Source organism: Ambystoma mexicanum, chromosome 2p (assembly GCF_040938575.1).
Source record: "Ambystoma mexicanum isolate Mex_15411 chromosome 2p, UKY_AmexF1_1, whole genome shotgun sequence".
NCBI lineage: Eukaryota > Metazoa > Chordata > Amphibia > Caudata > Ambystomatidae > Ambystoma > Ambystoma mexicanum.
In genome coordinates this window covers 32109423-32253601 of record NC_090923.1, presented here as the reverse complement: position 1 = coordinate 32253601, position 144179 = coordinate 32109423, and positions in this window count along the sequence as shown.

The following is a 144179-nucleotide window of genomic DNA, read 5'->3' as shown; positions in this document are numbered from 1 at the left end:
CGAAACACTGCCAAAAATAGTGGCCGATTTAACCAAAAATACCCAAAAGGCAAAGGAAAATGCATTCAGGTGATGCAAATGAAGCCACAGATGCACCCAATTGGCCATACAAAGGAATGTGAATATGAATGTAATGATGCTGAAGTCCCCATAGAGCTGATATGATGGTACTGAGTCCACCAAAAGGATGGTGTGTGGTCATGTTCAGGTCCCCACTGGGATGTTGTTTGATGACATAGAGGGCCTCACAGGGATGGTGTGTCATGGCATATTAGGCCCCATAAGAATAGTTTGTAATTATGCTCAAGGTCTCAGTAGAGATGGAAGGCAATGATATTGAATCCTCCAACTGGATGGTGTGTGCTGATGTTGAGGTCCCCACTGGGTTGATATGTGATTATATTTAAGTCCTCACATGGAGGGTGTGTGCTGATGGTGAGGTCCCCACAGGCTTGATATGTGATGATATTTAAGTCCTCACATGGATGGTGTGTGCTGATGGTGAGGTTTCCACAGGGTTGATATGTGATGATATTTAAGTCCTCACATGGATGGTGTGTGCTGATGGTGAGGTCCCCACAGGGTTGATGTGTGATGATATTTAAGTCCTCACATGGATGTTGTGTGCTGATGTTGAGGTCCCCACATGGATGATATGTGATGATATTGAAGTCCTCACATGGATGCTAGGGAGAATTCTCTGTAGAGGCTAATTTCCCGAACCTAGTGAGTCCCCCAGCAGCTTTGCTGGATTTTTGGGGTTTATTTTGTTCTCCTGCCAAGAGTGAGACTCATTTCCTCACACTCTTGGACATGATTTGAGGTGTTCCTTTGACTATCTTTGTGTTTGATGGGCTATGGGGGTCTTTCACCCCATAGGGTTTCATGTGTTTTTTTCTATGTGTGTTACAAAGCACCCTCCGTGCAGTAACATAGGGATATCATAGTGGCTCCCAAACATAGACTCCATACCCTGGGAATGACTACTGTCTCCCAGGGCATGTAAAGTCACCATTGGCCTTACTAGTCCCAAATTATTAACAGAACCAGTACAAACCATCCTATTGTGGACGTAATGGTAGGGACAATTTGATTGCCCCTGGGTCTGTTGTTCGAGGGGGCACTGTCCCGTCCCCCCTGAGCGAGTTTTGGCTGGTGGCAGTGGATACTACTTTTTATATTCGACCGCAAATATATTCCTATGGGATTTTCCCATTGTTCGAGGCTAATACTTTTTCAACATAGCCTCAGACATACTGCCAGTTTATTAAATTAATATTAATTCACCGGTTGGTATTTTCTGCCAGAACTCGGTTCTAAAATGGCGATGGTGTTCGCCTCTGTAATTCTAACCCAAGGTTGAGCCCTTTGTTCCACTTTTGGTGGGTTTCTGCACAGAAGCCCTCCAAAGTGGTGCCACTCTGTCTGGGGGTGTGTGAGGGGGTTTAGGCAGCCTGGACTGAGTTGCCTCGACAACTCAAGTCGCACTCTTGTGTGCTCACCACTTAGCATGTTTGATTGACAGCTAGGCTGTGTGAATGGGGGTTTTGGTGCATAAAAGCAGGGCCTTTGGGGACTGGAACTTCAGAAGTCGCCACAGGACCTAAGAATCCGAAGAGGGAGAAGCTGAGCCGACCTGCAACGACAACACCACCGGTGGAGCCCTGCTGAACCGACTCGCCACTTCCCAACGACAGAGGAGATCTCCCTGCTGGAGAGTCTTCTTCCCTTGACTGGTGGGAACAACCAGTTTTGCCTTTCTTTTCATCACCCCCGATGTCGTGTGGTAGAATTGCCCGTGCCAAGCACCCCGGCAACCGGATAGCCACACTTACCACGGGACCGCGAACAAAAGGTGGTGCCTTGTGACCAAGAACTCCGAGGCTGGTTTCTTCCCTGGCAGTGCAACGATCTTCAGCTTTCCTCCATGTCGAGATCTTTTCTTCCTCCAGGCAAAGCCCTGACTTGCATCCGCTGCCAGGAACAACTGCCCCCGCTGGAGCTGTCTCCCCACTTTAAAGGTACTGTGTCCGCCTGACATCCCTTGTAACGGTTAGAGTGGGGTGTCCCGTAAATCCTCACCTTTCCACTGGGTCGTCCTCCAGACCTTCTTAAACTTTCTCTTCGAAACTGGTCCAACCGTTCTGTGACATTTTTCTACAAAGACTGGAAGTGCTTTTCCACTGTGGTGTTTGAGACATTCAGCCTTGCTCTCTCCAAGAGTGGGCCTGGCCCTTGACTTTGTGGGCTATACAGTAGATTTTGCCTGCCTGACTTGCATTTGTCTCTTAAAAGTGTTGGTACTGAGTTGGTTTCATACCCTGCTTTTTTCCCTCCCTTTTTAACAAATATTAGAGTGCCATCTAGGTTATGCGCTCACCTCTGTCTGAAAATAAGTGGTGTCTTGAACCTAGACTTGTCGAATATTTATAAGGGGGTTGTATATACTTATAGTGACTGTGTTTGAAATTGCTTGCCTCATTAGTGTTAGTGTATTTTTACAAAGTGTGTTTTAAATAAATAAATCTATACTTTTTAATACCAAAGCTCTGGTCAGTGTTTGCTTATTCTACTGTGTTACCCGCCCTTCTGTGTATGCTCTATATACTGCCTAATTCTTTCTTGAGAGAAGTCTGACTGCTCAGCCACAGCTACCAGGTAACTCTGGGTGGTACAGACTGCTACCAATTGGGTTTACTGCCAACACCTGTAGTCTTAAACATTTTGCAGTGGTCCCAGAGGGAACTGCACAGGTTTCTGCCTAACAATGGATAGTATGTGATGATGTTGAAGTCTCCTTAATGAAGATGTATTATGATATTAAACATTTTGTATGTGGGCTCTTTGATATTAAATGCCTTACAGATATATAATGCTTCAAGGAAGTAGAAGAGAGGGTTGGTGAAGATGTTGAAATAATTTAAGAAAGTATTTATAGGCCTGAGTGTGTTTTATGTTAACTTGAACTCATGTAATGGCAATGTTACATCAACCTCCGCTTAGTACATGGCCAAATCAGAAATTGAATGAAATCTCACCTGACAATGGAGGTTATTACGAGTTGGGCGGTATTCTGTCTGTGAATCCACGTGTCTTACCGTTATAAACACTTGGTCTGGCAGATTTACCGCTGGATCACATGTGGTGGCGGCGGAGTATGTTCCCATTTTTTCAGACTCCATTGGACTCTATGGGGCTTTTCTGGCAGAATTACTGCAGCAGTAATTCCACCCCAGTAATTTCGCTGAAAATGGGTAGAAAGTCAGCAGATTTACCTCCAGCTCATTGCTGGAGGTGAATCTTTTACATTTCTGCCACACTCATAGTTGGGTGGTGTGGTAATGTGGCGTGAATGCTATTACTGCTGCATTTTTACTGCACCGTCCAACTCGCAATGAGTCCAAATATCGTTAGTTTCTCTTCTGTGCAACTGTGAGGTCTTCTGCCACATTTCACCTACTTCTTGTGCCCATTTATTTAGCGTGAAATTCATGACTGTCCTTCTTTACCGGCAAGTTGAAGCTGTCCCTCAACTGTCCATTTAGGAGATTCGTTGTTGCTTCAGAGACCACAGCCAAAAATTCAAAAGATAACTTGGCCAAGCTACAGGATGCATTTCGTGCTTTCAGGGCAAGGATGCCCGTAGTTGATATATTGTGCATCCAGCCCCTTGCTCCCCTGTCAGGAGACAAAAGGGGGAAAATGTGGTTTGGAAGCTAGCCATCATGACCTTCACCACCAAACCTTATGGGTATGCATTGGTTGAGAGCGGCAAGACCACCCCCTTACATTTCTTGGAGGCACTGCTGAGCTCACCTCTGGAGTGCCTATACCTATCCCATCCTACCCTACCTTGACCTAGGCATACCTACCCTTTCTCTTCTCAGGGTTAGTGTACATATTTCTAGTGTAAGTTTCCATTTTTCTATCGTGTAAATAGGTTTTTTGTGCACATTTGTGGATAGGGATTTGTTTATATTCTTGAATAAATTGTGATTTGACACCACAGCAGATAGCCAGGCACCAGCTTCATGAATTGGGTTCTGGTAGCCAGCTGGACTGAGCGTGAGGGGATTAAGACTGACCATTAATTCATTATAGGCAATGTCCCATGGAGCACACCCCTACAACAGGTGCTCAAAATGACCATGTCTGTCGAGTCCCTCACAGGCTAGGTCAAGTGCTTGGGTAAAGACCTTGGCCTAGCAGAGACCAGCATCCTGGTCTGCCATGGCCCTAAGAAAGTCGACCCTGAGACATTGCCCCTTACCATCCACATGTGTGACTCAATAGTGTCCTATCCTCTTTGGGCATTCAACATCTGGCCAGTGTTATAGGCTAGCCTACCATCCACACCACCTATGCCTAGCTCAAGCCCTGCCCTGCCTTGACCAACACTGCACACATTCACCCTGCAGTGACCACTGTAGGTGCCATCATAGCTGCACCCACAAGCAACCCTAGTTCACCTGGGTGTAGCACGCACCAGTTCTACACCAGAGGATAGAGGCACCATACTGAACGCTTCCTCATGGCGAATGCTGTCAAGCATATGTTGAATGGAGGGGGTCATGACACCAGCAGAACATGGACCCTATATCTGCCTGAGACCCTTCTTAGGTGAGAAACCGACCCCGAGATGTGAAGAGGAATATTGGTTAAGGGTGGACCAGACCAACCAGATAATCCACGACTGGAGAGCTCCTGACAGGGAGACAAGGCACTGTGCTCTTGAGAGTGTCTGATGTCTTGCCACACACCCAAACCCCACATCAAAGGACATTATTCATGCTGGATGGAGTCTTTGGAGCCACTGATTCAGATCTAGAGCTGACATTTAAGTATTATGCCAACCACCTCCAACACAGTGAAAGTCTCTCAGAATATATGGCCAGAACTGAACCGATTCTGCAGCTGCCTTACAAGCAGAAGGAGGTTGAGCCAAACAACCTGAAACTGGTCAGGCAGCAACACGTAATGTGTGTAGCAAGATCAGTGCTGCTGATGTTTCTGCAGCTACGACTCTGAGAACGGATCCCGAAACCACCTTCCTTTGATGAACTGGCCCGGAAGGAGAGATGAAGGACACAGTGTATAGTCTACCTAGTCAACTGGTGTCTCCTTACACAGCCCCAGGATATGACCGGAGACATCAAGTGGTGAAATTGAATCAGACCAGCTTGGTGATGCAGTTGCAGAGGGCGCCAGCCAGGACACTGCCTTTATGGTCACCCATGCTACCAGAGCTTGGAAGAGACTCTACACTCTCCGCCCAGGAGAGGAAATGCCAGCTCTTCGAGCTCAAGAACCACGGCTGCCCAAAGTGTACCAATGGTGAACAGCACCGCTGGAGTCCGGGCAGTTCTGCCAAAGGTGTGGACAGCAGAGCAGCACTTTCTGTATATGCACAAACCCACCAGATTACATCCGAGTTGCAGAGAAGTTCCAGGCCTTGAACATTCCAACATGCGCAATGGTGGGAAACGCCAGTGAGGACCAGACGGAGGAGCAACTGAATCCTCACAATTATTATGCACCGACAGTGTAAAGACAGAGAACTGCAAGTCTGTGCCACCAGACAGGTCCAAAGCTGCAGTGGCACCACTTGTGGGAAAGTCATCTGAGAACCAGCATCCACCCAAACTGGCTAGCCCACCTACCTGTGAGGTAGATCACCTGTAATCTAACTACCATCAAGAGAAGCACTGGAACACTTTGTACCTAAAGGGCTCCCATGACCACCAGCCACTGTGACAGTTACCATTGATGGATAGCAGGCACAAACGCTACTGCAAAGCAGCTCACAGATGAACATAGTGTATGAATGGTTCTATAGAAAACCCCTAACTGATATCCCATTGGATCCCTTGACTGGACTGATCCTCCTCTGCAAGAGAGATCACCCCTACAAATATCTGGCGTACATCTGATGCAGGCTGCAATTTCCATGCAATGTAGCTGGAGTCAGCACCTCCATCGTCTCCATGGCTTTGTTGTGCAGCAACCGGAGTGAGGAACCCACTCACTGGTGGTGATTAGAACCAATTCCTCGATGTTCAATGCATTGGCTGCACTATGTTGGGAGATGGCTGAACCACGATATGTCAGCACAGTATCCATGCACCCTATGTGCCAGTAGGCATGCTTGCAGATAGATATTCGGTCCAGAGATTTACCTGATGGACCCGTTGTAGATGTCCACAACAACTGGTTGGACCAGATCACAGTCCTGGCACATGCCACAGTGAGGGTTCCTGCCAGAGTGCGACTCAGTGGGGAGCAACACCCAAGATGTCTGGTGATGGAGTCATCAGAATTAGGGGAGATCCCAAGGGGTTTATTAGTACAAGAGACCATGTTGACAATGGATAGCATGTGCCTCAAGACCATCAAGGTATTGGTCATTAATGTGGCCAATAGGACCATATGTTTACCAGAATCCATCATCATCATCATGCAGTCACACCTGACCCCTCCTGTAGCCCTAGCAGGTGTTGCTACCAGCCAATCAGAGAATGTACTGTTCACCTGGTTTCCACAGGGGCGTTGCATGAAGCTGTTACTCCCCGCCGTGCACATCACTCTAGAAGACGGGCTTGTTCTTTAAAAGGTACGCGCAAACATGTTTTCCTTCCTTATGTTATGCGGCGCTTCATTCCCCCATTCCTTTCACAATGGAGATTGCGGCAGGGATTGAACAAACTACGAGTACCATGATGCTCCACTGCACTATCATGTGCCCTGCGCCTCCAATCACCATGCTCTGACGTTTTGCTTTCTCTTTCGGATAAATGCAGTCTTTTCATTCAGCTCGCTGCTTCTGATTGAAGTTGCTGACGCCTTTGAAGTTTCGTCTTCGTCCTTTCTTGATAATCTGGAATTCTTGACCTTTGCCTGCCTAACGGACCGTCTTGTCTGCTGCTTTGTACTTTACTGCCAGGTTAGTGTACCAGGACCTATTTCTTGTCTTCATGGACTGCCTTGGCAAATCGATTTTGTACTTCTGCTGCCCGCACGTTAACTGCCGTTTGTTTCACCTTGGATTGATCCCAACACTACTAGTGGTAAGGAGTGTTTCTTTCCTATTCCAACCTATTGTCATAGTTCCTTGAATAGTCTTGACAGGGATATTGTCTTGAGGTAGAATTAATCCATCCCCGGTCTGCAATTATAGAACTCATCTCTTCTTCTTTATTTTTACAGCTGGTAAACCGTGGCGGTGTGTTCTCCCCGCTCTTTTGGGTGATCGGGCTCTTGTACTGTTTTAATCAGTAGGGGGTCATATCATTTTAAAGATCTATTCCCTCACAGAGAGGAGGCTCCGTTGGAGGCCCCATCCGAGCTCTTCAATCAAACCCTGTGAATAACGGTCCTGGTCACCTCCTTATCCTCATCCTGGTTGGTGAGTAACAGAATCAGAAGCCTTATTAATATGGAAGGAGAGGACCCCTTAGCCGCCATGGTACGTCTGGTGGCAGAACTCCGGGCTGAGATTTCAGTAGCTCATGATGCTCTGAGTCACAGGATTGATAATCTACAAAGATTTCCGCAGCCGCAGTCTTTGGGGATAGACGTCTCAAACGCTTCTGCATCGACTTCAGGGGTCTCTAATCCCTCAACATCGGGGTTTGCTGCGGCCCCAGTACTGGTGGCTTCCCAATTCCCGTTAGCTCCTCCTGAGAGATTTCTTGGAGACCCGAAAAATTATAGGACCTTTATTAATCAGTGCAAGCTGCACTTTCTTTGTCGCCCTACGGCCTTCCCTAATCCAACGACAAAAGCTGCCTTTATCCTTTCCAATTTTGGTGGAACCGCTGCAGCCTGGGCTAACCCTCTACTCGAGTCAAACAGCTACCTGCTTTATGACTGCGATGCCCTCATCGCAGCTATGAACCGGGTTTTTGACACTCGTTACAAATCCCAGGCTACTGACCTTGAGTTCCTGAATTTACGCCAAGGGACATCCTCTCTGTTTACCTACCTTACTAGGTTTAATCAACTGGCAGCCGAAACGGACTGGCCAGAAGAGAAAAAATCGGCAGTCTTTTACAAAGGGCTATCAGAGGAATTAAAAGATGTATTAGCAACCGTACCTACAGTTCCCACGGCTTTTGGTGAACTCCTGGATTTGGTTTTGCAGATCGACGCCCGAAGAGCAGAAAGAAAAGGGGAACGCAAACCAGCAGGTTTGACCCCTACACTGCTGGAAACCGCCAGTTCTTCCTTGTCCGCCCCTGAACCCATGCAAGTGGGGGCTATACGGGGTCCTCTTACTCCAGCCCAAAGGGAACACCGCAGATCTAACAATCTTTGTATGTATTGCGGTTCGGCGGACCATCTACTTAAGGACTGTCCAAAGAAACCTGTTGGGAAGGCGGGAAACGCCAAAACCCGGCACTAGTAAGAGTCCCTACGCCGGGGGTACATTCTTTGGACTCACACGGGGTCACCTCTGCCCCTGTTAGCTTACCTGTGGTCTTTACAGCGACTCCTGACATCTCTTTTTCTTCTTTAGCCATTATTGACTCCGGCGCCACAGGGAACTTCATGGACTATGACTATGCTAGTTCTCATAATGTGCCTATGGTGTCTAAGGTACGTCCAGAAACCGTTCATGCAGTGGACGGTACCTCCTTGGTATCTGGGTTGGTCACCCAAAACACTTCTCTGGTTCGAATGCAAACCAAAGAAGGGCATACCGAGAACATAACATTCGACTTGATCATGGCCCCCCAGTTCCGGGTCATTTTAGGGGTTCCCTGGCTTCAACAACATAACCCTGCCATTGACTGGGCTAAGGGGGTCGTTCAGTTTCCATCCCCGCTCTGCAATGAACAATGCTTTCTAAGCACTAATGTGTCACCCGATTCTTCCTGTCAGGCATTAGTCGCCTCCACAGCCCTTATCGGGGCTGTTACCACTGCTCCCGATATAACTATTCCATTGGAATATCAGGCCTACCGTGATGTCTTTGACAAGGGTGGAGCCGACCACTTACCACCACATCGTCCATACGATTGTCCTATTGATTTAACACCTGGGGCCAAAATTCCAACTGGCAGAGTGTACTCCCTTACGTTACCAGAGGATAAGATATTAAAAGACTATATTGAGACAGCCTTGAGCAACGGGTTCATCAGGCCGTCCAGGTCCCCTGCAGCCTCTCCGCTCTTCTTCGTTCCTAAGAAGGAGGGTGATCTTCGCCCTTGCATTGACCATAGGGCCTTAAATTCGGTCACAGTAAAAAACCAGTACCCTCTTCCGTTAATCTCTGTTCTTCTGGATCAATTAGGTACTTCTGTTATATTTACCAAACTGGATCTGAGGGGAGCGTACAATCTTGTACGTATACGCAAGGGGGACGAATGGAAGACGGCGTTCAAAACCCGGTACGGATTATTTGAGTATCTTGTCATGCCCTTTGGGCTATGCAATGCTCCGGCCACGTTTCAGGCCTTTATGAACGATATCTTCCGTGACTGTTTGGACCAGTTCGTAGTAGTCTACCTGGATGATATCCTTATATACTCTTCATCTAGGCAGGCACATAAGGAACATGTGCTTTTTGTTCTGCAGAGACTGCGAGAGAACCATTTATTCATTAAAGCCGAGAAATGTGTCTTCAATACCACTGAGGTCGAATTCCTTGGTTATGATCTCACTAATCAGGGTATCAGAATGAGTCGTTCGAAAGTTAAGGCAGTCTTAGAATGGCCTATTCCCACCTCAGTCAAAACACTTCAGTCGTTCTTGGGCTTCTCAAATTTCTATAGATGTTTCATACACTCCTTCTCCTCCTTCTCAGCTCCTTTGAAAGCATTGACTAGTTCCAAGCAACCCTTCCGTTGGACTCCTGACGCATAAGAGGCCTTTGATGCTCTAACAGAAGCCTTCTCCTCTGCCCCGGTACTACAGCACCCTAATCCACTGTTACCATACTTGGTGGAAGCGGATGCTTCGGGATCCGCTGTTGGGGCCGTCTTATCTCAGCGTTGTCCTGATTCTGGTGAAATACACCCTATAGCTTATTTCTCTAGGAAACTCACTCCCTATGAGAAGAATTACCCCCTTACGGAAAGGGAATTGCTGGCCATCAAGGAGGCTTTTTCAGAATGGAGACATCATTTGCTGGGTGCACAGCATCCTGTTACGGTTTTTTCAGATCATCGCAGTCTGTTGGCTTTCAAATCTATGAAGTGTCTCACTGCTCGTCAGGCCCGCTGGCACCTCTTCTTTTCACAGTTCAACTTCACTATCACCTATCGTCCGGCACGTCTCAATACATGGGCTGACGCCTTGTCTCGCCTGCCTCAAGATCCTCAGAGTACCATTCTTGACCGACCTTTGGTTTTACCCTGCAGGGTGGTCTGCGGATGCACCCCACATTCGTCTTTGCGTTCCATAGTTACGGAATGGGTTGCCACTCATGCAAAGGAATGCTTCGACCTCAATCTTGACATTGTTCAGGGGTTGCTTTACATCCAGGGTCGGCGACACTTACCTCCCGGAGAAGCACGTCTTTGTGCTTTTACCTGGTCACACGACTCGATTTCGGCAGCTCATCCCGGTCAACAGAAGACTTTGGAGGCTATTCGCCGTTGGGCTTGGTGGCCCTCGATGTCTAAAGATGTCATTGACTACCTTGCCTCCTGTTCAGTCTGCTCCCAATGCAAAACTACTCGGTCCAAGCCCATGGGCCTCCTACAACCGCTCCCTGTGCCACATAAGCTGTGGTATATGGTATCCATGGACTTTGTAGTGGACTTACCTCCTGTGAACGGCTTTAACACCATCTGGGTTGTGGTCGATTATTTCACGAAACTGGCCTTATTTGTTCCCTGTATCGGTCTCCCGTCTGCCCCAGCATTGGCGTCCCTCTTTCTTAAGAAGGTTTTTAGGTTCTTTGGCCTTCCCTCTATCATCGTTTCAGACTGTGGGTCCCAATTTACGTCACGCTTCTGGAGAGCCTTAACGGCGTCGCTTCAGATCGAGGACCGTTTCAGTTCGGCCTTTCATCCACAAACAGATGGCCAGACAGAGAGGGTTAACGCCACCATGGAACAGTATCTCAGGTGTCTCTGTCTTCAGATCCAGTCGGATTGGTTGGTGATGCTCCCACCGGCTGAATTCGCATACAACAATTCCTTACACTCCTCTTCTGGTGTTTCTCCCTTCTTTGCTTTATACGGGCAACACCCTCGTTCCTTGCCTCTGGATCCGGCTCTTCCAATTGATAACCCGGCAGCTCTGGATTGCGTCCGGAACATGCAGACGGTGCATGACTCAGTTCTTGGACACCTATTGAAGGCTCAGAGACGGGCCAAATTCTATGCCGATAAGCATCGGATCCCTGCACCCGATTATACGGTAGGCATGAAGGTATGGCTCTCCACGCGCAATCTGAACATACCTGGCAAACGTGCGCTCCTTCCGAAATTTGTGGGTCCCTATTCGGTGACGGCCGTGATCAACCCGGCAGTGGTGCGTCTTTCTTTGCCTTCTTCGTGGAAAGTGCATCCTGTGTTTCATGTGAGTCTGCTGAAACCATGTATTGCCTCCACCAGGCTGCCGGCTCGTCCTTCTCCAGTGCACGTGGATGGTGACCTGGAATATGAAGTGGCTGGCATACTGGATTATCGTCTGCGCAGGGGTCGTCCCTTCTACCTGGTTGATTGGAAGGGCTATGGTCCCGAGGACCGGTCTTGGGAGCCTTTGTGCAATATACATGCGCCTGCCCTTTTGCGCCGTTTCCATGCCCGTAGGGGGTTGGCGCCGTTTTTGGGGGTGGATACTGTTACACCCCGCCGTGCACATCACTCCAGAAGACGGGCTTGTTCTTTAAAAGGTACGCACAAACATGTTTTCCTTCCTTATGTTATGCGGCGCTTCATTCCCCCATTCCTTTCACAATGGAGATTGCGGCAGGGATTGAACAAACTACGAGTACCATGATGCTCCACTGCACTATCATGTGCCCTGCGCCTCCAATCACCATGCTCTGACGTTTTGCTTTCTCTTTCGGATAAATGCAGTCTTTTCATTCAGCTCGCTGCTTCTGATTGAAGTTGCTGACGCCTTTGAAATTTCGTCTTCGTCCTTTCTTGATAATCTGGAATTCTTGACCTTTGCCTGCCTAACGGACCGTCTTGTCTGCTGCTTTGTACTTTACTGCCAGGTTAGTGTACCAGGACCTATTTCTTGTTTTCACGGACTGCCTTGCCAAATCGATTTTGTACCTCTGCTGCCCGCACGTTAACAGGACCCTTTCAAGTCTTGCTCCTAGCCCCGAACAGCACATCTAACAGGATTACCGTCTGGGATTCATTGACATTTCTATCAAGTCTGATATTGGACATTGGGAATTGTGTTTACCTTTCTTCAACAAGTGCACAGGGGGACGCTGCGCAGAGTGTGCACCAACCCGGAACTAGTGCGCTCCTCGTGCCGTTCGGGTTAGAACCCTCACTAACTTTCCCATTTATTATTTTATACTGCCGTTTGTTTCACCTTGGATTGATCCCAACACTACTAGTGGTAAGGAGTGTTTCTTTCCTATTCCAACCTATTGTCATAGTTCCTTGAATAGTCTTGACAGGGATATTGTCTTGAGGTAGAAATAATCCATCCCCGGTCTGCAATTATAGAACTCATCTCTTCTTCTTTATTTTTACAGCTGGTAAACCGTGGCGGTGTGTTCTCCCCGCTCTTTTGGGTGATCGGGCTCTTGTACTGTTTTAATCAGTAGGGGGTCATATAATTTTAAAGATCTATTCCCTCACAGAGAGGAGGCTCGGTTGGAGGCCCCATCCGAGCTCTTCAATCAAACCCTGCGAATACCGGTCCTGGTCACCTCCTTATCCTCATCCTGGTTGGTGAGTAACAGAAGCTGAACAGTGAACGTCTGCGCGCGTCTCTTCCTGTCCCACTGCTTCACTCACGCTTGGGCTCTACCCTAAAGTGATGAACGGGGAAGTTAACTTGCTGCTTAGGGTGGGCAAGACTCCCACCTCCCTCAAACCTCCAACTGCTTCCCTCTGTGCTTATGTCTCACCTTAGGTATCTTAACGTTGGGCTCTCCGTCCTGCATCTGTGATTCCGTAAGCAAGTCTTGGTACCAACTGGTTCTTGGTAACTGTTTTTGCTCAAGTGTTTCTTCTTGTTGCCAAAGTTTACCTATTGTCCTTATTATTTTGCAGAAGCGGTCTTGGAGATGCCAGATTAAGCAACGGACTCCTGAATATGGCGTCGAGCAGTATTTATGCAGGTGAGTGCTAGCGCTTGAGCGTGGCGTCAAAATGTACTTTAAAATAAGTATTTTTCTATTGCGCGGCTAACCTGGTGTCTCTTTTTCCTTCCTCTGCAGGTGTGGTGATGCTCCGGAGTAGCGGCCGCGTGGACCGCTTCGATGGAATCCTGAGATGACTGATGCCTCCGGGTAAGTTTCGTTCTCTCTTCTTGTCTCCTTTCTGCAGGTGCGGTGGTCCTCAGGAGCGGCGGGTGAAAGAGCCGCTCGGATGGAATTGGAAAGACTGCTTCTCCTAGGTAAGAACTTAACTAATGTTCTTCTTCTTGTTTTTCCCTTGTTCGGCAGGTGCTGATGGTCCGTGGTTCCCGATGAAGTTAATAGGGTGTGGCTGAAGTCCAGGTAAGCAGGAGCAGAGCTGGCACAGTGAGCGTTACGCTGCAGGAGTGCAGAATAACGCGAAGCGTGTTCTGCTCTTTGGGTGTGGTTTATATAGCCCAGGTAAAGTAGTCCCAGCTAAAGTAGTTCCAGGACCAGCTACACCCTAGAAACTAGACTGCATAGCTCAGTTCTTCAGGACTGGGCTATGTGTGCCTCTATGTTCACTGGAACTTTATTCCATGTGGTCAAATAGCATGAACCTGGTGCCAAAGATGCTAGGACTGGCTCCAGGAGAGCCTCTGATAACAATTTGTGGCCTTTAAAGCCCCATTGGAAGCCTGCAACTTGGAAAGGGTGGCTTGGCCCTGAAGACTGGGGACATGCATCATGACAGGTACTGGATTTGAAGACCTTGGACTTTAGCTACTGATGTCAGAAAAGGACCCAGACCACCTGAGAGAACAGGTCGCCATGTGCGCCAAGGCTTTTTCCACCAGCCCCTGGGACATCGGCAAGGCCCAAACAGTGCAATACTGGATTTGTCTGAGTGACGAGATGCCCTTCAGGGAGTGATTATGATGCCTAGACCCAGGAGATGTAGAGGATTTACTCCACTACCCGGAGGATCTTCTGGAGGCAGGGATCATCCAAGAGTCCAAGAACCCCTACACTTCTCCTATCATTGATTACCATCAACTCTGTGGACCATTTATACCATCCACATGAGCCCTTTGATGATAGGTGGACCAACCAATACCAGGAGGCATTCGAGGAGCTCAAGCAGACCCTCACCACTTGAGCTCCTTGAATTCTCCCTCCAGTCCTGGCCTACACGGATCCTCAGTTGCCTTCCATCCTGCACACACATTGATGCAAGTCTGCAGGGATTGGGAGCTGTCCTTTGCCAGGAGAACAATGATGAGAAGAGATTGGTGAGGTCTGCATGCATAGCAGAGGAACTACCCAGTCAAGTTGGCATTTCTGGTATTGAGGTGGGCTTTCACAGACAGGTTCCAGGATTACCTCTATGGTGCGACTTTCAGAGACCAGAGAGAGAGACAACAACCCCCTGATGTATGTGTTGAAGTCAGTTAAGCTGGATGCTTCCAGACATCGATGGCTATCATGACCCAGAACAGGCTGCAATGCTGAAGGAGTGGAAGACACTTGTGCAGATGGGAGGAATCCTAAATGAGGTAAGTAAAGTTGGAATTTGGCTATTGCATTGCCTGATTTTACCACAGAGGATCTATTGAGCAGTAGTGTATGCATTTCTCGACCAGCATGGACATCTTGGCAGTGACTGATCTTTTGTTTGGTCCACTCGAGGGTTTTCTGGCCTACACTAGCAGCAGATATGCAGTATTATTGTCAGCACAGTTCCAGGTATGTCACCAAGAAGACTGCAACTCATCATGCTGCTTATTTTCATCACCTGCAGGGTTCGCATAGACCTCAACTACATCGACTTTATCATGTTGCAGATGGACAAGCAAGGTGTGCAGAACTTCCTGCTGGTGACAGACCACTTTACTCTGAACATGCAGGTGTTCCTTCCTAATGATCAGTGTGCCACCACCGTTACCAGGGTGCTGTGGGAGAAATCATTTGTGCACTATGGTTGGACAGTAAGGATTCAGTCCAACCAGGGACCGGATTTTGAGTCGACACTTGTAAAGCAGATACTGGAGCTGGTTGCCATCAAGAAGACCAGTATGCCTCCATACCAATCTTAGGGGAATGCCAAAATAGAGAGGTTCAATCAAACCCTCTCGCCGATGCTGGTCACCCTAATGCCAGTTGATAAGAACAGGCGGTGTCAGCATGTGGCTAATTTGACCCATCGTTATAATTGTTCCAAGAATGAAGCCACCAGGTTTACACCATACTACTTGACGTTGGGAAGAGATGCCCAACTGCCTGTAAACTTGTATTTTGGAGTATCCGCAGATGGAACATGTGACAAGAACTATGCCAGCTATGTGAAGCAGCTGAAACATCAACTAGAGCAAGGTCATCAGCTTGTCCAAGTTGCTGTGGAGAAGGCAACAGAGGGAAACAAACGCTGCTAAAACACCAAGGTTAAGTTTCACGCTCTTCCGCCTGGCGATTGTGTGTTGATCCATAGCCTGGGAAAGAGTGGACAGAACAAGCTGGGAGACAAGTGGGAGGTTCCACCATTCATCACTGAGCAACAATTAGAAGAGTTACCTGTCTACAAGGAGTACAGCCAAGGAACATCAAGACATTACAACGGAAACAACCGCTCCCAGTCCAGGTTGAGTCCAGGTTGAGTTTGAGCTGACACTAGCAGTGAGAGAAGAGGACATGAACCTATGAATTATAGGGTACTGTGGCAGGTGGCCCCTAGCTAGAAATCATGGCTCAATTATTTTAATATTATTATTATTATTATTATTATTATTATTATTATTATTATTATTATTATTATTATTATTATTAGTGTATTTGGAAGGGGAAGGCGGGAAAGGGATCTCCAAGCAATCAGGGGAGGGAGGAAACAGTGAGGAGCAGATCACCCAGTCTCAGGTTGGATGCAGAGTGGAAAGTGTGTGGAGCTAGGTGTTAGCTGGATAGATTTATAAATCAGGCCAAGGCTATCCTCAAGGTTTGTGATATTTAAATGGGGGGAAGCATGCAACAAGTAGAGTGAAAGGCACCCGTGTATGATGCAGCACAGAGATTCATTAAAAAAAGGAAAACGTTTGTGGCGCGAGCAGAGCTCCTTGGGGCCAGTTGGTCTCAACCTTCACTGAGGAGGGTGGAACAGTGTTCCACCCGTACCTTTGCTGGTTCTTTTTCACCTCTGCGGACCCAAGCTGAACCTGACAGGTAGGGGAGTGCTAGAACCCACCACCGCCTCCTGGCAGTCCTGTCACTGCCGTGGCCTGGCCCCACAGTGCTCCCTGAGCGGTAAGCGCCCCCAGTCATTGCCCCCTCTCTCGCTCTGTCAGGCTCAGCGCTCTCTGGTATAGAGAGGGGTGCGCTGTGTAATGATTTAAGGCCTGGCCCCTGCCAAGACAGGCCTCTGAGACTTCCAGGGCTGCATCTGCCAGGTGCAGCGTGGGTGGAGCATTGGTTTGGACCCTGCTCCCAGGCTGCCATCAATGCTGGACTGCCCCTAGCATAAACTGCCCATCCCCAAAAACATTGGGACTCGCCCCACATGCTGCTGCCATACCTGCCATAGAACCATCACAACACAGACTTTTATATTTTGGAAGAACTGATTATATTTTAAAATAACTCTTTTCTCTGCTGTTTTTAGTCATTCAGCTGCTTAGGAAGGTTAATAATGTAAATGGTATTGTGTGATTACCCCTTTTTATATAAAAATATAAAAATCTACTGGTGTACTGGGAGAAGGGAAAAATCTTAAGATCAACTAAACAAACCATACACCAGCATTTTGCTGTCTGCCTTTACGTTTTGTGTGCTAAAAGGCTTACCCAGTGTAACCTGTGCATTTTGATCCCACGTCCACTTCCCAACGAGGTGCACCAAGGCAGGGTCAGACTGGGGCATGAAATGAGTACAGGCACCAATGAAAAAGTGGCCCACAATCACACATTACTATTGATTACTATCCAGAACAGACTGTTTGAGTACTATCCAAGGCGTAGTAAAATTGGTTAAAACTAGTGTGGAAACAAATGAAACAGGCCTACTCTGTCCAAAAGTGGTCCATGCTGTAAACAAATACCTGGCCCATTATAGAATCATTGGCTGGCGCTTTCGGGCAAAGCCCTATAGGCCAGTCCGAGCCAGCATGCTCTAACGTCTGAGTCACTGGATCTTGCTCCAGAGAGCATATTGATGTGTATTATGACATGGCAGTCAAAGGTGTAATGGATGAAGATGCTCCTGGGAACTAGCAATGTCGGTTGGGATAAACAAAGGTACTGGTCTGAACCATTTGAAATGGAAATAAAGATAAAAAACAATATTTGTATAACAGTAAAAAAGCATTACACACAGAAATATGACCTATGTCCACCCAATGCACAGCTGAACCTACCAATTTGACTATTTTCAGGCCAATGAGGGGACTTGAACCTGCAGTTTGTAAACACATGGTCTAACCTCTGAGTCACTGGGGATCCCTTCAGAAACCATAGCTTTCTGCAATATGACATGGCAGTCCAAATTGGAATGGATGAAGTTTCATCTGGGAACTAGCAATGCTGTTTGGGAGAAACAAATGTGCTATCAGATAGGCAAAGGAGGAGTATTATAGAACACTTAGTAGTGGCAGGGAGAAGTAAAGTTGGGTAGATATTTGGATGAAGGTGAGGGATAGATATGATGCACAGGAAGTCATGAGTAGGAAAAGGTAGAGGAGCTATGTGTACAATTGTATTGAATACATTGTGGGACTCAACTGTATTCTATGGGGCTCAGCACCAAGAGAAGAGACAGCTGGAGAGCAGGTGTCCAATGCACAAGGTGGTGTATCTCTGGAATGCACTCACTGCATGGGGAGCATGATGCACAAGGTGGTGTATCTCTGGAATGCACTCACTGCATGGGGAGCATGAAGAGACAGCTGGAGAGCAGGTGTCCAATGCACAAGGTGGTGTATCTCTGGAATGCACTCACTGCATGGGGAGCATGAAGGGACAGCTGAAGAGCAGGTGTCCAATGCACAAAGTGGTGTATCTCTGGAATGCACTCACTGCATGGGGAGCATGAAGAGACAGCTGGAGAGCAGGTGTCCAATGCACAAGGTGGTGTATCTCTGGAATGCACTCACTGCATGGGGAGCATGAAGAGACAGCTGAAGAGCAGGTGTCCAATGCACAAAGTGGTGTATCTCTGGAATGCACTCACTGCATGGGGAGCATGAAGAGACAGCTGGAGAGCAGGTGTCCAATGCACAAGGTGGTGTATCTCTGGAATGGACTCACTGCATGGGGAGCATGAAGAGACAGCTGGAGAGCAGGTGTCCAATGCACAAGGTGGTGTATCTCTGGAATGGACTCACTGCACGGGGAGCATGAAGAGACAGCTGGAGAGCAGGTGTCCAATGCACAAGGTGGTGTATCTCTGGAATGCACTCACTGCACGGGGAGCATGAAGAGATAGCTGGAGAGCAGGTGTCCAATGCACAAGGTGGTGTATCTCTGGAATGCACTCACTGCACGGGGAGCATGAAGAGACAGCTGGAGAGCAGGTGTCCAATGCACAAAGTGGTGTATCTCTAGCATGCACTCACTGCACGGGGAGCATGAAGAGACAGCTGGAGAGCAGGTGTCCAATGCACAAGGTGGTGTATCTCTGGAATCTACTCACCGCACGGGGAGCATGAAGAGACAGCTGGAGAGCAGGTGTCCAATGCACAAGGTGGTGTATCTCTGGCATGTACTCACCGCACGGGGAGCATGAAGAGACAGCTGGAGAGCAGGTGTCCAATGCACAAGGTGGTGTATCTCTGGCATGTACTCACCGCACGGGGAGCATGAAGAGACAGCTGGAGAGCAGGTGTCCAATGCACAAGGTGGTGTATCTCTGGCATGTACTCACCGCACGGGGGGAGCATGAAGAGACAGCTGGAGAGCAGGTGTCCAATGCACAAGGTGGTGTATCTCTGGCATGTACTCACCGCACGGGGGGAGCATGAAGAGACAGCTGGAGAGCAGGTGTCCAATGCACAAGGTGGTGTATCTCTGGAATGGACTCACTGCACGGGGGGAGCATGAAGAGACAGCTGGAGAGCGGGTGTCCAATGCACAAGGTGGTGTATCTCGGGAATGCACTCACTGCATGGGAAGCATGAAGAGACAGCTGGAGAGCGGGTGTCCAATGCACAAGGTGGTGTATCTCTGGCATGCACTCACTGCATGGGGAGCATGAAGAGACAGCTGAAGAGCAGGTGTCCAATGCACAAAGTGGTGTATCTCTGGCATGCACTCACTGCACGGGGAGCATGAAGAGACAGCTGGAGAGCAGGTGTCCAATGCACAAGGTGGTGTATCTCTGGAATGGACTCACTGCACGGGGAGCATGAAGAGACAGCTGGAGAGCAGGTGTCCAATGCACAAGGTGGTGTATCTCTGGAATGGACTCACTGCACGGGGAGCATGAAGAGACAGCTGGAGAGCAGGTGTCCAATGCACAAGGTGGTGTATCTCTGGAATGGACTCACTGCACGGGGAGCATGAAGAGACAGCTGGAGAGCAGGTGTCCAATGCACAAGGTGGTGTATCTCTGGCATGGACTCACTGCACGGGGAGCATGAAGAGACAGCTGGGGAGCAGGTGTCCAATGCACAAGGTGGTGTATCTCTGGCATGTACTCACTGCACGGGGAGCATGACGAGACAGCTGGAGAGCAGGTGTCCAATGCACAAGGTGGTGTATCTCTGGCATGGACTCACTGCACGGGGAGCATGAAGAGACAGCTGGAGAGCAGGTGTCCAATGCACAAGGTGGTGTATCTCTGGCATGTACTCACTGCACGGGGAGCATGAAGAGACAGCTGGGGAGCAGGTGTCCAATGCACAAGGTGGTGTATCTCTGGAATGAACTCACTGCACGGGGAGCATGGACTAACTGCATGGGGAGCATGAGCATTATTATGCCATGTCCCTGAACACACAGATAGCAAAGCCCATGTGCTTACTTCCTTAGGTCCCCAACAACATTTGGGAGGGGTTGTATGCTAGAAATTCGAATTTACAAGTAAAACGGAAATGAATTGGCGAATATACTGAAAAAGGTTTTTGCCATAATCAAAACATTACCAGCTGAGAGTAATAAAAGTACCATTTCGAGACAGCCTTCAACACAGTATTTATTTAAAAATGAAATTGTATATTACTTACCCCATGACAAAGGAAGGACCCTAGATTGGGTAGCCAACCTTAACTGTGATACTATAATTACATCTATTAGACCCCAATCTTGGGCATATCATTATCTATTGTCATTTACTCTCTCAGCTAATACTCTGAAAATTCAGGTCCTCAACAACTCCCCTTGCTTATGGTCTGACCATCACATCATAACTTTGAACATTGAAGCTACCCCGCGGGCTCCGACACAGATAGCCCCAGCATTCCCCACTCGTAGTAAAAAAAACATAACTAAGGAACAACTCCTCCCACTGCTACTTCCTTCCCTCAACGCGGCTACCAACTCATGTTCTGATCCCACCTCCCTAGCAAACAACTACAACCAAACTATGCTCACGGCGATAGACTCTATAGCAACCATCAAACCTAGGAAGGCCAAACCACAAGCACATCTTAACTCATGGTTCACTCTACAGCTAAGAATCCTCCGCAAAGCGAAAACGCTGTGCGGAAAATCGCTGGAAAAGCCACCCGTCTGATGAGCATAAAGATGGCTTCCTCCTCACCTCCCTGACCTACAACGATGCCATCATCACTGCTAAAAAAGAGTCGCTTAACAATCATATCCTGTAAGCTGATTCTAACTCCAAGAAACTCTTTAGAATCCTAAAAGAGCTCGAAACCCCAGTCTACCCTCCTGACACCTGCACGAAAGATAGTAATTGGTGTGCTAGCATTGAAGCAGTCTTACTAAATAAAATGCCAATGCTTCAATCCAAAATTAAAGACAAGCAGGACAGCCTGAAGCTTGACAACCGCGCACTCTCCCCAGCTAGGTCCCTCCCGTCAGACACTGCTAACACCATACCTTTCACTTTCTCACCGCTCACTGTTACTGAGGTAGAAAATATCATCCTGAGAATTAAACCATCCAACTGCCAAGGTGACCCATGCCCAGCTCCCATCATTAAGGACTCTGCCCATGATCTAGCTCCATTCATTACGGCCTTCATCAACTCCTCCTTTAAAACAGGTGTTGTCCCGGACAACCTTAAGGACGCATGGGTGATCCCGTTACTCAAAAAACCTTTCCGAGCCCAAGTATACCTACGAACTTCCGACCGATCACTACAGTACCGTTTTTGCTTAAGATACTGGACCGCACAGCTTACATTCAGATCCAAAACTACTTTGAATCCAACAATCTGCTAGGTCTACGACAATCCGGATTTCGGCCCAGACACGGGACTGAAACTGCTCTAATAGACCTAAAAACCCAGATCGAAGTATTGAAGGACAAAGGCAAATTAGCAATGTTATTACTCCTCGACCTCTCCGCCGCATTTGATTTGGTCAACCACCAGATCCTTTGCAGGCACCTCCACTCTGCTGCCAACTTCTCCTCCTCCGCTGCGGCCTGGATCAAATCCTTTCTGAGCAACAGATCCATGAGGGTCTTTGCACCATCCGCAGCCGCGGACCCCTCCCCTATACACTGCGGCGTACCTCAGGGTTCTTGCATGTCACCTACACTTTACAACATCTTTACAAAACCACTCTTTGATGTGCTTGACTATCTGGGTGTCTCCTACACTAACTATGCGGATGACACCCAGATACTCATTCCCATCTCAGGTGATTATCTAGCTGACACCAAGGCCATCAATGACGTCTACCTGGTCATCCAAGCCTGGATGGCCCAACACCAGCTATGTCTAAATGACGATAAGACGGAGCTCCTTATCCTGGGTACCGCACAACGCCTGAGCAAACTGGAGCCGTCCTATCAGTCATTCATCATAGACGGTAATACCATTCGTGTCTCAAAAGACAACAAAACGTTAGGCTTTTACCTTGACTCCACCCTATCCTTATCCAGACAAACAAACGCAGTCAGGTCTGCCTCTGCTTACACGTGCAAACTTATTGCAGCCTGCAGACCGTTTCTTACCACCCCCAACAGTGTCACACTAGCTAGAACCCTCATTATGGCATAAATTGATTATTGCAGTGCTCTCTACTTAGGTACCAGCCAAGAGAACTTGAGCAAACTCCAAACCACCCAGAATAACGCCATTCGGGCGGCCTTGAACATCCCCCGCAACCACCACATTTCAGAAGCCAGAACCAACTTAAAGTGGTTACCTGTCAAACAGAGAATCTCCTTAAAAACACTTGCCCTAACGCACAAATGCCTGGCCAACAAAGCCCCGATCTATCTCTGTAGTCGGCTATCTCGCCACTCTACCGCCCGACCACTAAGAACTGCCCAGACTCATTGTCTATCGATCCCTAGGTTTAAGCTTCAAAAAGCGGGGGGCACCAGCTTCCCTGTCCTAGCCTCTAAACTATGGAACACCCTCCCTGCCACTATCAGAGCTGAAGATTCTTTCAACACCTTTAAGACCAAAACCAAATCGTGGCTCTTTGATCAGCAATAAGGCATGCTCTGCGTCTGTCTCACATACTCCGGTCTGCTTCCTCTGATACTATTTCTGGCCTGCTACCGCCGTACTGTTACTGTACACCCTAGGGTATATCCTCTGTTATTCCTAGCGGCACTGTAATCTTTGTAATATATGTTATTAGAAAGATGGTTAATATGCTGTTACTGTAAATTTTGTAATGTAATTTATTGTCTGTTTTTCTTTTTCTGCAACTTTGTACAAATTGCGCCCTGATGCCCCCTGGGCCTGCTGGTTTGCGCGTTATAAATAAACAAAATACAAATACAAATAACCTGATAGCGCCTCCATGTCCTACAAGGAACAAACGGAACATTACAACAGATGCTATCCTGCCACAAGTGATCCCTACTCTGAATTCCCTAGAGGGCACCACTGATCCCAACAAGTTAGTAGAGATCTATTGTGCCACTATGACCAAGGCATTGGACATTATTGCCCCTCTCAAAATGTGCAAAGGCAAACCAAGAGTTTACCTGAACCCCTGGTTCACTCCGCAGTTAAAATCTTTACAGGCTGAAAAAAGAAAATTGGAAACTCTGTGGAAACACCTCCCTTCCGCAGAGAATAAAACCAATCTGATTAATGTATCTGCCAAAAAACAAGGAAGAGATACTTCATACTAAACGCGAGTCGTACAACAATAGAATTAATCAAGCTAGCTCCAGCACTAAAGAGCTCTTAGTTATCCGTAGAGAGATGGAGACACCCATTACCCCTACGGATCCGTGCCTAAAGGACAAACTCTGGTGCACAAACATTCAGAATGCTCTCACCAATGAAATAGGCACACTGCAAAGTAAAATTGCTGACAAATGCCTAAACTTACAAAACTCAGATACTCCACACCACACCCAAAAGCCATCTATTAAACCATCCCAATGCTTTCAATTCTCCAAAGTCTCCGTCCCGGAGGTACAAACAATTATTGCATCCCTTTAACCCTCAAGGTGCCAAGGAGATAGTTGCCACTAGAGACATGGCGCCATTCATATCCAAACTAATTAATGCTTCATTTACTTCTCGTATTGTACCCATCAACTTAAAGGAGTCGTGGGTTCTACCCCTCCTTAAAAAACAATCACTGGACCATACAATTCCAACAAATTACAGGCCAATCTCTATGGTCCTGTCCTTACTGAAGATACTGGATAGGGTAGGATAACTGTAGATCCATGAAGACTTAGAGACTAACCATCTCCTACGGACTTGGCAATCTGGGTTAAGACCTCAATATGGTAATGAAACAGCGTTGATTGATTTAAAAACCCAGATTGCCGAACTCAAAGACAATGGGAAAATCACATTGTTACTTCTGTTGGATTTATTGGCTGTGTTTGATCTGGTCGACGATAGAGTACTATGCAATCACCTCACTTCAGCAGCTCACGTCTCTCAGAACGCTATTACATGGATCCAATCCTTTCTAAATAACAGGACAATGAGAGTCTTTACACGATCAGCAGCAGCTGGCCCCATTCCCATTACATGTGCAGTCCCCCAAGGCTTCTGCATATCACCGACTATGTACAACATTTTCACGAGGCCCCTATTCGATGACCTGGACCATCTGCGTGTCACCTACACTAACTATACAGAGGACACCCAGATCCTCCTCCCATTAACGGGTACTTATGACACTGGTGTACACTAGTGAACACAATGTATCTAATCTTTCAGGCATGGATGGCCACCCATGGCCTCTGCATGAATGACAATAAAACCGAGCTTCTGATCATAGGGTCCCCAGCTAACCTGAATAAACTCAACACAGATTACGCCTCCATCAATATCAATGGGAACAATATCCTAGTGGCTAAAGAGCTAAAAACATTAGGTTTTTCTCTAGATTCCACACTCAATTTACAAAAACAAGTTAACGCCACAGCTTCGGCTACTGCCTATACTGGTAAATTGATAAGGGCTTGCAAACCTCTGCTCTCTAAGGAGTGTTACCTTAGACTTGCCAGAGCCCTCTTCCTGTCCAAGTTGGATTATTGTAAGGGACTCTACTTAGGTGCAAGTAAGTACGTTATCAATAAATTACAAATCCTGCAAAATAATGCACTTAGGACTGCTTTGAGTATATCAAGGAGAGAACATATCTCCCAAACAAGAAGACAGCATAAATGGCTGTCGATCAAGGATAAGATCCAACTCAAAAACATGTCTCATGTACAAATCCCTGAACCATGTAGCCCTCCATAATTAACTGCAAAATTCAACATCAGATCTTCAGTATGGGTCACCAGGTCATCAAATACCTCCTGTCTGGTAGTCCCAGGTACAAACTAAAAAAGCAGGAGGAAACAGTTTCCCAGTTATGGCAGCCCAGCTATGGAACTCACTCCCACTCTCCCTGAAGATGACCCAGTCTTTCTCTGACTTCAGAAGAAAATCTATCTTATGGCTAACTAAGATGTACCTACGCCAAGAATAGGTTTTCAGCACCGCCAAGGGCACATACTGTACATAATTTATCTCTGCACTGCTATTGTTCCCATGACTGGACATCACCTGTAACCAATTGTCCTACTCATTGTTTTATTGTATTTTTCTGTATTCTGTGATCATGCCTATCTGTAACACTTGTAACGGTTCCAATGCGCCCTGATACCTCCAGGTTCGGTGCACTATAGAAATAAAACAAACAAACAAACAAACTTCTTCAGAGTTCCTGCAAAGCCTAACAATTAAAGCATTCAGGTGAATTCTTCATTTATCAATGATATGTCTGTAGGGTGACCAGATGTCCCAGTTTTGCCAGGACTGTCCCAAAGTTCAGCAATCTGTCCCCCTGACCTGAGAGTTTTTGATTTGAAAACCCCATCCTGGAAGAAATGAGTTTCAACCTCCTTTTTACAAACAGACCTCTTCATTTATTTGCTATACATTAAATAAACATAATTGGTGATTTAATTGTAATGCCTGAAGCCAACCGCCCTTGTGTGGACTTGAACCACCATCCTATCAGTTAGCACCCCATAGTACTAACCAATTGTACCACAGACACTGCTTGGTAAACTGCTTTCCAGACAGGACTACAATATCAATCTGAGCAAAAGCACCTTTGTATTTAGTGTCCTTAAAGTCACAGGTATATCACAGTATAAGCCCAGAGTAAATGCCTAGAATCACAACACCACTCCCACCCGACCACTCCGTTTTCCCCACTACTAAAGTGTAATCACAGCTGTCAGTCACTGTCATGGGTTAGTCCTGCTTTTATATCGTTGGCCTATCCAGTTTCTGCTTAAGAAACACTGCTACACGCATACGACTGATCACCACTGCCAAGGCCAATTATGACCAAAAGACCATTGCCAAGGCCAACAATGATAGCAGAGCCCTCTTCAAAGCTATCAAGAACTCCATCAACATTCTGCCTGACCTACCTGTACAATAATCCATAGAAAAATCCAGTGCAATCAAGTCTTTCTCCTTCATCAAGGTCAGTATGACCTGCCAACACATAGACGCTAACGCCACAACTGACAGCACACTACACATCCCATCCCCGAAAACCAAAACTACCTGGACACCTTTCAAGACACTCACTATTGAAGATCTCACTGGCACCTTAGCATCCCTCAAGTCAACATTGCACATGGACGTAATCCTCTTTTTCTGTACGCAAGATCCTTCTGGCTGAAGCACTCCCCCGAGACCTAACGATCATAAACAGCTCCCTTACCCAAGGCATCCTCCCCTAGTCCCTTGAGACTAGACAAATCCTCCCACTTCTCAAGAAACCAACATTTGATCCTGACGACATCAGAAGCTACCGCTCCATCACCCATCTTCCCTTCATAGGTAAGATCCTTGAGAAAGCAGTAGCCACTCAAATCCTCCAACACGTCGAGGTTAACAATCTCCTTCAGTCCTACAAATCTGGCTTCAGAACAAGATGCAGCACAGAAACAGCTAAGCTATCACCAAGGTGATCAATGATTCCTGTAAAACATTTAATGATGGCCATCCTTGCTTCCTTGCTCTCCTTGATATCTCAGCAGCATTCAAAACAGTAATCAACAAACACTCACCAAAAATCTACATCTCCACATGGGGATATCTGAGTTCATCCTCAGCTGCTTCAAATACTACCTTGCTAAAGGCCACCAGTTCATACAAATGGATTCCTCTAGATCACCAACCCTACCAACCACCTGGGGAGTCCCGCAAGGATTTGTCCTTTCCCCCGTGATCTTCGATCTTTAGATGGAACCACTTGGAACTCTCCTCGCTTCACACAACATCCACACCCACCAATACGCAGATGGCATGCAGATCTTCCTCAAGAGTTCCTCCCTCAAAGGAATCCACAGGCTTAAGGCCAGCCTCACATTGATCCTTTCACGGATGTCTAGTGCTTACCAGAAGCTGAACCCCTTCAAGACTGAATTCCTACTGCTGACTAACAACTCCTAACACCCTGACATCCATAACTTGCTCTATGCTATGCTTCTCAAGAATTCAAACCCCAGCTGCCCACCTGCGCCAAATCTCTTAGGTATGACACTGGCAGACACCTCTCCTTCAAACCCAACATACCAAGGAGGACACAAACAGCTTAGTAACAACTCGCTCTCCTGTGAAAAATCAAGCCGTTTATCCCAGAAAACAACTTCAGATCTACTGTCCAGGCCTTGGACCTCTCACACCTGGATGATGGCAATGCCCTTTTGGAAGGCCTCCCAGTGACTACCATAGCACCCCTGAGAGGTGTCCTGCATGCTCCAGCTCGTCTTATCTCAAATGACTCTGCACATTCGACCACATCACCCCGACACTCATCCTGCTGCATCATCTACTAGGCTTCTACCCTGAAATCCCCAAACTTCCTCACTGAGAAACTCTGTATCTCCTGAGGCCTACAATACACAAGAAGTAATGATACATGCAGACTTGAACTCCGGAGGTGCAGGAATGCGGGAACCAGAAGACAGGTCTTCTGTGTCTACAGCCCACGACTCTGGAATCTCCTCCCATCACCATTAGAGTTGGCCTATCACTTCTAAAGTTCAGGGAGAAGATCCTTCTCTTCAGGGAATTTCTCCCCTTAACACCTAGGTCCACACATTAACCACTTCACACCCTATCAGGGACTAGGTGAACTGTCCCCCAATGTTTCCTCCCCGGTTGTTGTAGATCCCTTGCTGCTAAATAGCGTATACTGTCCCTCCCCTATTAGCTGCCCTTTCCCTCATTGTTCTGCTTCCCTCACCATTTTCTTCCCCCTACAGCCACGCCCGCATCTTGGCAGCCTCTTAGAACTCGGCCGTACCTTTCAAAATCTGCAAGGAGCTGGCCAAACCTGCTTCAGTCTCTACCTCTCCTGTTCCCTCCAAGGCCCTTTGCACATCCTTAGCATCTCATTTCACCACTAAAACTCAGGACATTCTGTCCACTCTCTCTTCCTCTACCTCCTCTTTCTCTCCCTTTACCTTTCCAGGCCCCTCTCTGGCTGGTTCTCCTCCTTCCACTGGTTCACTCCCCACAGTGTTTCTAGACAAGTCTGATCTATGAAAGTCTTGTCAAATCAGGTGCTCCCCTGCTCCTTCAGAACCATCAAGGACCACATTGACACCCTTGCCCCAGCCCTGGCCGATGTCTGCAATCACTCTTTTGCCACTGGAACCTTCCCCTCGCCCCTTAAGCACTCCCTTGCAAACCCCCTTCTTAAGAAGCCTTCTGCCTATCTTTCCTCTCCAGCAAACTATCGGCCAATCTCTCACCCTGGGCAAACTCCTGGAAAAGCTGGCCTTCTCCCAGCTTAATCTACATACTGAATCTGTTGGCTGTCTCCATGACCACCAGTCTGGCTTCAGAGCAGCCAGGAGCATGGAAACTGCTCTCCTGAACACCAATGAAGACTTGCTCTCCAACCTTTACTCTAACCTACATTCTGTCCTCATTCTCCTTGATCTATTCTCTGCTTTTGAAACGGTTAACCACGCCATCCTGTTCAATTGTCTCTGAGACAACCTGGGTATCTTTGGTCAGGCCCTTGCCTGGTTGACCTTCTTTCTCACTGATCGACCCTCCAAGATCCAACTTGGGTCTTTCCTCTCATCTATCGCTCTCTACTTGTGGTGTTCCCCAGGGCTTTAACCTCTCTCCCTGGCTATTTAACCACTACCTGTCACCTCGGGCCTCGGGCCAACTGCATCTCTACTTTCTGCCCTAACTTTCAGTGTTACGCAGATGACAGCCAGTTCTCCTTCAGGCTCCCCTCAGCCTCCACTGCTCCTTCTCTGATACCAGACTATCTGTCCACTATTCAGGAATGGTGTGCCTCCAACGATCTCTGCCTTAATGCCAGTAAGACTGAGATCCTCCTCATTGGGACTCTTGCTCCAGCCTTCCTGCACTCTGGCTGCCCACGCTGGGCCCTCAACCTGCTCCTTCCAGGGAGGCTAAGAACCTTGGGGTCATCTTCGACTCCACCCTCTCCTTCCCTCCTCACATCTCTGACGTCTCTAAGAAGTCACGCTATCAGCTGTACCTCCTCATGCGTATTCTTCCTTTTCTCTCTTTCCCCCAGAAGCTTGCTGACTCCAGAGCCCTGGTCCTCTCTAGGCTGTACTACTGCAGCAGACTTCATCTAAATCTGCTTGCCTCTACTCTTCACCCTCTACAAATTATCCAGAACAGGACAGCGAGACTTGTCCATGGACTCAAGCCCAGAGATTGTATCTCTCCAGCCCTGAAATCTCTTCACTGGCTCCCTGTGGCTGCAAGGATCAAGTTCAAGATCCTCTGCATCGTCCACAAGGCTTTCTGGGGCCGAGGACCACACTATGGGCCTCATTACACGGTAGGTGGTAAGGGTTTACCGGTACCGGTAAGGGCACCGGTACCAGTAAACCCTTACCACCCTATTCTGAGGTCCCTTTGCGGGTTCCCACCTTAACGGCTGGTTTTACCAGCCGTTAAAGAATGGACCCGCATAGGGACCTTGGTGCTAATTACAGTACCGCAATTTGCAGTACCATAATTACCGCCTTCCCCATTCCCATTGAGCCCTATGGGGCAAAAATGGGAATGGAGAAGGGCCATGGAGAAAGGGGGAATTACTGCCCCGCCAAACTTGGAATGGGGTGGTAATTCCCCTTTTCTCCATGGTGGTACCGGTATGGTACCGGCGGCAACCATGGTGCCAATAGCACCATGGTTTACCGCATAACGTGTAATGAGGCCCTATATCCAATGTTGTCTTCCTAAGCATCTTCCTTTTCAAGCCCTCCGTTCATCCACCTCCAACTCTCTTAGGGTCAGACGCTTCTCCAGGCAGAGAGTGGGGGGTAGATCTTTGTCCTCAGCTGGGAGCTCCCTCTGGAGCAGCCTCCCCGCCTCTCTCAATCTTGAGCAGGACCACCTAAGGTCCCGGAAGCAACTCAAGACCTTCCTTTTTGATTCCGCTTTCTCTCTCCCTCTCCTTTGCTGATGTTCATGTCTGCTGCACATACTGGTTACCTGGCCACCCACTGAACTTAAACGACCAGGCTCCTGCATGACTGGTTGCCCTTGCACTGCCTTTGGGCCCCGCAACCACTTAAGCAACCGTACAGTCCCCTGACTCTCTACACTTATGAGCCACCTGCCGCCTAGCCTACACTTACTAGCTACTTGCACTCTCCCCTCCCCTACGGCACTTCTCTCCTCCACCCCGCGCACTTGAGTGATCTGAATGACACAAGGCCTAGTAAGATTGTTGTTTTGTCGTCCTTCTGTCCTCCCTTACTTGTCTTGTTGTGCCTAGAAACACTTGTGTACAGGTGCGTTATAAATGACTTATATCAAACTATATCGTATAACATATCATATGATAGTAAAGTGCTCCATCACATCCTGAAGAAAGGTCAGTGCAGTTGATAGAGCATAATGCATTTTCAGATAATTTTGAAGGACTTTATTTTTATGGAAAAAGCCTACATTATTATTCCTTTGGAAATATTGGCCATGTCAATCACCAATGCTACATGGTAAGCATGCAGTAACGGGAGGGATATGCATGATTCAATAGGTATTCCCACATTTTGGAGTGCCATTACATTCCACTGTGGAAATGTGGTATTAACACATGGTAACAGTATATGCCATAATGCACAGTGCAAAAAAACTAGGAATTTGGTGGATGTTATATGTGTAAATGTTTGTCTTCACATAAGTGTTTTCATGTCCAGATGCAGCCCTCCTTATTACTCTACCCTCCACTCACAATTCTCCACAATCACACACTGGGACTTATTACGAATTTGGTGGTAGTTTTATTCAGCCAAATTACCACCAAACTCGTTTACCATTACCACCATTTGGTCTCATGGGTTTACTCCTTCAATACAATTGGTGGCAATTTCCCATTTTTGGAGTGCTTAGGGCTCCATGTGGAATCTTGGTGTATATATATATATCAATGGCAGAAGTATTGCAGGTTAAATATGCCATTTTGCAAAGGTTAAGTGACTGTTTTACCTCCAGCTTGTTGCTGTAGGGAAATTGTCCACTTTGCCTCCAAAGTTATAATTTGGCTGTGCGAGAAAAACTGTGGTAATTTCGTTACTGCCAAACATAGTGGGGGTCATTACGACCTGGGCGCAAAGGGATACCGGGCACCGGTGAGGACACCGGTGCCGGTAAACCCTTTGCGCCCTATTCCGAGGTCCCTTTGCGGGTCCCTCCCTTAACGCCTGGTTTTAGCAGGCGTTAAGGACGGGACCCGCAAAGGGATACCAGGATCAATAACGGTACCGTAATTTACGGTACCGTTATTGCTGCCTTCGCCCTTCCCATTGAGACCTATGGGGGCTCAAATGGGAATGGGGATTGACATTTTCAATGGGGATTTACCGGTCCCGCAAAGGTCGGACTAGACCGGTAAGTCCCCATTGAACCAGGGCGGACACGGTACCGGTAATGGTGCTAGTCATGGCGCTAATAGCACCATGACTAGCACCAACCTCGCTGAACTTGTAATGAGACCCAATACATAGGGTTCATCCCAATGCCCCCCATCCAAAACTTTGCACTAAAATGGTGTGCCATTAAATAAGTGCAGTGAAATCCAAATTTCCGTATATACCATTTGCAATGCATTGGTGCGCAAAATGTATAAAATTGTCTAACCATAGTAAAAGCGTTATTACACTGCAATCAAAATGCGAATATCTGCCTTTTCCATTTGCAAAACAACCCGTTTCTGTAGGAAAAATGACCACAATACAATGACAAAGATTAAAAGTGACACCATTACTTAAGTGTTGCTTAACTTTAAAAATAAAAAAAAGCATTATCCAATTTAAGACTATCAAAATACTGTGCAGCTTTTTAACAACGTTTATTTTCTAAATTAAACACCAACACATTTGGTTTTGCTCATTTTAGAACAAGCTGAATGCGAGGTTTCACTTGCAACTGCATGTTTTGTTTTCCCCTTGGCTGTAGTGATGCCAGTGTTATCTAGGGAGAGGCCACTTCCAGCCTGGGAAGGGCTATTGTAATGCAGATGCTCCTGGGCTCAGGGGAATTTAGCACCTAATTACAACACCAGTGGCTTTGCATTCCTTAGTGCTGTGGAGGAGGGGGGATGGTTGCTGCAGCCTTTGCCGTAGAACAAACATTTGCAAACTTGCCTGTTCTGAAAGGTTTCAGTAAAGAAGGCACTTTTGGCGGGCACCCGTGTTTTTGATTTTATCTAATATGGGGCAGCCGAGGATAGCAGGACTCTCATAGTATGGGTATTTTTAAACAGTATTAGCAGCCCCCGCCCTTTTCTATATGTTTTCACAGAGGCATGCCATTTCTATCTGCATGGCCAACATTCTGTAATGATGTACTGCGCATGATTGAAAGGCATATAATACATGAATTGCAGACATAACTCCCATTTTAAAAATAACTGTAACGATGGTTACCAAAATGCAATATAATCATAAATGCTACAATGCTAAAAATGACAAACATTTTTTTGATTGTGACAAAATGACATTTTATTTTTCACACAATTGAATATTTGCATGAAACAATAAGATTTAATACTGGCTGATAGAAGGATCAAATGAACAGAGTTGCTGACATTCTACAGTGTTCAATGGCTCTCTGCTCGTTTATTATACATAGTTATCATGAAACTCTTGTGTATAGGCGCGTTATAAATGCCATATCATATCATATCCTATCATCTTTCAAACCGTTATTTCAAACATGTTCCATTTGTGATGCATCAAGGTTGTGAACTTTCTGCAATACGTTGTTCACAATTAATCTTTGCAAACCTTACTAAAAGCTAAAATATATTTTGACCAGAGCTTTCAGGTTTCTCAGCTCCATGTGTGTGTAAACCATCCAGTTCTGTCTTTTTTTAAACTTATAGCAGTTGTATGACACTGAACTGAGAAACTTGAAAGCTCTCATTGGTGTGCATTTTAACCCACCATCGCCCAATACAGCACTGTCAACCATTCAACCTTTCAATAAGTAAAATGCTAGACAATAAATGATATAAATGTCTAATTGTCAGCTGCGCAGAGAATATTGATTCTGCTATTCACCTGCTATTCTAAAGTTATTGATAAGGAAACTGGGGTACAGTGAAATAAACAAAAATAAATGGCAGAGTTTGCACAGTATTTCCAAGTCGGAAATTGTGTATTTAACTTATGAGTTATGGTTCCATGGCCATGTCGTAGAAACTGGAGAGGAAGGAGGTGAGGAGGTGCAACCTCCGAGACACCTTTGACTCTCCCTCCCCATTGCTCTGTTGGCGCTTTGAAACAGAATTAATTTGCTGTATTTTCCTTCCAAAATAGAAGCAGGTGAGTGCAGTCTTCCTTGTTGCTCCATTTTGCCCATTGTATTTTGTAAAAGTAATTCTAGGCCCTGTGTGCCTGCACCCCCTCGATCCCCGGCATCTCTTCCTGGTTTCCCTCTCCCTCCCACCTCCCGACCCGCCCACCGCCTATGAGTGGCAGAAAACACCAGTTGCTTCGGGTCTAGCGATCCATATCCCCCCTACTGCCTCCCAGTGTTCCCCACCTGCTGCCCCACTGAGGTGTGCCCTGGTCAATTCACGCTCCCTACCAGCACACACCTTAGATGTGCAAGACCTTATCATTAGGGACAACATTGACTTACTGATACTAAGTGAGACCTGGCTGAATGAAACCTCTGGCCCCGTCCTGGCCCTCGCCATCGCAAGTGGCTACACCTTTTTTCAGGCAGGACCGCTCCTCTCATAGGGGCGGTGGGGTAGCTGTCATTGCTAAGGAGACTATCAGAAGGATTGAAGGGGAACTTGTGCAGAATTCAGACTACCGTCAGCTCAAAATGAGGCTCTCCCCCAACTGTACCATCTCGCTCCATGTCGTTTACCACCCACCTGGCCCTATCACCGATTTTTGTGAAGCACTAATCCATGCGCTCTCAGACAACCTAATAAACTCATTTAAAGTCATACTCCTGGGTGATCCCAATCTAGGGCTTAATGACCCTAACAATGCCCACGCCACTGCCCTGAATAAAGTCTTATCTACCCTAAGGTTTACCCAAGCCACCTCTAAGCCTAACCACATTAAAGGTTGCACGCTCGATTGGGTGTCTCACCATAACTGCTCCCTCTTGGTCACCGATATTAATCCCATTCCATGGTCTGACCACCATTGCATTAAATTTGACCTCATTGCCTCCAAAGGGCCCCCTAAGCCAATGATCCCTCTCCCTGCAGCACACTCGAGGAGCTCCCATCAGCTCACCATGGAGAATATCACCCCCTACCTCACGGTTCCTGCCGTCTTGCCCCCTTTCTCCAAGGACCATGAGATTCTTGCTAGTAAATTCAAAATGGTCATCACCCAAGCTGTTGATAACGTTGCCCCACTCACCCTAAAGAAAGCTAAGAGAACAAAGCATTCTAATGCCTGGTTTGCCCAGGAGCTTCTGGAGCTACGCTCCAAAAAAAAAGGGCAGCGCTCGCCACCTGGAAAAATAACCCCAATGACGCTTCGAAAGTAGACTTCAAAGTTATCTCCAAAGACTATAAAACTTCCATCATCAAGGCTAAAGCTGCAACCTTCAACACTAGGATAGCTAATGCAAAATCTGGGACAAAAAAAATCTTTGCCATCATTAGAGAGTTGGAAACTCCCTCCACCACGCCACCTACTCTCATGAAGGATGAACTCTGGTGTAACAAAATTCAATTTGCCATGCTTGATAAGTTGCACACCCTGCACACCAAAATCTTAGCCCACCAACAGGCACTTACCAACGTTATAGCCAACAGTCACAGTAACCCGTCCCCAGTAACCAACTCTAGACATTCCCCAATGTTTGAATTCAAGGATATGAGTGAACCGGAAGTCATTGCCCTCCTCAAATCCATTAAACCTTCCAACTTTAAAGGGGATGCCTGCCCGGCCAAGGACATCAAAGACTGTGCCCCTTACCTTAGCCCATTCATCACTGCATTCATGAATGCCTCCTCCCAGCCTGGCCATGTCCCAACTGGAATTAAGGAAGCCTGGGTTTGACCGCCCCTTAAAAAACCCTCCCTCAACCCATTGGTTCCAGGGAACTATAGACCCTTTACCACTGTCCCTTTTCTGCTAGAAATCCTGGACAAAGCAGCCTACCTGCAAGTCTAAAAATCCCTTGAAGATAACCACCTTCTTGGTCTTTGGCAGTCGGGTTCCTTCCATGACATGGCACCGAAACGGCCCTGCTAAACCTTAAAAATCAAATGGATGACCTCAGATACGCATGCAAACCTGCACTCCTTCTGCTCCATGATTTGTCCGCTGCCTTTAATCTGGTGGATCACAAGACCCTCTGCCATCACCTTTCTACTGCGGCCAACTTCTCCCTGAGGGCTTGTGCCTGGATAACATTGTTTCGAGTGGATTGTGTCCTCCAATGTATGCCTCATCTTAGATGTATTCCATCCAGCTTTAGCTGCTTTGGAAACATTTTTTGGCAGAGGGTGCCGATGTCGTTGAGTCGATGGTCCCTCAAAGGCCTCCGTCGAGGGTGACATCATTGGGTGTACAAGCAGGACGCGCTGCGCCCGTTGGCCTCAGTTCCATTTTTCCGTGGTACATGTTGCTTCGGAGATTCGGCATGCCTTGAGTTCTGTGACGCAGTGAATATTATTAGAGAAATATCGATATGTCCTCATCATTGACACAGACTACGACCACGCGATCGGGTTTCAAAAAATGTAAATCTTGCGGTTTGAAAATGTCTATCATGGACCCGCATCGAGAATGTATGTGGTGTCTCGGGGAAGGCCATGACACGGAGGCCTGTACGAAGTGTCAGGCGATGACGGGGAAGGCCTTGCGATTGAGGAAGGGAAAACTACAGGTAGGTTGTAAATCTGACTGAAAAGCCTCTAGCGTCGAGTCGAGGTCCCGTGAGGAGAAATCTCCTCGACGCGAAAGGCATCGGTCCAGGTCCCGAAGCGATTCCCATCGCTCGTCGTCTTCGACAAAGAAATCAAAGAAAAGACACCACAGGTCCCCCTCCACCTCGTCCTCGGACGAATCTCCGAAAAGAATGAAATTCTCCACAAAACATTCTTCCTCCGAGAGTGGGAAGCATTCAGAATTAAAATGATGGAGGTGTTCGAAAAAGCAAAGCCTCGATCCACGCCTTCTCCGGAAGCCGGCCGGGAGCGTCATCGCTCCGACACTCGCGTGCCCTCGAGCCCAGGTGATCGAAGAAGGAAGGATCGAGTACTTTCCAGGACGCCAAGTGAAAAAGACAGCGCGAGTCAAGTCGACCGCTCGAGGTCACCAACGCCATCCAAAACCCAACACACCTCGAAGAGCGCCTCGACGCCCTCGAAGGCGACACCGTCGACGACCACTATTCCGTCGGTGCCATCAACGCCCTTGTCGATGTCGACCCCGAAGCCCTCGGCGCCAAAGGTTCCAAAGTCTCCAGTTCAACCAACTCGACAAGAAGTGAAGGATGCAGAGCCTGTAAGACCTTCAGGGTCCACTAACACACCTCCTCCGCCTCTCCCAGAAAAGGTTTTTAAACCTCTTCCTAGGAAGGAATTTTTCAAGTCCTTGACCTCAATGTTTGAGGAACAGGAGCGATCTGATGAGGAGAATGTGCCTTTTGGACTGGAATATGGCACCCCAAATGTCCCAGAATGCCTGATTTCGGAAGAAAGCAGGATGAGGGACCTGCTGGAATCCTTACATAATGCAAGTGGCATTGATACATCTCCTGAAACAGACTTTGGCAGACCAAATCCAGGAGAGCATGCCAGTCCCTCATACCGTCAACTAATGACCAAAGTGGCCGATTATTTAGGATGGGCTAGACCACCAACCCAATGCATCCAGGATGATTTGACTGATATATTGGACCATAGTCCCACCGAAGATCCAATACTACCCTTTCATGTAGCCTTGCAAAATAGGGTGGCCAAGAATTGGGAGACTCCGGATTCTATTCCTCCAGTGAATAATTCCCTTACTTCAAAATACTGCCCTGCCAGTAGCGATCCTGGCTATCTGTCTAAACATCCCACTCCAGAGAGTCCGGTGGTACAGGCAGCCACAGCTTCAAACAAAATGGCGTACCCTTCTATCCGTCTGTACAGGGACGATAAGCGTGTGTATGGCTTGGCACGCAAGGTATTTTCAGCTGGGAGTATGGCGTTAAAATCAGCCAACTCCACATGTGCCTTGGCAAAGTTTTCGTACACTCTGTGGGAGTGCATTGCAATGGCGGCGGAGCACATACCAGAAGGGGAAGAAAGGGAAGGATTCCTAGCCATTGTTGGAGATGAAAGGAAGCCATTCAGGAATCCCTTGAATCTGGATTGAACACTGTAAATAGTGTGAGCAGGTCCATGGGAACTAGCACTGTAATACACAGATTTGCGTGGTTACGGAAGTCGGGTTTCGCACCAGATGTACAGAACCGCCTTCTGAACATGCCCTTTGACGGGTGTCACCTTTTTGGCAGCAAGGCTGACGAGAGCCCTGAGAGGTTGCAGACCTCCAAAGCAGCTGCCAAATCTTTAGGAGCTGCTATTAGGCAACCTCAGCCTTTTCGTGCACCAGGTCAATCTTGGAGGGGACGATCCTATCGTTACTAATCTTCATATGGAAAGGCGAGAGGAATGGCCAGTCAAAGAGGCCAGAAAAAGGCCACTCGTGGTGGACGAGGAAAACGTGCAAAGCCAGCTCCAGCTGCAGCCTCTTTGTCATCAGCGGCTACAGCAACCGCCACAAAACCACTTTGAGGACTTGCATCACAAGACACCTGTGGGAGGCAGGCTGTCACAGCATCTGCAAGAATGGCGAGCCATTACTTCAGATGTTTGGCCTCTAGAATTAATATCCCAAGGTTACTGCCTTCCTTTTCTAATGCAACCTCAAAGCAATCCACCAGGGAGACACCCTTTGAGGTTTTCAGACCCTCTCTTACAGCAGGAAGTTCTAACCTTGCTGGAGAAAGGTGCTATAGAACCAGTACCTGTAGCAGAGAGGAACAAGGGATGGTACTCCCCGTATTTTTTGATTCCCAAAAAGGACAGAGGACTGAGACCCATTGGACTTAAGAAACTTGAACAAGTTCCTCAGGAAGGACAAGTTCAAGATGGCAGATCCTTTAGGCCCTCCAACCTCAAGATTTTTTGGTGTCATTGGACCTCCAGGATGCTTATTTTCATGTGCCAATTCACCTCAAGCACCGAAAATACCTGAGGTTCGTAGTTGGCGTCTCACACTATCAGTTTCGCGTCCTGCCATTTGGATTGACCTCCACCCGAGGGTCTTCACCAAGTTAATGGTAGTGGTGGCAGCGCACCTCAGGAAAGGGGGGATTCATGTCTACCCCTACCTGGACGATTGGTTGATCAGAGCACGTCCTGCTGAACAAGCCTTGGATCATCTGAAAGTCACCTGCCACTTCCTCCACAAACTGGGCTTCTCCCTCAATTTCAAGAAGTCACAGATGACACCTTCCCAACAGCTTCAGTACATAGGAGCTGTCCTAGACACATCCTTAGGAAAGAGCTCGCCTCCCAAGTCGAGGCTCAAGACATTCTTCAGATGGTTTCCAAATTCCAAAATGCCCAAAATCTCCAGGCCTACGACTTCTTAAGGTTGCTCGGCCTCATGGCATCCAGCATCTTCCTAGTGCCAGAAGCCACGTTTCAGGATGAGATCCCTTCAATGGGCTCTAAAGACTCGGATTCCCGTCATTCCTCAGGTCATCAGGAGACTGAGACGGTTCGGAAACCACATGATCCTAATTGCCCCGGATTGGGCCAGGAGAACGTGGTACCCGGACTTTCTAGACATGTCCATCTGTCCCCCGGTACGTCTTCCTCAGAGAGAAGACCTTCTCTCTCAAATGGAGGGTCAGGTACTCCATCCAGAGGTCAAGATTCTCAACCTTCACGCTTGGTATCTGAAAGGCTGAGATACAAGGATTGGGACCTTCCAGATGGCGTCATGGAGGTGTTGCTTTCGGCAAGAAGACCAGCAACAAACTCTCTATACTGTTGCCATTGGAAATAGTTTTGCAACTGGTGCCGAGAAAAGAATGTTGATCTGTTTCTATGTTCTATTCTGGAAGTACTTTCCTTCCTCTTGTCCCTAGCACATAGAGGTCTAAATGTGGGGAGCATAAAAGGTTATCTTGCAGCGCTTTCCATCTTCAAGCGCTGTCGGAAGAATGCTCCTATTTCAAAATTCCTTTAGTAGTACAATTCTTAAAAAGGACTTACCAATGTGTTTCTTCCTTATCCTTTCCAAGAACCAATGTGGGATCTCAATCTGGTTCTAAAATTCTTAATGTGTGCCCCTTTTGAACCCTTGCACACTTGTCCATTAAGATATCTGACATGGAAAACTGCTTTCCTAGTTACTCTAACATCTGCAAGAAGAGTGAGCGAATTGTAGGCACTGTCTTCTGGGCCACCCTATATATATGTGTTCCATAGGGACAGAGTGGTATTGAGGGTTACACCCTCATTTTTGCTTAAAGTTGTGTCTGATTTACATCTAAATCAGAAAATTGTTCTACCCGCATTCTACCCTCCACCTCATCCTAGTAAGGAGGAGGAAAGATTGCATAGGTTGGATCCGAAAAGAGCTCTAAGCTTTTACATCTCTAGGCTCTCCAAGCCTAGAGTGGATAATCAACTTTTCATCAGCTACACCGGAAGGAAATTGGGTCAATCGGTGTCAAAGCAAACCATATCACGTTGGATTGTGCTTTGCATTTCGGAATGCTACAGATTAGCAGGGAACGACCCACCAGAGGGCTTAAGGGCCCATTCTACCAGAGGCATCGCCTCTTTGACAGCCCTTCAAAGAGGTGTTCCCATAAAATCCATTTGTGAAGCAGCAAACCGGTTGTCGCTGCATACTTTTTCAAAATTCTATAATCTGAATGCTTCCCAGTCTAAGGAGCTGAATTTTGGTAAAGCAGTACTATATTAAGCCATTTGAGGGTATCAAAAAATCTACTCCCTCCTCCAGAGAATTGTCAATAATGCTTTGGGAGTCTATCTAAGATGAGTAATACTTTGGAGGACACAATCCACTCGAAGAACAAGTTACTTACCAACTGGTAACTTTTTTTCAATTGGATGTTCCTCCAACGTATTCCTCATCACCCCCCCAGCCTACCCCTCTGTAGATTTTTCCGGTTTATTGCCACTTCAACTCTCGCAAGGCTGATACCTGGTTACCGGCACAATCTACACAGTAGAACAAAATTGAGGTGGAAAAACAGAACTGAGGCTAACGGGCGCCGCGCGTGCTACTTGTACAGCCGATGACGTCACCTTCGACGGAGGCCTTCGAGGGACCATCGACTCAACGACATCGACGCAAGGTGCTCTCTGCCGAAATTCTTTTCTGAAGCAGCTAAAGCTTGATGGAATACATCTAAGATGAGGAATACGTCGGAGGAACATCCAATCGAAAGAACGTTACCAGTTGGTAAGTAACTTGTTCTTCTTCGGGAAAGAGCTATGAAGGTGTTCTCCGAATCGTCATGTGCCAATCCAAGTCTCATCAAATGCGGGGTCCCACAGGGCTTGTGCATTGCCCCCACCCTGTACAACCTTTTAACGAGGCCTCTGTTCAACATTCTGGACACACTGGGCATCTCATACACAAACTATTCTAATGACACCCAGGTGCTCATTCCCCTCTCCGGTGATTATCTGTCTGACCTGAACACCCTCAACTCCATTTACTCAACGATCCAATCCTGGATGGCAGAAAACTAGTTATGCTTCAACAGCGGCATAACCGAACATCTGTTAATTGGATCGCCGGCCACCTTGGGTAAACTGGACAAGCAATACAGCTCCTTCACCGCTGATAATATCCCCATCTCTGTCTCCCAATCTGTTAACACCCTGGGCGTCTACTTTGACTCTAACCTGACGATGAATAGGCAGGTCAATGCCATTGCCTCCTCCTCAGCTTACCACTCCAAATTGCTTAATGCAGCTAGACAGTTCTTATCCCAACAGAATTGCCTCAACATTGCTAGGGCAATAATTGGGTCAAGACTGGACTACTGTAATGTCCTCTTCATAGGGACCTCCTGCAAGAACATTACTAAATTACAGCTAGTACAACATAATGTCCTTAGGGCTGCCACAGGCATCTCACAAAGGAACCGCATCTCGGAGGTTAGGAGGCAGGTCCACTGGCTTCTTGTTAAGGAAAAGATTGTTTTTAAAACCCTCGCCCTGACGCATGAGTGTGTCCATGACTTGGAACCCCTCTACCTGGTCCAAAGGATTACCAAACCTACCCCAGCTAGGCCTACAAGCACGACATACACCAACAGGATCTCTGTACCCAAGACCCGCAGAGTTTGTGCGGGCGGTACCAGTTTCCCAACCATGGCAGCCACTTACTGGAACTCCCTCCCCTCTCATATCAGGCTAATTGACTCACACAGCTTTCCGGAAAGCCATCAAAACCAGGCTATTTGTATGACACTGCACCTGTACCCTCCCCTTTGCTTCTTCTGCTCTGTATCAAACATGCTGTTGTTGTTACCCTCATAACTACCTCTATGTATCTGTGTAAATGTAACCAAGTAACATGTAGCAGGTAAACTTGCTGTTGGGCTGCATTCCTGTAACCCTGAAGTAAGCCTACCTACTCTCACCTGTAATAGCGGCTTGATGCCTGTGGGCTGTAGTGCGCTCTACAAATCCCAAAATAAAAATAAAATAAATAAATGCAGAGAGAGGGGACTGTAGGGTTACAGATACAGACCACAAGTGCTGGGGGAGCCAAGAGGCATTGCGAGGTGCAACAGGACAGGCAGGGACCTTGGTCCAAGTTCAGAGGGTACCCATGTGACCAGTGCCTGGAACATATGGGTGATCAGCAGGGGAGAGGAAGAGAGAAAGCGGAGTTGAAGAGGAAGATCTGGAGTTGCTTCCGGAACCAGAGATGGTTCTGCTCAAGTTTGAGAGAGGCAGGGAGGCTGTTCCAGAGGGTAGCTCCAGCCAAAGAAAGAGATCTACCCCCAACTCTCCGCTTCGAAAAGCGACTGACCACCAGAGAGTTGGAGGTGGCTAAGCGGAGAGCTCGAGATGGGAGATACGTAGGAAAAGAGAGTAGGTGGTAGTGCGGTCCCAGGCCCCAGAAAGCTTTGTGGACAATGCAGAGGGTCTTGAACTTGATACTTGCCACCACTGAGAGCCAATGAAGAGATTTCAGATCTGGAGAGATACGATCCCTGAGCTTGAGGGCAAACACAAGTCTTGCAGCCCTGTTCTAGATAAATTGTTGATGACAGAGAGTAGAGGCATGAATGTTTAGAAAGATGCTGTTGCAGTAGTCCAGCCTGGAGAGGCCCAGAGCTCTGGAGACAGTGAGCTTCTGGGGGAAAGTAAGGAAAGGAAGAATACCTCTGAGGAGGTGCAGCTGATAGTTTGACTTCTTAGAGATGTCGGAGATGTGAGGAGAGAAGAAGAGGCTAGAGTAGAACATGACCCCGAGGTTCTTAGCCTCACAGGTAGGAGCAGGAAGAGGACCCAGAGTGGGCCGCCAGACAGAGAGAGGAAAAGAGGGAGCTGGTGTTCTGATGAGGAGGATCTCCATCTTACTGGCATTAAGGCAGAGATCATTGGTGGCACGCCATTCCTGATTTGCAGACAGACAGGTAGGAATGAGAGAAGGAGTAGAGGTGGCCGAGGGTAGCGTGAAAGAGAGTTGGGTGTCATTGGCATAACACTGAAAATTTGGAACAGAGAGCAGCGATGCGGTGGGCAAGAGGTGCCAGGTATTGGTTGAACGGCCTGGGAGAGTTGTTATACCCATGGGGAACACCACAGGTAGAGAGAGATAGAAGAGAGAAAGGACCCCAGTTGGACCTGCGAGGGTCGGTCAGTGAGAAAAGAGGTCAGCTAGACCAGGGCCTGATCAGTGATACCCAGGTTATCACAGAGGCGCTTAAGCAGGATGGCATGGTTGACTGTGTCGAAAGCAGAAGAAAGATTGAGGGGAGTGAGAACAGAAGGAAGGTTAGAATCAAGGTTCGAGAGCAGGTCTTCACAGATGTTCAGGAAAGCAGTTTCCGTGCTTCTAGTCGCTCTGAAGCCAGACTGATGGTCATGGAAACAACCAACAGATTCAGTATGAAGGTTAATCTGGGAGATGGCCAGCTTTTCCAAGAGTTTGCCCAGGAAAGGAGTGATAGAGATCGGGTGATAGTTAGCCGGAGAGGAAGGATCGGCAGAGGGCTTCTTTAATTGGGCACTCCGAGCTACCCATTCCATCCCCTTTACTCATATTTTCCTGCACCGGCAAGCAACCTAGGGGTAGCCTAATGTATAAGGAGCGGGCACTAGCTGGCTCCACTGTATTCAGGTATAGCTCCATGCCTTGCGTAGCTTTAAGCTCTAAGTTGTTTGAACCAGTTGCCAAGGCTAATGAGATTTCCTGTGCCCTTATTAGTTTATATCTATGAAAAGTCACCTTGACTCTCCCTTCTCCCAAAGTCTGTGGGTTTTGCCAATATGGAGATAAACACAAGGGGGCAAGCCATTATTTTTTATGTGGGCCAACCATTGAATCATGTGCCATCCCCCGAATGTCAATACATGCTCTAATGCTTCCGGTATTTTACTAGCTCCTGGCTTCCCCAAACTCAGAGCCAGTAATAAACCAGTCTAATGCTCATTTCTTCATCAGTGGGAGAGAGTCCACACTTCATACAAACTGTACTAGTGGGGGTGCTTTGGGGAAGCAACAATATCACTTTCATAAATGTGTTCTCTGTAATTGTTAGGGGGGTGGCATCAGCGTAGCCCCAGACTTCAGCGCCATATAATGCTGCTAGCGCCATATAATGCTGCTGCCTTAGCCTGCGGTACGTATAGCTTTAGGGCCGGGCATATTGCACCCCTTCCGTGCCTAGCATGTTAGGCTTTCAGGGCCCCACTGTTTTGTTTGTAATAGAGTGTTGGCTTTGGCAACCTCACCAACCCAACGACCCCCACGTGAGAACCGAATTCCCAGAAAATCATACCAACCCACTTCTTCTAGAATTGTACCCCCCACCTCGAATTTCAATGGTTTGATTCCAAATGATTTTGATGTAAAGACCATAGCCTTAGTCTTTGAGGCATTTACCTCGAGCCCAAATTTACCACATTCATCTGCTAGAGTGGACAGGGCAAGGCACAGTCCCATAGGGGTGGTGAACAATAGGACTGCGTTGTCAGCGAAAAACAAAACTGGGATGTGGTTCCATCACAATCTTGGCAGATCCGTGCTCACCGCCAATAGTCACTCAATAATAGAGTTAATATACAAACAGAATAATACCAGAGCAAGGACACAACCCTGTTGGACCCCTCGGTCCACTCTGAAAAATTCTGTGCGTTTGCCTCCTCTCCCACAGCAGACAGTTGCTGTATTGTCATTATACAAGAGTTGGATCGCTCGCAAAGGTTCACTGGGGATATTTTTGGCATGCAAAACTGCCTGCAGGGTTTCTCTAGGGACGCTGTCAAATGCTGCCTTGAGATCCACGTATACACCATATAAATTGGTGTTTGCGATTCTCAGTTGTTTTTGGACCACTAAGTAGAACCGGAAGCACTTATGTATCATGTGTTTTCCTGCCTAGAACCAGGCCTGAAGATGGCTCAATTGCTTGGTATCATCCACCCATGCCACTAGGTGCCGCAGCAGGACCTTAGCAAATGTCTTTCCTGTGGCATCCAGTAAGGTAATGAGTCTATAATTTCCCTGGTCTGCCCGGTCACCCTTTCTGTACATGCAGACTATTACTGCTGATGTCTAGGTATTAGTCACCCAGTCACTCTGCATTACAGTGTTAAATGCCATGGTTAATACTAGGGCCCAAATTGCAAGCATGCTTTTATAGAGACCCACCAGCACCCCATCGGGTCCCGGCGCTTTACCTGCCTTCTGTACTCTTATAGCCCTCTCCACTTCTGCGAGTATGAATGTTAAGTTGCCAAGTCCATCATGCACAGGTCCAGTCCCCCTCCAATATGGGACTCATACATGCTCCCTTCCCCTTAGATTGAAATGAGTACAAACCTTCAAAGTGGGCATACCATCTGGTCGGGCTTATACTTTCAGGGTCGATTGCATCACCCTTTATATCCATATCTGTAATAAGATGCCAGACCCAACTTGGTCTCCACTCTGCACACATTTGATCAGGGTAGGCCACCTACTTTGTAGGTACTGAGATTTCTTACTGGCTGTGATCCTCTTATATACACTCCGTAACCATTGTACATGAGCTCCAGCTACCTGGCCAGTGCCCCTCAGGCATGTGACCAGGGCCTGCTTTGCTTCCCCGCACACCTTGTCGAACCAGAAGTTTGATTTTTTACCCTCCTGTCTTGGTCACCTTTCCGGCATGGTCAGGGATTCTCCTAGCTACTCAATTAAAGTGAGATAACTTGCACGTTTACTTTCAAGAGAGGTACTTGCCTCACAAATGCACTTGTGCAGCACTATAAATTTACTGTACCAAACTGGAGCAACATCAACCAGGTTCAGGCCCACCCATTTCACAGAGCGCCTGGCTTTACCATGAACCATCACAGACACTGCCCTATCCACTGTCAGGTCTGGCTCAGGTGAAAGGTCTTTAATTGGAGAAGTATCAGCATATGATCTCTCTCTAAGCACCCTGAAACCCTTCTATTATCTGCCAGTCTGATTCTGACACTAGGGCACAATCTATTCTAGAGTGACCTTCCGGGCCGATAAAAGTATACCCAGCTGGTTGGTCAGTAGCAAACCGGCCATTGGAAAGTCTCAGTCCAGCATTATACAATCTTCTATCGATCTCTGAGGCGGCTGGGTGTAATCTTGCGGGTCTATTAGCAATTATGCGGGGCATACTTTCTCTGGGCCGAATGGCTGCCAGAGAATTGACCTTATTTGGATTAACACTGAAGATTGGCCTTTGATGGTAAATGTCCCTATACTAAATCGCAATGAGAGTGACGGCAAGCCGCTCACGAGTTCCATCTGTTTAGTCACCTGCGTTATAGCACACCAATTCAATGCGTCCAGATCTGTAGGGATAGACAGTGTGGAATGCAACAAGAAGGGTAAAATGGGGAGACGTGTTGGTGAAAAAATCTCAAAACCAAAGTGTGTCAGACCATCATACACGAAATAGAAGCAATTAGCACCATTCCATTTGGTTCTATAACCATTTTGGATTATTATAAAGTTATGACACAAAGTCTTCAGGATGCATTCACCAGGCCTGTCAGACAAACCAAGCATAAGGAGTAAGCAAAGGACGGGTGGTTCGACGAGGAATGCAGAGCTGCCAAGTGTGATTTAATATGCTGTCTCAGTGAGGGCACACTGGTAAATCTGCACAATCCCAGGTCTGCATACAAATCTTTGATTCTGAAGAAAAAGGCAGACTTTAACCAGAATAGATGGGACGAGTTGCACTCTGCATGTGTAAATGGCAACTCCCATCAGTTCTGGAAAATGGTTGCACTTTAAGATCGTAATGCTCCCAATGCCCTCCAGTGCATCATACCCCCTTCATGGCGCAAGCACTCTGGGAAGCTGTGCCAAGTTAGGGCAGACCAGCTGGAGGAACGCTTAAAATCAGACAATATGCTCCCCCCATTTGCAAATGCCCTGGTCCTTACAGAGAGGCAGGTAGAAAGAGCTATACAAGCACAAGCTAAGGGTAATCTATACAAAGATGAACCCTCAATATTGGCTCCCTTATGGTGCTGCGCCTTTAATGTAGTAATGGAAAACAGGGCAACACCAAGGCCATGGAGGAATGCAGAAAAAGTTCTGATCTTCAAGAAGGGGACAGGGAACAACCTGGGAATTACCGCCCCATTTCACTTCTAGATGAGGCTGGGAAAATGTTTGCCAAAGCTATCCTGGAGCGATTACAGAACTGGAAAGAATCAAGAGGGTTCATTAGCCACCTACAAGTTGGTTTTCGGAAAAGGTACAGCACAATAGATCAGAGCTTCCAATTCCATCTAATCCTGGATAAATAGTCAGCCCTTAGTCGTGTCAGGATATATGCAGTCTTAGTAGATCTAAAGGACACTTTTGACTGTGTTCCCAGAAATTCCCTTTGGCAAGTGCTAAGAAACAAAGGTATCCCCCAGAACTTCTTGATCAAAATCCAACAGCTGTATACTGATAACACATTGTTTGTATGCTGAGGTTTGAGGGGCGAGTTGACAGACCCAATTGCTATTCAGAGAGGTGTCCGGCCAGGCTGCATGCTAGCCCCACTCCTCTTAACATTTATATCAATGAGGTTATTGACCCACCTAGATTGGGCAGCAGCAGGCTCCCTGCACTGTTATTTGCGGATGATGCAGTGTGGCTGGCCACATCCCCAATGTGTCTTAAGACCACTCTGGCAAAGTTCATTGACAAATGCAATGAATTGGGTCTGGAGCTCAATAAAGAGAAAACAAAGACACTTGTCATCAGACCTCGCCTGGCACAATCCTTGAGCTTGACATTAAGGTGGATGGAACAAATCTAGAACATGTCCTATCCTATGACTACCTTGGAGTCAGGTTCATGGACAACGGTTTGTGGTTGCAGTAGGTAACTAACGCAATGGCCACTCGTAAAATGTATTGTGGCGGCATAGGGCATTTTTACCGAATGCATCACAGCAATGCCATTAGCCCATTCCTGCTATTACACCGGATGTAGGCCACTTCCTTGTCACTATATGGGGCTGAGATATGGGGACACATGGGTTTCGAAATCTCTGGCCATTGTTGAAAGGACATTTTTAAAAATGCTATTCATATTACCAAGTTCTTCGCCTAGCACTAGTATATTTATGGAATGCAACCTTCAACCGGTCGAAGATCAAGCATTGGATGAGGATTTGGACCTCGCCGGATTTGGCCGTATATAAAGATGCCTGGGTGCATATTTTGTCTCTAGTGGGGTCCAAGTCCCTCCCATGGTTCAGATAAGTGAAAACAGAATTATCTAAACTGAATCTGGACCAGTACTGGAGAACTGAAGCGACAGATCAAATGCGCAGGTGGTACCCTCCCCCATTGCAGGTTAGAAGAGGAATGCACCGCTCTTAAAACCGCTTTGTATTATTTATTGTATAAACCTGATTTGGGCTTGAGCATTACATGGACCTGATTAGCCCGAGAAATGTCTGGCCGCTATATATATACAGTTCTCTCTCAATACTCTAAAAGTGGGATCTTTTACACAGAATTGGCCAGTGTCAGGGGGTTCTTTGATTCTGTCATAAAATGACTGGAAAAAAGACAGACACCGATTGTTTGATGCAGGTAATGTTATGTTATGAGTGAATATTTTTCTACCAAACAGTGTAGTAACTATGTGTTCCACTTTTCTTATCAGCCAATCAATCCGTTATTATTTTGTTTTACCTCAACAGTTATCAAGGGATTGGAAAGTGTAAATTATAGTTCCCAAGCAGTTATAAGCACTTTTCTTGTACAAGTGGTTAATTTCTTCTCTAAGCACCGAGTAATTCACTTAGAAAATGTTCACTGACTGTTTTTTAGCTAATTTAAATGTTCTGCCCTAAACATGCTTGGGTAGGGTTTAGTGTAATGCTTCAATAAGGCATAGAGAAGCAGTTTGTTGGCTTATTCAATTCTTGACAAATGCCTTGTTTTTACTAGAGTTGTGACTTACTGAGGTGATCTGTATTTATGGGCTTGGCCATCTGAGGAAGAAACACATCCTTTCTCTTTTTGGGGGTGAGGGAGTTAATTATATTTATGTGCAGTCTTTAACATCATTAATATCACACACTATATCTGCTGTGACGTGTTCATCATCATCATACACCATCTCCATGGGGACTTAAACACAATATGTATCACACATTATCTTTGGGAGGGACTTTAACATCAATGAAAGCCCTCACCATCTCTGTAAGGACGTTAATATCATTATAATCGCATGCTCTCTCTGTAGGAACTTGAGCACGAGTGTTATGATACAAAATCTCTCATAAGTATCATGCACCATCTCTCTGGGGACATTAACATCATTATAAATCACACACCATAACTGTAGGACATTAACACTATGTTAACTACTTACTACCTCTGAGGGGGACTTTAACATCATTGTTAGCCCAAACCATCTTTGCGAGGATTATAACACCATTCTAATCAGATATTAAAATGAGTGTTAAGATAAAATGTCACTGTGGTTCTTTGACAACATTGTTATCACACACCATCTCTCTGAGGACTTTATCATGATTATAATTACACATCATCTCTGTGGGAACTTGGATATCATTATTATCACACACCATCTCTGTGTGGACCTGAACATCAGTATCACAAAACACAATCTCTACAGGGTCCTCAACATCGCCAACATTGCACACCATTTATACGGGGACATTAACATCATGATAATCACACACCCTCAATGTAGGGACTTAAACATTAGCATTATGATACAACATCTCTGTGGGATCTTTAACACCATTTTCACACATCATCTGTGTGAGGACTTTATCCTCATCACATCCCATCTCTATGGGGACCTTAATACAATTTATATCACCTATTATCTCTCAGTGGAACCTCAATGTCACTAATAGTCCACACCCCCTCTGTGAGGACTTTAGCATCATTGTAATCACACACCATCTCTCTGGAGCCTGCAGATATTACTATTAAAACAATCTTTGTGTGGACGTTTACTTTACCATAATCACGTACCATCCCTTTTTGGAAATGCCACTTTTGTCCCAAAGAGGACAGTAACATCTCTATCATCACACCAATCCGAGAGAGGCGATGTGGTTCAGTGGGCAAGTATGTGACCTTGTAGCAATCCAAATCCCTGCTGCCCACTGGACCACAGTATGTGATGCTTTATTATTCACCTCATTGTTATTTGGGGTGTTGTAATAGGGTTTAATGCCCAAATGAAGTTCTGTTAAGTGAATATCTTACAGGAAGTGCAACGACATTACCATCCATCGGTTGTATGTCTCTAGGATGTGGAACAGGATCAGGAACAAGTTATGTACCTCTGTCAAGACCTGAAAGAATCTTTGCACACCATCCCTGTGGGAATGTATCATTACTACAATCGCACACCATTCTTGCAGTTACTTAAACCTCATCATCATCATCATCATCACAGAAATAGGGGGAAGTTATCATCATTGTATTGTCCCTTGTTAAGACATTAAATTGCCCTCACCACACACCTCTGTAAGGACTTAAATTTCACGGACATCATACCATCCATGATGCAACTCCAATATCCGACATCACACGCCATCGATGTAGGTACTTCAATGCCACGATCATCACATACCTCTTATCTAATGAATATAACACCCACCCATTACGCACGTCTCTGTGGTGACTTAAATATCCCCAACAAAACACACCATATCTGTGGCAACTCCAATTTCACAGTCATCCCACACCATCTCTGTGAGGACTTCAATAGCTTAATCATCACACAACATCTCTGTGAGGACTGTACCATGTCCTTCTTCATTCACCCCCTCTTTTGGGACTTAAACATTTGTGACATCACACATATTGTCTGCGGTCACTAAAAAGCATCTTTTAAACCTTAATGTCATCCTCATTCACATAACACAACATCCAGGTGTGAACTTTAACACCACAATGTCCACACAACATCTTTGTGGGGACTTCAATGGCATGATCATCACACAAAACCCCTACAAGGACAATAAAACTCAGCTCATCACACATAAAATCTGTTAAACATCCCAAACAACATATACTTTATGTGTGTACACTCAAAATCTCAGTCATAACACACCATCTCTCTGGGGACTTCCGTAGCACAATCGTCACACACCATCTCTGTGAGGACTTTACCATACCCCTCCTCTCTCAATCCCACTGAGACCTAAACATTTCTAATATCCTACACAATGTCTTTGGTTACTTACACATCTCTGTTGGTCCTTAATGCCATGCTTCACTCTCATCACACAACATCCATGTGGGGACTTTAAAACCACTATATTCACACGCCATCTCTGTAGGGACTTTAATGCCATGATTATCACACACATCACTGTGGGTACTTTTAGTGCCACCATCATCACACACCAGCATTATGAGGACTTTAAAACCACACTCATCAACAACATCCCTGAGGAGGCATTCATCTCACGGTCAAAATAGATCAACAAAATACACCATCCTAAATCAGAGAGCAGATAGTAACACCATTATATCATGCCATTCTTGTGGTAGGGCTTATTGTAAAGGTTACATTTATGACTGTGAACCCAGGAAGCCTACATCTCAATCACAGATTCCTCTCTGTATTACATAGTGAGAGTCACAATCAAACATTTAAAACCCTGAAGCAAATGGAATGTGGCTACTGGTCAAATTAAGTGTATTTAAGTGAACATGCAAATGGGACTTGGACCGAAATTAAACATATTAAAACGATACCTTATTGTCATTGTAATCACACACCATCTCTATGGGGACCTTATCATCATTGTAATCACACACCATCTCTGTGGGGACCTTATCATCATTGTAATCACATACCATCTCTGTGGGGACTTTAGTGTTATCATAATCCCTTGCCATATCTGTGAGGACCATATTTCATATTTGTATTTTTTGTATTTTATTTAGATTTATATAGCGGCTAATGCCCAAGCGCTTAACGGCACCATAATTACATACTGGGCCTCATTACATGGTAGGCAGTGAGCCATGGCGCTATTAGCGCCATGGCTCATGCCGGTAAAATACTGGCATCGCCTTGGCGGAAAGGGGATTTACCGCCCCATTCCAAGGTTGGAGGGGCGGTAAATCCCCCTTCCACCATTGCCCTTCCCCATTCCCATTTCTGCCCCATAGGGCTCTATGGGAATAGGGAAGGCGCTAATTACGGCACCGCAATTTTGCAGTGCCGTAATTAGCTCTGAGGTCCCTTAGCGGGTTGGATTTTAACGCCTGCAAAAAGCAGGCGTTAAATCCCCCAACCCGCAAAGGGACCTCGTAGTAAGGCGGTAAGGATTTACCGGTACCGGTATTTTACCGGTACCAGTAAATCCCTACCGCCATCCGTGTAATGAGGCCCATCGTCTCTGTGGGGACTAAAGTATAGTCCTAATCACACACCATCTCTATGGGGACCTTATCATCATTGTAATCACACACCATCTCTGTGGGGACTTTAGTGTTATCATCATGACTTGCCATACATGTGGGGACCATATTTTGTATTTGTATTTTTTGTATTATATTTAGATTTATATAGTGGATAATGCCCAAGCGCTTAACAGCACCGCCTTGAAACACTTGCGTAAAGGCGTGTTATAAATGCATTATCGTATAATATCACCATAATTACACACTGGTCAAATTAAGTGTATTTAAGTGAACATGCAAATGGGACTTGGACCAAAATGAAAAATATAAAAATGAAAAATATTAAAATATATTCACTGTAAATCGTCTTAGATTCCTTAAATTACTTATATTTGAAGATACAATTCTGTAATTAGTTTGTGTTGTTTTAAAACAGCCATATCTACATTTGAAAATGAATGCCCAAGCGCTAACAGCCACATAATTACACACTGACTGAACAGGGCAAGGCACAGTCCTAATCACACACACCATCTCTATGGGGATCTTACCATCACTGTAATCACACACCATCGCTGTGGGGACCTCAACATGATTGCAAGTACACAATGTCTCTGTGTGGAGTGTTTCATGATTATCGCACACAATCTCTGTGGAAAATGTAACTTTTCCATAATCAAACATGACCCCTATAGGAAAGTTAACTCCACTATTACTATATACATTCCAAAAGAAGAAAGCAACATCATTTCCATTACACCATTTCTAAAGAGGAGATATGAGTTAGCAGGGAGGTGATGCCTGTGAAAGAATGAAAGCTGAATTTGAATTAATGATTCCTTTTTGGCCACAGTGTGCCAGCCTGGGTCAATCGAGTCATCTCCTATGTCGCAGTTATCTTTTCTGGAACATTTTAAGTGTTTATAATAGTGTTTAATGCCAGAAACTAGGTGCCTTTTTAAGGTTTAATGCAAATTAAACATCTTGTGGGAAATGCCAAACCATCAAAATGCACCTGTTGTGATAGCTATAATGCAGGCAGGTACTCACATGTATGAATACAATTTTATAATGTATATTGAGTATTATAAAGTAAGCATTTTTCCATTTGCTTATGGGGCAATCCATCCCCAATAAGAATAATAAAGTAAGTCCCTACAAGGATGGTAACACGCGTCCAAGTCCCCACAAAGATGGTACCGGACACGCGAGTAAAAATAAGCATTTTTGCAAATATGAAGTTGGATCCTTTATTGTGAATTTTTTCTGAACCTAGTTCTGCTATTAGCCAATTTCTAAAACATTGGGAAAGGATAGTCCCCACGAGGCAGGTCCCCACATATAGTCCCCACAAGGTAGGTAAAACGTGTGTGTGTGTGTGTGTGTGTGTGTATGTGTGTGTGTGTTTGTGTGTGCGTGTGTGTGAGAGAGAGAGAGAGAGAGAGAGAGAGAGAGAGAGAGAGAGAGAGAGAGAGAGAGAGAGATAATGGTGTGTGGTTTGGGTTGGGGGACACTGTAAGAATGGTACCACTGGATCGGCTATTTGAGAAATATGTAAGGAGAGACATGGGAAGATCTATGCGTACCCCACTCGAGTATATGTGTTCCGCAGTACCAGGTAAAGATACTCAGATAACATTGTGAGTGGGTTGTGGATACAAAAGGGGTAATGTACACGCCGTGGCCTGAAGAGGGCTCAAATGTTGGGTCATATGTATGTGTATTTGGCTGTGAAGTATAAAGGGAAAAAGTTGAAAAGTAGACTGGGTGTCCTCGAACTCTGGAGGATCTCCGCCCTTTGACCAATATCGTGGAGGCACCATTCCTAGTTGTACTGAATACCACAACAATTATTTTTAACATACCAACTATGGCCACATATTCTACTGTGATTGATTTGAAAAAAATATTTTCTCATTCCCATTGCACCATGTTTATGTATCGTGGGGAGCAATTTCAACATACAAGGCTCCTTCAGGGGTACTGTCAGTTTACCAGTATATTTAACAGAGTATTGCATATGGATTTGGGTAACATACACGTTCACAGCATCATTATTCAGTATGTAGATGACCTCCTAGTGTGTAGTAACACCAAAGAGCAGTGCAGAGAGAACTCAGTGGCACTACTGACTTTGTTTGTAGAAAATGGGCACAATGTGGACAAAGACAAGATGCAGTGTTGTCAGAAGGAAGTGGTATATCTAGGGCAAATTATATCTTCATCAGGAAAAAGGGTAACCCCAGGGAGAGCAACACCCCACAGCCTACCACTGTGATAGAGATGGAACAATTTCTCGAATTGTGTAATTATTGTAGAGTGTGGATTTTTGACTACTCTAGTTACTCAAAGCCCTAGTTGCAAGGACTCAAAGAATCAGGAAGTTAAAGGGTCGCTCACATGAACATGAGAAACGATCACATGCTTCCAAGAACTTAAGAATGGTATAATTAACACTCCAGTGTTAGAATTCCCTTGTGTAATTGAAGGTTGCTATTTGTTCTCACATTCCAATGGGGAAGTAATGACAGCAGTGTTGACCCAGGCAACAACTATGGGACATAAACCTTTGGTCTATTACAGTGGGACCTTGCACTCAATAATGCAGGGCCAATTCCCTTGCAAACGGGTGTTAGCAGCTGCTGCTTTTGCGATTGAAAAATCATCAGCAATAACAATGGGGTGCTCAGATTATATGGAGCATGCAGTTTTTGCCATTCTGGAATGGTCCAATCCAACCCTCACTACCCTCACTACCCAGAGAGCATCAGGTATTATCAAATCCTTCCATTCACATTGTAAGGTATTGCACAGTGAACCCTGCGACGTTCATTGCAATACCTTTACAGCCACGGGAGGAGGTGCATGACTGTGTCACATATGATGGTTCTGATGATGACCCAATTCATGCGAGGGAGGATTCCATCGAAGAGGGGGGGGTGCTTTTCGTTGATGGTTCATCAACGATTTATCAGGAGACTGGCCAAAGGCATACCGGTGTCGTGTGAAGCAATTCGTAATGGGGAGTACCAAGTCGCAGTTTAAAAGAGGTTACCAACACATTATTCAGCACAAGCAGCAGATGTGATTGCACTGATTGAAGCACTAAAAGATCCTCAAGGGTGTTTAGTAACGATATATTCTGATTCGGCATACGTCACATCCACAGTACATTCAAGGTTGTCTACATTGCGAAAGAGAGGGTTTAAGAGGGCCAATGGGACGCCTGTACATCATCAAACATTGCTAAAAAGATTAATGTGTGCCTTATATCGCCCCTCAGTAGCGGCGGTGGTGAAATGCCCTGCTCACACCCGGGACACAGACTTTGTTTCACTTGGTAATGGTGCTGCAGACAGGGCCGGCAAAGAAGCAGCATATTTAGAAGTTCTAGATGATACAGCAAATCCCGAGGTAGCCATACACCAATTGCAGCTATCATTTCCTTATATAGCAGTCCCACTCACTCAGATAATTGAATTTCCAGGTCAGGCAAACCAAGAGGAGAAGGATTTGTGGGTGAAATGGGGGTGCTCACTGTCACCGACAGATCTGATCTGGAGACAAAACATTACAGGTAAAGATATAATACTGCAGGAAATTCTCATGGTTGCTCTTGAGCAACCACACAGCACATCTGTCTAAACAGTATATTGCAGCTGAAATCCAGGAGGACTGGTTTCTCCCCAACCATCAAGAATATGTTGATGCATTCATGGCAAATTGCACTTCCTGCCACCTCTACAGCACTGGGGACACACTCAGGATGTTGCATGGCACATTACCCCATCCAACAGCACCTTTCTGGAGCTCCACATGGACTATGTGGATATGATAAACAAGTGCAGTAACTATCGTTATCTTATTGCTGTTGTGTGTCCGTTTTCCTGATGGATTGAGGTGGGCCATTTTGCACAACCAGATGCTAAATCAGAAGCCAAATGTTTTGTACGCAAGGCCTTTCCTCATTGGGAATATGTGATGTCCTAAAGTCAGAAAAAGGTACTCTTTCAACAAATTATTTAAAGAAGACAGTAAATTAGTTAGGTATGGTACTGTGCCAGTGTAAATTATAGTCAGGTCAACCGTGGATAAACTAAAGGATTTTATTTGATGAATTGTCTGTCCTTTGGTTCGATCTTAGGTCCTCCTAGGCTTCACAAAACCTTTTTAAGCCAACAGTAACTAAATGGTGGCATGTGCTAATGTTTCACTCTAAATCTGGCTTTCTCAAGGCATGGTAATACATTTTCAACAATAGAAAAAAATTCCCTGTTTCAAATCACAGGTATTTGTGTGTTAGTAGCATTGTGAATCACATTCAATCAGTTGTCTATATTTCCTGGAAATGGTAATTCACAACTCTTGGATGTTAGCAACCTTGGTTAGTAACATTGTTTTATCAAATTGTGAAGTTTCCCATTGGTTAGTACCACATTGTCACATCAGTGACACATTAGTTAGAATTGACATTCCTTGTATTCATGTAAAGGTTATATTTACAATGGGCCACTATCCATGTTATAAATAATCATGTGGAAGCAATGATTGCAGAGGAAAGGAGAAAAGATTGAAGAGGGGTGTTAGGGAGACCATTCTATATGTGAAAGTCATTCATCAAGGAGAGTTGCGGTGTCCAAGTAATCATCTTGCAGTACAAGTTTCTATTCTTGGTTTAGATTAATTATTCATTTATTTCTACACAGGATTACTCATTTTCTAGACTTCTTAACCAGTGTCTACTTATGAGCATATATACTCTCTATCAATACAAATGGGTGAGCCTGATTATAGTGGTTGGTTACCAGTTAGCCATTCTGTAATGGGCAAGTTACAGTGCTTGGGTGTAAATAAGTGCTTGCATACTTTTAACTTGAGTTTATAGTGCGCTATACTTCAATGTGCATGCAGGCCCCAGACCAATTCTCTGTCTCCTGGAACAACACCACCTCTCAACTCATTCCTTTGTTGGCGTTTCACAATGCCCGGTCTTGGGTCTGATCCTCTACACTCTACACCTCTGCTCTTGGGGCACTAATCTCCTCCTTTGGGTTCACGTACCAACTCTTTGTGGACAACACCCAAATCATCTTTGCTTTTCCTGAACTCTCCTCTGATTTCTATATCAACATTTCCAACTCTCTACCATTAAATATTGGGTTGATTTGCACTCTCTTATGTTAAACTCTACTAAAACAGAGGTACTCTTCTTCCCTGCCAAAAGCTCTCATCTCTTCCTATCTAGTTCTCACCAGACACTCTCCCCTACTCTTCTTCATCTAGAAACCTCGTCATCTATGACCCTTCTCATACCTTCATTACTATGCTCTCCAAAAGTGGAACAGCAACTCCCCTCAACCTCCTAAATATTAGGAAAATCAAGCACCTTCTTCATTTCAAAAAAGCCAAGCATCTCTTACCACTCTTGTCTTCTCTAAACTGGACTACTGTTCCAGCATCCTCTTTGGTCTCCCCAACTATGCTTTCTGTCCTCTTGACAAGATCATTAACTTTGCTACCAGGACTCTCTTTAGACTCCATCACTTCACACCGACTTCCTCAAACCGTCTCCAGGCTGGATGGCTGATGATGCAAAACGGGGCCAGATTTAAATGTCTTGTCCTGGTTCACAAATCTATTCACGGTAAGGCACCACTGTATCTATCCTCTTATATTCAATGCAATAAGCCTTCTCGTGATCTGTTCTGCCTCCTCGACTACCCTAGCGGCTCCTGGCTCTCCCTGTGCTTCCTCTCGCTTCCACTCTTTCTCTCTTCTTGACCCACCTGCATGGAATGAGGGACATTAGAATGTCCCTCAAGCTCACCCCATCATAAGAAGCTCACAGGTTCCTGTTGAATCGATTTCGTATCTATTGTACATTTGTTTGTGTTCAAAATAGCATTGTTCCTCCTGTATATAAATAGATTTACAAAATACTCTGTTTCATAGAGATAACTTAGAAAGAACACAGAATACATTATGAATCAACCTGAAAAATGACTATGATTAGCTTTATTTTCACCAGTCTAAATGAAACACTACAAGTACCAGAATGCAGAGTAATGTCAGCCTACAGCTAATAGCAATTTAAAATCTTTGTTCCCAGAACCCGGGAAGAGTCAGGATTACCATGGAAATGAAGGGCAGGGCTCCACTTGGAGCCGCTCTTCCATTTCCATGGAAATGTCCAAGAAGGTTTTCTGAGCGTTATCCATTTCTCAAATAATTAATTAATCAACTGGATTCTTAAGTCAATGTCTACTTATGACCAGGAATCCTGAGTCTAAACATACATGGATGGGCCTAATCAGAAGGGTGGTTCCCAGTGAACCTATCTGTTGTTGGTGTTCTATAGAGCACACATTTAAATCCAAGGCGAGCTATATCTTTCAACATAAGCTGTGCTGCACATCGATGAGAATGGGTATCCCAGGTTTAAGGCTAATTACCTTGGCAGTATCCTGTGCAACGTTATAAAAGAAGTCCTTCAAGTACTTATTGCAGGTTTGTCTTAATACAAAGTAACCATAGTTTTTGAGTGAGAATTATTTTAGTAAAATAGGTCAATTACTACCATAGGGCTGCATTTATTTACTTTCCTTATGTCAGCAAGGGGTGCTTGTATATAAAGGAGGGTGCATTTCACTTTTGAAACCATGAGGTCCTTAAATCAGTAACATGTCATACTCTGGATGGGATCTAGAATGACTCTTACACCAAATAATAAGACCGATTCAAGAAGATGGCAAAAACTCTCTCCCGGCTGTTTTATTTTCAATTGTCTAAGAGAGTTACAACGGACATCAACGGATGTCGTACAGAATTTTCAATGCATTTGATAAAAAATTATACTTTTATAGCAATACTCGTCATACTATGTGGCAAAGTAAGAAAATCCTACCTGGGGTTTTGGTTGGCTTAAGGGGAATGTCTAAGTATACTTTCTATATAGGGACGGGTTGCGATTGGGTCTCTGCAGTCAGGTGGACAACTTATGCCCACCACTAGTGCAAGTCATCTTCATCAGTTATTAAGTACATAGTACATAATTGGCTCTCAAACTATAAGGCCCTTCGTTATATGGCCCTCTACAGCTGGTTGTCACTCTTGTGCCCTACTGGAACATTCGGCTCACGAGCAGCACGTAAGCTGGTACCCCATGTGTCAGTGGGTGGACTTGACCGTGTCTCCCCACCCAATTGGCCCAATATCTCTCATGGCTCATGCCGTCTGCCATTCAGATTGTCTATGAACTTTTCCTTGTAAAGTGTGCGCGCTCCTGAGAACAAAAGGGTGTAAAGGCACACTCTTATCATAGTTCAGGTCTGTACGCCCAACTCCTATTTCCATCCTTGACTCACGTGACAGGAGACGGTATTTCGGCCTGTTTTGCAGCATTTGATTGTCTTGAATTAATAAATTTGACACTTGTGTTATTCTTTCTTTGTACCTTAACACGGACTGATTCAGCTTCTGATATTCACTGTTCTTTAAGGATAGATAACAAGTTATTGGCCGCTCGATCCTTTCACACCAGGCCAAACAACTATTTCAGGCCTTTCCTCGATCTTTTCTCTGTGGGTCTGAGCTTACTAAATATGTGACGCTGATGACCAGAACTCTATATAATGACGGCACCGCCTGCAGTCTATTCACTGCGTATAGCTAGCCTTTAAGATCACTTAGTCTACTTGGGTTGCTGCATCTGTACAGTTATAAACGGCTTGCATTTTCTGCAGTGCTCTTCACAGGTGCAATCTTCATTCCGCATATGAAAGTTCACTTGAATCCTTATTTCTTCATCAGATTCTAAAAGGTCTATACATTCTCTTCTTCAGCCACTCTTCTCAGTGTGTCACGCTCGTTTCTTGTGACATCACCAACTCCTATTTCTTTCATCTTCATATTCCTTCGGGGACCTCCTCCAAGAGATTGTCATCTCTACGGGGATTCGTCATACAGGGTCTTCTTAATAGATACCTTTTCTCGAAGACTCTCTGCGGAATAGGCACAGTCACTGGTGCTGTGCATGTCGCGATTTCCGGCTTACAAACTATTGGTAGGCTAGGGGCGGAGTGGTGGGACTTCCTGTAGTGACATTGAGCTGCTCCTCTCCACTCCCCCCTCTGGTTGATTCATCGACCACTCCTTCATCAATCTTCGCATCTTGGTATCCACTCTTGAAGAAGTGCTTCTTCGGTGTCCAAATCTTCACTATTTCCTTCCCGGATCCTGCTGATTTTACATGTTCATCAGTCCTTTTGGTCATGTGGCTGCACTGTCCATTCGGGCTACAATAGATCCATTGTGCTACGTACTTCTTGTGATTTGTTGGATGCAGGAACTTTGTTCCCTCAGGTGCTAAAATGCTGGCCTCTACATATTTTCTGATCTCTTCATCTGTCAACTCTTTGAGTCCAAACCCTGATTCGAGATTGATCATGATCTTCATTCCTACTGCATTTTTGCTGTCTTCTTGCACTGTGTAATTAGTATCCTGATCACACAGAATCCAAACATCACCATCACTAATACTGCTCCAAGGAACTTGAAGATATTCGCCATCCATTGTGGAACCCATGAGAAGATCGATGCAAACCAACTGTCACCTGCAATATCTTCTGTCTCATCTTCCATCTGATTGTGCAGATCGTCAGCAACGTTATGGCCTCTGTCAAGGTCCCATTCTCGTCATCATGAGAAAGTATGCATGTGCCTAACTCGTTACCCAATGCATTCCTAATAATATGAACAGTAAGATTGTTAGAGCATATGAATAATGGTGTGTAATCTATGTATATGCACGAGGGAGAAAAGTCAACTCTGGCACAGCGGTTGAAAAACTAAAGTAGAATAAGATAAAGTTCACAACTAGGGAACTCCTGTCACTCGCACACTTTCCTGGGCCCAAAAGTAAGAGCCAAACGTTTTATACAATAGTGTTTGGTGTTGTACAACACTTCACAACAAATGTGGTAAAATAATGTGGTAAAATAAAAGACAATCTTTCAAAATAACATCTTCTGTGCATTCAGTTATTCTTCAAAATAAGTAAAGTAGTACTTGGAATCCAAATATCCACAAAGAGATATTTCACTGATTTTTCATACAGGTTTATTCCTCATGCCCAACACGTTTCGAGTTCAAATATCTCTTCATCAGGGGCTGTGTTCTACAAAAATTCTAAAAAAAGTGTAAATAAGGTACATTCAGTGGAGTATTTCAAATTGACAAATAATTACAATGCACTCATTTATTCAATAGGCATTCTCATTAATAAACTCAACAACAGTATGACCATTATGTCTTATGATCTCCATGGAATCAGTGACTAGAAATGCTGCAATCAATCTCTAGACCATTGTAACTTTCTTGTCTAGTGAATCCACTTATACCCTATTTTAAAACCGAACCATAGTCCATAAAATCTTCATATTTGCGATCTTCTAGTTCAGTGGTCGTAAAGATAATGTACGGTTCACTAAAATTTTACTTTTAAGAGCCGAGATGGCATGATGTTATAACTTACTAATGTTCCTATAACTTGATACAATGTGCTATGCCACTTGAAAGGTTGTCCAAAAAACTAAAATGAGCTCACCTCTCTGCAGGTGTAGTGATCCTAGAGTAAGAACATCAAAAACATTTGTGAAGATCATCACAATGCTCACAAGGGGTTGTGCAATCCAAGAAATAAACAATGTATGTATATATCACAGGCTGAAATACCTATGTCTTGTCATACAAGTGTAAAAGAATGGTATGGCTTTATTGAACAGTGGTAAGTGATTAGGTCAATAACCCATTACCCACCATGGGAATCCATTCATGGATCAAGGATAGTCCCAGGATGGTTCCAAAAAGCTAGATCATCTCCTGGTGTGGCCAAATTCTGTCAGAAATATATATGATAAGGACCTGTCTCTATGTGTTACCCTATGTCTAGCCAGCTACCCCCTTAAAACACTTGAATCTCTTCTGCCTGCTCCGGGTTTCACTCTGCAGTGCTGCTATTAAAGATATACCGAACTAACCTCACCCAAGATTTGAGTCTGCCAAATGATTTCTGTGACACAGTTGGCACTGCTTGACTAACATGTATTGTTGATGATAATAAGGGTCAGTGCTGGGCCGGTATTGATTGGTCAGTGTGTAGTTCTCAAACCCCATTGTCAAGGGCCTTTTAAAGCCAACAGAAATATCATGTATTCTTCATTATGAAGGCTCTTTAGTTGGCTTGGTTTGCTTGAAAATGCACAAATCTGGCATAACGTTTCTGAACATTTCTGTTGGATGCAAAGAGCTTAAATATTCCCCTCTAAAATGGCCTTTGGTTGTACCATGAATACCCCTGTTGTGATTCACAGAAATGTGGTAGAGCGGTGGTGCGGTGGTGTAGGGGAATCATCCCTTTATTGGTCAATGTATTTCTGGGTTTATCGTCAAGCGAAAGAGTGGCCGGTTAAGAGAATTACATCTCTACAGTGTTAACAGGGAGTGGAAAGAAGAGTTGTTGCCAAAACGTTATGGCAAGCTTTAGCTCAGTGGTCCTCAAACTGTGGGGCTGGCCCCACAGGGGGCCTGAAGGATATACAGGGGGACACGAGGCTCTGCAAAAAGCAAGTATGTGTTTGCTTTTAATGAGGCGATATGCCCCGAGGTGGTGGGCCGACCCTGTACGTAACGGGCCACCATCCAAGTTAAGAGGCAGAGCACAGCGAGGTTCCCTTAACGAGGGTGGCAGTGCTGTTACCGAAAGGGTTAGCCTGCCACCAAAGGGCATATCGCCATTAGCGCCTAATGTTTTTTTTTAATAAAAACCAAAAATAGAAATGTACCTTTCCTGCTTGGCCCCGACGGGGCCGCACAGTGCTGCTGAAATCCTCCGTCTATTTGACATTTGATGACTTTGACATCATCCGCATGGAAAGTGGACTGAGGGGGAAGCTGCACTGCAGGCGCCGAGCTGTGCTGGAAAGGTACTTTTCTTTTAAAAAATGTTAAGGTGCCTTAGGCACCCATGTAGGAAACTACAAAGGTGCGATGGCGAGGGGGAGAGGGGAAGTGAAGGGGGTGCTGGATGCCCAGGCATTGGGAACATGGGTTTGTACCATACAGTACAGTCCACCTCCCGAGCCTCCGGGTTTGGCTGGCATCCCCTTCAGACTACTAATAAAAAATATAAGCAAATATGGCACATGGTGGGCCCGGCAACAATATTTTTACTTAAGGGGGGGTGCTCGGCAACAACATTTTTTACTCAAGGGGGGCTCAGCAACAAAACATTTGAATGCCACTGCCTTAGGTCAATGTGGAGAGAATTGGGGGGAATAGAGTGTACGTAGTCTGGTAGTGAGCATGTATCTTTCACCCAAAATTCTCTGTTCATGCGAGGAAGACACTTGGGTGGACGCATGTGTTCACCGGCTCCACAACTTTAGGCTGAGTCCCAGCAACACTCCGAAGCACAAGTATTTAAGGAGAAGAGCCTTAAAACTCAAGGCTTTGAAAGACTTCTTGTCGAATGAAGAAATAGCATTGTTGTTTCCCTTGTTCCTGACGAGAGTTTCTTCTCTTGGATGCTGCTTCTCCGAGCCAAGTCCATACTTCACCTAAAAGCAGAGGACCAGAATAGGATCCTATTCAACCTAGAAGCAGCGACCCGTGGAAGCGCCACAACACATCCACCCACCCAGAGGTATTTTCCCCAGTCATCCTCTGCTGCCTCTACAGAGGTGGCGGGAGGCTTCAGTGAAGGAACGTGCAAATATTGTCATTGTCAAAGACAAGGGGGAATTATGCACCCCGATAATGACTGATATTAGCATGACCTTGCCACGACATTGCCACCAAACAGCCATCAGGCTAAAAAAAAGTCTGCACCTACCCTGACCAAGCTGATTTAACAACTAGCTCTGCCCCCTGGACTATGAGTGGTCCTAGCTTTCCCTTATTTGGGGGTTCCTTAAGCTTTCCCTTATTTTAGGGATGCTTAAGCTTTCCCTTATACGGGGATCCTTAAGCTTTCCTTTATTTGGGGGATCCTTAAGCTTTCCCTTATTTGGGGATTCCTTAAGCTTTCCCTTATTTGAGGGATCCTTAAGCTTTCCTTTATTTGAGGGATCCTTAAGCTTTCCCTCATTTGAGCGATCCTTAAGCTCTCCCTTATTTGAGGTTCCTTCATTTGAGGGTTCCTTAAGCTTTCCCTTATTTGGGAGTTCCCTAAGCTTTCCTTTATTTGATGGATCCTTACGTTTTCCCTTATTTGGGGTATCCTTAAGCTTTCCCTTATTTGAGGGATCCTTAAGCTGTCCCTTATTTGAGGGATGCTTAAGCTGTCCCTTATTTGAGGGATCCTTAAGCTTTCCTTTATTTGAGGGATCCTTAAGCTTTCCCTTATTTGGGGGATCCTTAAACTTTCCCTTATTTGGGGGTTCCTTAAGCTTTCCCTTATTTTAGGGAGCCTTAAGCTTTCTCTTATTTGGGGTATTCTTAAGCTTTCCCTCATTTGAGGGATCCTTACGCTCTCCCTTTTTTGGGGTTCCTTTATATGAGGGATCCTTAAGCTTTCTCTTATTTGGGCATCCTTAAGATTTCCCTTATTTGGGGGTTCCTTAAGCTTTCCCTTATTTGAGGGATCCTTATGCTTTCCCTTATTTGGGGTATTCTTAAGCTTTCCCTCATTTGAGGGATCTTTACGCTCTCCCTTATTTGGGGTTCCTTCCTTTGAGGGATCCTTAAGCTTTCTCTTATTTGGCGATCCTTAAGCTTTCCCTTATTTGGGGGTTCCTTAAGACTTCCCTTATTTGAGGGATCCTTAAGCTTTCCCTTATTTGGGGTATTCTTAAGCTTTCCCTCATTTGAGGGATCCTTACGCTCTCCCTTATTTGGGGTTCCTTCATTTGAGGGATCCTTAAGCTTTCCCTTATTTGGGGGTTCCTTAAGCTTTCCTTTATTTGAGGGATCCTTAAGTTTTCCCTTATTTGGGGTATCCTTAAGCTTTCCCTTATTTGGGGATCCTTAAGCTTTCCTTTATTTGAGGGATCCTTAAGCTTTCCCTTATTTGGGGGATCCTTAAAATGTCCCTTATTTGAGGGATCCTTAAGCTTTCACTTATTTGGGGAATCCTTAAACTGTCCCTTATTTGGGGGATCCTTAAGATGTCCCTTATTTGAGGGATCCTTAAGCTTTCCCTTATTTGGGGAATCCTTAAGCTTTCCCTTATATGAGGGATCCTTAAGCTTTCCCTTATTTGGGGGTTCCTGTTAATGATAGCGTCACGAGGGCGCTGCGTACCTGTTCGTCCAGTTTGGGGCCTCGAAGATGATGCCAGACTGTCTGATGATCTGTGGAGATGTGACAGATGGCGCGGGAAACCAGCCCAGCTCCCGCCCAAATGGAACCGGATTGGAGGTGAACCGGCTGCCAACGCCACGGGTTCGCTCACGCCTGATTAGCGTGGCGTCGGGACGGTGCAAGCACTGACAGGGGAGCCTCCTTGTCGATAGTTCAGGGTCCACAGAAGGCAATAGGATCCGGATGGAAGCTGAAGAAGACCAGAAGGCTTGTGGTAGAATAGTTCTTCCAAGTATCAGCAACAAGGCAGCTAGAGACAGAGGCAGGCAGGCAAGGAGAACCAGAAGGAGCAGTAGGACCCAGGACCAATGGGAAAAGGCCTGCAGGGGGAACCACCCCAAAACCAGAATGGGAGCCAGGAAGAACAAGGATCCCCAACCCCAGGAACGGAAGGAGAAGGGAACAGGGGAAAAGACTAGAAGGGAACCAGGAGGGATAACAGGCAGAAACAAGGGCAAGGCAGAAGGACTCAGGAAAAACAGGTAAGTAGAACTAGGAACCAGCGTAGACACGGTCCGAAACAAATCGCGTTGAGACGTGGTTTGAATAAGGACCGGGGCTCCTTATATGTGGCCACCAATACCTGGGAGGCTTGCCACGCAAGCCATGCTGTTTCCCAGGCATTGGTCTGCCCACAAGGCTTGGGCCGTAGAATCCCCCGAACCGAGCACTCTGCGCACTGCGCATGCGCGGAGAGCGGCCACCCGCGCATGCGCCGAGCAACGCACACAGAAGACCCGGAAGCGCCCGAGACCCAGGACAGCCCTTGGCCCCGAAGACGGAAGCGCGGGTACACCCTGCAGGACGGGGAGCGCCGCAGCAGGTAAGGGAGCCCCAAGACAGGTGGCGTGACACTATGCCCCCTCCCAGAAAGACCCGGGGCCCCAGGCTTCCAAGGAAAACTAAGGAAAAAGTCACGGACAAGCCGGGGTGCATGCACATTATAGCGCGGCTCCCACGTGCGATCACACGCAGGGTAACCCTTCCAATCAATCAGGAATTGGAGCACACCCCGACGAATCCGTGTATCACAAATTTCCTGAACTTCAAACTCAGGAACCCCCCGTACCTGAACAGAAGAGGGATGTGGACCGGAGCGCCTAAAGACATCCTATACATAGGGCTTAAAAAAGGAGACATGAAATACAGTATGTACTCGCCAAGAGTGGGGTAATACTAGCCGAAATGCCACCGAGGACAAGCGCTGGCAACCTTGAAAGGTCCATAGAACCGGGGTGCCAACTTAGTGGGTAAATTGCGTACTAGCAGGTTCTTAGAGGATAACCAAACCAAATCGCCCACCTGGAAATCAGGCTCTGCGGTCTGGGCCCTTATCTGCCTGCTCCTTCATGCGCTCTCGTGCCTCTGCAAGGGTACTCCAGGCCAGGTCGTGTTGTTTCTGGATTTTGAAGACCAATTGATCTACAGACGGAGCAGCGCTGGATAACACAGGAGAGAAGGGAACAAGCTTGGGATGTAGTCCGGCCGAACAAAAAAAAAGGACTGATACCGGTGGCGGCATGGGTTGCATTATTATAGGACACTTCAGCCAGATCCAGGTACCTCATCCAGTTGGACTGAGTGGCATTGGCATAGCATCGTAAGTACTGCTCCAGGGTTTGATTAGTCCTCTCAGTCTGACCATTGGTGTGTGGGTGATAGCCTGAGCTCAAGGCTCTGCGGATACCAAGATGATTGCACAACTGATTCCAGAAAGAAGAAAGAAATTGTGAACCGCGATCTGAGATGATCTTCTCTGGTAGACCATGTAACCGGTAGATGTTGTGTAGAAATGCCAGAGCCATCTGGGAGGAAGTCGGGATTTTAGAAAAAGGAATAAAGTGTGCATACTTTGTGAAACAATCCACAACCACCATAACACATGTGTAACCCTCAGAAGGTGGAAGCTCGACAATAAAGTCAGTGGCGATTATATGCCAGGGGTAGGGTGGTGTTTCAGTAGGCTTAAGTAAACCCAAAGGCTTTCTCCTGGGCGTCTTGGTCTGAGCGCAGATTGGACAACTCTCCACATACTGTTTAACTTCTTTGGCCCATCCGGGCCACCAGAATTGTCTGGAAATCAACTCTTGGGTAGCCTTGATACCGCGATGACCAGCTATCTGCGAATCGTGAAACCCATGTAAAATGTCCAACCGAAGAGTACTCGTTGGTATGTATAATCGGTTCAAAAAGAACAGAAAACCATCGCGTTCAGTGACTTGTAGTCTTTTCAGTAGGTTAACTCGTTCTGGGTCCACCAAGGTCTCTTGCATGATTCTCTGCAGATGCAGAGTTATGGTCAGTAGGAAATGTTTGGAAGATATCATCGGAGTGTTCAAACCAATACCTTCTTTTTCCTTCTCCAGAGAGCGGGATAAGGCATCAGCCTTCTGGTTCTGAGAGCTAGGAATGTTGGTGATGCTGAAGTCATAGTGGGAAAAGAAGAAGGCCCATCTGGCTTGGCGAGCGGTGCGACACTGCAAAGATCGCAAGAACTGCAAGTTGCGATGATCTGCACGGACTTCTACGGGGAAACGGCCACCAAGCAAATGGTGCCTCCACTCCTCAAACGCCGTCTTGATGGCCAATAGTTATTTTTCTATGACTGCGTAATTCTGCTCACTAGAAGTGAGTTTCTATGAGAAATAGGCCACAGGGTGTTCATCGCCGGATGTAGGGTGTTTCTGTAAGAGGACAGCGCCAACAGCGAAGTTGGAAGCATCAGCCTCGATGACATAGGGCATCTTGTCGTTAGGATGGCGCAAAACGGGAGCTGTACTGAACGCCGTCTTTAAACGATCAAAAGCTGCTGACGCCTCTTGATTCCAAAGGAAAGGTATCTTGACACTGGTCAAACGTGTCAATGGAGCCGTGACACGCGAAAAGTGTGGGATAAAACGCTGATAAAAATTGGCGAACCCCAAGAACCGCTGGAGAGACTTCAAGTTGTGCGGTTGTTTCCAGTTCCGGATAGCCTTTACCTTGTCAGAATCCATGTGTATTCCTGCATTGCTAATCACGTATCCCGGGAACTCCATACTACTCCGATGAAAAGAACATTTTTCGGCCTTGGCGTACAATTGATTTTGTGATAGTCGTTGAAGTACTTCTCGGACATGCGAGACATGTTCCTTCAGATTGTCTGAGAAGATCAGGATGTTGTCCAGGTAAACCCAGACCGAGATGCCAATCAAGTCACCGAAGACGTTGTCCATAAACCGTTGGAAGACGGCTGGGGCATTACACAACCCGAAGGGCATTACCCTGTATTCGTAATGCCCAAAGGGTGTCTTGAAAGCAGTCTTCCACTCATCGCCCTCTTTAATTCTGACCAGGTGGTAGGCTCCACGGAGATCCAATTTGGTGAAGACATTGGCCGAACGCAAGACTCCATGATGTTCCGAATCAAAGGTAATGGGTACCTGTCCTTTAGAGTTATGTCATTCAATTGGCGATAATCGATACAGGGCCGCAAGGTCCCTTCCTTTTTCTTGACAAAAAACCGCAGGAATCCGGCGGAGGATCTGGAAGGTACAATGTACCCCTTCCTTACACAATCATCAAGGTAGTCCCGGAGTACCTGTCTTTCGGACTGAGTCAGAGCGTATATCTTCCCATGAGGAATCACTGCACCAGGAATCAGGTCAGGTTGGCATACACGTTAGGAATCTGGGACAAAGAACATAGACCAGATGAGTCCCTTCCGGGAACAAGAGGGATCGAAGTTGGAGATTCCAAAGACTTCCTGCGACAGCAACATTCTCGAAGGCAAAGAGCAGAAGCAAACACCAAAGTGCAGGACTCCCAATTAATCGTGGGATTGTGTCGCAAAAGCCAAGGCAGTCCCAACACCACTGTATATGAAGGTGACTTGATAACGTCGAGAGCTCTTCTTTCTTCATGTCCCTCAATCCGTAATAGCATGCCGACTGTATGCAACCGTATGGGACCGGAAGCCAAAGGAGTACCATCAATGACCTCCACCGGTATGGCAGTTCTTCTGGTAAGTAATGGCATGCCAATGTTGATGGCGAAATCCTCATCTATGTAATTTCCGGAAGCCCCACAATCTAATAGACCATGGATTTCAATCGTCTTGTCAAGCCATTTTAAAGTGATCTTCAAAATCATCAAGACGGCCGGCTGCATAGGAGGCAGTTCAAAACTGGGACAGGAAAGGTCTGGAAGTAAAACAGGACCTGTCGTAGCCTTTCCCTTTAATGACAGGTCCCCTAGTTTCCCCCTTTCTTGATAGGATGCAGAGGGCAGGTACCCAGATAGTGACCAGCACCTCCACAGTACAAACACAGTCGCTGACTTCTCCTGCGCTTCTTCTCTTCTTCGGATAAGGGACCCCTTACAGATCCCAGTTGCATTGGCTCCGGGGATGAATCCGAAGGAGCTGACATTCCAGTTGGTAGAGTCAGCGGTCTGGGGTAGGACGTCTCAAACCTCCGTCTCTCTCCTCTTCTCTCGGCCAATCTCTGGTCTATCCTCAAAACTTGTTCGATAAGTTTCTGAAGATCTTCAGGTTCAGGAATGTTTAACAATTCATCCTTGTATTCTTCTCTTAATCCCCGGCGAAACAAGGTCTTTTGCGTTATCTCTGGCCATAGGGAGTCAGTCGCCAATTGACGGAAACGGCTAATGTATGTGATGATATCGGTATTGGCTTGTTCTAGATCCATCAATTGGTTCTGCGCTGCTGATGCCAGATTAGGAGATTGAAACACTTCCAGGAATGCCTTCTCAAAGGCTACGAAATCACTCAGAATAGGGCTATTGGTAACAACCAAAGGGTTGCCCAAGCTAAAGCGTTTCCAGACAAGTTGCCCAGTATGTAGCCGATCTTGGCCTTATCATTGTTAAAGTGAGATGAACGGTAGAGAAAATGTATGCGACAATGGTTGCAGAATTCACCCACACGTCTGGGATCTCCATCGAACTTGATTGGTGCGGTGTGAGCCATGGAACTTTCAGGCATGCGCGGAGAGCGGAGAGCGGCCGCCCGCGCATGCGCCGAGCAACGCACACAGAAGACCCGGAAGCGCCCGAGACCCAGGACAGCCCCGGGCCCCGAAGACGGAAGCGCGGGTACACCCTCCAGGACGGGGAGTGCCGCAACAGGTAAGGGAGCCCCAAGACAGGCGGCGTGACAGTTCCTTAAGCTTTCCTTTATTTGAAGGACCCTTAAGCATTCCCTTATTTAGTGGACCCTTAAGCTGTCCCTTATTGGAGGGATCCTTAAGCTTTCCCTTATTTGGGGGACCCTTAAGCTTTCCTTTATTTGAGGGATCCTTAAGCATTCCCTTATTTAGTGGACCCTTAAGCTGTCCCTTATTGGAGGGATCCTTAAGCTTTCCCTTATTTGGGGGACCCTTAAGCTTTCCTTTATTTGAGGGATCCTTAAGCATTCCCTTATTTAGTGGACCCTTAAGCTGTCCCTTATTTGAGGGATCCTTAAGCTTTCCCTTATTTGGGGGACCCTTAAGCTTTCCTTTATTTGAGGGATCCTTAAGCTTTCACTTATTTGGGGGATCCATAAGCGTTCCCTTATTTGAGGGATCCTTAAGCAGTCTCTTATTTCAGGGATCCTTAAGCTTTCCCTTATATCAGGGATCCTTAAGCTTTCCCTTATTTGAGGGATCCTTAAGCTGTCCCTTATTTGAGGGATCCTTAAGCTTTCCCTTATATCAGGGATCCTTAAGCTGTCCCTTATTTGAGGGATCCTTAAGCTTTCCCTTATATCAGGGATCCTTAAGCTTTCCCTTATTTGAGGGATCCTTAAGCTTTCCCTTATATCAGGGATCCTTAAGCTGTCCCTTATTTGAGGGATCCTTAAGCTTTCACTTATTTGGGGGATCCATAAGCTTTCCCTTATATCAGGGATCCTTAAGCTGTCCCTTATTTGAGGGATCCTTAAGCTTTCCCTTATATCAGGGATCCTTAAGCTGTCCCTTATTTGAGGGATCCTTAAGCTTTCCCTTATATCAGGGATCCTTAAGCTTTCCCTTATTTGAGGGATCCTTAAGCTTTCCCTTATATCAGGGATCCTTAAGCTGTCCCTTATTTGAGGGATCCTTAAGCTTTCACTTATTTGGGGGATCCATAAGCTTTCCCTTATATCAGGGATCCTTAAGCTGTCCCTTATTTGAGGGATCCTTAAGCTGTCCCTTATTTGAGGGATCCTTAAGCTTTCCCTTATATCAGGGATCCTTAAGCTTTCCCTTATATCAGGGATCCTTAAGCTTTCCCTTATATCAGGGATCCTTAAGCTTTCCCTTATATCAGGGATCCTTAAGCTTTCCCTTATATCAGGGATCCTTAAGCTTTCCCTTATATCAGGGATCCTTAAGCTTTCCCTTATTTGAGGGATCCTTAAGCTTTCCCTTATATCAGGGATCCTTAAGCTTTCCCTTATATCAGGGATCCTTAAGCTTTCCCTTATATCAGGGATCCTTAAGCTTTCCCTTATATCAGGGATCCTTAAGCTTTCCCTTATTTGGGCTGCTAATGTTAGACTCGCAAGCAGCTGAAACTTGCGGCTCTCCAGATGTGATGAACTACAACTACTCTGATCCCTCACCATGCTGGATAGGCTGATGGATATTGTAGTTTCAAACATCTGGAGAGAAAAATGTTGAAGACCCTCTGTGTTAGAGAGTGCTGTCCCAATTTGATATTTTAAGTATTTCTTCCTGAAGCGTGGAACTTCTGCAGAGGCTCCAATCTCTTTCTTCTGGCCCACCTGACGATGGTATTTCAAATCGCTATGCGCATCGCGCATCCTTGGGCCATGGGACTAGTGAACATCCAACGCTTTATGGGATGAAACAGGTATAGAATCGACCCAAACTGATTTTTCTCTTGATCAAAAAACCAGCCCCGTAGTAAAACAGGAGATTGCAGAGACAGCAGTTGTGTTCAGGGCATGAGTGCAAACTTTTGAATATAGCTACGTGGCAGAAATTGCCACACCGAGTGAAGAGAGGGAGCCGTACCCATCCCAAGGATGAAACATCACATTTTACAGTACATTTTGCAGCAGGAAATGGATAACAGTGAAAGGGCCAGATTCTCAAAAACGAATGCAAATGAGAAAAGAGGAATACACTTCGGGGGATGCGGGGCGCATGTACCCAGACCATGCACTTTGTTCATTTGCGTTAGTTTTAGCAATACGCTGGTCGCATTATTCTCAAAGGTGACCTGCCATTTCTTGGGGGCTGGGCGACTTCACAGAAGATTTGCTGCCCACCCCCTTGCATACATAATGTATGACCAGCTTTTAGCACCCACGTGGGTAATAGGAGCGCATTTCACAGTGACAGGAATGTCACTGTGAAAGGTAAACAAATAGCATTCCGTGCTTATTTAGATGATGGAAATGTCAGGGTGACAGCCACGGTCAGACTTAAAGACAAATGCAAGACAGGGTCAGATGGAACCCTGTCATGATTTGCACATCCCCTGCATCTGTTCCGAACAGGCGCAGGAGAAGTGCCTCATTTCTGTGCATTCAAAAGCGCATCCCCTTTGTGAATTCGGGATGCTCATTTAGATGCGCAAAAACGCCCCCTGATATGCGCAAATGCGCAAAGGTGAAAACGGGCTTCAGAATGAATGCATCTAACATGCACACATACAGATGACCCTTGTGAATTGGGGGGCTGCTTTTTTGGTGCAAGTGATGAGGTGTATTTCATCTCTTGCACCCACAAAAGGTTTTGAGAATCTGGCTCAGAGCGTTTACAAGAAGGTGTAAACATATAATATCTAAGCAACAGTTGCCTAACCGGTTGAGCTGTCTTCATAGCATTCTGCTTTAGGATCCCCCTACTTCCCCCTACTGCTCACCCACCCACCGAACACTGTGGCCAGAGCCCTCCCAATCAAGTCTCTGGTGTTCCATTGGTGAGGTGTCCTCCCACCTTGAAGTGAGCAGCACGTGCTAGAGCTGCAAGATGCAGGGCAGCACTTCAGCAAGCCTGAGCTCAGCAGGCCAGGAGCCCTGCTGCAAAGAGGGATTTAAAAAAGACACAGCACTCTATCCCATTCTTTTGTGTTCGCCCCGTGTAAAAAGACACTCCTGCCCGGTTGCTTCAACGAGAGCAGGGGCAATTTGCCCCTCCCCCCATGTTCTCGGCAACTATGCCTGTGTGTACCCCGGCTTTCAGTCCTTTCCCAGGTTCCACCTTCTTGCAGCTGCTCCTTGCCTGACCTTTCACCTCCTGCTTCACCCACTCGTTTGGGAACTCTTTGGGAGCACTCAGGGAGGTTTGACGCTGAGGAAGTGCCCAACGTAGGCTGGAGGGAAACTCATTTGCGCAAGCAGGGCACATGAGTGCACTATTGATTGTGAGCCCTCTCCCTTCGAACCTCTGATCATATCAGAAACCTCCCCCAACATGCTATCCCAGTACAGCACTAGAGGTTATGGCAGCCATTGTAAAAACATACCCTGTGAATTAAACTGCTTTTGGAAGTTCCTTTTAATTCAATGGTTTTCAAATTTTTTCATACCAAGCCCCCCATTTAGTAAAAATATTGCTTCTGGCCACACCCTCTTTGTATATGCCTCTCAGCATGCACTGTGTCTGTCTGACCACACCCTCTTTGTATATGCCTCTCAGCATGCAGTGTGCATGTCTGACCACACCCTCTGCATGCAGTGTGCATGTCTGACCACACCCTCTTTGTATATGTCTCTCAGCATGCACTGTGCATGTCTGTCCACACCCTCTTTGTATATGCCTCTTAGCATGCAGTGTGCATGTCTGGCCACACCCTCTTTGTATATGCCTCACAGCATGCAGTGTGCATGTCTGACCACACCCTCTTTGTATATGCCTCTCAGCATGCAGTGTGTCTGTCTGGCCGCACCCTCTTTGTATATGCCTCACAGCATGCAGTGTGCATGTCTGACCGCATCCGTACGTATATGCCTCTCAGCATGCAGCGTGCATGTCTGGCCGCACCCTCTTTGTATATGCCTCTCAGCATGCAGTGTGCATGTCTGGCCGCACCCTCTTTGTACATGCCTCACAGCATGCAGTGTGCATGTCTGACCACACCTTCTTTGTATATGATTCACAGCATGCAGTGTGCATGTCTGACCACACCCTCTTTGTATATGCCTCTCAGCATGCACTGTGTCTGTCTGACCACACCCTCTTTGTATATGCCTCTCAGCATGCAGTGTGCATGTCTGACCACACCCTCTGCATGCAGTGTGCATGTCTGACCACACCCTCTTTGTATATGTCTCTCAGCATGCACTGTGCATGTCTGTCCACACCCTCTTTGTATATGCCTCTTAGCATGCAGTGTGCATGTCTGGCCACACCCTCTTTGTATATGCCTCACAGCATGCAGTGTGCATGTCTGACCACACCCTCTTTGTATATGCCTCTCAGCATGCAGTGTGCATGTCTGACCACACCCTCTGCATGCAGTGTGCATGTCTGACCACACCCTCTTTGTATATGTCTCTCAGCATGCACTGTGCATGTCTGTCCACACCCTCTTTGTATATGCCTCTTAGCATGCAGTGTGCATGTCTGGCCACACCCTCTTTGTATATGCCTCACAGCATGCAGTGTGCATGTCTGACCACACCCTCTTTGTATATGCCTCTCAGCATGCAGTGTGTCTGTCTGGCCGCACCCTCTTTGTATATGCCTCACAGCATGCAGTGTGCATGTCTGACCGCATCCGTACGTATATGCCTCTCAGCATGCAGCGTGCATGTCTGACCACACCCTCTTTGTATATGCCTCTCAGCATGCAGTGTGCATGTCTGACCACACCCTCTTTGTATATGCCTCTCAGCATGCAGTGTGCATGTCTGACCACACCCTCTGCATGCAGTGTGCATGTCTGACCACACCCTCTTTGTATATGTCTCTCAGCATGCACTGTGCATGTCTGTCCACACCCTCTTTGTATATGCCTCTTAGCATGCAGTGTGCATGTCTGGCCACACCCTCTTTGTATATGCCTCACAGCATGCAGTGTGCATGTCTGACCACACCCTCTTTGTATATGCCTCTCAGCATGCAGTGTGTCTGTCTGGCCGCACCCTCTTTGTATATGCCTCACAGCATGTAGTGTGCATGTCTGACCGCATCCGTACGTATATGCCTCTCAGCATGCAGCGTGCATGTCTGGCCGCACCCTCTTTGTATATGCCTCTCAGCATGCAGTGTGCATGTCTGGCCACACCCTCTTTGTATATGCCTCACAGCATGCAGTGTGCATGTCTGACCACACCCTCTTTGTATATGCCTCTCAGCATGCAGTGTGTCTGTCTGGCCGCACCCTCTTTGTATATGCCTCACAGCATGCAGTGTGCATGTCTGACCGCATCCGTACGTATATGCCTCTCAGCATGCAGCGTGCATGTCTGACCGCACCCTCTTTGTATATGCCTCTCAGCATGCAGCGTGCATGTCTGACCGCACCCTCTTTGTATATGCCTCTCAGCATGCAGCGTGCATGTCTGGCCGCACCCTCTTTGTATATGCCTCTCAGCATGCAGTGTGCATGTCTGACCACACCTTCTTTGTATATGATTCACAGCATGCAGTGTGCATGTCTGACCGCACCCTCTTTGTATATGTCTCTCAGCAAGCATTGTGTCTTACCACACCCGTCTTGCAGCTTCCGCTTGTGTGTGTCTCATCGTGTCGCTGTGGCCTTGCTCTGCTGTCGTGCGCTTGCTGAAGGACTGCTGCACACATACACTTTCTCCGGAATTGTCCCCTTTGAGAAGCAGGTCGAGAAACTCTAAGATCTGCCTCGGATGGGTACCCCCTCCGCCCTCAGCCCCTCCACCCCCATAGCAGGAATGAGCACTAATTGCTGCCATTAATGCCCAGGGCCCTTTGCGCCGATCCTCTTTTCTGCTTAGCCGCCTTCCCAGGAGGATCAGGGGCGGCCCGGCGCTGCGAGGGCCGGTGTGGAGACCCTTCCCAGGGGGATCATGGCCGGCCGAGTCCAGGATTAGCCATAGGGAGGAAATCCGCCGCGAGACCGACCGGGCAGCGTCGGGGCGCTTACCCCGAGCAGGGTCGCCCTCCAGAGAGAAGGCTCTTCGTTGTATGGGGGCGTTTTAGGATTTCCTTCTGGGGGGAACCAAATCCAGCCCGTGTGATCCGAGTGACGTGGGCTTGTGTCTTGTGGCTTGTGTCCTCGCCGGATCTCAAGCACGTGAAGTTGTGGGGTTAACATGATCCTATTAGGGTTCATGAATAACCGTGGCCCCATGCACAGTTCACTAACTACATCTATTTCCTCGCTGCATGCAAAGGGGGCAGGTGCATCTACTGAGAAGGGGCGGGGAGGGGGGGGGGTCACACTTCTCAGCATTCTTTTACATCTCGCCCCTAAAAGCATCTTTATCCATTCCAAACGCTTGATCTCAAGGTATGAATATGGTCCAATCAGGGGACGTGAACCTGCCATTAGAAGAAAGGACCTGTGTATTTCACGCAGTGTTGACCCCAGTCTGAGCCTTTCCCAGTGTCCATACGCTCTGCGTCCACTCCTCTCTTAGCACCAGCGGTGCCACGTCTCTCACCGACATCAGCCCTTCACTTACCATCAATTGGTTCACCACAAAATTCAACCTACTCCCCAAAGCACTGCCTTAAGCCTTCTTCCCCCTGCAGCTGCAGCTGCAGTGCAGTGGTGCTGCACAGAAGTAGCTTCGCTGCACAGTTTACTGGTCAGTAGAGGGTCAGTGAAAGTCATCAGCGTTCAAGCAGATTAGGCAATGACTCTCAATAGCTTCACTACCCACCTTGCTACCCATCCATCCACACTTGATGGTCGCAGTACCAATGACAACCTTGCTACCCATCCCTCTAGAGTGTCTGATGTCCACATTAGTGAAAACCTTTCTACCTATCATTCCACAGAGCCCGATTGCTGCATCACTGCCAAGCTTGCTGCCCATCCCTCGAAAAATGTTTAAAGGCCACATAACTACCAGCCTTGCTACTCAGCCCTTCATAGTGTCTGATGGCCGCATCACTGACAGCCTTGTTACCCAGGCCATTCCAGTGTCTGATGGCTGCACCACTGACAGCCTTGCTACCCAGCCCATCACAGTGTCTGATGGATGCCCCACTGACAGCCTTGCTACCCAGCCATTACACAATGAAGGGCTGGGTATCAAGGATGTCAGTGATATCACTGAAAGCCTGGCTATCCAGCCTGTCAGTGGCTGCGTCACTGACAGCCTTGCTACCCAACCCTTCACAGTGTCTAATGGATTCACCACTGACAGCCTTGCTACCCAGCCCTTCAGTGTCTGATGGCTGCATCACTGACAGTCTGGCTACTCAGCCCTTCACAGTGTCTGATTGCTGCACCAGTGACAGCATTGCTATCCAGCCCTTCACAGTTTCTGATAGCTGAATCACTGACAGCCTTGCTACTCAGCCCTTCACAGTGGTTGATGGCTGCATCACTGACAGCCTTGCTACTCAGCCCTTCACAGTGCCTGATGGCTGTATCCCTGACAGCCTTGCTACCCATCCAGTCACTGTGTCTGATGGCCGCATCACTGACAGCCGTGCTACCCAGCCCTTTGCAGTGTCTGATGGCCATATCACTGGCAGCCTTGCTACCCAGCCCTTTGCAGTGTCTGATGGCCGTTTAACAGACCACCTCGCTACCCAGCCCTTCAGTGTCTGATGGCCGCATCACTGAGAGCCTTGCTACTCAGCCCTTCACAGTGTCTGATGGCTGCATCACTGACAGCCTTGCTACCCAGCCATTCACTGTGTCTGATGGCTGCATCACTGACAGCCTTGCTACCCAGCCCTTTGCAGTGTCTGATGGCCGTATCACTGACAGCCTTACTATCCAGCCCTTCAGTGTCTGATGGTTCCATCACTGACAGCCTTGCTACTCAGCCCTTCAGTGTCTAATGGCTGCACCACTGAGAGCTTTCCTATCCAACCCTTCACAGTGTCTGATGGCTGTATCACTGATATCTTGCTACCTAGACCTTCAGTGTCTACTGGCTGTACCACTGACAGCCTTGCTACCCAGCCCTTCACAGTGTCTGATGGCTGCACCAATGACAGCCTTCCTATCCAGCCCATCAGTGTCTGATGGCTGCACCACTGACAGCCTTGCTATTCAGCCCTTCACAGTGTCTGGTGGTTGCATAACTGACAGTCTTGATACCCATCTCTTCAGTGTCTAATGGCTGCACCACTGACAGCCTTGCTATCCAGCCCTTCACAGTTTCCGATAGCTGAATCACTGACAGCCTTGCTACTCAGCCCTTCACAGTGTCTGATGGCCGCATCACTGACAGCCTTGCTACTCAGCCCTTCACAGTGTCTGATGGCAGTATCACTGACAGCCTTGCTACCCAGCCATTCACTGTGTCTGATGGCCGCATCACAGACAGCCTTGCTACCCAGCCCTTTGCAGTGTGTGATGGCCATATCACTGGCAGCCTTGCTACCCAGCCCTTTGCAGTATCTGATGGGTGTATAACTGACCACCTCGCAACCCAGCCCTTCAGTGCCTGATGGCCGCATCACTGACAGCCTTGCTACTCAGCCCTTCACAGTGTCTGATGGCTGCATCACTGACAGCCTTGCAACCCAGCCATTCACTGTCTCTGATGGCTGCATCACAGATAGCCTTGCTACCTAGCTCTTTGCAGTGTCTGATGTCCATATCACTGACAGCCTTGCTACCCAGCCCTCAGTGTCTGATGGCTGCATCACTGACAGCCATGCAACCCATCCCTTTGCAGTGTCTGATGGCCGTATCACTGACAGCCTAGCTACCCAGACCTTTGCAGTGTCTGATGGCCATATCACTGACAGCCTTGCTGCCCAGCCCTTCAGTGTCTGATGGTTGCATCACTGACAGCCTTGCTACTCAGCCTTTCAGTATCTAATGGCTGCACCACTGACAGTCTTGCTATCCAGCCCTTTACAGTATTGGATGGCTGCATCACCGACAGCCTTGCTACCCAGACCATCAGTGTCTACTGGCTGTACCACTGACAGCCTTGCTACCCAGCCCTTCACGGTGTCCGATGGCTGCGTCACTGACAGCCTTGCTACCCAACCCTTCACAGTGTCTAATGGATTCACCACTGACAGCCTTGCTACCCAGCCCTTCAGTGTCTGATGGCTGCATCACTGACAGTCTGGCTACTCAGCCCTTCACAGTGTCTGATTGTTGCACCAGTGACAGCATTGCTATCCAGCCCTTCACAGTTTCTGATAGCTGAATCACTGACAGCCTTGCTACTCAGCCCTTCACAGTGGCTGATGGCTGCATCACTGACAGCCTTGCTACTCAGCCCTTCACAGTGCCTGATGGCTGTATCCCTGACAGCCTTGCTACCCATCCAGTCACTGTGTCTGATGGCCGCATCACTGACAGCCGTGCTACCCAGCCCTTTGCAGTGTCTGATGGCCAAATCACTGGCAGCCTTGCTACCCAGCCCTTTGCAGTGTTTGATGGCCGTTTAACAGACCACCTCGCTACCCAGCCCTTCAGTGTCTGATGGCCGCATCACTGAGAGCCTTGCTACTCAGCCCTTCACAGTGTCTGATGGCTGCATCACTGACAGCCTTGCTACCCAGCCATTCACTGTGTCTGATGGCTGCATCACTGACAGCCTTGCTACCCAGCCCTTTGCAGTGTCTGATGGCCGTATCACTGACAGCCTTACTATCCAGCCCTTCAGTGTCTGATGGTTGCATCACTGACAGCCTTGCTACTCAGCCCTTAAGTGTCTAATGACTGCACCACTGAGAGCTTTCCTATCCAGCCCTTCACAGTGTCTGAAGGCTGTATCACTGACATCTTGCTACCTAGACCTTCGGTGTCTACTGGCTGTACCACTGACAGCCTTGCTACCCAGCCCTTCCCAGTGTCTGATGGCTGCACCAATGACAGCCTTGCTATCCAGCCCATCAGTGTCTGATGGCTGCACGACTGACAGCCTTGCTATCCAGCCCTTCACAGTGTCTGGTGGTTGCATAACTGACAGGCTTGCTACCCAGCCCTTTGCAGTGTCTGATGGCCATATCACTGGCAGCCTTGCTACCCAGACCTTTGCAGTGTCTGATGGCCGTATAACTGACCACCTCGCAACCCAGCCCTTCAGTGCCTGATGTCCGCATCACTGACAGCCTTGCTACTCAGCCCTTCACAGTGTCTGATGGCAGTATCACTGACAGCCTTGCTACCCAGCCATTCACTGTGTCTGATGGCCGCATCACAGACAGCCTTGCTACCCAGCCCTTTGCAGTGTGTGATGGCCATATCACTGGCAGCCTTGCTACCCAGCCCTTTGCAGTGTCTGATGGGTGTATAACTGACCACCTCGCAACCCAGCCCTTCAGTGCCTGGTGGCCGCATCACTGACAGCCTTGCTACTCAGCCCTTCACAGTGTCTGATGGCTGCATCACTGACAGCCTTGCTACCCAGCCATTCACAGTCTCTGATGGCTGCATCACAGATAGCCTTGCTACCTAGCTCTTTGCAGTGTCTGATGTCCATATCACTGACAGCCTTGCTACCCAGCCCTCAGTGTCTGATGGCTGCATCACTGACAGCCATGCAACCCATCCCTTTGCAGTGTCTGATGGCCGTATCACTGACAGCCTAGCTACCCACCCTTTGCAGTGTCTGATGGCCATATCACTGACAGCCTTGCTGCCCAGCCCTTCAGTGTCTGATGGTTGCATCACTGACAGCCTTGCTATTCAGCCTTTCAGTATCTAATGGCTGCACCACTGACAGTCTTGCTATCCAGCCCTTTACAGTATTGGATGGCTGCATCACCGACAGCCTTGCTACCCAGACCATCAGTGTCTACTGGCTGTACCACTGACAGCCTTGCTACCCACCCCTTCACGGTGTCCGATGGCTGCGTCACTGACAGCCTTGCTACCCAACCCTTCACAGTGTCTAATGGATTCACCACTGACAGCCTTGCTACCCAGCCCTTCAATGTCTGATGGCTGCATCACTGACAGTCTGGCTACTCAGCCCTTCACAGTGTCTGATTGTTGCACCAGTGACAGCATTGCTATCCAGCCCTTCACAGTTTCTGATAGCTGAATCACTGACAGCCTTGCTACTCAGCCCTTCACAGTGGCTGATGGCTGCATCACTGACAGCCGTGCTACCCAGCCCTTTGCAGTGTCTGATGGCCAAATCACTGGCAGCCTTGCTACCCAGCCCTTTGCAGTGTCTGATGGCCGTTTAACAGACCACCTCGCTACCCAGCCCTTCAGTGTCTGATGGCCGCATCACTGAGAGCCTTGCTACTCAGCCCTTCAAAGTGTCTGATGGCTGCATCACTGACAGCCTTGCTACCCAGCCATTCACTGTGTCTGATGGCTGCATCACTGACAGCCTTGGTACCCAGCCCTTTGCAGTGTCTGATGGCCGTATCACTGACAGCCTTACTATCCAGCCCTTCAGTGTCTGATGGTTGCATCACTGCCAGCCTTGCTACTCAGCCCTTAAGTGTCTAATGACTGCACCACTGAGAGCTTTCCTATCCAGCCCTTCACAGTGTCTGAAGGCTGTATCACTGACATCTTGCTACCTAGACCTTCGGTGTCTACTGGCTGTACCACTGACAGCCTTGCTACCCAGCCCTTCACAGTGTCTGATGGCTGCACCAATGACAGCCTTGCTATCCAGCCCATCAGTGTCTGATGGCTGCACGACTGACAGCCTTGCTATCCAGCCCTTCACAGTGTCTGGTGGTTGCATAACTGACAGGCTTGCTACCCAGCCCTTTGCAGTGTCTGATGGCCATATCACTGGCAGCCTTGCTACCCAGACCTTTGCAGTGCTGATGGCCGTATAACTGACCACCTCGCAACCCAGCCCTTCAGTGCCTGATGTCCGCATCACTGACAGCCTTGCTACTCAGCCCTTCACAGTGTCTGATGGCAGTATCACTGACAGCCTTGCTACCCAGCCATTCACTGTGTCTGATGGCCGCATCACAGACAGCCTTCCTACCCAGCCCTTTGCAGTGTGTGATGGCCATATCACTGGCAGCCTTGCTACCCAGCCCTTTGCAGTGTCTGATGGGTGTATAACTGACCACCTCGCAACCCAGCCCTTCAGTGCCTGGTGGCCGCATCACTGACAGCCTTGCTACTCAGCCCTTCACAGTGTCTGATGGCTGCATCACTGACAGCCTTGCTACCCAGCCATTCACTGTCTCTGATGGCTGCATCACAGATAGCCTTGCTACCTAGCTCTTTGCAGTGGCTGATGTCCATATCACTGACAGCCTTGCTACCCAGCCCTCAGTGTCTGATGGCTGCATCACTGACAGCCATGCAACCCATCCCTTTGCAGTGTCTGATGGCCGTATCACTGACAGCCTAGCTACCCAGCCCTTTGCAGTGTCTGATGGCCATATCACTGACAGCCTTGCTGCCCAGCCCTTCAGTGTCTGATGGTTGCATCACTGACAGCCTTGCTATTCAGCCTTTCAGTATCTAATGGCTGCACCACTGACAGTCTTGCTATCCAGCCCTTTACAGTATTGGATGGCTGCATCACCGACAGCCTTGCTACCCAGACCATCAGTGTCTACTGGCTGTACCACTGACAGCCTTGCTACCCAGCCCTTCACGGTGTCCGATGGCTGCGTCACTGACAGCCTTGCTACCCAACCCTTCACAGTGTCTAATGGATTCACCACTGACAGCCTTGCTACCCAGCCCTTCAGTGTCTGATGGCTGCATCACTGACAGCCTTGCTACTCAGCCCTTCACAGTGCCTGATGGCTGTATCCCTGACAGCATTGCTACCCATCCAGTCACTGTGTCTGATGGCCGCATCACTGACAGCCGTGCTACCCAGCCCTTTGCAGTGTCTGATGGCCATATCACTGGCAGCCTTGCTACCCAGCCCTTTGCAGTGTCTGATGGCCGTTTAACAGACCACCTCGCTACCCAGCCCTTCAGTGTCTGATGGCCGCATCACTGAGAGCCTTGCTACTCAGCCCTTCACAGTGTCTGATGGCTGCATCACTGACAGCCTTGCTACCCAGCCATTCACTGTGTCTGATGGCTGCATCACTGACAGCCGTGCTACCCAGCCCTTTGCAGTGTCTGATGGCCGTATCACTGACAGCCTTACTATCCAGCCCTTCAGTGTCTGATGGTTCCATCACTGACAGCCTTGCTACTCAGCCCTTCAGTGTCTAATGGCTGCACCACTGAGAGCTTTCCTATCCAACCCTTCACAGTGTCTGATGGCTGTATCACTGATATCTTGCTACCTAGACCTTCAGTGTCTACTGGCTGTACCACTGACAGCCTTGCTACCCAGCCCTTCACAGTGTCTGATGGCTGCACCAATGGCAGCCTTCCTATCCAGCCCATCAGTGTCTGATGGCTGCACCACTGACAGCCTTGCTATCCAGCCCTTCACAGTGTCTGGTGGTTGCATAACTGACAGGCTTGATACCCATCTCTTCAGTGTCTAATGGCTGCACCACTGACAGCCTTGCTATCCAGCCCTTCACAGTTTCCGATAGCTGAATCACTGACAGCCTTGCTACTCAGCCCTTCACAGTGTCTGATGGCCGCATCACTGACAGCCTTGCTACTCAGCCCTTCACAGTGTCTGATGGCAGTATCACTGACAGCCTTGCTACCCAGCCATTCACTGTGTCTGATGGCCGCATCACAGACAGCCTTGCTACCCAGCCCTTTGCAGTGTGTGATGGCCATATCACTGGCAGCCTTGCTACCCAGCCCTTTGCAGTGTCTGATGGGTGTATAACTGACCACCTCGCAACCCAGCCCTTCGGTGCCTGATGGCCGCATCACTGACAGCCTTGCTACTCAGCCCTTCACAGTGTCTGATGGCTGCATCACTGACAGCCTTGCAACCCAGCCATTCACTGTCTCTGATGGCTGCATCACAGATAGCCTTGCTACCTAGCTCTTTGCAGTGTCTGATGTCCATATCACTGACAGCCTTGCTACCCAGCCCTCAGTGTCTGATGGCTGCATCACTGACAGCCATGCAACCCATCCCTTTGCAGTGTCTGATGGCCGTATCACTGACAGCCTAGTTACCCAGCCCTTTGCAGTGTCTGATGGCCATATCACTGACAGCCTTGCTGCCCAGCCCTTCAGTGTCTGATGGTTGCATCACTGACAGCCTTGCTACTCAGCCTTTCAGTATCTAATGGCTGCACCACTGACAGTCTTGCTATCCAGCCCTTTACAGTATTGGATGGCTGCATCACCGACAGCCTTGCTACCCAGACCATCAGTGTCTACTGGCTGTACCACTGACAGCCTTGCTACCCAGCCCTTCATGGTGTCCGATGGCTGCGTCACTGACAGCCTTGCTACCCAACCCTTCACAGTGTCTAATGGATTCACCACTGACAGCCTTGCTACCCAGCCCTTCAGTGTCTGATGGCTGCATCACTGACAGTCTGGCTACTCAGCCCTTCACAGTGTCTGATTGCTGCACCAGTGACAGCATTGCTATCCAGCCCTTCACAGTTTCTGATAGCTGAATCACTGACAGCCTTGCTACTCAGCCCTTCACAGTGGCTGATGGCTGCATCACTGACAGCCTTGCTACTCAGCCCTTCACAGTGCCTGATGGCTGTATCCCTGACAGCCTTGCTACCCATCCAGTCACTGTGTCTGATGGCCGCATCACTGACAGCCGTGCTACCCAGCCCTTTGCAGTGTCTGATGGCCATATCACTGGCAGCCTTGCTACCCAGCCCTTTGCAGTGTCTGATGGCTGTTTAACAGACCACCTCGCTACCCAGCCCTTCAGTGTCTGATGGCCGCATCACTGAGAGCCTTGCTACTCAGCCCTTCACAGTGTCTGATGGCTGCATCACTGACAGCCTTGCTACCCAGCCATTCACTGTGTCTGATGGCTGCATCACTGACAGCCTTGCTACCCAGCCCTTTGCAGTGTCTGATGGCCGTATCACTGACAGCCTTACTATCCAGCCCTTCAGTGTCTGATGTTTGCATCACTGACAGCCTTGCTACTCAGCCCTTCAGTGTCTAATGGCTGCACCACTGAGAGCTTTCCTATCCAACCCTTCACAGTGTCTGATGGCTGTATCACTGATATCTTGCTACCTAGACCTTCAGTGTCTACTGGCTGTACCACTGACAGCCTTGCTACCCAGCCCTTCACAGTGTCTGATAGCTGCATCAATGACAGCCTTCCTATCCAGCCCATCAGTGTCTGATGGCTGCACCACTGACAGCCTTGCTATCCAGCCCTTCACAGTGTCTGGTGGTTGCATAACTGACAAGCTTGATACCCATCTCTTCAGTGTCTAATGGCTGCACAACTGACAGCCTTGCTATCCAGCCCTTCATAGTTTCCGATAGCTGAATCACTGACAGCCTTGCTACTCAGCCCTTCACAGTGTCTGATGGCCGCATCACTGACAGCCTTGCTACTCAGCCCTTCACAGTGTCTGATGGCAGTATCACTGACAGCATTGCTACCCAGCCATTCACTGTGTCTGATGGCCGCATCACAGACAGCCTTGCTACCCAGCTCTTTGCAGTGTGTGATGGCCATATCACTGGCAGCCTTGCTACCCAGGCCTTTGCAGTTTCTGATGGGTGTATAACTGACCACCTCGCAACCCAGCCCTTCAGTGTCTGATGGCCGCATCACTGACAGCCTTGCTACTCAGCCCTTCCCAGTGTCTGATGGCTGCATCACTGACAGCCTTGCTACACAGCCATTCACTGTCTCTGATGGCTGCATCACTGACTGCCTTGCTACCTATCCCTTTGCAGTGTCTGATGTCCATATCACTGACAGCCTTGCTACCCAGCCCTTCAGTGTCAGATGGCTGCATCACTGACAGCCATGCAACCCAGCCCTTCAGTGTCTGATGGTTGCATCGCTGACATCCTTGCTATCCAGACCTTCACAGTGTTGGATGGCTGCATCACTGACAGCCTTGCTACACAGACCATCAGTGTCTACTGACTGTACCACTGACAGCCTTGCTGCCCAGCCCTTTGCAGTGTCTGATGGCCAAATCACTGGCAGCCTTGCTACCCAGGCCTTTTCAGTGTTTGATGGCCGTTTAACAGACCACCTCGCTACCCAGCCCTTCAGTGTCTGATGGCCGCATCACTGAGAGCCTTGCTACTCAGCCCTTCACAGTGTCTGATGGCTGCATCACTGACAGCCTTGCTACCCAGCCATTCACTGTGTCTGATGGCTGCATCACTGACAGCCTTGCTACCCAGCCCTTTGCAGTGTCTGATGGCCGTATCACTGACAGCCTTACTATCCAGCCCTTCAGTGTCTGATGGTTGCATCACTGACAGCCTTGCTACTCAGCCCTTAAGTGTCTAATGACTGCACCACTGAGAGCTTTCCTATCCAGCCCTTCACAGTGTCTGAAGGCTGTATCACTGACATCTTGCTACCTAGACCTTCGGTGTCTACTGGCTGTACCACTGACAGCCTTGCTACCCAGCCCTTCCCAGTGTCTGATGGCTGCACCAATGACAGCCTTGCTATCCAGCCCATCAGTGTCTGATGGCTGCACGACTGACAGCCTTGCTATCCAGCCCTTCACAGTGTCTGGTGGTTGCATAACTGACAGGCTTGCTACCCAGCCCTTTGCAGGGTCTGATGGCCATATCACTGGCAGCCTTGCTACCCAGACCTTTGCAGTGTCTGATGGCCGTATAACTGACCACCTCGCAACCCAGCCCTTCAGTGCCTGATGTCCGCATCACTGACAGCCTTGCTACTCAGCCCTTCACAGTGTCTGATGGCAGTATCACTGACAGCCTTGCTACCCAGCCATTCACTGTGTCTGATGGCCGCATCACAGACAGCCTTGCTACCCAGCCCTTTGCAGTGTGTGATGGCCATATCACTGGCAGCCTTGCTACCCAGCCCTTTGCAGTGTCTGATGGGTGTATAACTGACCACCTCGCAACCCAGCCCTTCAGTGCCTGGTGGCCGCATCACTGACAGCCTTGCTACTCAGCCCTTCACAGTGTCTGATGGCTGCATCACTGACAGCCTTGCTACCCAGCCATTCACAGTCTCTGATGGCTGCATCACAGATAGCCTTGCTACCTAGCTCTTTGCAGTGTCTGATGTCCATATCACTGACAGCCTTGCTACCCAGCCCTCAGTGTCTGATGGCTGCATCACTGACAGCCATGCAACCCATCCCTTTGCAGTGTCTGATGGCCGTATCACTGACAGCCTAGCTACCCACCCTTTGCAGTGTCTGATGGCCATATCACTGACAGCCTTGCTGCCCAGCCCTTCAGTGTCTGATGGTTGCATCACTGACAGCCTTGCTATTCAGCCTTTCAGTATCTAATGGCTGCACCACTGACAGTCTTGCTATCCAGCCCTTTACAGTATTGGATGGCTGCATCACCGACAGCCTTGCTACCCAGACCATCAGTGTCTACTAGCTGTACCACTGACAGCCTTGCTACCCACCCCTTCACGGTGTCCGATGGCTGCGTCACTGACAGCCTTGCTACCCAACCCTTCACAGTGTCTAATGGATTCACCACTGACAGCCTTGCTACCCAGCCCTTCAGTGTCTGATGGCTGCATCACTGACAGTCTGGCTACTCAGCCCTTCACAGTGTCTGATTGTTGCACCAGTGACAGCATTGCTATCCAGCCCTTCACAGTTTCTGATAGCTGAATCACTGACAGCCTTGCTACTCAGCCCTTCACAGTGGCTGATGGCTGCATCACTGACAGCCTTGCTACTCAGCCCTTCACAGTGCCTGATGGCTGTATCCCTGACAGCCTTGCTACCCATCCAGTCACTGTGTCTGATGGCCGCATCACTGACAGCCGTGCTACCCAGCCCTTTGCAGTGTCTGATGGCCAAATCACTGGCAGCCTTGCTACCCAGCCCTTTGCAGTGTCTGATGGCCGTTTAACAGACCACCTCGCTACCCAGCCCTTCAGTGTCTGATGGCCGCATCACTGAGAGCCTTGCTACTCAGCCCTTCACAGTGTCTGATGGCTGCATCACTGACAGCCTTGCTACCCAGCCATTCACTGTGTCTGATGGCTGCATCACTGACAGCCTTGCTACCCAGCCCTTTGCAGTGTCTGATGGCCGTATCACTGACAGCCTTACTATCCAGCCCTTCAGTGTCTGATGGTTGCATCACTGCCAGCCTTGCTACTCAGCCCTTAAGTGTCTAATGACTGCACCACTGAGAGCTTTCCTATCCAGCCCTTCACAGTGTCTGAAGGCTGTATCACTGACATCTTGCTACCTAGACCTTCGGTGTCTACTGGCTGTACCACTGACAGCCTTGCTACCCAGCCCTTCACAGTGTCTGATGGCTGCACCAATGACAGCCTTCCTATCCAGCCCATCAGTGTCTGAGGGCTGCACGACTGACAGCCTTGCTATCCAGCCCTTCACAGTGTCTGGTGGTTGCATAACTGACAGGCTTGCTACCCAGCCCTTTGCAGTGTCTGATGGCCATATCACTGGCAGCCTTGCTACCCAGACCTTTGCAGTGCTGATGGCCGTATAACTGACCACCTCGCAACCCAGCCCTTCAGTGCCTGATGTCCGCATCACTGACAGCCTTGCTACTCAGCCCTTCACAGTGTCTGATGGCAGTATCACTGACAGCCTTGCTACCCAGCCATTCACTGTGTCTGATGGCCGCATCACAGACAGCCTTGCTACCCAGCCCTTTGCAGTGTGTGATGGCCATATCACTGGCAGCCTTGCTACCCAGCCCTTTGCAGTGTCTGATGGGTGTATAACTGACCACCTCGCAACCCAGCCCTTCAGTGCCTGGTGGCCGCATCACTGACAGCCTTGCTACTCAGCCCTTCACAGTGTCTGATGGCTGCATCACTGACAGCCTTGCTACCCAGCCATTCACTGTCTCTGATGGCTGCATCACAGATAGCCTTGCTACCTAGCTCTTTGCAGTGGCTGATGTCCATATCACTGACAGCCTTGCTACCCAGCCCTCAGTGTCTGATGGCTGCATCACTGACAGCCATGCAACCCATCCCTTTGCAGTGTCTGATGGCCGTATCACTGACAGCCTAGCTACCCAGCCCTTTGCAGTGTCTGATGGCCATATCACTGACAGCCTTGCTGCCCAGCCCTTCAGTGTCTGATGGTTGCATCACTGACAGCCTTGCTATTCAGCCTTTCAGTATCTAATGGCTGCACCACTGACAGTCTTGCTATCCAGCCCTTTACAGTATTGGATGGCTGCATCACCGACAGCCTTGCTACCCAGACCATCAGTGTCTACTGGCTGTACCACTGACAGCCTTGCTACCCAGCCCTTCACGGTGTCCGATGGCTGCGTCACTGACAGCCTTGCTACCCAACCCTTCACAGTGTCTAATGGATTCACCACTGACAGCCTTGCTACCCAGCCCTTCAGTGTCTGATGGCTGCATCACTGACAGCCTTGCTACTCAGCCCTTCACAGTGCCTGATGGCTGTATCCCTGACAGCCTTGCTACCCATCCAGTCACTGTGTCTGATGGCCGCATCACTGACAGCCGTGCTACCCAGCCCTTTGCAGTGTCTGATGGCCATATCACTGGCAGCCTTGCTACCCAGCCCTTTGCAGTGTCTGATGGCCGTTTAACAGACCACCTCGCTACCCAGCCCTTCAGTGTCTGATGGCCGCATCACTGAGAGCCTTGCTACTCAGCCCTTCACAGTGTCTGATGGCTGCATCACTGACAGCCTTGCTACCCAGCCATTCACTGTGTCTGATGGCTGCATCACTGACAGCCGTGCTACCCAGCCCTTTGCAGTGTCTGATGGCCGTATCACTGACAGCCTTACTATCCAGCCCTTCAGTGTCTGATGGTTGCATCACTGACAGCCTTGCTACTCAGCCCTTCAGTGTCTAATGGCTGCACCACTGAGAGCTTTCCTATCCAACCCTTCACAGTGTCTGATGGCTGTATCACTGATATCTTGCTACCTAGACCTTCAGTGTCTACTGGCTGTACCACTGACAGCCTTGCTACCCAGCCCTTCACAGTGTCTGATGGCTGCACCAATGACAGCCTTCCTATCCAGCCCATCAGTGTCTGATGGCTGCACCACTGACAGCCTTGCTATCCAGCCCTTCACAGTGTCTGGTGGTTGCATAACTGACAGGCTTGATACCCATCTCTTCAGTGTCTAATGGCTGCACCACTGACAGCCTTGCTATCCAGCCCTTCACAGTTTCCGATAGCTGAATCACTGACAGCCTTGCTACTCAGCCCTTCACAGTGTCGGATGGCCGCATCACTGACAGCCTTGCTACTCAGCCCTTCACAGTGTCTGATGGCAGTATCACTGACAGCCTTGCTACCCAGCCATTCACTGTGTCTGATGGCCGCATCACAGACAGCCTTGCTACCCAGCCCTTTGCAGTGTGTGATGGCCATATCACTGGCAGCCTTGCTACCCAGCCCTTTGCAGTGTCTGATGGGTGTATAACTGACCACCTCGCAACCCAGCCCTTCGGTGCCTGATGGCCGCATCACTGACAGCCTTGCTACTCAGCCCTTCACAGTGTCTGATGGCTGCATCACTGACAGCCTTGCAACCCAGCCATTCACTGTCTCTGATGGCTGCATCACAGATAGCCTTGCTACCTAGCTCTTTGCAGTGTCTGATGTCCATATCACTGACAGCCTTGCTACCCAGCCCTCAGTGTCTGATGGCTGCATCACTGACAGCCATGCAACCCATCCCTTTGCAGTGTCTGATGGCCGTATCACTGACAGCCTAGCTACCCAGCCCTTTGCAGTGTCTGATGGCCATATCACTGACAGCCTTGCTGCCCAGCCCTTCAGTGTCTGATGGTTGCATCACTGACAGCCTTGCTACTCAGCCTTTCAGTATCTAATGGCTGCACCACTGACAGTCTTGCTATCCAGCCCTTTACAGTATTGGATGGCTGCATCACCGACAGCCTTGCTACCCAGACCATCAGTGTCTACTGGCTGTACCACTGACAGCCTTGCTACCCAGCCCTTCACGGTGTCCGATGGCTGCGTCACTGACAGCCTTGCTACCCAACCCTTCACAGTGTCTAATGGATTCACCACTGACAGCCTTGCTACCCAGCCCTTCAGTGTCTGATGGCTGCATCACTGACAGTCTGGCTACTCAGCCCTTCACAGTGTCTGATTGCTGCACCAGTGACAGCATTGCTATCCAGCCCTTCACAGTTTCTGATAGCTGAATCACTGACAGCCTTGCTACTCAGCCCTTCACAGTGGCTGATGGCTGCATCACTGACAGCCTTGCTACGCAGCCCTTCACAGTGCCTGATGGCTGTATCCCTGACAGCCTTGCTACCCATCCAGTCACTGTGTCTGATGGCCGCATCACTGACAGCCGTGCTACCCAGCCCTTTGCAGTGTCTGATGGCCATATCACTGATAGCCTTGCTACCCAGCCCTTCACTGTGTCTGATGGCCGTATCACTGACAGCCTTCCTACCCAGTCCTTCACAGTGTCTCATGGCCGCATCACTGACAGCCTTCCTACCTAGCCCTTCACAGTGTCTGATGGCCGTATCACTGACAGCCTTGCTATCCAGCCCGTCAGTGTCTGATGGCTGCACCACTGACAGCCTTGCTATCCAGCCCTTCACAGTGTCTGGTGGCTGCATAACTAACAGGCTTGATACCCATCTCTTCAGTGTCTAATGGCTGCACCACTGACAGCCTTGCTATCCAGCCCTTCACTGTTGCTGATAGCTGAATCACTGACAGCCTTGCTACTCAGCCCTTCACAGTGTCTGATGGCAGTATCACTGACAGCCTTGCTACCCAGCCATTCACTGTGTCTGATGGCCGCATCACTGACAGCCTTGCTACCCAGCCCTTTGCAGTGTCTGATTGCCATATCACTGGCAGCCTTGCTACCCAGCCCTTTGCAGTGTCTGATGACTGTATAAATGACCACCTCGCAACCCAGCCCTTCAGTGCTTGATGGCCTCATCACTGACAGCTTTGCTAGTCAGCCCTTCACAGTGTCTGATAGCTGCATCACTGACAGCCTTGCTACCTAGCCATTCACTGTGTCTGATGGCTGTATCACTGACAGCCTTGCTACCCAGCCCTTCTCAGTGTCTGATGGCTGCACCACTGACAGTCTTGCTACCCAGCCCTTCACAGTGTCTTATAGCTGCACCACAGACAGCCTTGCTACCCAGCCTTTCACAGTGTCTGATGGCTGCACCACTGACAGCCCTGCTACCCAGCCCTTCATGGAGTCTGATGGCTGCATCACTGACAGCCTTGCTACCCAGCCCTTCACAGTGTCTAATGGCTTCAGCATTGACAGCCTTGCTACCCATCCCTTCAGTGTCTGATGGCCGCACCACTGACAGCCTTGCTACCCAGCCCTTTGCAGTGTGTGATGGCCATATCACTGGCAGCCTTGCTACCCAGCCCTTCACAGTGTCTGATGGCAGTATCACGGATAGCCTTGCTACCCAGCCATTCACAGTGTCTGATGGCTGCATAACTGACAGCCTTGCTACCAGCCCTTCATTGCGTATTGGCTGCTCCACTGACAGCCTTGCTACCCAGCCCTTCATGGTGTTGGATGGCTGCATCACTGACAGCCTTGCTACCCAGACCATCAGTGTATACTGGCTGTACCACTGACAGCCTTGCTACCCAGCCCTTCACGGTGTCTGATGGCTGCGTCACTGACAGACTTGCTACCCAGCCCTTCACAGTGTCTAATGGATTCACCACTGACAGCCTTGATACCCATCCCTTCAGTGTCTGATGGCTGCATCACTGACAGCCTTGCTATTCAGCCCTTCACAGTGTCTGATGGCTGCACCAGTGACAGCATTGCTATCCAGCCCTTCACAGTTTCTGATAGCTGAATCACTGACAGCCTTGCTACTCGGCCCTTTACAGTGGCTGATGGCTGCATCACTGACAGCCTTGCTACACAGCCCTCCACAGTGTCTGATGTCTGTATCCCTGACAGCCTTGCTACCCAGCCAGTCACTGTGTCTGATGGCCGCATCACTGACAGCCTTGCTACCCAGCCCTTTGCAGTATCTGATGGCTATATCACTGGCAGCCTTGCTACACAGCCCTTTGCAGTGTCTGATGGCCGTTTAACTAACCACCTCGCTACCCAGCCCTTCAGTGTCTGATGGCCGCATCACTGACAGCCTTGCTACTCAGCCCTTCAGAGTGTCTGATGGCTGCATCACTGACAGCCTTGCTACCCAACCATTCACTGTGTCTGATGGCCGCATCACTGACAGCCTTGCTACCCAGCCCATTGCAGTGTCTGAATGCCGTATCACTGACAGCCTTGCTACCCAGCCCTTCAGTGTCTGATGGCTGCATCACTGACAGCCTTGCTACTCTGCCCTTCAGTGTCTAATGGCTGCACCACTGAGAGCCTTGCTATCCAGCCCTTCACAGTTTCTGATAGCTGAATCACTGACAGCCTTGCTACTCAGCCCTTCACAGTGTCTGATGGCTGCATCATTGACAGCCTTGCTACTCAGCCCTTCACAGTGTCTGATGGAAGTATCACTGACAGCCTTGCTACCCAGCCATTCACTGTGTCTGATGGCCCCATCACTGACAGCCTTGCTACCCAGCCCTTTGCAGTGTCTGATGGCCATATCACTGGCAGCCTTGCTACCCAGACCTTTGCAGTGTCTGATGGCCGTATAACTGACCACCTCACAACCCAGCCCTTCAATGCCTAATGTCCGCATCACTGACACCCTTGCTACTCAGCCCTTCACAGTGTCTGATGGCTGCATCACTCATAGCCTTTCTACCCAGCCATTCACTGTGTCTGATGGCTGCATCACTGGCATCCTTGCTACCTAGCCCTTTGCAGTGCCTGATGGCCGTATCACTGACAGCCTTGCTACTCAGCCTTTCAGTATCTAATGGCTGCATCACTGACAGCCTTGCTACCCAGCCCTTTGAGTGCCTGATTGCCGCATCACTGACAGCCTTGCTACCCAGCCCTTCACTGTGTCTGATGGCCGTATTACTGACAGCCTTGCTACCCAGCCCTTCACTGTGTCTGATGGCCGTATCACTGACAGCCTTCCTACCCAGTCCTTCACAGTGTCTCATGGCCGCATCACTGACAGCCTTCCTACCTAGCCCTTCACAGTGTCTGATGGCCGTATCACTGACAGCCTTGCTATCCAGCCCGTCAGTGTCTGATGGCTGCACCACTGACAGCCTTGCTATCCAGCCCTTCACAGTGTCTGGTGGCTGCATAACTAACAGGCTTGATACCCATCTCTTCAGTGTCTAATGGCTGCACCACTGACAGCCTTGCTATCCAGCCCTTCACTGTTGCTGATAGCTGAATCACTGACAGCCTTGCTACTCAGCCCTTCACAGTGTCTGATGGCAGTATCACTGACAGCCTTGCTACCCAGCCATTCACTGTGTCTGATGGCCGCATCACTGACAGCCTTGCTACCCAGCCCTTTGCAGTGTCTGATTGCCATATCACTGGCAGCCTTGCTACCCAGCCCTTTGCAGTGTCTGATGACTGTATAAATGACCACCTCGCAACCCAGCCCTTCAGTGCTTGATGGCCTCATCACTGACAGCTTTGCTAGTCAGCCCTTCACAGTGTCTGATAGCTGCATCACTGACAGCCTTGCTACCTAGCCATTCACTGTGTCTGATGGCTGTATCACTGACAGCCTTGCTACCCAGCCCTTCTCAGTGTCTGATGGCTGCACCACTGACAGTCTTGCTACCCAGCCCTTCACAGTGTCTTATAGCTGCACCACAGACAGCCTTGCTACCCAGCCTTTCACAGTGTCTGATGGCTGCACCACTGACAGCCCTGCTACCCAGCCCTTCATGGAGTCTGATGGCTGCATCACTGACAGCCTTGCTACCCAGCCCTTCACAGTGTCTAATGGCTTCAGCATTGACAGCCTTGCTACCCATCCCTTCAGTGTCTGATGGCCGCACCACTGACAGCCTTGCTACCCAGCCCTTTGCAGTGTGTGATGGCCATATCACTGGCAGCCTTGCTACCCAGCCCTTCACAGTGTCTGATGGCAGTATCACGGATAGCCTTGCTACCCAGCCATTCACAGTGTCTGATGGCTGCATAACTGACAGCCTTGCTACCAGCCCTTCATTGCGTATTGGCTGCTCCACTGACAGCCTTGCTACCCAGCCCTTCATGGTGTTGGATGGCTGCATCACTGACAGCCTTGCTACCCAGACCATCAGTGTATACTGGCTGTACCACTGACAGCCTTGCTACCCAGCCCTTCACGGTGTCTGATGGCTGCGTCACTGACAGACTTGCTACCCAGCCCTTCACAGTGTCTAATGGATTCACCACTGACAGCCTTGATACCCATCCCTTCAGTGTCTGATGGCTGCATCACTGACAGCCTTGCTATTCAGCCCTTCACAGTGTCTGATGGCTGCACCAGTGACAGCATTGCTATCCAGCCCTTCACAGTTTCTGATAGCTGAATCACTGACAGCCTTGCTACTCGGCCCTTTACAGTGGCTGATGGCTGCATCACTGACAGCCTTGCTACACAGCCCTCCACAGTGTCTGATGTCTGTATCCCTGACAGCCTTGCTACCCAGCCAGTCACTGTGTCTGATGGCCGCATCACTGACAGCCTTGCTACCCAGCCCTTTGCAGTATCTGATGGCTATATCACTGGCAGCCTTGCTACACAGCCCTTTGCAGTGTCTGATGGCCGTTTAACTAACCACCTCGCTACCCAGCCCTTCAGTGTCTGATGGCCGCATCACTGACAGCCTTGCTACTCAGCCCTTCAGAGTGTCTGATGGCTGCATCACTGACAGCCTTGCTACCCAACCATTCACTGTGTCTGATGGCCGCATCACTGACAGCCTTGCTACCCAGCCCATTGCAGTGTCTGAATGCCGTATCACTGACAGCCTTGCTACCCAGCCCTTCAGTGTCTGATGGCTGCATCACTGACAGCCTTGCTACTCTGCCCTTCAGTGTCTAATGGCTGCACCACTGAGAGCCTTGCTATCCAGCCCTTCACAGTTTCTGATAGCTGAATCACTGACAGCCTTGCTACTCAGCCCTTCACAGTGTCTGATGGCTGCATCATTGACAGCCTTGCTACTCAGCCCTTCACAGTGTCTGATGGAAGTATCACTGACAGCCTTGCTACCCAGCCATTCACTGTGTCTGATGGCCCCATCACTGACAGCCTTGCTACCCAGCCCTTTGCAGTGTCTGATGGCCATATCACTGGCAGCCTTGCTACCCAGACCTTTGCAGTGTCTGATGGCCGTATAACTGACCACCTCACAACCCAGCCCTTCAATGCCTAATGTCCGCATCACTGACACCCTTGCTACTCAGCCCTTCACAGTGTCTGATGGCTGCATCACTCATAGCCTTTCTACCCAGCCATTCACTGTGTCTGATGGCTGCATCACTGGCATCCTTGCTACCTAGCCCTTTGCAGTGCCTGATGGCCGTATCACTGACAGCCTTGCTACTCAGCCTTTCAGTATCTAATGGCTGCATCACTGACAGCCTTGCTACCCAGCCCTTTGAGTGCCTGATTGCCGCATCACTGACAGCCTTGCTACCCAGCCCTTCACTGTGTCTGATGGCCGTATTACTGACAGCCTTGCTACCCAGTCCTTCACAGTGTCTGATGGCCGCATCACTGACAGCCTTGCTACCTAGCCCTTCACAGTGTCTGATGGCCGTATCACTGACAGCCTTGCTACCCAGTCCTTCTCAGTGTCTGATGGCTGCACCACTGACAGCCTTGCTACTGAGCCCTTCACAGTGTCTGATGGCTGCACCACTGACAGCCTTGCTACTCAGCCCTTCACAGTGTCTGATGGCTGCACTACTGACAGCCTTGCTACCCAGCCCTTTGCAGTGTCTGATGGCCATATCACTGGCAGCCTTGCTACCCAACACTTTGCAGTGCCTGATTGCCACATCACTGACAGCCTTGCTACCCAGCCCTTTGCAGTGTCTGATTGCCATATCACTGGCAGCCTTGCTACCCAGCCCTTTGCAGTGCCTGATGACTGTATAACTGACCACCTCGCAACCTAGCCCTTCAGTGCTTGATGGCCTCATCACTGACAGCCTTGCTACTCAGCCCTTCACAGTGTCTGATAGCTGCATCACTGACAGCCTTGCTACCTAGCCATTCACTGTGTCTGATGGCTGTATCACTGACAGCCTTGCTACCCAGCCCTTCTCAGTGTCTGATGGCTGCACCACTGACAGCCTTGCTACCCAGCCCTTCACAGTGTCTTATAGCTGCACCACAGACAGCCTTGCTACCCAGCCTTTCACAGTGTCTGATGGCTGCACCACTGACATCCCTGCTACCCAGCCCTTCATGGAGTCTGATGGCTGCATCACTGACAGCCTTGCTACCCAGCCCTTCACAGTGTCTAATGGCTTCACCATTGACAGCCTTGCTACCCAGCCATTCAGTGTCTGATGGCCGCACCACTGACAGCCTTGCTACCCCAGCACTTTGCAGTGTGTGATGGCCATATCACTGGCAGGCAGCCTTGCTACCCAGCCCTTCACAGTGTCTGATGGCAGTATCACTGACAGCCTTGCTACCCAGCCATTCACTGTGTCTGATGGCTGCAACACTGACAGGCCTTGCTACTCAGCCCTTCAGTGTCTAATGGCTGCACCACTGAGAGCCTTGCTATCCAGCCCTTCACAGTGTCTGATGGCTGCATAACTGACAGCCTTGCTACCAGCCCTTCATTGCGTATTGGCTGCTCCACTGACAGCCTTGCTACCCAGCCCTTCATGGTGTTGGATGGCTGCATCACTGACAGCCTTGCTACCCAGACCATCAGTGTATACTGGCTGTACCACTGACAGCCTTGCTACCCAGCCCTTCACGGTGTCTGATGGCTGCGTCACTGACAGCCTTGCCTCCCAGCCCTTCACAGTGTCTAATGGATTCACCACTGACAGCCTTGCTACCCATCCCTTCAGTGTCTGATGGCTGCATCACTGACAGCGTTGCTATTCAGCCCTTCACAGTGTCTGATGGCTGCACCAGTGACAGCATTGCTATCCAGCCCTTCACAGTTTCTGATAGCTGAATCACCGACAGCCTTGCTACTCGGCCCTTCACAGTGGCTGATGGCTGCATCACTGACAGCCTTGCTACATAGCCCTCCACAGTGTCTGATGGCTGTATCCCTGACAGCCTTGCTACCCAGCCAGTCACTGTGTCTGATGGCCGCATCACTGACAGCCTTGCTACCCAGCCCTTTGCAGTATCTGATGGCTATATCACTGGCAGCCTTGCTACACAGCCCTTTGCAGTGTCTGATGGCCATTTAACTGACCACCTCGCTACCCAGCCCTTCAGTGTCTGATGGCCGCATCACTGACAGCCTTGCTACTCAGCCCTTCAGAGTGTCTGATGGCTGCATTACTGACAGCCTTGCTACCCAGCCATTCACTGTGTCTGATGGCCGCATCACTGACAGCCTTGCTACCCAGCCCATTGCAGTGTCTGAATGCCGTATCACTGACAGCCTTGCTACCCAGCCCTTCAGTGTTTGATGGCTGCATCACTGACAGCCTTGCTACTCAGCCCTTCAGTGTCTAATGGCTGCACCACTGAGAGCCTTGCTATCCAGCCCTTCACAGTTTCTGATAGCTGAATCACTGACAGCCTTGCTACTCAGCCCTTCACAGTGTCTGATGGCTGCATCATTGACAGTCTTGTTACTCAGCCCTTCACAGTGTCTGATGGAAGTACCACTGGCAGCCTTGCTACCCTGCCATTCACTGTGTCTGATGGCCCCATCACTGACAGCCTTGCTACCCAGCCCTTTGAAGTGTCTGATGGCCATATCACTGGCAGCCTTGCTACCTAGACCTTTGCAGTGTCTGATGGCCGTATAACTGACCACCTCGCAACCCAGCCCTTCAGTGCCTGATGTCCGCATCACTGACACCCTTGCTAGTCAGCCCTTCACAGTGTCTGATGGCTGCATCACTCATAGCCTTTCTACCCAGCCATTCACTGTGTCTGATGGCCGCATCACTGGCATCCTTGCTACCTAGCCCTTTGCAGTGCCTGATGGCTGTATCACTGACAGCCTTGCTACCGAGCCCTTCGGTGTCTCATGGCTGCATCACTGACAGCCATGCTACCCAGCCCTTCAATGTCTGATGTTTGCATCACTGACAGCCTTGCTACTCAGCCTTTCAGTATCTAATGGCTGCATCACTGACAGCCTTGCTACCCAGCCCTTTGCAGTGCCTGATTGCCGCATCACTGACAGCCTTGCTACCCAGCCCTTCACTGTGTCTGATGGCCGTATTACTGACAGCCTTGCTACCCAGTCCTTCACAGTGTCTGATGGCCGCATTACTGACAGCCTTGCTACCTAGCCCTTCACAGTGTCTGATGGCCGTATCACTGACAGCCTTGCTACCCAGCCCTTCTCAGTGTCTGATGGCTGCACCACTGACAGCCTTGCTACTGAGCCCTTCACAGTGTCTGATGGCTGCACCACTGACAGCCTTGCTACTCAGCCCTTCACAGTGTCTGATGGCTGCACTACTGACAGCCTTGCTACCCAGCCCATTGCAGTGTCTGATGGCCATATCACTGGCAGCCTTGCTACCCAACCCTTTGCAGTGCCTGATTGGCACATCACTGACAGCCTTGCTACCCAGCCCTTCACTGTGTCTGATGGCCGCATCACTGACAGCCTTGCTACCTAGCCCTTCACAGTGTCTGATGGCCGTATCACTGACAGCCTTGCTACCCAGCCCTTCTCAGTGTCTGATGGCTGCATCACTGACAGCCTCGCTACCCAGCCCTTCACAGTGTCTAATGGCTTCACCATTGACAGCCTTGCTACCCAGCCATTCAGTGTCTGATGGCCGCACCACTGATAGCCTTGCTACCCAGCCATTCACAGTGTCTGATGGCTGCATAACTGACAGCCTTGCTACCAGCCCTTCATTGCGTATTGGCTGCTCCACTGACAGCCTTGCTACCCAGCCCTTCATGGTGTTGGATGGCTGCATCACTGACAGCCTTGCTACCCAGACCATCAGTGTATACTGGCTGTACCACTGACAGCCTTGCTACCCAGCCCTTCACGGTGTCTGATGGCTGCGTCACTGACAGACTTGCTACCCAGCCCTTCACAGTGTCTAATGGATTCACCACTGACAGCCTTGCTACCCATCCCTTCAGTGTCTGATGGCTGCATCACTGACAGCCTTGCTATTCAGCCCTTCACAGTGTCTGATGGCTGCACCAGTGACAGCATTGCTATCCAGCCCTTCACAGTTTCTGATGGCTGAATCACTGACAGCCTTGCTACTCGGCCCTTTACAGTGGCTGATGGCTGCATCACTGACAGCCTTGCTACACAGCCCTCCACAGTCTCTGATGTCTGTATCCCTGACAGCCTTGCTACCCAGCCAGTCACTGTGTCTGATGGCCGCATCACTGACAGCCTTGCTACCCAGCCCTTTGCAGTATCTGATGGCTATATCACTGGCAGCCTTGCTACACAGCCCTTTGCAGTGTCTGATGGCCGTTTAACTGACCACCTCGCTACCCAGCCCTTCAGTGTCTGATGGCCGCATCACTGACAGCCTTGCTACTCAGCCCTTCAGAGTGTCTGATGGCTGCATCACTGACAGCCTTGCTACCCAACCATTCACTGTGTCTGATGGCCGCATCACTGACAGCCTTGCTACCCAGCCCATTGCAGTGTCTGAATGCCGTATCACTGACAGCCTTGCTACCCAGCCCTTCAGTGTCTGATGGCTGCATAACTGACAGCCTTGCTACTCTGCCCTTCAGTGTCTAATGGCTGCACCACTGAGAGCCTTGCTATCCAGCCCTTCACAGTTTCTGATAGCTGAATCACTGACAGCCTTGCTACTCAGCCCTTCACAGTGTCTGATGGCTGCATCATTGACAGCCTTGCTACTCAGCCCTTCACAATGTCTGATGGAAGTATCACTGACAGCCTTGCTACCCAGCCATTCACTGTGTCTGATGGCCCCATCACTGACAGCTTTGCTACCCAGCCCTTTGCAGTGTCTGATGGCCATATCACTGGCAGCCTTGCTACCCAGACCTTTGCAGTGTCTGATGGCCGTATAACTGACCACCTCGCAACCCAGCCCTTCAATGCCTAATGTCCGCATCACTGACACCCTTGCTACTCAGCCCTTCACAGTGTCTGATGGCTGCATCACTCATAGCCTTTCTACCCAGCCATTCACTGTGTCTGATGGCTGCATCACTGGCATCCTTGCTACCTAGCCCTTTGCAGTGCCTGATGGCTGTATCACTGACAGCCTTGCTACCGAGCCCTTCGGTGTCTCATGGCTGCATCACTGACAGCCATGCTACCCAGCCCTTCAATGTCTGATGTTTGCATCACTGACAGCCTTGCTACTCAGCCTTTCAGTATCTAATGGCTGCATCACTGACAGCCTTGCTACCCAGCCCTTTGAGTGCCTGATTGCCGCATCACTGACAGCCTTGCTACCCAGCCCTTCACTGTGTCTGATGGCCGTATTACTGACAGCCTTGCTACCCAGTCCTTCACAGTGTCTGATGGCCGCATCACTGACAGCCTTGCTACCTAGCCCTTCACAGTGTCTGATGGCCGTATCACTGACAGCCTTGCTACCCAGTCCTTCTCAGTGTCTTATGGCTGCACCACTGACAGCCTTGCTACTGAGCCCTTCACAGTGTCTGATGGCTGCACCACTGACAGCCTTGCTACTCAGCCCTTCACAGTGTCTGATGGCTGCACTACTGACAGCCTTGCTACCCAGCCCTTTGCAGTGTCTGATGGCCATATCACTGGCAGCCTTGCTACCCAACACTTTGCAGTGCCTGATTGCCACATCACTGACAGCCTTGCTACCCAGCCCTTTGCAGTGTCTGATTGCCATATCACTGGCAGCCTTGCTACCCAGCCCTTTGCAGTGTCTGATGACTGTATAACTGACCACCTCGCAACCCAGCCCTTCAGTGCTTGATGGCCTCATCACTGACAGCCTTGCTACTCAGCCCTTCACAGTGTCTGATAGCTGCATCACTGACAGCCTTGCTACCTAGCCATTCACTGTGTCTGATGGCTGTATCACTGACAGCCTTGCTACCCAGCCCTTCTCAGTGTCTGATGGCTGCACCACTGACAGCCTTGCTACCCAGCCCTTCACAGTGTCTTATAGCTGCACCACAGACAGCCTTGCTACCCAGCCTTTCACAGTGTCTGATGGCTACACCACTGACAGCCCTGCTACCCAGCCCTTCATGGAGTCTGATGGCTGCATCACTGACAGCCTTGCTACCCAGCCCTTCACAGTGTCTAATGGCTTCACCATTGACAGCCTTGCTACCCAGCCATTCAGTGTCTGATGGCCGCACCACTGACAGCCTTGCTACCCCAGCACTTTGCAGTGTGTGATGGCCATATCATTGGCAGGCAGCCTTGCTACCCAGCCCTTCACAGTGTCTGATGGCAGTATCACTGACAGCCTTGCTACCCAGCCATTCACTGTGTCTGATGGCTGCAACACTGACAGGCCTTGCTACTCAGCCCTTCAGTGTCTAATGGCTGCACCACTGAGAGCCTTGCTATCCAGCCCTTCACAGTGTCTGATGGCTGCATAACTGACAGCCTTGCTACCAGCCCTTCATTGCGTATTGGCTGCTCCACTGACAGCCTTGCTACCCAGCCCTTCATGGTGTTGGATGGCTGCATCACTGACAGCCTTGCTACCCAGACCATCAGTGTATACTGGCTGTACCACTGACAGCCTTGCTACCCAGCCCTTCACGGTGTCTGATGGCTGTGTCACTGACAGCCTTGCCTCCCAGCCCTTCACAGTGTCTAATGGATTCACCACTGACAGCCTTGCTACCCATCCCTTCAGTGTCTGATGGCTGCATCACTGACAGCGTTGCTATTCAGCCCTTCACAGTGTCTGATGGCTGCACCAGTGACAGCATTGCTATCCAGCCCTTCACAGTTTCTGATAGCTGAATCACCGACAGCCTTTCTACTCGGCCCTTCACAGTGGCTGATGGCTGCATCACTGACAGCCTTGCTACATAGCCCTCCACAGTGTCTGATGGCTGTATCCCTGACAGCCTTGCTACCCAGCCAGTCACTGTGTCTGATGGCCGCATCACTGACAGCCTTGCTACCCAGCCCTTTGCAGTATCTGATGGCTATATCACTGGCAGCCTTGCTACACAGCCCTTTGCAGTGTCTGATGGCCGTTTAACTGACCACCTCGCTACCCAGCCCTTCAGTGTCTGATGGCCGCATCACTGACAGCCTTGCTACCCAGCCATTCACTGTGTCTGATGGCCGCATCACTGACAGCCTTGCTACCCAGCCCATTGCAGTGTCTGAATGCCGTATCACTGACAGCCTTGCTACCCAGCCCTTCAGTGTCTGATGGCTGCATCACTGACAGCCTTGCTACTCAGCCCTTCAGTGTCTAATGGCTGCACCACTGAGAGCCTTGCTATCCAGCCCTTCACAGTTTCTGATAGCTGAATCACTGACAGCCTTGCTACTCAGCCCTTCACAGTGTCTGATGGCTGTATCATTGACAGCCTTGTTACTCAGCCCTTCAAAGTGTCTGATGGAAGTACCACTGGCAGCCTTGCTACCCAGCCATTCACTATGTCTGATGGCCCCATCACTGACAGCCTTGCTACCCAGCCCTTTGAAGTGTCTGATGGCCATATCACTGGCAGCCTTGCTACCTAGACCTTTGCAGTGTCTGATGGCCGTATAACTGACCACCTCGCAACCCAGCCCTTCAGTGCCTGATGTCCGCATCACTGACACCCTTGCTACTCAGCCCTTCACAGTGTCTGATGGCTGCATCACTCATAGCCTTTCTACCCAGCCATTCACTTTGTCTGATGGCCGCATCACTGGCATCCTTGCTACCTAGCCCTTTGCAGTGCCTGATGGCTCTATCACTGACAGCCTTGCTACCGAGCCCTTCGGTGTCTCATGGCTGCATCACTGACAGCCATGCTACCCAGCCCTTCAATGTCTGATGTTTGCATCACTGACAGCCTTGCTACTCAGCCTTTCAGTATCTAATGGCTGCATCACTGACAGCCTTGCTACCCAGCCCTTTGCAGTGCCTGATTGCCGCATCACTGACAGCCTTGCTACCCAGCCCTTCACTGTGTCTGATGGCCGTATTACTGACAGCCTTGCTACCCGGTCCTTCACAGTGTCTGATGGCCGCATCACTGACAGCCTTGCTACCTAGCCCTTCACAGTGTCTGATGGCCGTATCACTGACAGCCTTGCTACCCAGCCCTTCTCAGTGTCTGATGGCTGCACCACTGACAGCCTTGCCACTGAGCCCTTCACAGTGTCTGATGGCTGCACCACTGACAGCCTTGCTACTCAGCCCTTCACAGTGTCTGATGGCTGCACTACTGACAGCCTTGCTACCCAGCCCTTTGCAGTGTCTGATGGCCATATCACTGGCAGCCTTGCTACCCAACCCTTTGCAGTGCCTGATTGGCGCATCACTGACAGCCTTGCTACCCAGCCCTTCACTGTGTCTGATGGCCGCATCACTGACAGCCTTGCTACCTAGCCCTTCACAGTGTCTGATGGCCGTATCACTGACAGCCTTGCTACCCAGCCCTTCTCAGTGTCTGATGGCTGCATCACTGACAGCCTCGCTACCCAGCCCTTCACAGTGTCTAATGGCTTCACCATTGACAGCCTTGCTACCCAGCCATTCAGTGTCTGATGGCCGCACCACTGATAGCCTTGCTACTCAGCCCTTCAGAGTGTCTGATGGCTGCATAATTGACAGCCTTGCTACCCAGCCCTTTGCAGTGTGTGATGGCCATATCACTGGCAGCCTTGCTACCCAGCCCTTCACAGTGTCTGATGGCAGTGTCACTGACAGCCTTGCTACCCAGCCATTCACTGTGTCTGATGGCTGCAACACTGACAGGCCTTGCTACTCAGCCCTTCAGTGTCTAATGGCTCCACCACTGAGAGCCTTGCTATCCAGCCCTTCACAGTATCAGCCTTGCTACCAGCCCTTCATTGCGTATTGGCTGCTCCACTGACAGCTTTGCTAACCAGCCCTTCATGGTGTTGGATGGCTGCATCACTGACAGCCTTGCTTCCCAGACCATCAGTGTCTACTGGCTGTACCACTGACAGCCTTGCTACCCAGCCCTTCACGGTGTCTGATGGCTGCGTCACTGACAGCGTTGCTACCCAGCCCTTCACAGTGTCTAATGGATTCACCACTGACAGCCTTGCTACCCAGCCCTTCAGTGTCTGATGGCTGCATCACTGACAGCCTTGCTATTCAGCCCTTCAAAGTGTCTGATGGCTGCACCAGTGACAGCATTGCTATCCAGCCCTTCACAGTTTCTGATAGCTGAATCACTGACAGCCTTGCTACTCGGCCCTTCATTGTGGCTGATGGCTGCATCACTGACAGCCTTGCTACACATCCCTCCACAGTGTCTAATGGCTGTATCCCTGACAGCCTTGCTACCCAGCCAGTCACTGTGTCTGATGGCCGCATCACTGACAGCCTTGCTACCCAGCCCTTTGCAGTATCTGATGGCTATATCACTGGCAGCCTTGCTACACAGCCCTTTGCAGTGTCTGATGGCCGTTTAACTTATCACTTCGCTACCCAGCCCTTCAGTGTCTGATGGCCGCATCACTGACAGCCTTGCTACTCAGCCCTTCAGAGTGTCTGATGGCTGCATCACTGACAGCCTTGCTACCCAGCCATTCACTGTGTCTGATGGCCGCATCACTGACAGCCTTGCTACCCAGCCCATTGCAGTGTCTGATGGCCGTATCACTGACAGCCTTGCTACCCAGCCCTTCAGTGTCTGATGGCTGCATCACTGACAGCCTTGCTACTCAGCCCTTCAGTGTCTAATGGCTGCACCACTGAGAGCCTTGCTATCCAGCTCTTCACAGTTTCTGATAGCTGAATCACTGACAGCCTTGCTACTCAGCCCTTCACAGTGTCTGATGGCCTCATCACTGACAGCCTTGCTACTCAGCCCTTCACAGCGTCTGATGGCAGTATCACTGACAGCCTTGCTACCCAGCCATTCACTGTGTCTGATGACCCCATCACTGACAGCCTTGCTACCCAGCCCTTTGCAGTGTCTGATTGGCGCATCACTGACAGCCTTGCTACCCAGCCCTTCACTGTGTCTGATGGCCGCATCACTGACAGCCTTGCTACCTAGCCCTTCACAGTGTCTGATGGCCGTATCACTGACAGCCTTCCTACCCAGCCCTTCTCAGTGTCTGATGGCTGCATCACTGACAGCCTCGCTACCCAGCCCTTCACAGTGTCTAATGGCTTCACCATTGACAGCCTTGCTACCCAGCCATTCAGTGTCTGATGGCCGCACCACTGATAGCCTTGCTACTCAGCCCTTCAGAGTGTCTGATGGCTGCATAATTGACAGCCTTGCTACCCAGCCCTTTGCAGTGTGTGATGGCCATATCACTGGCAGCCTTGCTACCCAGCCCTTCACAGTGTCTGATGGCAGTGTCACTGACAGCCTTGCTACCCAGCCATTCACTGTGTCTGATGGCTGCAACACTGACAGGCCTTGCTACTCAGCCCTTCAGTGTCTAATGGCTCCACCACTGAGAGCCTTGCTATCCAGCCCTTCACAGTATCAGCCTTGCTACCAGCCCTTCATTGCGTATTGGCTGCTCCACTGACAGCTTTGCTAACCAGTCCTTCATGGTGTTGGATGGCTGCATCACTGACAGCCTTGCTTCCCAGACCATGAGTGTCTACTGGCTGTACCACTGACAGCCTTGCTACCCAGCCCTTCACGGTGTCTGATGGCTGCGTCACTGACAGCGTTGCTACCCAGCCCTTCACAGTGTCTAATGGATTCACCACTGACAGCCTTGCTACCCAGCCCTTCAGCGTCTGATGGCTGCATCACTGACAGCCTTGCTATTCAGCCCTTCAAAGTGTCTGATGGCTGCACCAGTGACAGCATTGCTATCCAGCCCTTCACAGTTTCTGATAGCTGAATCACTGACAGCCTTGCTACTCGGCCCTTCATTGTGGCTGATGGCTGCATCACTGACAGCCTTGCTACACATCCCTCCACAGTGTCTAATGGCTGTATCCCTGACAGCCTTGCTACCCAGCCAGTCACTGTGTCTGATGGCCGCATCACTGACAGCCTTGCTACCCATCCCTTTGCAGTATCTGATGGCTATATCACTGGCAGCCTTGCTACACAGCCCTTTGCAGTGTCTGATGGACGTTTAACTTATCACTTCGCTACCCAGCCCTTCAGTGTCTGATGGCCGCATCACTGACAGCCTTGCTACTCAGCCCTTCAGAGTGTCTGATGGCTGCATCACTGACAGCCTTGCTACCCAGCCATTCACTGTGTCTGATGGCCGCATCACTGACAGCCTTGCTACCCAGCCCATTGCAGTGTCTGATGGCCGTATCACTGACAGCCTTGCTACCCAGCCCTTCAGTGTCTGATGGCTGCATCACTGACAGCCTTGCTACTCAGCCCTTCAGTGTCTAATGGCTGCACCACTGAGAGCCTTGCTATCCAGCTCTTCACAGTTTCTGATAGCTGAATCACTGACAGCCTTGCTACTCAGCCCTTCACAGTGTCTGATGGCCTCATCACTGACAGCCTTGCTACTCAGCCCTTCACAGCGTCTGATGGCAGTATCACTGACAGCCTTGCTACCCAGCCATTCACTGTGTCTGATGACCCCATCACTGACAGCCTTGCTACCCAGCCCTTTGCAGTGTCTGATGGCCATATCACTGGCAGCCTTGCTACCCAGACCGTTGCAGTGTCTGATGGCCGTATAACTGACCACCTCGCAACCCAGCCCTTCAGTGCCTGATGATCGCATCACTGACAGCCTTGCTACTCAGCCCTTCACAGAGTCTGATGGCTGCATCACTGATAGCCTTCCTACCCAGCCATTCACTGTGTCTGATGGGCCGCATTACTGACATCCTTGCTACCTAGCCCTTTGCAGTCCCAGAGGGCCGTATCACTGACAGCCTTGCTACCGAGCCCTTCAGCGTCTCATGGCTGCATCACTGACAGCCATGCTACCCAGCCCTTCAGTGTCTGATGTTTGCATCACTGACAGCCTTGCTACTTAGCCTTTCAGTATCTAATGGCTGCATCACTGACAGCCTTGCTACCCAGCCCTTTGCAGTGTCTGATGGCCATATCACTGGCAGCCTTGCTACCCAAACCTTTGCAGTGCCTGATTGCCACATCACTGACAGCCTTGCTACCCAGCCCTTCACTGTGTCTGATTGCCGTATCACTGACAGCCTTGCTACCCAGTCCTTCACAGTGTCTGATGGCTGCATCACTGACAGCCTTGCTACCTAGCCCTTCACAGTGTCTAATGGCTGTATCACTGACAGCCTTGCTACCCAGCCCTTCTCAGTGTCTGATGGCTGCACCACTGACAGCCTTGCTACTGAGCCCTTCACAGTGTCTGATGGCTGCACCACTGGCAGCCTTGCTACTCAGCCCTTCACAGTGTCTGATGGCTGCACCACTGACAGCCCTGCTACCCAGCCCTTCATGGTGGCTGATGGCTGCATCACTGACGGCCTTGCTACCCAGCCCTTCACAGTGTCTAATGGCTTCACCATTGACAGCCGTGCTACCCAGCCATTCAGTGTTTTATGACTGTATCACTGATAGCCTTGCTACTCAGCCCTTCACAGTGTCCGATGGCTGCATAACTGAACACCTTGCTATCCAGCCTGTCAGTGTCTGATGGCTGCAGCACTGACAGTCGTGCTATCCAGCCCTTCACAGTGTCTGATGGCTGCATAACTGACAGCCTTGCTACCAGCCCTTCATTGTGTAATGGCTGCTCCACTGACAGCTTTGCTAACCAGCCCTTCACGGTGTTGGATGGCTGCATCACTGACAGCCTTGCTACCCAGACCATCAGTGTCTACTGGCTGTACCACTGACAGCCTTGCTACCAAGCCCTTCATGATGTCTGATGGCTGCGTCATTGACAGCCTTGCTACCCAGCCCTTCACAGTGTCTAATGGATTCACCACTGAGAGCCTTGCTACCCAACCCTTCAGTGTCTGATGACTGCATCACTGACAGCCTTGCTACTCAGCCCTTTAGTGACTAATGGCTGCACCACTGAGAGCCTTGGTATCCAGCCCTTCACAGTTTCTGATAGCTGAATCACTGACAGCCTTGCTACTCAGCCCTTCACAGTGTCTGATGGCTGCATCACTGACAGCCTTGCTACTCAGCCCTTCACAGTGTCTGATGGCAGTATCACTGACAGCCTTGCTACCCAGCCATTCACTGTGTCTGATGGCCCCATCACTGACAGCCTTGCTACCCAGCCCTTTGCAGTGTCTGATGGCCATATCACTGGCAGCCTTGCTACCCAGACCTTTGCAGTGTCTGATGGCCGTATAACTGACCACCTCGCAACCCAGCCCTTCAGTGCCTGATGTCCGCATCACTGACAGCCTTGCTACTCAGCCCTTCACAGTGTCTGATGGCTGCATCACTGATAGCCTTCCTACCCAGCCATTCACTGTGTCTGATGGCCGCATCACTGACATCCTTGCTACTTAGCCCTTTGCAGTGCCTGATGGCCGTATCACTGACGGCCTTGCTACCGAGCCCTTCGGTGTCTCATGGCTGCATCACTGACAGCCATGCTACCCAGCCCTTCAGTGTCTGATGTTTGCCTCACTGATAGCCTTGCTACTCAGCCTTTCAGTATCTAATGGCTGCATCACTGACAGCCTTGCTACCCAGGCCTTTGCAGTGTCTGATGGCCATATCACTGGCAGCCTTGCTACCCAACCGTTTGCAGTGCCTGATTGCCGCATCACTGACAGCCTTGCTACCCAGCCCTTCACTGTGTCTGATGGCCGTATCACTGACAGCCTTGCTACCCAGTCCTTCACAGTGTCTGCTGGCCGCATCACTGACAGCCTTGCTACCCACCCCTTCTCAGTGTCTGATGGCTGCACCACTGACAGCCTTGCTACTGAGCCCTTCACAGTGTCTGATGGCTGTACCACTGACAGCCTTGCTACCCAGCCCTTCACAGTGTCTGATGGCTGCACCACTGATAGCCCTGCTACCCAGCCCTTCACAGTGTCTGATGGCTGCACCACTGACAGCCCTGCTACCCAGCCCTTCATGGTGTCTGATGGCTGCATCACTGACAGCCTTGCTACCCAGCCCTTCACAGTGTCTAATGGCTTCACCATTGACAGCCCTGCTACCCAGCCCTTCAGTGTCTGATGGCTGCATCACTGATAGCCTTGCTACTCAGCCCTTCACAGTGTCCGATGGCTGCATAACTGAACACCTTGCTATCCAGCCTGTCAGTGTCTGATGGCTGCACCACTGACAGTCGTGCTATCCAGCCCTTCACAGTGTGTGATGGCTGCATAACTGACAGCCTTGCTACCAGCCCTTCATTGTGTAATGGCTGCTCCACTGACAGCTTTGCTAACCAGCCCTTCACGGTGTTAGATGGCTGCATAACTGACAGCCTTGCTACCAGCCCTTCATTGTGTAATGGCTGCTCCACTGACAGCTTTGCTAACCAGGCCTTCACGGTGTTGGATGTCTGTACCACTGACAGCCTTGCTACCCAGCCCTTCATGATGTCTGATGGCTGCATCACTGACAGCCTTGCTACTCAGCCCTTCACAGTGTCTAATGGCTGCACCAGTGACAGCATTGCTATCCAGCCCTTCACAGTTTCTGAAAGCTGAATCACTGACAGCCTTGCTACTCAGCCCTTCACAGTGGCTGATGGCTGTATCACTGACAGCCTTGCTACTCAACCCTCCACAGTGTCTGATGGCTGTATCCCTGACAGCCTTGCTACCCAGCCAGTCACTGTGTCTGATGGCCGCATCACTGACAGCCCTGCTACCTAGCCCACTGCAGTGTCTGATGGCCATATCACTGACAGCCTTGCTACCCAGCCCTTCAGTGTCTGATGGCTGCATCACTGACAGCCTTGCTACTCAGCCCTTCAGTGTCTAATGGCTGCACCACTGACAGCCTTGCTACTCAGCCCTTCAGTGTCTAATGGCTGCACCACTGAGAGCTTTTCTATCCAGCCCTTCACAGTGTCTGATGGCTGTATCACTGACATCTTGCTACCCAGCCCGTTGCAGTGTCTGATAGCAGTTTAACTGACCCCCTCGCTACCAAGCCCTTCAGTGTCTGATGGCCGCATCACTGACAGCCTTGCTACTCAGCCCTTCACAGTGTCCGATGGCTGCATAACTGAACACCTTGCTATCCAGCCTGTCAGTGTCTGATGGCTGCACCACTGACAGTCGTGCTATCCAGCCCTTCACAGTGTGTGATGGCTGCATAACTGACAGCCTTGCTACCAGCCCTTCATTGTGTAATGGCTGCTCCACTGACAGCTTTGCTAACCAGCCCTTCACGGTGTTAGATGGCTGCATAACTGACAGCCTTGCTACTCAGCCCTTCACAGTGTTTGATGGCTGCATCACTGACAGCCTTGCTACCCAGCCATTCACTGTGTCTGATGGCTGCATCACTGACAGCCTTGCTACCCAGCCCATTGCAGTGTCTGATGGCCATATCACTGACAGCCTTGCAACACACCCCTTCAGTGTCTTATGGCTGCATCACTGACAGCCTTGCTACTCAGCCCTTCAGTGTCTAATGGCTGCACCACTGAGAGCTTTCCTATCCAGCCCTTCACAGTGTCTGATGGCTGTATCACTGACATCTTGCTACCTAGACCTTCGTTGTCTACTGGCTGTACCACTGGCAGCCTTGCTACCCAGCCCTTCACAGTGTCTGATTGCTGCGCCAATGACAGCCTTGCTATCCAGCCCGTCAGTGTCTGATGGCTGCACCACTGACAGCCTTGCTATCCAGCCCTTCATAGTGTCTGGTGGCTGCTTGCATAACTGACAGGCATGATACCCATCTCTTCAGTGTCTAATGGCCGCACCACTGACAGCCTTGCTATCCAGCCCTTCACAGTGTCTGATGGCAGTATCACTGACAGCCGTGCTACCCAGCCATTTCCTGTGTCTGATGGCCGAATCACTGACAGCCTTGCTACTCATCCCTTCACAGTGTCAAATGGCTGCATCACTGACAGCCTTGCTACTCAGCCCTTCACAGTGTCTGATGGCAGTATCACTGACAGCCGTGCTACCCAGCCATTTCCTGTGTCTGATGGCCGAATCACTGACAGCCTTGCTTCCCAGCCATTAACTGTGTCTGATGGCTGCAGCACTGACAGCTTTGCTACCTAGCCCTTTGCAGTGTCTGATGGCCGTATCACTGACAGCCTTGCTACCCATCCCTTCAGTGTCTGATAGCCGCATCACTGACAGTCATGCTACCCAGCCCTTCTGTGTCTGATGGTTGCATCACTGACCGCCTCGCTACTCAGCCTTTCAGTATCTAATGGCTGCACCACTGACAGTTTTGCTACCCAAGCCCTTCGCAGTGTCTGATGGCTGCATCACTGACATCTTGCTACTGAGCCCTTCACAGTGTCTGATGGCTGCACCACTGACAGCCTTGCTACTCAGCCCTTCACAGTGTCTGATGGCAGTATCACTGACAGCCTTGCTACCCAGCCATTTCCTGTGTCTGATGGCCGCATCACTGACAGCCTTGCTACCCAGCCCTTTGCAGTGTCTGATGGCCGTATAACTGACCACCTCGCAACCCAGCCCTTCAGTGCCTGATCGCCGAATCACTGACAGCCTTGCTACCTAGCCATTCACTGTGTCTGATGGCTGCATCACTGACAGATTTGCTACCTAGCCCTTTGCAGTGTCTGATAGCCGTATCACTTACAGCCTTGCTACCCATCCCTTCAGTGTCTGATGGCTGCATCACTGACAGCTTTGCTACCTAGCCCTTTGCAGTGTCTGATAGCCGTATTACTTACAGCCTTTCTACCCAGCCCTTCAGTGTCTGATGGTTGCATCACTGACAGCCTTGCTACTCGGCCTTTCAGTATCTAATGGCTGCACCACTGACAGTTTTGCTACCCAAGCCCTTCACAGTGTCTGATGGCTGCATCACTGACATCTTGCTACCTAGACCAGCAGTGTCTACTGGTTGTACCACTGACAGCCTTGCTACCCAGCCCTTCACAGTGTCTGATGGCTGCACCACTGACAGCCTTGCTACCCAGCCCTTCACAGTGTCTGATGGCTGCACCACTGACAGCCTTGCTATCCAGCCCTTCACAGTGTCTGATGGCTGCACCACTGACAGCCTTGCTACCCATCCCTTCAGTGTCTGATGGCTGCATCACTGACAGCCTTGCTATTCAGCCCTTCACAGTGTCTGATGGCTGCACCAGTGACAGCCTTGCTATCCAGACCTTCACAGTTTCTGATAGCTGAATCACTGGCAGCCTTGCTACTCGGCTCTTCACAGTGGCTGATGGCTGCATCACTGACAGCCTTGCTACACAGCCCTCCACAGTGTCTGATGGCTGTATCCCTGACAGCCTTGCTACCCAGCCAGTCACTGTGTCTGATGGCCGCATCACTGACAGCCTTGCTACCCAGCCCTTTGCAGTATCTGATGGCTATATCACTGGCAGCCTTGCTACACAGCCCTTTGCAGTGTCTGATGGCCGTTTAACTGACCACCTCGCTACCCAGCCCTTCAGTGTCTGATGGCCGCATCACTGACAGCCTTGCTACTCAGCCCTTCAGAGTGTCTGATGGCTGCATCACTGACAGCCTTGCTACCCAGCCATTCACTGTGTCTGATGGCCGCACCACTGACAGCCTTGCTACCCAGCCCTTCAGTGTCTGATGGCTGCATCACTGACAGCCTTGCTACTCAGCCCTTCAGTGCCTAATGGCTGCACCACTGAGAGCCTTGCTATCCAGCCCTTCACAGTTTCTGATAGCTGAATCACTGACAGCCTTGCTACTCAGGCCCTCACAGTGTCTGATGGCTGCATCACTGATAGCCTTGCTACTCAGCCCTTCACAGTGTCTGATGGAAGTATCACTGACAGCCTTGCTACCCAGCCATTCACTGTGTCTGATGGCCCCCTCACTGACAGCCTTGCTACCCAGACCTTTGCAGTGTCTGATGGTCATATCACTGGCAGCCTTGCTACCCAGACCTTTGCAGTGTCTGATGGCCATATAACTGACCACCTCGCAACCCAGCCCTTCAGTGCATGATGTCCGCATCACTGACACCCTTGCTGCTCAGCCCTTCACAGTGTCTGATGGCTGCATCACTCATAGCCTTTCTACCCAGCCATTCACTGTGTCTGATGGCCGCATCACTGGCATCCTTGCTACCTAGCCCTTTTCAGTGCCTGATGGCTCTATCACTGACAGCCTTGCTACCGAGCCCTTCGGTGTCTCATGGCTGCATCACTGACAGCCATGCTACCCAGCCCTTCAGTGTCTGATGTTTGCATCACTGACAGACTTGCTACTCAGCCTTTCAGTATCTAATGGCTGCATCACTGACAGCCTTGCTACCCAGCCCTTTGCAGTGCCTGATTGCCGCATCACTGACAGCCTTGCTACCCAGCCCTTCACTGTGTCTGATGGCCGTATTACTGACAGCCTTGCTACCCAGTCCTTCACAGTGTCTGATGGCTGCATCACTGACAGCCTTGCTACCTAGCCCTTCACAGTGTCTGATGGCCGTATCACTGACAGCCCTGCTACCTAGCCCTTCTCAGTGTATGATGGCTGCACCACTGACAGCCTTGCTACTGAGCCCTTCACAGTGTCTGATGGCTGCACCACTGACAGCCTTGCTACTCAGCCCTTCACAGTGTCTGATGGCTGCACTACTGACAGCCTTGCTACCCAGCCCTTTGCAGTGTCTGATGGCCATATCACTGGCAGCATTGCTACCCAACCCTTTGCAGTGCCTGATTGCTGCATCACTGACAGCCTTGCTACCCAGCCCTTCACTGTGTCTGATGGTTGCATAACTGACAGCCTTGCTACCAGCCCTTCATTGCGTATTGGCTGTTCCGCTGACAGCTTTGCTAACCAGCCCTTCATGGTATTGGATGGCTGCATCACCGACAGCCTTGCTACCCAGACCATCAGTGTCTACTGGCTGTACCACTGACAGCCTTGCTACCCAGCCCTTCACGGTGTCTGATGGCTGCATCACTGACAGCGTTGTTACCCAGCCCTTCACAGTGTCTGATGGATTCACCACTGACAGCCTTGCTACCCAGCCCTTCAGCGTCTGATGGCTGCATCACTGACAGCCTTGCTATTCAGCCCTTCAAAGTGTCTGATGGCTGCACCAGTGACAGCATTGCTATCCAGCCCTTCACAGTTTCTGATAGCTGAATCACTGACAGCCTTGCTACTCGGCCCTTCATTGTGGCTGATGGCTGCATCACTGACAGCCTTGCTACACAGCCCTCCACAGTGACTGATGGCTGTATCCCTGACAGCCTTGCTACCCAGCCCTTCACAGTGTCTGATGGCAGTGTCACTGACAGCCTTGCTACCCAGCCATTCACTGTGTCTGATGGCTGCAACACTGACAGGCCTTGCTACTCAGCCCTTCAGTGTCTAATGGCTGCACCACTGAGAACCTTGCTATCCAGCCCTTCACAGTGTCTGATGGTTGCATAACTGACAGCCTTGCTACCAGCCCTTCATTGCGTATTGGCTGCTCCGCTGACAGCTTTGCTAACCAGCCCTTCATGGTGTTGGATGGCTGCATCACCGACAGCCTTGCTACCCAGACCATCAGTGTCTACTGGCTGTACCACTGACAGCCTTGCTACCCAGCCCTTCACGGTGTCTGATGGCTGCATCACTGACAGCGTTGCTACCCAGCCCTTCACAGTGTCTAATGGATTCACCACTGACAGCCTTGCTACCCAGCCCTTCAGCGTCTGATGGCTGCATCACTGACAGCCTTGCTATTCAGCCCTTCAAAGTGTCTGATGGCTGCACCAGTGACAGCATTGCTATCCAGCCCTTCACAGTTTCTGATAGCTGAATCACTGACAGCCTTGCTACTCGGCCCTTCATTGTGGCTGATGGCTAGATCACTGACAGCCTTGCTACACAGCCCTCCACAGTGACTGATGGCTGTATCCCTGACAGCCTTGCTACCCAGCCAGTCACTGTGTCTGATGGCCGCATCACTGACAGCCTTGCTACCCAGCCCTTTGCAGTATCTGATGGCTATATCACTGGCAGCCTTGCTACACAGCCCTTTGCAGTGTCTGATGGCCGTTTAACTGACCACCTCGCTACCCAGCCCTTCAGTGTCTGATGGCCGCATCACTGACAGCCTTGCTACTCAGCCCTTCAGAGTGTCTGATGGCTGCATCACTGACAGCCTTGCTACCCAGCCATTCACTGTGTCTGATGGCCGCATCACTGACAGCCTTGCTACCCAGCCCATTGCAGTGTCTGATGGCCGTATAACTGACAGCCTTGCTACCCAGCCCTTCAGTGTCTGATGGCTGCATCACTGACAGCCTTGCTACTCAGCCCTTCAGTGTCTAATGGCTGCACCACTGAGAGCCTTGCTATCCAGCCCTTCACAGTTTCTGATAGCTGAATCACTGACAGCCTTGCTACTCAGCCCCTCACAGTGTCTGATGGCTGCATCACTGATAGCCTTGCTACTCAGCCCTTCACAGTGTCTGATGGAAGTATCACTGACAGCCTTGCTACCCAGCCATTCACTGTGTCTGATGGCCCCATCACTGACAGCCTTGCTACCCAGACCTTTGCAGTGTCTGATGGTCATATCACTGGCAGCCTTGCTACCCAGACCTTTGCAGTGTCTGATGGCCATATAACTGACCACCTCGCAACCCAGCCCTTCAGTGCCTGATGTCCGCATCACTGACACCCTTGCTGCTCAGCCCTTCACAGTGTCTGATGGCTGCATCACTCATAGCCTTTCTACCCAGCCATTCACTGTGTCTGATGGCCGCATCACTGGCATCCTTGCTACCTAGCCCTTTGCAGTGCCTGATGGCTGTATCACTGACAGCCTTGCTACCGAGCCCTTCGGTGTCTCATGGCTGAATCACTGACAGCCATGCTACCCAGCCCTTCAGTGTCTGATGTTTGCATCACTGACAGACTTGCTACTCAGCCTTTCAGTATCTAATGGCTGCATCACTGACAGCCTTGCTACCCAGCCCTTTGCAGTGCCTGATTGCTGCATCACTGACAGCCTTGCTACCCAGCCCTTCACTGTGTCTGATGGCCGTATTACTGAGAGCCTTGCTACCCAGTCCTTCACAGTGTCTGATGGCCGCATCACTGACACCCTTGCTACCTAGCCCTTCCCAGTGTCTGATGGCCGTATCACTGACAGCCTTGCTACCTAGCCCTTCTCAGTGTATGATGGCTGCACCACTGACAGCCTTGCTACTGAGCCCTTCACAGTGTCTGTAGGCTGCACCACTGACAGCCTTGCTATTCAGCCCTTCACAGTGTCTGATGGCTGCACTACTGACAGCCTTGCTACCCAGCCCTTTGCAGTGTCTGATGGCCATATCACTGGCAGCCTTGCTACCCAACCCTTTGCAGTGCCTGATTGCTGCATCACTGACAGCCTTGCTACCCAGCCCTTCACTGTGTCTGATGGCCGTATCACTGACAGCCTTGCTACCAGTCCTTCACAGTGTCTGATGGCTGCCTCATTGACAGCCTTGCTACCTAGCTCTTCACAGTGTCTGATGGCCGTATCACTGACAGCCTTGCTACCCAGCCCTTCTCAGTGTCTGATGGCTGCATCACTGACAGCCTCGCTACCCAGCCCTTCACAGTGTCTAATGGCTTCACCATTGACAGCCTTGCTACCCAGCCATTCAGTGTCTGATGGCCGCACCACTGACAGCCTTGCTACTCAGCCCTTCACAGTGTCTGATGGCTGCATAATTGACAGCCTTGCTACCCAGCCCTTTGCAGTGTGTGATGGCCATATCACTGGCAGCCTTGCTACCCAGCCCTTCACAGTGTCTGATGGCAGTGTCACTGACAGCCTTGCTACCCAGCCATTCACTGTGTCTGATGGCTGCAACACTGACAGGCCTTGCTACTCAACCCTTCAGTGTCTAATGGCTGCACCACTGAGAGCCTTGCTATCCAGCCCTTCACAGTGTCTGATGGTTGCATAACTGACAGCCTTGCTACCAGCCCTTCATTGCGTATTGGCTGCTCCGCTGACAGCTTTGCTAACCAGCCCTTCATGGTATTGGATGGCTGCATCACCGACAGCCTTGCTACCCAGACCATCAGTGTCTACTGGCTGTACCACTGACAGCCTTGCTACCCAGCCCTTCACGGTGTCTGATGGCTGCATCACTGACAGCGTTGCTACCCAGCCCTTCGCAGTGTCTAATGGATTCACCACTGACAGCCTTGCTACCCAGCCCTTCAGCGTCTGATGGCTGCATCACTGACAGCCTTGCTATTCAGCCCTTCAAAGTGTCTGATGGCTGCACCAGTGACAGCATTGCTATCCAGCCCTTCACAGTTTCTGATAGCTGAATCACTGACAGCCTTGCTACTCGGCCCTTCATTGTGGCTGATGGCTGCATCACTGACAGCCTTGCTACACAGCCTCCACAGTGACTGATGGCTGTATCCCTGACAGCCTTGCTACCCAGCCCTTCACAGTGTCTGATGGCAGTGTCACTGACAGTCTTGCTACCCAGCCATTCACTGTGTCTGATGGCTGCAACACTGACAGGCCTTGCTACTCAGCCCTTCAGTGTCTAATGGCTGCACCACTGAGAACCTTGCTATCCAGCCCTTCACAGTGTCTGATGGTTGCATAACTGACAGCCTTGCTACCAGCCCTTCATTGCGTATTGGCTGCTCCGCTGACAGCTTTGCTAACCAGCCCTTCATGGTGTTGGATGGCTGCATCACCAACAGCCTTGCTACCCAGACCATCAGTGTCTACTGGCTGTACCACTGACAGCCTTGCTACCCAGCCCTTCACGGTGTCTGATGGCTGCATCACTGACAGCGTTGCTACCCAGCCCTTCACAGTGTCTAATGGATTCACCACTGACAGCCTTGCTACCCAGCCCTTCAGCGTCTGATGGCTGCATCACTGACAGCCTTGCTATTCAGCCCTTCAAAGTGTCTGATGGCTGCACCAGTGACAGCATTGCTATCCAGCCCTTCACAGTTTCTGATAGCTGAATCACTGACAGCCTTGCTACTCGGCCCTTCATTGTGGCTGATGGCTAGATCACTGACAGCCTTGCTACTCGGCCCTTCATTGTGGCTGATGGCTAGATCACTGACAGCCTTGCTACACAGCCCTCCACAGTGACTGATGGCTGTATCCCTGACAGCCTTGCTACCCAGCCAGTCACTGTGTCTGATGGCCGCATCACTGACAGCCTTGCTACCCAGCCCTTTGCAGTATCTGATGGCTATATCACTGGCAGCCTTGCTACACAGCCCTTTGCAGTGTCTGATGGCCGTTTAACTGACCACCTCGCTACCCAGCCCTTCAGTGTCTGATGGCCGCATCACTGACAGCCTTGCTACTCAGCCCTTCAGAGTGTCTGATGGCTGCATCACTGACAGCCTTGCTACCCAGCCATTCACTGTGTCTGATGGCCGCATCACTGACAGCCTTGCTACCCAGCCCATTGCAGTGTCTGATGGCCGTATCACTGACAGCCTTGCTACCCAGCCCTTCAGTGTCTGATGGCTGCATCACTGACAGCCTTGCTACTCAGCCCTTCAGTGTCTAATGGCTGCACCACTGAGAGCCTTGCTATCCAGCCCTTCACAGTTTCTGATAGCTGAATCACTGACAGCCTTGCTATTCAGCCCTTCACAGTGACTGATGGCCTCATCACTGACAGCCTTGCTACTCAGCCCTTCACAGCGTCTGATGGCAGTATCACTGACAGCCTTGCTACCCAGCCATTCACTGTGTCTGATGGCCCCATCACTGACAGCCTTGCTACCCAGCCCTTTGCAGTGTCTGATGGCCATATCACTGGCAGCCTTGCTACCCAGACCTTTGCAGTGTCTGATGGCCGTATAACTGACCACCTCGCAACCCAGCCCTTCAGTGCCTGATGATCGCATCACTGACAGCCTTGCTACTCAGCCCTTCACAGAGTCTGATGGCTGCATCACTGATAGCCTTCCTACCCAGCCATTCACTGTGTCTGATGGCCGCATTACTGACATCCTTGCTACCTAGCCCTTTGCAGTCCCTGAGGGCCGTATCACTGACAGCCTTGCTACCGAGCCCTTCAGCGTGTCATGGCTGCATCACTGACAGCCATGCTACCCAGCCCTTCAGTGTCTGATGTTTGCATCACTGACAGCCTTGCTACCCAGCCCTTTGCAGTGTCTGATGGCCATATCACTGGCAGCCTTGCTACCCAACCCTTTGCAGTGCCTGATTGCTGCATCACTGACAGCCTTGCTACCCAGCCCTTCACTGTGTCTGATGGCCGTATCACTGACAGCCTTGCTACCAGTCCTTCACAGTGTCTGATGGCTGCCTCATTGACAGCCTTGCTACCTAGCTCTTCACAGTGTCTGATGGCCGTATCACTGACAGCCTTGCTACCCAGCCCTTCTCAGTGTCTGATGGCTGCATCACTGACAGCCTCGCTACCCAGCCCTTCACAGTGTCTAATGGCTTCACCATTGACAGCCTTGCTACCCAGCCATTCAGTGTATGATGGCCGCACCACTGACAGCCTTGCTATTCAGCCCTTCACAGTGTCTGATGGCTGCATAATTGACAGCCTTGCTACCCAGCCCTTTGCAGTGTGTGATGGCCATATCACTGGCAGCCTTGCTACCCAGCCCTTCACAGTGTCTGATGGCAGTGTCACTGACAGCCTTGCTACCCAGCCATTCACTGTGTCTGATGGCTGCAACACTGACAGGCCTTGCTACTCAGCCCTTCAGTGTCTAATGGCTGCACCACTGAGAGCCTTGCTATCCAGCCCTTCACAGTGTCTGATGGTTGCATAACTGACAGCCTTGCTACCAGCCCTTCATTGCGTATTGGCTGCTCCGCTGACAGCTTTGCTAACCAGCCCTTCATGGTATTGGATGGCTGCATCACCGACAGCCTTGCTACCCAGACCATCAGTGTCTACTGGCTGTACCACTGACAGCCTTGCTACCCAGCCCTTCACGGTGTCTGATGGCTGCATCACTGACAGCGTTGCTACCCAGCCCTTCGCAGTGTCTAATGGATTCACCACTGACAGCCTTGCTACCCAGCCCTTCAGCGTCTAATGGCTGCATCACTGACAGCCTTGCTATTCAGCCCTTCAAAGTGTCTGATGGCTGCAACAGTGACAGCATTGCTATCCAGCCCTTCAAAGTTTCTGATAGCTGAATCACTGACAGCCTTGCTACTCGGCCCTTCATTGTGGCTGATGGCTGCATCACTGACAGCCTTGCTACACAGCCTCCACAGTGACTGATGGCTGTATCCCTGACAGCCTTGCTACCCAGCCCTTCACAGTGTCTGATGGCAGTGTCACTGACAGTCTTGCTACCCAGCCATTCACTGTGTCTGATGGCTGCAACACTGACAGGCCTTGCTACTCAGCCCTTCAGTGTCTAATGGCTGCACCACTGAGAACCTTGCTATCCAGCCCTTCACAGTGTCTGATGGTTGCATAACTGACAGCCTTGCTACCAGCCCTTCATTGCGTATTGGCTGCTCCGCTGACAGCTTTGCTAACCAGCCCTTCATGGTGTTGGATGGCTGCATCACCGACAGCCTTGCTACCCAGACCATCAGTGTCTACTGGCTGTACCACTGACAGCCTTGCTACCCAGCCCTTCACGGTGTCTGATGGCTGCATCACTGACAGCGTTGCTACCCAGCCCTTCACAGTGTCTAATGGATTCACCACTGACAGCCTTGCTACCCAGCCCTTCAGCGTCTGATGGCTGCATCACTGACAGCCTTGCTATTCAGCCCTTCAAAGTGTCTGATGGCTGCACCAGTGACAGCATTGCTATCCAGCCCTTCACAGTTTCTGATAGCTGAATCACTGACAGCCTTGCTACTCGGCCCTTCATTGTGGCTGATGGCTAGATCACTGACAGCCTTGCTACACAGCCCTCCACAGTGACTGATGGCTGTATCCCTGACAGCCTTGCTACCCAGCCAGTCACTGTGTCTGATGGCCGCATCACTGACAGCCTTGCTACCCAGCCCTTTGCAGTATCTGATGGCTATATCACTGGCAGCCTTGCTACACAGCCCTTTGCAGTGTCTGGTGGCCGTTTAACTGACCACCTCGCTACCCAGCCCTTCAGTGTCTGATGGCCGCATCACTGACAGCCTTGCTACTCAGCCCTTCAGAGTGTCTGATGGCTGCATCACTGACAGCCTTGCTACCCAGCCATTCACTGTGTCTGATGGCCGCATCACTGACAGCCTTGCTACCCAGCCCATTGCAGTGTCTGATGGCCGTATCACTGACAGCCTTGCTACCCAGCCCTTCAGTGTCTGATGGCTGCATCACTGACAGCCTTGCTACTCAGCCCTTCAGTGTCTAATGGCTGCACCACTGAGAGCCTTGCTATCCAGCCCTTCACAGTTTCTGATAGCTGAATCACTGACAGCCTTGCTATTCAGCCCTTCACAGTGACCGATGGCCTCATCACTGACAGCCTTGCTACTTAGCCCTTCACAGCGTCTGATGGCAGTATCACTGACAGCCTTGCTACCCAGCCATTCACTGTGTCTGATGGCCCCATCACTGACAGCCTTGCTACCCAGCCCTTTGCAGTGTCTGATGGCCATATCACTGGCAGCCTTGCTACCCAGACCTTTGCAGTGTCTGATGGCCGTATAACTGACCACCTCGCAACCCAGCCCTTCAGTGCCTGATGATCGCATCACTGACAGCCTTGCTACTCAGCCCTTCACAGAGTCTGATGGCTGCATCACTGATAGCCTTCCTACCCAGCCATTCACTGTGTCTGATGGCTGCATTACTGACATCCTTGCTACCTAGCCCTTTGCAGTCCCTGAGGGCCGTATCACTGACAGCCTTGCTACCGAGCCCTTCAGCGTGTCATGGCTGCATCACTGACAGCCATGCTACCCAGCCCTTCAGTGTCTGATGTTTGCATCACTGACAGCCTTGCTACTTAGCCTTTCAGTATCTAATGGCTGCATCACTGACAGCCTTGCTACCCAGCCCTTTGAAGTGTCTGATGGCCATATCACTGGCAGCCTTGCTACCCAAACCTTTGCAGTGCCTGATTGCCGCATCACTGACAGCCTTGCTACCCAGCCCTTCACTGTGTCTGATGGCCGTATCACTGACAGCCTTGCTACCCATTCCTTCACAGTGTCTGATGGCCGCATCACTGGCAGCCTTGCTACCTAGCCCTTCACAGTGTCTAATGGCCGTATCACTGACAGCCTTGCTACCCAGCCCTTCTCAGTGTCTGATGGCTGCACCACTGACAGCCTTGCTACTGAGCCCTTCACAGTGTCTGATGGCTGCACCACTGACAGCCTTGCTACTCAGCCCTTCACAGTGTCTGATGGCTGCACCACTGACAGCCCTGCTACCCAGCCCTTCATGGTGTCTGATGGCTGCATCACTGACAGCCTTGCCACCCAGCCCTTCACAGTGTCTAATGGCTTCACCATTGACAGCCGTGCTACCCAGCCCTTCAGTGTCTGATGGCTGCATCACTGATAGCCTTGCTACTCAGCCTTTCACAGTGTCCGATGGCTGCATAACTGAACACCTTGCTATCCAGCCTGTCAGTGTCTGATGGCTGCACCACTGACAGTCGTGCTATCCAGCCCTTCACAGTGTCTGATGGCTGCATAACTGACAGCCTTGCTACCAGCCCTTCATTGTGTAATGGCTGCTCCACTGACAGCTTTGCTAACCAGCCCTTCACGGTGTTGGATGGCTGCATCACTGACAGCCTTGCTACCCAGACCATCAGTGTCTACTGGCTGTATCACTGACAGCCTTGCTACCCAGCCATTCACTGTGTCTGATGGCCCCATCACTGACAGCCTTGCTACCCAGCCCTTTGCAGTGTCTGATGGCCATATCACTGGCAGCCTTGCTACCCAGACCTTTGCAGTGTCTGATGGCCGTATAACTGACCACCTCGCAACCCAGCCCTTCAGTGCCTGATGTCCGCATCACTGACAGCCTTGCTACTCAGCCCTTCACAGTGTCTGATGGCTGCATCACTGATAGCCTTCCTACCCAGCCATTCACTGTGTCTGATGGCCGCATCACTGACATCCTTGCTACCTAGCCCTTTTCAGTGCCTGATGGCCGTATCACTGACAGCCTTGCTACTCAACCCTTTGCAGTGCCTGATTGCCGCATCACTGACAGCCTTGCTACCCAGCCCTTGACTGTGTCTGATGGCCGTATCACTGACAGCCTTGCAACCCAGTCCTTCACAGTCTCTGATGGCCGCATCACTGACAGCCTTGCTACCCACCCCTTCTCAGTGTCTGATGGCTGCACCACTGATAGCCTTGCTACTGAGCCCTTCACAGTGTCTCATGGCTGCACCACTGACAGCCTTGCTACCCAGCCATTTCCTGTGTCTGATGGCTGCACCACTGACAGCCTTGCTATCCAGCCCGTCAGTGTCTGATGGCTGCACCACTGACAGCCTTGCTATCCAGCCCTTCACAGTGTCTGATGGCTGCATAACTGATAGGCTTGATACCCATCTCTTTAGTGTCTAATGAATGCACCACTGGCAGCTTTATTACCCAGTCATTCACAGTGTCTGATGGCTGCACCACTGACATCCTTGCTACCCAGCCCTTCAGTGTCTGATGGCTGCATCACTGACAGCATTGCTACTCAGCCCTTCAGTGTCTAATAGCTGCACCACTGAGAGCTTTCCTATCCAGCCCTTCACAGTGTCTGATGGCTGTATCACTGACATCTTGCTACCTAGACCTTTGTTGTCACTTGGCTGTACCACTGACAGCCTTGCTACCCAGCCCTTCACAGTGTCTGATGGCTGCACCAATGACAGCCTTGCTATCCAGTCCGTCAGTGTCTGATGGCTGCACCACTGACAGCCTTGCTCTCCAGCCCTTCACAGTGTCTGATGGCTGCTTGCATAACTGACAGGCATGATACCCCTCTCTTCAGTGTCTAATGGCTGCACCACTGACAGCCTTGCTATCCAGCCCTTCACAGTTTCTGATAGCTGAATCACTGACAGCCTTGCTACTCAGCCCTTCACAGTGTCTAATGGCTGCATCACTGACAGCCTTGCTACTCAGCCCTTCACAGTGTCTGATGGCAGTATCACTGACAGCTTTGCTACCCAGCCATTTCCTGTGTCTGATGGCCGCATCACTGACAGCCTTGCTACCCAGCCCTTTGCAGTGTCTGATGGCCATATCACTGGCAGCCTTGCTACCCAGCCCTTTGCAGTGTCTGATGGCCGTATAACTGACCACCTCGCAACCCAGCCCTTCAGTGCCTGATGGCCGAATCACTGACAGCCTCGCTACCTAGCCATTCACTGTGTCTGATGGCTGCATCACTGACAGCTTTGCTACCTAGCCCTTTGCAGTGTCTGATAGCCGTATCACTTACAGCCTTGCTACCCATCCCTTCAGTGTCTGATGGCTGCATCACTGACAGCTTTGCTACCTAGCCCTTTGCAGTGTCTGATAGCCGTATCACTTACAGTCTTGCTACCCAACCCTTCAGTGCCTGATGGTTGCATCACTGACAGCCTTGCTACTCGGCCTTTCAGTATCTAATGGCTGCACCACTGACAGTTTTGCTACCCAAGCCCTTCACAGTGTCTGATGGCTGCATCACTGACATCTTGCTACCTAGACCAGCAGTGTCTACTGGTTGTACCACTGACAGCCTTGCTACCCAGCCCTTCACAGTGTCTGATGGCTGCACCACTGACAGCCTTGCTACCCAGCCCTTCACAGTGTCTGATGGCTGCACCACTGACAGCCTTGCTATCCAGCCCTTCACAGTGTCTGATGGCTGCACCACTGACAGCCTTGCTACCCATCCCTTCAGTGTCTGATGGCTGCATCACTGACAGCCTTGCTATTCAGCCCTTCACAGTGTCTGATGGCTGCACCAGTGACAGCATTGCTATCCAGCCCTTCACAGTTTCTGATAGCTGAATCACTGACAGCCTTGCTACTCGGCCCTTCACAGTGGCTGATGGCTGCATCACTGACAGCCTTGCTACACAGCCCTCCGCAGTGTCTGATGGCTGTATCCCTGACAGCCTTGCTACCCAGCCAGTCACTGTGTCTGATGGCCGCATCACTGACAGCCTTGCTACCCAGCCCTTTGCAGTATCTGATGGCTATATCACTGGCAGCCTTGCTACACAGCCCTTTGCAGTGTCTGATGGCCGTTTAACTGACCACCTCGCTTCCCAGCCCTTCAGTGTCTGATGGCCGCATCACTGACAGCCTTGCTACTCAGCCCTTCAGAGTGTCTGATGGCTGCATCACTGACAGCCTTGCTACCCAGCCATTCACTGTGTCTGATGGCCGCATCACTGACAGCCTTGCTACCCAGCCCATTGCAGTGTCTGATGGCCGTATCACTGACAGCCTTGCTACCCAGCCCTTCAGTGTCTGATGGCTGCATCACTGACAGCCTTGCTACTCTGCCCTTCAGTGTCTAATGGCTGCACCACTGAGAGCCTTACTATCTAGCCCTTCACAGTTTCTGATAGCTGAATCACTTACAGCCTTGCTACTCAGCCCTTCACAGTGTCTGATGGCTGCATCACTGATAGCCTTGCTACTCAGCCCTTCACAGTGTCTGATGGAAGTATCACTGACAGCCTTGCTACCCAGCAATTCACTGTGTCTGATGGCCCCATCACTGACAGCCTTGCTACCCAGCCCTTTGCAGTGTCTGATGGTCATATCACTGGCAGCCTTGCTACCCAGACCTTTGCAGTGTCTGATGGCCGTATAACTGACCACCTCGCAACCCAGCCCTTCAGTGCCTGATGTCCGCATCACTGACACCCTTGCTACTCAGCCCTTCACAGTGTCTGATGGCTGCATCACTCATAGCCTTTCTACCCAGCCATTCACTGTGTCTGATGGCCGCATCACTGGCATCCTTGCTACCTAGCCCTTTGCAATGCCTGATGGCTGTATCACTGACAGCCTTGCTACCGAGCCCTTCGGTGTCTCATGGCTGCATCACTGACAGCCATGCTACCCAGCCCTTCAGTGTCTGATGTTTGCATCACTGACAGCCTTGCTACTCAGCCTTTCAGTATCTAATGGCTGCATCACTGACAGCCTTGCTACCCATCCCTTTGCAGTGCCTGATTGCCGCATCACTGACAGCCTTGCTACCCAGCCCTTCACTGTGTCTGATGGCCGTATTACTGACAGCCTTGCTACCCAGTCCTTCACAGTGTCTGATGGCCGCATCACTGACACCCTTGCTACCTAGCCCTTCACAGTGTCTGATGGCCGTATCACTGACAGCCTTGCTATCTAGCCCTTCTCAGTGTATGATGGCTGCACCACTGACAGCCTTGCTACTGAGCCCTTCACAGTGTCTGATGGCTGCACCACTGACAGCCTTGCTACTCAGCCCTTCACAGTGTCTGATGGCTGCACTACTGACAGCCTTGCTACCCAGCCCTTTGCAGTGTCTGATGGCCATATTACTGGCAGCCTTGCTACCCAACCCTTTGCAGTGCCTGATTGCCGCATCACTGACAGCCTTGCTACCCAGCCCTACACTGTGTCTGATGGCCGTATCACTGACAGCCTTGCTACCAGTCCTTCACAGTGTCTGATGGCCGCATCACTGACAGCCTTGCTACCTAGCCCTTCACAGTGTCTGATGGCCGTATCACTGACAGCCTTGCTACCCAGCCCTTCTCAGTGTCTGATGGCTGCATCACTGACAGCCTCGCTACCCAGCCCTTCACAGTGTCTAATGGCTTCACCATTGACAGCCTTGCTACCCAGCCATTCAGTGTCTGATGGCCGCACCACTGACAGCCTTGCTACTCAGCCCTTCAGAGTGTCTGATGGCTGCATAATTGACAGCCCTGCTACCCAGCCCTTTGCAGTGTGTGATGGCCATATCACTGGCAGCCTTGCTACCCAGCCCTTCACAGTGTCTGATGGCAGTGTCACTGACAGCCTTGCTACCCAGCCATTCACTGTGTCTGATGGCTGCAACACTGACAGGCCTTGCTACTCAGCCCTTCAGTGTCTAATGGCCGTATCACTGACAGCCTTGCTACCAGTCCTTCACAGTGTCTGATGGCTGCATCACTGACAGCCTTGCTACCTAGCCCTTCACAGTGGCTGATGGCCGTATCACTGACAGCCTTGCTACCCAGCCCTTCTCAGTGTCTGATGGCTGCATCACTGACAGCCTCGCTACCCAGCCCTTCACAGTGTCTAATGGCTTCACCATTGACAGCCTTGCTACGCAGCCATTCAGTGTCTGATGGCCGCACCACTGACAGCCTTGCTACTCAGCCCTTCAGAGTGTCGGATGGCTGCATAATTGACAGCCTTGCTACCCAGCCCTTTGCAGTGTGTGATGGCCATATCACTGGCAGCCTTGCTACCCAGCCCTTCACAGTGTCTGATGGCAGTGTCACTGATAGCCTTGCTACCCAGCCATTCACTGTGTCTGATGGCTGCAACACTGACAGGCCTTGCTACTCAGCCCTTCAGTGTCTAATGGCTGCACCACTGAGAGCCTTGCTATCCAGCCCTTCACAGTGTCTGATGGTTGCATAACTGACAGCCTTGCTACCAGCCCTTCATTGCGTATTGGCTGCTCCACTGACAGCTTTGCTAACCAGCCCTTCATGGTGTTGGATGGCTGCATCACTGACAGCCTTGCTACCCAGACCATCAGTGTCTACTGGCTGTACCACTGACAGCCTTGCTACCCAGCCCTTCACGGTGTCTGATGGCTGCGTCACTGACAGCGTTGCTACCCAGCCCTTCACAGTGTCTAATGGATTCACCACTGACAGCCTTGCTACCCAGCCCTTCAGTGTCTGATGGATGCATCACTGACAGCCTTGCTATTCAGCCCTTCAAAGTGTCTGATGGCTGCACCAGTGACAGCATTGCTATCCAGCCCTTCACAGTTTCTGATAGCTGAATCACTGACAGCCTTGCTACTCGGCCCTTCACAGTGGCTGATGGCTGCATCACTGACAGCCTTGCTACACAGCCCTCCACAGTGTCTGATGGCTGTATCCCTGACAGCCTTGCTACCCAGCCAGTCACTGTGTCTGATGGCCGCATCACTGACAGTCTTGCTACCCAGCCCTTTGCAGTATCTGATGGCTATATCACTGGCAGTCTTGCTACACAGCCCTTTGCAGTGTCTGATGGCCATTTAACTGACCACCTCGCTACCCAGCCCTTCAGTGTCTGATGGCCGCATCAGTGATAGCCTTGCTACCCAGCCCATTGCAGTGTCTAATGGCCGTATCATTGACAGCCTTGCCACCCAGCCCTTCAGTGTCTGATGGCTGCATCACTAACAGCCTTGCTACTCAGCCCTTCAGTGTCTAATGGCTGCACCACTGAGAGCCTTGCTATCCAGCCCTTCACAGTTTCTGATAGCTGAATCACTGACAGCCTTGCTACTCAGCCCTTCACAGTGACTGATGGCCTCATCACTGACAGCCTTGCTATTCAGCCCTTCACAGCGTCTGATGGCAGTATCACTGAGAGCCTTGCTACCCAGCCATTCACTGTGTCTGATGGCCCCATCACTGACAGCCTTGCTACCCAGCCCTTTGCAGTGTCTGATGGCCATATCACTGGCAGCCTTGCTACCTAGACCTTTGCAGTGTCTGATGGCCGTATAACTGACCACCTCGCAACCCAGCCCTTCAGTGCCTGATGATCGCATCACTGACAGCCTTGCTACTTAGCCCTTCACAGAGTCTGATGGCTGCATCACTGATAGCCTTCCTACCCAGCCATTCACTGTGTCTGATGGCTGCATTACTGACATCCTTGCTACCTAGCCCTTTGCAGTCCCTGAGGGCCGTATCACTGACAGCCTTGCTACCGAGCCCTTACGGTCTCATGGCTGCATCACTGACAGCCATGCTACCCAGCCCTTCAGTGTCTGATGTTTGCATCACTGACAGCCTTGCTACTTAGCCTTTCAGTATCTAATGGCTGCATCACTGACAGCCTTGCTACCCAGCCCTTTGAAGTGTCTGATGGCCATATCACTGGCAGCCTTGCTACACAAACCTTTGCAGTGCCTGATTGCCGCATCACTGACAGCCTTGCTACCCAGCCCTTCACTGTGTCTGATGGCCGTATCACTGACAGCCTTGCTACCCAGTCCTTCACAGTGTCTGATGGCCGCATCACTGACAGCCTTGCTACCTAGCCATTCACAGTGTCTAATGGCCGTATCACTGACAGCCTTGCTACCCAGCCCGCCTCAGTGTCTGATGGCTGCACCACTGACAGCCTTGCTACTGAGCCCTTCACAGTGTCTGATGGCTGCACCACTGACAGCCTTGCTACTCAGCCCTTCACAGTGTCTGATGGCTGCACCACTGACAGCCCTGCTACCCAGCCCTTCATGGTGTCTGATGGCTGCATCACTGACAGCCTTGCTACCCAGCCCTTCACAGTGTCTAATGGCTTCACCATTGACAGCCGTGCTACCCAGCCCTTCAGTGTCTGATGGCTGCATCACTGATAGCCTTGCTACTCAGCCCTTCACAGTGTCCGATGGCTGCATAACTGAACGCCTTGCTATCCAGCCTGTCAGTGTCTGATGGCTGCATCACTGACAGTCGTGCTATCCAGCCCTTCACAGTGTCTGATGGCTGCATAACTGACAGCCTTGCTACCAGCCCGTCATTGTGTAATGGCTGCTCCACTGACAGCTTTGCTAACCAGCCCTTCACGGTGTTGGATGGCTGCATCACTGACAGCCTTGCTACCCAGACCATCAGTGTCTACTGGCTGTACCACTGACAGCCTTGCTACCAAGCCCTTCATGATGTCTGATGGCTGCGTCATTGACAGCCTTGCTACCCAGCCCTTCACAGTGTCTAATGGATTCACCACTGAGAGCCTTGCTACCCAACCCTTCAGTGTCTGATGACTGCATCACTGACAGCCTTGCTACTCAGCCCTTTAGTGACTAATGGCTGCACCACTGAGAGCCTTGGTATCCAGCCCTTCACAGTTTCTGCTAGCTGAATCACTGACAGCCTTGCTACTCAGCCCTTCACAGTGTCTGATGGCTGCATCACTGACAGCCTTGCTACTCAGCCCTTCACAGTGTCTGATGGCAGTATCACTGACAGCCTTGCTACCCCTGCCATTCACTTTGTCTGATGGCCCCATCACTGACAGCCTTGCTACCCAGCCCCTTGCTACCCAGACCTTTGCAGTGTCTGATGGCCGTATAACTGACCACCTCGCAACCCAGCCCTTCAGTGCCTGATGTCCGCATCACTGACAGCCTTGCTACTCAGCCCTTCACAGTGTCTGATGGCTGAATCACTGATAGCCTTCCTACCCAGCCATTCACTGTGTCTGATGGCCGCATCACTGACATCCTTGCTACCTAGCCCTTTGCAGTGCCTGATGGCCGTATCACTGACGGCCTTGCTACCGAGCCCTTCGGTGTCTCATGGCTGCATCACTGACAGCCATGCTACCCAACCCTTCAGTGTCTGATGTTTGCATCACTGATAGCCTTGCTACTCAGCCTTTCACTATCTAATGGCTGCTTCACTGACAGCCTTGATACCCAGGCCTTTGCAGTGTCTGATGGCCATATCACTGGCAGCCTTGCTACCCAACCCTTTGCAGTGCCTGATTGCCGCATCACTGACAGCCTTGCTACCCAGCCCTTCACTGTGTCTGATGGCCGTATCACTGACAGCCTTGCTACCCAGTCCTTCACAGTGTCTGATGGCCGCATCACTGGCAGCCTTGCTACCCACCCCTTCTCAGTGTCTGATGGCTGCACCACTGACAGCCTTGCTACTGAGCCCTTCACAGTGTCTGATGGCTGCACCACTGACAGCCTTGCTACCCAGCCCTTCACAGTGTCTGATGGCTGCACCACTGACCGCCCTGCTACTCAGCCCTTCACAGTGTCTGATGGCTGCACCACTGACAGCCCTGCTACCCAGCCCTTCATGGTGTCTGATGGCTGCATCACTGACAGCCTTGCTATCCAGCCCTTCACAGTGTCTAATGGCTTCACCATTGACAGCCCTGCTACCCAGCCCTTCAGTGTCTGATGGCTGCATCACTGATAGCCTTGCTACTCAGCCCTTCACAGTGTCCGATGGCTGCATAACTGAACACCTTGCTATCCAGCCTGTCAGTGTCTGATGGCTGCACCACTGACAGTCGTGCTATCCAGCCCTTCACAGTGTCTGATGGCTGCATAACTGACAGCCTTGCTACCATCCCTTCATTGTGTAATGGCTGCTCCACTGACAGCTTTGCTAACCAGCCCTTCACAGTGTTAGATGGCTGCATAACTGACAGCCTTGCTACCAGCCCTTCATTGTGTAATGGCTGCTCCACTGACAGCTTTGCTAACCAGCCCTTCACGGTGTTGGATGGCTGTACCACTGACAGCCTTGCTACCCAGCCCTTCATGATGTCTGATGGCTGCATCACTGACAGCCTTGCTACTCAGCCCTTCACAGTGTCTGATGGCTGCACCAGTGACAGCATTGCTATCCAGCCCTTCACAGTTTCTGATAGCTGAATCACTGACAACCTTGCTACTCAGCCCTTCACAGTGGCTGATGTCTGTATCACTGACAGCCTTGCTACTCAACCCTCCACAGTGTCTGATGGCTATATCCCTGACAGCCTTGCTACCCAGCCAGTCACTGTGTCTGATGGCCGCATCACTGACAGCCTTGCTACCTAGCCCACTGCAGTGTCTGATGGCCATATCACTGACAGCCTTGCTACCCAGCCCTTCAGTGTTTGATGGCTGCCTCACTGACATCCTTGCTACTCAGCCCTTCAGTGTCTAATGGCTGCACCACTGACAGCCTTGCTACTCAGCCCTTCAGTGTCTAATGGCTGCACCACTGAGGGCTTTCCTATCCAGCCCTTCACAGTGTCTGATGGCTGTATCACTGACATCTTGCTACCCAGCAATTTGCAGTGTCTGATAGCAGTTTAACTGACCCCCTCGCTACCTTGTCCTTCAGTGTCTGATGGCCGCATCACTGACAGCCTTGCTACTCGGCCCTTCTCAGTGTTTGATGGCTGCATCACTGACAGCCTTGCTACCCAGCCATTCACTGTGTCTGATGGCTGCATCACTGACAGCCTTGCTACCCAGCCCATTGCAGTGTCTGATGGCCATATCACTGACAGCCTTGTTACACACCTCTTCAGTGTCTTATGGCTGCATCACTGACAGCCTTGCTACTCAGCCCTTCAGTGTCTAATGGCTGCACCACTGAGAGCTTTCCTATCCAGCCCTTCACAGTGTCTGATGGCTGTATCACTGACATCTTGCTACCTAGACCTTCGTTGACTACTGGCTGTACCACTGGCAGCCTTGCTACCCAGCCCTTCACAGTGTCTGATGGCTGCACCAATGACAGCCTTGCTATCCAGCCCGTCAGTGTCTGATGGCTGCACCACTGACAGCCTTGCTATCCAGCCCTTCATAGTGTCTGGTGGCTGCTTGCATAACTGACAGGCATGATACCCATCTCTTCAGTGTCTAATGGCTGCACCACTGACAGCCTTGCTATCCAGCCCTTCACAGTTTCTGATAGCTGAATCACTGACAGCCTTGCTACTCATCCCTTCACAGTGTCTAATGGCTGCATCACTGACAGCCTTGCTACTCAACCCTTCACAGTGTCTGATGGCAGTATCACTGACAGCCGTGCTACCCAGCCATTTCCTGTGTCTGATGGCCGAATCACTGACAGCCTTGCTTCCCAGCCATTCACTGTGTCTGATGGCTGCATCACTGCCAGCTTTGCTACCTAGCCCTTTGCAGTGTCTGATTGCCGTATCACTGACAGCCTTGCTACCCATCCCTTCAGTGTCTGATAGCCGCATCACTGACAGTCATGCTACCCAGCCCTTCAGTGTCTGATGGTTGCATCACTGACCGCCTCGCTACTCAGCCTTTCAGTATCTAATGGCTGCACCACTGACAGTTTTGCTACCCAAGCCCTTCGCAGTGTCTGATGGCTGCATCACTGACATCTTGCTACCTAGACCAGCAGTGTCTACTGGCTGTACCACTGACAGCCTTGCTACCCAGCCCTTCACAGTGTCTGATGGCTGCACCACTGACAGCCTTGCTATCCAGCCCGTCAGTGTCTGATGGCTGCACCACTGACAGCCTTGCTATCCAGCCCTTCACTGTGTCTGATGGCTGCATAACTGATAGGCTTGATACCCATCTCTTCAGTGTCAAATGAATGCACCACTGGCAGCTTTATTACCCAGTCCTTCACAGTGTCTGATGGCTGCACCACTGACATACTTGCTACCCAGCCCTTCAGTGTCTAATAGCTGCACCACTGAGAGCTTTCCTATCCAGCCCTTCACAGTGTCTGATGGCTGTATCACTGACATCTTGCTACCTAGACCTTCGTTGTCACTTGGCTGTACCACTGACAGCCTTGCTACCCAGCCCTTCACAGTGTCTGATGGCTGCACCAATGACAGCCTTGCTATCCAGTCCGTCCGTGTCTGATGGCTGCACCACTGACAGCCTTGCTATCCAGCCCTTCACAGTGTCTGATGGCTGTATCCCTGACAGCCTTGCTACCCAGCCAGTCACTGTGTCTGATGGCCGCATCACTGACAGCCTTGCTACCTAGCCCACGGCAGTGTCTGATGGCCATATCACTGACAGCCTTGCTACCCAGCCCTTCAGTGTCTGATGGCTGCATCACTGACAGCCTTGCTACTCAGCCCTTCAGTGTCTAATGGCTGAACCACTGAGAGCTTTCCTATCCAGCCCTTCACAGTGTCTGATGGCTGTATCACTGACATCTTGCTACCCAGCCCTTTGCAGTGCCTGATAGCAGTTTAACTGACCCCCTCGCTACCAAGCCCTTCAGTGTCTGATGGCCGCATCACTGACAACCTTGCTACTCAGCCCTTCACAGTGTTTGATGGCTGCATCACTGACAGCCTTGCTACCCAGCCATTCACTGTGTCTGATGGCTGCATCACTGACAGCCTTGCTACCCAGCCCATTGCAGTGTCTGATGGCCATATCACTGACAGCCTTGCTACACACCCCTTCAGTGTCTTATGGCTGCATCACTGACAGCCTTGCTACTCAGCCCTTCAGTGTCTAATGGCGGCACCACTGAGAGCTTTCCTATCCAGCCCTTCACAGTGTCTGATGGCTGTATCACTGACATCTTGCTACCTAGACCTTCGTTGTCTACTGGCTGTACCACTGGCAGCCTTGCTACCCAGCCCTTCACAGTGTCTGATGGCTGCACCAATGACAGCCTTGCTATCCAGCCGGTCAGTGTCTGATGGCTGCACAACTGACAGCCTTGCTATCCAGCCGTTCATAGTGTCTGGTGGCTGCTTGCATAACTGACAGGCATGATACCCATCTCTTCAGTGTCTAATGGCTGCACCACTGAGAGCCTTGCTATCCAGCCCTTCACAGTTTCTGATAGCTGAATCACTGACAGCCTTGCTACTCATCCCTTCACATTGTCTAATGGCTGCATCACTGACAGCCTTGCTACTCAGCCCTTCACAGTGTCTGATGGCAGTATCACTGACAGCCGTGCTACCCAGCCATTTCCTGTGTCTGATGGCCGAATCACTGACAGCCTTGCTATCCAGCCCTTCACAGTGTCTGATGGCTGCATAACTGATAGGCTTGATACCCATCTCTTCAGTGTCAAATGAATGCACCACTGGCAGCTTTATTACCCAGTCCATCACAGTGTCTGATGGCTGCACCACTGACATCCTTGCTACCCAGCCCTTCAGTGTCTAATAGCTGCACCACTGAGAGCTTTCCTATCCAGCCCTTCACAGTGTCTGATGGCTGTATCACTGACATCTTGCTACCTAGACCTTCGTTGTCACTTGGCTGTACCACTGACAGCCTTGCTACCCAGCCCTTCACAGTGTCTGATGGTTGCACCAATGACAGCCTTGCTATCCAGTCCGTCCGTGTCTGATGGCTGCACCACTGACAGCCTTGCTATCCAGCCCTTCACAGTGTCTGATGGCTGCTTGCATAACTGACAGGCATGATACCCCTCTCTTCAGTGGCTGATGGCTGTATCACTGACAGCCTTGCTACTCAATCCTCCAAAGTGTCTGATGGCTGTATCCCTGACAGCCTTGCAACCCAGCCAGTCACTGTGTCTGATGGCCGCATCACTGACAGCCTTGCTACCTAGCCCACGGCAGTGTCTGATGGCCATATCACTGACAGCCTTGCTACCCAGCCCTTCAGTGTCTGATGGCTGCATCACTGACAGCCTTGCTACTCAGCCCTTCAGTGTCTTATGGCTGCACCACTGACAGCCTTGCAACTCAGCACCTTCAGTGTCTAATGGCTGCACCACTGAGAGCTTTCCTATCCAGCCCTTCACAGTGTCTGATGGCTGTATCACTGACATCTTGCTACCTAGACCTTCGTTGACTACTGGCTGTACCACTGGCAGCTTTGCTACCCAGCCCTTCACAGTGTCTGATGGCTGCACCAATGACAGCCTTGCTATCCAGCCCGTCAGTGTCTGATGGCTGCACCACTGACAGCCTTGCTATCCAGCCCTTCATAGTGTCTGGTGGCTGCTTGCATAACTGACAGGCATGATACCCATCTCTTCAGTGTCTAATGGCTGCACCACTGACAGCCTTGCTATCCAGCCCTTCACAGTTTCTGATAGCTGAATCACTGACAGCCTTGCTACTCATACCTTCAGAGTGTCTAATGGCTGCATCACTGACAGCCTTGCTACTCAACCCTTCACAGTGTCTGATGGCAGTATCACTGACAGCCGTGCTACCCAGCCATTTCCTGTGTCTGATGGCCGAATCACTGACAGCCTTGCTTCCCAGCCATTCACTGTGTCTGATGGCTGCATCACTGCCAGCTTTGCTACCTAGCCCTTTGCAGTGTCTGATGGCCGTATCACTGACAGCCTTGCTACCCATCCCTTCAGTGTCTGATAGCCACATCACTGACAGTCATGCTACCCAGCCCTTCAGTGTCTGATGGTTGCATCACTGACCGCCTCGCTACTCAGCCTTTCAGTATCTAATGGCTGCACCACTGACAGTTTTGCTACCCAAGCCCTTCGCAGTGTCTGATGGCTGCACCACTGACAGCCTTGCTATCCAGCCCGTCAGTGTCTGATGGCTGCACCACTGACAGCCTTGCTATCCAGCCCTTCACTGTGTCTGATGGCTGCATAACTGATAGGCTTGATACCCATCTCTTCAGTGTCAAATGAATGCACCACTGGCAGCTTTATTACCCAGTCCTTCACAGTGTCTGATGGCTGCACCACTGACATCCTTGCTACCCGGCCCTTCAGTGTCTAATAGCTGCACCACTGAGAGCTTTCCTATCCAGCCCTTCACAGTGTCTGATGGCTGTATCACTGACATCTTGCTACCTAGACCTTCGTTGTCACTTGGCTGTACCACTGACAGCCTTGCTACCCAGCCCTTCACAGTGTCTGATGGCTGCACCAATGACAGCCTTGCTATCCAGTCCGGCCCTGTCTGATGGCTGCACCACTGACAGCCTTGCTATCCAGCCCTTCACAGTGTCTGATGGCTGCTTGCATAACTGACAGGCATGATACCCCTCTCTTCAGTGGCTGATGGCTGTATCACTGACAGCCTTGCTACTCAACCCTCCACAGTGTCTGATGGCTGTATCCCTGACAGCCTTGCTACCCAGCCAGTCACTGTGTCTGATGGCCGCATCACTGACAGCCTTGCTACCTAGCCCACGGCAGTGTCTGATGGCCATATCACTGACAGCCTTGCTACCCAGCCCTTCAGTGTCTGATGGCTGCATCACTGACAGCCTTGCTACTCAGCCCTTTAGTGTCTAATGGCTGCACCACTGACAGCCTTGCTACTCAGCCCTTCAGTGTCTAATGGCTGAACCACTGAGAGCTTTCCTATCCAGCCCTTCACAGTGTCTGATGGCTGTATCACTGACATCTTGCTACCCAGCCCTTTGCAGTGTCTGATAGCAGTTTAACTGACCCCCTCGCTACCAAGCCCTTCAGTGTCTGATGGCCGCATCACTGACAGCCTTGCTACTCAGCCCTTCACAGTGTTTGATGGCTGCATCACTGACAGCCTTGCTACCCAGCCATTCACTGTGTCTGATGGCTGCATCACTGACAGCCTTGCTACCCAGCCCATTGCAGTGTCTGATGGCCATATCACTGACAGCCTTGCTACACACCCCTTCAGTGTCTTATGGCTGCATCACTGACAGCCTTGCTACTCAGCCCTTCAGTGTCTAATGGCGGCACCACTGAGAGCTTTCCTATCCAGCCCTTCACAGTGTCTGATGGCTGTATCACTGACATCTTGCTACCTAGACCTTCATTGTCTACTGGCTGTACCACTGGCAGCCTTGCTACCCAGCCCTTCACAGTGTCTGATGGCTGCACCAATGACAGCCTTGCTATCCAGCCCGTCAGTGTCTGATGGCTGCACCACTGACAGCCTTGCTATCCAGCCCTTCATAGTGTCTGGTGGCTGCTTGCATAACTGACAGGCATGATACCCATCTCTTCAGTGTCTAATGGCTGCACCACTGACAGCCTTGCTATCCAGCCCTTCACAGTTTCTGATAGCTGAATCACTGACAGCCTTGCTACTCATCCCTTCACATTGTCTAATGGCTGCATCACTGACAGCCTTGCTACTCAGCCCTTCACAGTGTCTGATGGCAGTATCACTGACAGCCGTGCTACCCAGCCATTTCCAGTGTCTGATGGCCGAATCACTGACAGCCTTGCTTCCCAGCCATTCACTGTGTCTGATGGCTGCATCACTGACAGCTTTGCTACCTAGCCCTTTGCAGTGTCTGATGGCCGTATCACTGACAGCCTTGCTACCCATCCCTTCAGTGTCTGATAGCCGCATCACTGACAGTCATGCTACCCAGCCCTTCAGTGTCTGATGGTTGCATCACTGACCGCCTCGCTACTCAGCCTTTCAGTAAATAATGGCTGCACCACTGACAGTTTTGCTACCCAAGCCCTTCGCAGTGTCTGATGGCTGCATCACTGACATCTTGCTACCTAGACCAGCAGTGTCTACTGGCTGTACCACTGACAGCCTTGCTACCCAGCCCTTCACAGTGTCTGATGGCTGCACCACTGACAGCCTTGCTATCCAGCCCGTCAGTGTCTGATGGCTGCACCACTGACAGCCTTGCTATCCAGCCCTTCACTGTGTCTGATGGCTGCATAACTGATAGGCTTGATACCCATCTCTTCAGTGTCAAATGAATGCACCACTGGCAGCTTTATTACCCAGTCCTTCACAGTGTCTGATGGCTGCACCACTGACATCCTTGCTACCCAGCCCTTCAGTGTCTAATAGCTGCACCACTGAGAGCTTTCCTATCCAGCCCTTCACAGTGTCTGATGGCTGTATCACTGACATCTTGCTACCTAGACCTTCGTTGTCACTTGGCTGTACCACTGACAGCCTTGCTACCCAGCCCTTCACAGTGTCTGATGGCTGCACCAATGACAGCCTTGCTATCCAGTCCGTCCGTGTCTGATGGCTGCACCACTGACAGCCTTGCTATCCAGCCCTTCACAGTGTCTGGTGGCTGCTTGCATAACTGACAGGCATGATACCCCTCTCTTCAGTGGCTGATGGCTGTATCACTGACAGCCTTGCTACTCAATCCTCCAAAGTGTCTGATGGCTGTATCCCTGACAGCCTTGCTACCCAGCCAGTCACTGTGTCTGATGGCCGCATCACTGACAGCCTTGCTACCTAGCCCACGGCAGTGTCTGATGGCCATATCACTGACAGCCTTGCTACCCAGCCCTTCAGTGTCTGATGGCTGCATCACTGACAGCCTTGCTACTCAGCCCTTCAGTGTCTAATGGCTGCACCACTGACAGCCTTGCTACTCAGCCCTTCAGTGTCTAATGGCTGCACCACTGAGAGCTTTCCTATCCAGCCCTTCACAGTGTCTGATGGCTGTATCACTGACATCTTGCTAACCAACCCTTTGCAGTGTCTGATAGCAGTTTAACTGACCCCCTCGCTACCAAGCCCTTCAGTGTCTGATGGCCGCATCACTGACAGCCTTGCTACTCAGCCCTTCACAGTGTTTGATGGCTGCATCACTGACAGCCTTGCTACCCAGCCATTCACTGTGTCTGACGGCTGCATCACTGACAGCCTTGCTACCCAGCCCATTGCAGTGTCTGATGGCCATATCACTGACAGCCTTGCTACACACCCCTTCAGTGTTTTATGGCTGCATCACTGACAGCCTTGCTACTCAGCCCTTCAGTGTCTAATGGCGGCACCACTGAGAGCTTTCCTATCCAGCCCTTCACACTGTCTGATGGCTGTATCACTGACATCTTGCTACCTAGACCTTTGTTGTCTACTGGCTGTACCACTGGCAGCCTTGCTACCCAGCCCTTCACAGTGTCTGATGTCTGCACCAATGACAGCCTTGCTATCCAGCCCGTCAGTGTCTGATGGCTGCACCACTGACAGCCTTGCTATCCAGCCCTTCATAGTGTCTGGTGGCTGCTTGCATAACTGACAGGCATGATACCCATCTCTTCAGTGTCTAATGGCTGCACCACTGACAGCCTTGCTATCCAGCCCTTCACAGTTTCTGATAGCTGAATCACTGACAGCCTTGCTACTCATCCCTTCACATTGTCTAATGGCTGCATCACTGACAGCCTTGCTACTCAGCCCTTCACAGTGTCTGATGGCAGTATCACTGACAGCCGTGCTACCCAGCCATTTCCTGTGTCTGATGGCCGAATCACTGACAGCCTTGCTTCCCAGCCATTCACTGTGTCTGATGGCTGCATCACTGACAGCTTTGCTACCTAGCCCTTTGCAGTGTCTGATGGTCGTATCACTGACAGCCTTGCTACCCATCCCTTCAGTGTCTGATAGCCGCATCACTGACAGTCATGCTACCCAGCCCTTCAGTGTCTGATGGTTGCATCACTGACAGCCTCGCTACTCAGCCTTTCAGTATCTAATGGCTGCACCACTGACAGTTTTGCTACCCAAGCCCTTCGCAGTGTCTGATGGCTGCATCACTGACATCTTGCTACCTAGACCAGCAGTGTCTACTGGCTGTACCACTGACAGCCTTGCTACCCAGCCCTTCACAGTGTCTGATGGCTGCACCACTGACAGCCTTGCTATCCAGCCCATCAGTGTCTGATGGCTGCACCACTGACAGCCTTGCTATCCAGCCCTTCACAGTGTCTGATGGCTGCATAACTGATAGGCTTGATACCCATCTCTTCAGTGTCTAATGAATGCACCACTGGCAGCTTTATTACCCAGTCCTTCACAGTGTCTGATGGCTGCACCACTGACATCCTTGCTACCCAGCCGTTCAGTGTCTAATAGCTGCACCACTGAGAGCTTTCCTATCCAGCCCTTCACAGTGTCTGATGGCTGTATCATTGACATCTTGCTACCTAGACCTTCGTTGTCACTTGGCTGTACCACTGACAGCCTTGCTACCCAGCCCTTCACAGTGTCTGATGGCTGCACCAATGACAGCCTTGCTATCCAGTCCGTCAGTGTCTGATGGCTTCACCACTGACAGCCTTGCTATCCAGCCCTTCACAGTGTCTGATGGCTGCTTGCATAACTGACAGGCATGATACCCCTCTCTTCAGTGTCTAATGGCTGCACCACTGACAGCCTTGCTATCCAGCCCTTCACAGTTTCTGATAGCTGAATCACTGACAGCCTTGCTACTCAGCCCTTCACAGTGTCTAATGGCTGCATCACTGACAGCCTTGCTACCTAGACCAGCAGTGTCTACTGGCTGTACCACTGACAGCCTTGCTACCCAGCCCTTCACAGTGTCTTATGGCTGCACCACTGACAGCCTTGCTATCCAGCCCGTCAGTGTCTGATGGCTGCACCACTGACAGCCTTGCTATCCAGCCCTTCACAGTGTCTGATGGCTGCATAACTGATAGGCTTGATACCCATCTCTTTAGTGTCTAATGAATGTACCACTGGCAGCTTTATTACCCAGTCATTCACAGTGTCTGATGGCTGCACCACTGACATCCTTGCTACCCAGCCCTTCAGTGTCTGATGGCTGCATCACTGACAGCATTGCTACTCAGCCCTTCAGTGTCTAATAGCTGCACCACTGAGAGCTTTCCTATCCAGCCCTTCACAGTGTCTGATGGCTGTATCACTGACATCTTGCTACCTAGACCTTCGTTGTCACTTGGCTGTACCACTGACAGCCTTGCTACCCAGCCCTTCACAGTGTCTGATGGCTGCACCAATGACAGCCTTGCTATCCAGTCCGTCAGTGTCTGATGGCTGCACCACTGACAGCCTTGCTATCCAGCCCTTCACAGACATCAGTGTCTGATGGCTGCTTGCATAACTGACAGGCATGATACCCCTCTCTTCAGTGTCTAATGGCTGCACCACTGACAGCCTTGCTATCCAGCCCTTCACAGTTTCTGATAGCTGAATCACTGACAGCCTTGCTACTCAGCCCTTCACAGTGTCTAATGGCTGCATCACTGACAGCCTTGCTACTCAGCCCTTCAAAGTGTCTGATGGCAGTATCACTGACAGCCTTGCTACCCAGCCATTTCCTGTGTCTGATGGCCGCATCACTGAAAGCCTTGCTGCCCAGCCCTTTGCAGTGTCTGATGGCGATATCACTGGCAGCCTTGCTACCCAGCCCTTTGCAGTGTCTGATGGCCATATAACTGACCACCTCGCAACCCAGCCCTTCAGTGCCTGATGGCCGAATCACTGACAGCCTTGCTACTTAGCCATTCACTGTGTCTGATGGCTGCA